At 42.4% G+C, this 116,958-nt stretch overlaps 2 protein-coding genes across 2 annotated transcripts; both read left to right on the top strand.

Annotated features, from left to right (window-relative positions):
- The first annotated feature begins 386 nt into the window (after positions 1-386).
- kcng4a (potassium voltage-gated channel, subfamily G, member 4a) lies at positions 387-76,137 on the top strand. Its single transcript, XM_014124264.2, is given in 4 exon segments — positions 387-983; positions 4,893-5,797; positions 74,262-74,465; positions 74,467-76,137. Coding segments are annotated over 3 exon segments (1,629 nt in total). The 5' UTR covers positions 387-983; positions 4,893-5,047; the 3' UTR covers positions 75,142-76,137.
- A 21,332-nt stretch (positions 76,138-97,469) lies between these two features.
- On the top strand, positions 97,470-116,471 carry si:dkey-246g23.4 (monocarboxylate transporter 2). The gene is made up of 6 exons (XM_014124266.2): positions 97,470-97,641; positions 99,660-99,745; positions 100,090-100,279; positions 106,008-106,151; positions 107,104-107,973; positions 115,077-116,471. Exons 2-6 carry the CDS (start codon positions 99,695-99,697, stop codon positions 115,217-115,219), a joined length of 1,398 nt encoding a protein of 465 aa, XP_013979741.1. The 5' UTR covers positions 97,470-97,641; positions 99,660-99,694; the 3' UTR covers positions 115,220-116,471.
- The last annotated feature ends 487 nt before the right edge of the window (positions 116,472-116,958 follow it).

Raw genomic sequence — 116,958 nt, 5'->3', positions numbered from 1 at the left:
CATGTTCTTTCTGTTCTGTTAGGGAGCAGTGCTGATGTTGATACACTGACAGGTGACTAAACTAACTGTATAACCCATGTTGACTGTAATAAAGACAAGTCCTAAAACATAGGTGGTAAGACATGATGAAACCCTTTACCAGAATTCACCACATTGACCATTCCTTTAGATTGATTTGATGATCATAGGCTACCTCATACTCCTGCTAAATATGTTATATTTTATATGAGTTTACCTATATCTATAGGTCTATATCAGATTAATGCCTAGTATTATCAGACTAAGGACCTTATTTCCCACTGCGACCATAATCCACCGCTGCATAAAAACATTATTGGGATCGAAATGATCCGCGCTCCCCAGTGGGAGGTTTGAAGAGTATCAAAGCAGCAGAACCGCTTGCTGGCTACGGGATGGAAAAGGTTAGCTTGGCGCCGGAGTTTGTCAGTCGATTTAACCCTTTTGCCCGTAGAACAAGACTAGCATAGGCAGTGCTGCACTGAAAACCAAACACTACATCAGGATAGCCTACATTTGTTTTTTTGCTGGGGCTGTATGATACGAGAGGGTCCATCGAATCTATCGCATGGTATTATCGTAGCAATTAGCAGTAAAGGGAAAGGCAAAATGTGGTACTCAAAGTTAGGCTTTGTGAGGTGACTTAACTGGTAAGGGAAAGGCACTTAGTCTACTCACGACACTGACCTACTCTTCGCAAACTTGGGGTAAGCTATACCCTACCCGTGCTCATCTGTGGAGCGCGCGCATCGCAACGCCTCTGCAGTACGGATCTTGTAACGGGACACTCCGCTTGTCTCATTTTCTCTCTTCGTATTTTGAAGACTTTTTATCGCGTTTACAGGTTGGGACACTGTGGATCCCGTGGATACAACATGTAGCATCTGGTATTTTTCGGTGAGAGTGACTGATGTTGAATGATCAAACGGACTGAGAACTAGAGAGCTGTTCTCTTCACTAATATGGTACGTGACAAGTTTATTTAGTCTTCATTCTTATTATTCAACGTTCACTGTCAAATAATGTAGGCCTATTTGTCATAGTCATTGCGCTTATTGGAGTGTAATGTCAACTACAAATCTGATCATATCTTGGAAATAATAAAATGATTGTGATAGAATAGCAAGTAGCTTAGATGTTATATAAAGTACAATCACCTTTACACTCCTCGTTTGATAAATTGGAATAACCAAAACAGCTGTTTGATCTGTTTAAAAATAATTACCCAATAGTCTATATGATATATAGTGAGAGCAGCCTCCGCTGTTTAAAATGATGTAGCCTACAGTATTGTACAGTGACAGCCAATGCTTTAGTGGGACGTTCAAGACAAGACAAGGCTTTCAACACATACCGATAAGCTTTATAATAAAACATTAAAATACGATTAGGCTATGGGTTCCATTACATAGGCTACTTGTTATAATAGTCTGTAATAGCCTTTTATTGTCGCCATGTAGCTTTGTAACTTGACGTAGAAATTCCTTTACTTTTTAAAGAAGAATTCTATGCAGAATCACCCGTGTGTGTGTGTGTGTGTGTGTGTGTGTGTGTGTGTGTGTGTGTGTGTGTGTGTGTGTGTGTGTGTGTGTGTGTGTGTGTGTGTGTGTGTCACTGGTGTATCGGACACCTCCGCAGCCCGGAGTTCTGGGGGCCCATGCGCCTGTCATCGTTGTACCTTTTTTTTTACATAGGCTATATATAAATCATTTTCATAATAACCCTCCAAAAACGAATTCATAAACCTTTTTATTTTCCATATGTAGGCTACTAGGAAAATAAGTGTTTGTTTCTTGGGCTTCAGGAATGTGACTGAAAAGGTGCCTTAGGCCTTTAAAAATAAACAATTCAACAGTTTGAAAGAATAAGGGGATATCGGTGAATAAATGCCGTGGTCAAGGCTATGACGGCGCCAAGTGCAATGAGCGGAGTTTACTCAAGTGGTCAAAGCACATATCAGACTGATAGCCTAATCCTTTTTTAGGTAGGCCTAGTTCTTCATGAGTTTTAGTTTATAAAACGATCAGTTCGCAGAAGCGACAGTTACAGGGATGTAAAAACAGCTTGATTGCCATAGCAACATCAGGTAAACTGGGTTGTGCTTCAAATACAGCGTCTCCTTCTCCTTAATTGCCGGCCTCAACACGTTACAGAAAGAGATTAAATGTATAGGAAGCTCTGGGGACAGGTCGTCTGGATTCTGGACAGCCATTAACTTGGCAGATGCAAACAGATTATATTTAGCGGACAATAGTTCTTGAGGGCTTGAACAAAAAAAGCGGTTTGTGATTTCGTGCAGAGGCTACTGGTGAATCGGCGTTTGAGTTGTGTGGTTGCAGTATCAACAGTCTATGCTATATCTTAGGATGCATCATGCAAGACTACCTTTACATTGTGCGCAGCGCAATGGACACATCATGCACAATGTCTCAGGAAAGACTGTCTGGGTCGACAACACTCATTTTAGAAAACAGTCAGGCCCCTACAGGCCATGGTGAAAACATTTGCACACAAACAAGGAGGACTTCAGAAGACCAGGTAGAGTATCTCAAGTTGGATTTAATTTGATTTAATTTACCTTGAATATTGCAGGCCATTTGCTATTAGCCACACAAAACAATAGTTCAACAGTAGTGGCTGAATTTATCTTCAAGCGACTACTTTTTTCCTAATTTTTGGGTTATTTGATATTTACAAATTTACATATCAAATTAGCATGCAGTTGCATCGAATATTTATTTTACAATCTGCAATGTTTGAATTTCCAACTTTAATTAGCCTACTGAACAAGTAATTACATTGTTGCCACCAGCCCACAGTCTAAAAATTGCAGCATTGCGAGACAGTTTCGTGAAATGTTAGCTTAACATTAGAAAATGTTGACCAAATAGGCCTACCAATAAACATGTATCCATTAGCTAAAGCAAGTCTACACGTGCACTGGCAACACAGAAAGCCTATCATCCATTCAACTTCAGCACCATGGACAGCGATTGGTGGTCTATACGGGGCCTAACTTCGACCTTGCAGGAGTCCAGAGAAACTGCGTTATGCCAGTGGTGTGTGTGTGTGTGTGTGTGTCTCAGGCTACATGGTTCTTAGGCTATTTCATGAAATGGCACGCAATGGGTTTGTAATGGACCTATAGCAGATGGAAACTTCATTGCGCTGATCTCCTGTGTCTTGTCACTAGTGAGCGCAGCGGAGGGAATGTTCCTGATAATGCCACTGCGCCACTAAAACACTTATTTCAATTAACTTTCCACTCGGCAAAGCAACCAACCATCAGACGGGAATACTGTATTACCAGTTATTCTATTAATAAATAGTGTATAATTCTCTCCCACCCCGATGGAAATGAAACACCTTGACAGGAGTGATTTATTGAATCCCCTATGCAGAACTAGAGGAGTTACATTATGTAGCCCACCGCTGATTTAAACTGTAATTATCCAACAACTATTATCCACCTCCCTAATGTTCTCCAAGGTATATGCTAATAGCCATACCCCACATGCTAAATTGATGGTGACATTTTATATCACAATTAAAATGTGCAGTAGTAGAGGTGTGGAAAGCACTCCACTGTGCAACACATCTAAGTAGTAGTCAGATCAGTTGTAGTCAGTCATAAACATCTTGAGAAAAGAGTAGCCCTGTTAGATATGTCACTATACCATATGGCATAAACATGACCACAGTGAGCCACACATTTCAAGCTTAATCCTCAGCTTTACTCATCCTCACAGGTAGAGATTCACACCCATTCATTATGACAGATGATGTGTCTGGGCTAGTTTGTCTGGGAAGAGTGGAGGTGTACTCTGAAGGGTGATGTCTGATGAGGATAGTCAGTGACTCTACTGACCATACTGCTGTACTGTACTACAGGAAACGGAGGGCAGAGCACACCGCCATCCACATCGTCAGTGCTATAGTGGAGCGCGTCAATAGCTTCAAGTTCCTCGATGTCCACATCACTAAGGAATGGTCCACACACCAACATCGTAGTGAAGAAGGCACAACAACGCCTCTTCACCCTCAGGAGGCTGAAAAGATTTATCATGGGCCCTCAGATCCTCAAACAGTTCTACAGCTGCACCATTGAGAGCATCTTGACTGGCTGCATCATCTTGACATCCTACCGCAAGGCGCTACAGAGGGTAGTGGGGATGGCCCAATAAATCCCGGGTGCCAAGCTCCCTGCCATCCAGGACTTATATACCAGGCGGTGTCAGGGGAAGGCCCTAAAAATTGTCACCCAAATCACAGACTGTTCTTTCTGCTCCCGCATGGCAAGTGGTACTGATGTACCAAGTCTAGAACCAACAGGACCCTGAGCTTCTACCCCCAAGACTACTAAATAGCTAACCGGACCAGCTGCATTGACCCTCTTTGCACTAACTCTTTTGACTCATCACATACGCTGCTGCAACGCTGCTGCAACTGTTTATTATTTATCATTATCTAGCATAGTCACTTTACCCCTACCTATATGAACATATCTACCTCAATTACCTTGTACCCCTGCACCTCGACTCGGTTCTGGTACCCCGTGTATATACAGCCAAGTTATCATTACTCATTGTGTATTTATTCCTTGTGTTATTCTTTAAAAAAATATTTTCTGCATTGTGTTGGGAAGGGCCGTAAGTAAGCATTTCACTGTTAGTCTACACCTATTGTTTACGAAGCATGTGACAAATACAATTGTATTTTATTTGACAGTGTAGTACAGAGCTCTGATCCATTACGGAGTCACTGATGTGTCTGTCAGTCTCTGGTCTAGGGGTGTACTGTAGACGAGGAGGAGCCTCTACACCACTGCAGTCTATCTGAGATTTAATGTCCTTCTTCTCTTCTCTCTCTCTCAGTGTCTGCATGACGCCACCAGCCTGGGACCCACTTGATCCTTCTGCAAAGCCTGAAGGGACTCACCTGATCCCCAGCCCCGGGATGCCCAATACCAAGACCAGCCACTGAGCCCCCAGTGTGACCAGCCCAGCCGGCCACCCACCCCGATGCCGCCATGCCTATCATCAGCAATGCAAACCACGACTTCAGCAACCTCTCGGCCAGCGATGATAGCAGCCTCGATGCCATCTTCACCCAGATCCCCGAGACGGAGACAGTCAAGGGTGTCTACTACCAGAGGGCCCAGTTCATCAGACGACCAGAGGACCTACTGTCAGTGGACCATGGTCTACTAGCGGTCATCAATGTGGGAGGCAACCGCTACACTTTTCCCTGGAGCACGCTGGAGCAGTTTCCCTTGACCCGGCTGGGACGGCTCTGTGGCCTCAGCAGCCCAGAGGAGATTGCCGGCGTTTGTGACGACTACGACGAGACACGGCGAGAGTTCTTCTTTGACCGCAGCCCCTCGGCCTTCCGCGTCATCCTCAACTTCCTGGCGGCGGGGAAGCTGCGCATGCTGAGGGAGATGTGTGTGCTATCGCTACATGATGAGCTGCTCTACTGGGGCGTAGAGATGACCTACATGGAGCGCTGCTGCAAGAGGAAGATGTACACGCGCATCGAGGAGATGAAGGAACACGAGCGGCAGGAGGAAGAACAAAGGCAGAGGCACGCCATGCTGCGCCCCCCAGTTGAGGAGACACGCTATCGCAAGTTCATGAACCAGCTGAGGGATATGGTGGAGAATCCCCAGTCTGGCCTGCCAGGAAAGATCTTTGCCTGCCTGTCGGTGGTGATGGTAGCAGTGACCGTCATCAGCCTGTGTATCAGCACCATGCCGGACCTCAGGGAGGAGGAAGACAGGGTGAGTGAGGCCAATCCCCCGCAACCCCCAAAACATTAACAATGGCCGCCATAGTGCCATTAAGGCTGTAGCTTTAGAAATATCCACCAAGGTAACTTACATTTGTCACCCTCACTGGAGTGTGTCTCGTTTATTTGTGTGTATGTGTGTGTGTGTGTGTGTGTGTGTGTGTGTGTGTGTGTGTGTGTGTGTGTGTGTGTGTGTGTGTGTGTGTGTGTGTGTGTGTGTGTGTGTTTGTGTTTGTGTTTGTTTGGGGCCTCCTCGACAGGTTAGTTTTCCTTGGACTCAGATTGATAATGACTAGTGATTAAGGACATTGCTTAAAGCCACAGTGATTCATCCTCACATCAGATTTATTCTGAAAGACAGAGAGTGTCCATAAACAACAATGATCAATATGCTGGCCATAGCACAAACAGGGCGTGAACAAGCTCCGAAATTACTTCTCACTTTATTACCCTGCACCCAATGTCAGGTGTGTGTGTGTGCGTACGTGCGCGCGTGTGTGTATGCATGCGTGTGTGTGTGTGCAGTATGTGTATAGTTTTTGTCGTGTTTGTGTGTGTTTCAACTGATTAATATTCTTCTCAGTTGGCTGCATACAGTATAATGCAACTAAATTGGTCTTTCAGTCACTGACCATCAAAAGTTGCATGCAGGACACGCTTTCCCTCACGCACACACATTGACACACACTCTCCCTCGCGCGCGCGCGCGCGCACACACACACACACACACACACACACACACACACACACACACACACACACACACACACACACACACACACACACACACACACACACACACACACACACACACACACACACAGATATGTTCTGGGTTGCCTCTGAGAATTACATTGACGTATACACTGACACGGTGACTGAGTTCATCAGGAAGTGTATAGGGGATGTTGGCAGGGAGTCCAGACAATCATGGATTACAAGTGGAAAACCAGCCACGTCGCGGACACCGACGTCTTACACCCGGAAAGGCTAAACACCTACTTCGCCTGCTATTGAGGATAACACAGTGCCAACGACGCGGGCCGCTCCCGAGGACTGTGGGCTCTTGTTCTCTGTTGCCGACTTGAGTAAGACGTTTAAGCGTGTTAACCCTTGCAAGGCTGCTGGCCCAGACAGCATCCCTAGCCGCGTCCTCAGAGCATGTGCAAACCATCTGTCTGGAGTGTTTACGGACATTATAAATCTCTCCCTATCCCAGTGTACTTGCTTCAAGATGTCCACTATTGTTCCTGTCACTAAGAAAGCGAAGGTAACTGAACTAAATGACCATCGCCTTGAGAGACTAGTTAAAGATCAAATCACCTTGTCATGACTTTACTTTCATTAATCTGATGACTGTTATTTATCGTATCAACTAACTATGTTTAATTGTTACCTGATTAAATTAATCATGTAACAATTAACTCATTAGGAATTTGGGGCACCACGAGCGGTTCTTTAAAGAGTTACCATCTCCCGAATTAAACTCTAAAGGTCTTTACCTATCACATCCATCAAACAGTCAAGGTATTAAATCATAACCTCATATCATTCTGAACAGTCGTAATCTTCTAGGATCTGCAAAATCCCCAGACTTACTCATGATTCAGTACTACACAAATTGGTTTCATTATTTATTTACTAGCTAACTAAATAATAACACAGAATAAACATACACACATAATACTTGAGAAATAGGTCCCTAATGGACTGACAACATATGGCGGCTTGTTACACAGAAAATAAAGAGGGGGGAAAGAGAGAGAAAAAAAGACACTTATCGTTGATACATTTTACAACTATTCCCACAGTAATCATATACTTTGCACACAAACCGTCGCCCGTTTTAAGTAAGAAATCATGAATGTAATTTAACGTTAAGTGTAAATGCCTTTGTTCGCCGTTTATCTCTGTCGGAACCAGCCCTCCTTGGGAAGGTTGTTGGCCTTTCAGCGGCAAGCTTCTATGGCTCCGAATGTCCGAAAGGGGTCTCCCCTTTTCTACTGTTGTTCACTCTGGAAGATAGCTAGCCAGCCGTGTCAACGGTTCCCATCGGTGATGAGCGTAGTAAGATACTGTGATTTAAGAAGACTAATACAGTAGGATGATTTGAAGAGTAGTAGGGATGGTCCAACTTAGATTCGCTTTTCTAGATATTTGACTTAGAACAGCTGATCAGCCGTACCAGTGATTGTCTGGTCTAATGTTAATCTCTGTTGGCAATCCTTTTATGCACTCTGGCCAAAGGGGACGTCTCCGTCAGTCTGACACGCTCTCTCAGTTTTTAAGGGATAGATTCTCTTATGGCTCCTAAAATCACATTCCTATCTTAACAAAAATACTTTCTACATTTTTCATATTTCATGTACAGTATTTCCTTTATAACCTTTTTAAAGACATCACAAAATAAAAACCAATATGACATTCTTTTTCTTTAGATCCCCTCTGAACATTCCACACATTCTTATGTTAGAAATATTGTTCCAGTATTCACTTTTTGAACGTGTTAGAGTTTCAGCGGGAACAGCCTGTTAACAAAGCCATTCCTTTGGATCATACTGGAGGGGAAAGAGAGGGCCTGGCTACTGTCATCCACCGCCAAGCTGATCTGACCCATCCTGATTCTCACAGGACAGTCATTACAGTCCTCCTCTGATGGGTTCAATCTTGGAAGGATTCTGCAAGTTGCAACCTACCATAAAAATGACCACAGGATGTCCTGGTTTGTGGATCATCGTAGCAGTCCCACTCTGGTGGTTTACCCTGGTAGGATTTCTGCAAGTTGCAGACCCCCACAAGAATGGCCACGGGATGTCAAGGTTGTGGATCGTTGTTCCGGACCCGTCGTCCGGTTGTCCAGGCTGGTGGATCTAGGCAGTAACTTAGACAGACGTTAATAACGCACAACATTAACATTGGGGCGGCATTGGAGATGCAGGTAGCCTAGTGGTTAGAGCATTGGGCCAGTAACCAAAAGGTTGTTAGATCGAATCCCTGAGCTGACATGGTAAAAGTCTGTCATTCTGCCCCTGAACAAGGCAGTTACCCACTGTTCCTAGGCCATCATTGTAAAAAAGAATTTGTTCTTAACTGACTTGCCTAGTTAAATAAAAGTTAACCTCTCTGGGGTATTGGGACGCTAGCCTCTCTGGGGTATGTGGGACGCTAGCACTATTTAACACCCAGTGAAATAGCAGGGCGGCAAATTCAAAACAACAAATCTCATAATCAAAATTTCTCAAACATACAACTATTATATCCCATTTTAAAGATACACTTCTCATTAATCCAACCACATTGTCCGATTTCAAAAAGGCTTTACGGCGAAAGCATAACTTTAGAATATGTTAGGACAGCGCCTAGACAAGAAAAACCACACAGCCATTTTCCAAGCAAGGAGAGGCGTCACAAAAACCAGAAATACAGCTAAAATGATTCACTAACCTTTGATGATCTTCATCAGATGGCACTCATAGGACTTCATGTTACACAATACATGTATGTTTTGCTCGATAAAGTTCATATTTATATCCAGAAACCCCATTTTACATTGGAGTGTAATGTTCAGAAATGTTTTGCCTCCCAAAACTTCCGGTGAATGAGCACATCAATTTACAGAAATACTCATCATAAACGTTGATGAAATATTAAACTGTTATTCAAAGAATTATAGATACACTTCTCCTTAATGCAACCGCTGTGTCAGATTTCAAAAAAGCTTTACGGCGAAAGCAAATTTTGCAATAATCTGAGTACAGCGCTCAGATATCAAAACAAGCCATACAGATAACCGCCATTTTGGAGTCAACAGAAATGACAGAAATGACATTATAAATATTCACTTACCTTTGATCTTCATCGGAATGCACTCCCAGGAATCCCAGTTCCAGAATAAATGTTTGTTTTGTTTGATAAAGTTCATCTTTATGTCCAAATACCTCGATTTTGTTCGCGCGTTCAGTCGAGTAATCCAAAACCACTATGCTCGCGCAGTGAGTTCAGACAAAAAGTCCAAAAAGTTATATTACAATTCGTAGAAACATGTCAAACGATGTATAGAATCAATCTTTAGGATGTTTTTAGCATAAATCTTCCATAATATTCCAACCGTACGATTCCCTTGTCTTCAGAAATGAAAAGGAACACAGCTAACTCTCATGTGAGCGCGCGAGATTGAGCTCATGTCATTTTCTCAGTCATCTGATTCCAATGGCTCTTATTCTCTCCCCATTCACAGTAGAAGCATGAAACAATGTTCTAAAGACTGTTGACATCTAGTGGAAGCCTTAGGAAGTGCAAAATGACCCCATTGACACTGTATACTGGATAGGGAATCACTTGAAAAACTACAACCTCAGATTTCCACACTTCCTGGTTGGATTTTTTCTCTGGTTTTTGCCTGCCATATGAGTTCTGTTATACTCACAGAAATCATTCAAACAGTTTTAGAAACGTCAGAGTGTTTTCTATCTAAATCTACTAATAATATGCATATCCTACCTTCTGGGCCTGCCCCTTACCCCGATGAAGTTAAATAAAGGTTAAATGAAAAATAAAAAAATACAAATTAATTTACAAAATACATCATTACATTTCTTCCCCAAATAAGTGGCGTCGTGGCACTAACTGGCGGTTGTATGGGGAACTTGTTTGTGGCTCTGTCACTTCCTAAGTAAAAACAAACTCACACCTTGATCATCTAATTGGACAATATTCTATGTACAGTACCAGTCAGAAGTTTGGACAAACCTACTCATTCAAGGGTTTTTCTTTATTTTTTACTATGTTCTTCATTGTAGAATAATATTGAAGACATCAAAACTACGAAATTACACATATGGAATCATGTAGTAACCAAAAAAAGTATATATATTTTATATTTGAGATTCTTCAAAGTAGCCACACTTTGCCTTGATGACAGCTTTGCACACTCTTGGCATTCTCTCAACCAGCTTCATGAGGAATTACAGTCTTGAAGGAGTTCCCAAATAATGCTTAGCACTTGTTGGCTGCTTTTCCATCACTTTGCAGTCCAACTCATCCCAAACCATCTCAATTAGGTTGAGGTCAGGTGATTGTGGATGCCAGGTCATCTGATGCAGCACTCCATCACTCTCCATATTGGTCAAATAGCCCTTACACAGCCTGGAGGTGTATTGGGTCATTGTCCTGTTGAAAAACAAATGATAGTCCCACTAAACGCAAACCAGATGGTATGGTGTATCGCTGCAGAATGCTGTGGTAGCCATGCTGGTTAAGTGTGACTTGAATTCTAAATAAATCACAGACAGTATCACCAGCAAAGCACCCCCCACACCATCACACCTCCTCCTCCATGCTTCACGGTGGGAACCACACATGCGGAGATCCTCTGTTCACCTACTCTGCGTCTCACAAAGACACGGCGGTTGGAACCAAAAATCGCACATTTGGACTCGTCAGACCAAAGGATAGATTTCCACCGGTCTAATGTCCATTGCTCGTGTTTCTTGGCCCAAGCAAGTCTCTTCTTCTTATTGGTGTCCTTTAGCAGTAGTTTCTTTGCAGAAATTCAGCCATGAAGTCCTGATTCATGCAGTCTACTCTGAACAGTTGATGTTGAGATGTGTCTATTACTTGAACTCTTTGAAGCATTTATTTGGGCTGCAATTTCTGAGTCTGGTAAGTCTAATAAACTTATCCTCTGCAGCAGAGGTAACTCTGGGTCCTCATGAGAGCCAGTTTCATCACAGCGCTTGATGGTTTCTGTGACTGCACTTGAAGAAACTTTCAAAGTTCTTGAAATGTTCCGTATTGACTGACCTTCATGTCTTAAAGTAATGATGGACTGTCATTTCTTTTTGCTTATTTGAGCTGTTCTTGCCATAATATGGACTTTGCCTTTTACCAAATAGGGCTATCTTCTGTATACCATCCCTACCTTGTCAAAACACAACTGATTGTCTCAAATGCATTAAGGAGTAAAGAAATCCCACAAATTAACTTTTAAAAAGGCACACCTGTTAATTGAAATGCATTCCAGGTGACTACCTCATGCAGCTGGTTGAGAGAATGCCAAGAGTGCAAAGTTGTCAAGGCAAAGGGTGCCTACTTTGAAGATTCTCATATATTTTGATTTGTTTAACACTTTTTTGGTTACTACATGAATTCATGTGTTATTTCATAGTTTATGTCTTCACTATTATTGTACAATGTAGAAAATAGCAAAAATAAAGAAAAACCCTTGAATGAGTAGGTGTGTCCAAACTTTTGACTGGATCTGTACATCCACGGTCTTGGCTGAATGACTCTATCGTGTCATTTTGTCTAATGTCATATCTAGGGTGATCCTACTTAGCAGTGTGTTGCTTAGGGCACTATCCTAAGTTGATAACTACATGATAACTCAACAGCTGTAAGGCACTATCTCCGGACAGTCTACAGGGATGACCTATGGACCTCTGGGGAGAAACTGGTGATTAATGTAGCTGTAAAGTCAAAGGGACGTCATGATAAATTCCAACTTTACCAAGGCTGTTGTTTTGCCCTCAAGTGATCCTAGTATAAATCCTCATTAAATATTGTTGTACGTGTGTGTTTATGCTTACACAAGCGCACATGCCAAGGGAAAGAAAACCAGGTATCCTGGTAGGCTGCAACCTGTAATGAACACGAGGGGAGAGAGCTGGTTTCAAGCGCAGGGCGTAGCCGGTGTTTATTGCAAAGGACCACAGGAGGAGGCAGGTAGATGGGTCCAGGGACAGGCAGAAGGTCATACACAGGGGGTCCAAAAGGGCAACAGTACAGGCAGGGAAAAGGCTAGTAACGCAGTCTGGGAGATCAGTCAATAGGTTGATAACAGAAAATCCGATAGGCTAAAGTACAGGCAGGGAATAGGCAAAAAGGCGTCATTAGTGAGGCAGGCAAAAACTATCAAACACGGGAGGAGTAACTCACGGGAAACCCAGCGCTCTGAAAGATGTGTCACAAAACAAACAATACCTCACAGTGATGGGGTGCAAAGAAGTGAACTAAATAGTGTGTGATAATGACATACAAGTGTGTGAACAGGTGATTAGAATTCAGGTGGTTGGGATCTGGAGAGTGAGCTGCGTTAGGGGATCTAGGTGTTTGAGGGTGTGAGTTGGAAGCAGATGTTACAAACCTGTTCAGAATGAGTCTGACTTCATCAGATAATTTCTGTGTCAATGACCGTGTGTCAGTAAGAATCGTTGCCGACCTCAAGCCATATACCAAGGGGACCTGTAGTGGTTTTACTACAAGTCAATGTGTCTTACACCATTGTAGTGGCGATAGGTATGAAGGAGTCTATTTCATAGTTATGTTATCCACTATGGAATTACTCTGTAAGCACTGAACCAGTCGTAGGCGGTGTGATCATGGTTCATGACTTCTAATAACTTTCCTCCTGAATGGAGGGTTCTATTTATTAGCGGCATGTGTGTTAACCTTTTCACATATGAGTTCCAAATATCTCTAATGGTCGTCCCAGCGTGAGTTATTTTATGCATGTGATGTCAGAATGCACTCACTGTTCCAAAATGTGATTATTACGCAACAGGACAGTTAACGCGCTGTCTGCTAATTATCTATAGGCTATGTTTCAACTTGTCAATTTCAAATTATTTTCTAACAAGTTGTATTTTCTAACAACAGTTTGAATTGAGGTGTGTTCTGCCTCCTCATTAATTCACATAGAAGTAGTCCATTTCAGCGTTGCGGACATTTTATGTTTGAGGCTTTACTGAGCTGGATAAACTTTTCTCTTCCAGGAGAACCCACAGCACTTCATTCATGTTTGTGCAGATCAAGTATGCATATATTTGCACAGTCTTGCAAGAATTGGAACATTTTCTTGCTGACGCTTGCTTTGCCTTCCTTGTTGTTTTTCTTACACATAATAACTTTGGACATATGTGCGTTCCTATCAAAGTAAGTTCCTTATTTTCTGTATATTGTGTTGTCATTTCTACTGTAGGCACATACAGTATGCATGTATATATGTATGTATGGAGCATAATGTATTTACAGTTTTTCACGTTTTCAATTACTGATGACAAATAATGCATTCCGATTATTGCATATATTGTAATGGACAACTATGATGTGTGTAAAATACTTTTTTGAAGGTTGTACTGATTATAATGAGCTAAGCTATTTGCCAGCTATGTGTGGTGCCATGTTTATTGACATTATACAATGCATTCTGAGTGTCACGTAATCTGTCAGACCAAAGATGTTATAATGAGGTGAAGGAATGGTTCTCTCATCTTTCGGGTAAGCTTCTGGAAGTGAATGAAGGGAAGTGGATGATTGTAGACGACACACCCCCTTCAACATGCATAGTGTTATGTCTTTGGCATCATTAAAAGTGAAGACGGTTATTTTATCAAATCAGTTTGGCGTGGACATCATCGTATTTAGTTTTGGGTAAATTGAGTTGTTCCTGTAGCATCCAATTTTGTTCCTGTAGAAGACGATTTCCCGGTTCTCTCCACCTGTCCCTTTATGTCTACCGTTACCTGCTCGTGCTTCAGCTGTGTGCTGCGGTATTGAACCTATGCCAATCTCGGATGGCAAGACATCAGGGCTAAACTGGAGAGAACCTTTACAAGGCTTGCGCCCGATGGTTGATTTCGGAGAGCTTTGTTAGTAATTTCTGCTGTTTTTCCACTAATGGCATAATTAGGGTTGGTATCGCTGCTGAGGTCAGAGATCAATCCATTTATGGGTGGAGGTTCACTAATTAGTGGGCAATTGGGGACTACCCCCCTTGAACATTATTAGAACATTTGAAAGGAAAAAGGTTTTTCCTCATTTTCAAAAGTTTGGTTTTGGAATATGTTGGAAGCTGCAAAGACGATTTTTATCTATTTACAGACATTAATGAACCATCAGTACTGTACCAGTAATGTGGGAGTTGGATGTAAATGAATTTGCAAAAGCAAATTGAATTCATTAATCAATGATAATGATCAATCACACCTGGATAGGCTATCTGGGAATTAAACTTTACTTAACCTGGGAAGTTGGTTAATATTGCAAAGTTTAAAATGTCTAATTTAATTGGAAGAAACTAGAAAGGTATGTTCGACAATTCAATTTATTAAATTGAATGAGAAGATGATATCCAATCAATTGGGATTGTCTAGATTATCATAAACGTAACCAGTAGTTTAAATGTTAGGGTACATTCACCACTAAGTTCACTTCTCCCTAAGGCCAAAGCCATATGGGATTCCCGCTGGAGGCGGGACTTCTATCAGTACTGGGGTTACTGAATGTGCTATGCAAAAGCAAATTTGACTGATAAATCAAATTTTAATGATAAATCAAACCTGTATAGCCATTTGGGACTTAAACTTTAAATTAATCTGAGAGCGTTGCTTCATCTAAGTTAATGTGAAAAGTTTAAATTGTCACATTGTAGAAAACCAATCAATTTGGATATTATTTAAAACATCCACCAGAAAGGTAAATCTGGCAATTTCACTTCTTAGTTAAATTAAATGAGACATCGATATCCAATCAATTGATTGCCTGGATATCCTAAGTACCCACTTGTTGAACGTGATCCACGTTTGGGTGTCACCTAATTATTTTTTCAAGAAATGTACTGGCGATTCTTCACCACCAGGGGGTCCCTGATCGAAGAAAGCTGAAATCAAACCGAAGTACAAAGGGTGGGACTTATGTCGCGCAAGGCGGAGGAATTTCAACGTGACACAGGAAAATGAAAATGCTGTTTCCCTTTGTTAGCTTAGCATCTCGTGCAAGCTAATCCTACTTTGTACAGAAATCTCACGTCCAAGCACAAAATAGGGTCCCCTTCACCATGTAAAGGGGGTTTACTAGTGACGTCTCACATTAACCCATTCGGCATACTTTGCTAGCATTATGTTGACTGGAGCGACACGGTACAGAAATACAGATACGTCTGTGGCCTACCCACACTGGCTTAGCGCGGTAGGCGGACAGATAATGATTCCCTCTAATTTATAACCTTACTAGAGCCCTTGCTCTAGTAATTAATATTGACCGACAGAAATCGTACCGTTTGGCCTAATGGACTAAATCTGGAATTTACAACTCAATGCTCTGACGCTATCGACACACGACATACACCGAATTGGTGTATGGATGATTTACTATAAATCATCCATACACCAATTGGCTTAATAATTTATTTACTAAGTAACTAAATAATCACAAAAATGCATAAACAAACAGACAGCAGATATGGTTACAAGGAAATGATAGGGGGGTTTCCTAGTGGGCTAAGCCGATATGACGGCTTGGTGGACAAAGGGAAGTGGGTGTGGACTTGAGAACATGTGGGAAAGACAAAAGGAATCACTACACAGTTGATAATTATATTAATTTAAATGCTAATCCTCTGCACATGAGTGCCCAGTCATTCGGGAATTATTGCAATCAATATATATTTACGCCCAGTGTGTTGTCATGATTTCTGTTGGAATCCAGTCCATCTGCAGAGAGTCAGTTCATCAGTGTCTCTCTTTCTGCTTCTGCAAAGTCTTTCGTGGTTAGAATGGATACTTCAGAGTACCATTCAGAAATGATCTCATAGAATAGAGGTTTCGGCGGATGTCCGTATTCGCAAACCCAGGTTTACATAATTTCTAGCTGCAAACTAGTAATTAGTATCTAAGATTTGCTCCTTTTCTGTCGGGATCGATAGTCTCAGATTTGAACCATTTCCACCCGTGCAGCCAATGCTCCACGTGGTATGGTTTGGAATTCAACAACCATTACAACCTTAGCTGACACTGAGGTTTTTGTGGTCTGAAGAGGATTTCCTCAGGAGGGTGTTTTATTAGATGGCATCATGAGGGAGGAAAATGATGTGGATATATTGAAGCAACATCTCAAGACATCAGTCAGGAAGTTAAAGCTTGGTCGCAAATGGGTCTTCCAAATGGACAGTGACCCCAAGCATACTTCCAAAGTTGTGGCAAAATGGCTTAAGGACAACAAAGTCAAGGTATTGGAGTGGCCATCACAAAGCCCTGACCTCAAACCTATAGAACATTTGTGGGCAGAACTGAAAGTGTGTGCGAGCAAGGAGGCCTCTACAAACCTGACTTAGTTACACCAGCTCTGTCAGGAGGAATGGGCCAAAATTCACCCAACTTATTGTGGAAAGCTTGTGGAAGGCTACCCAAAACGTTTGACCCAAGTTCAACAATTTAAGGGCAATGCTACCAAATACTAATTGAGTGTATGTAAACTTCTGACCCACTGGGAATGTGATTAAAGAAATAAAAGCTGAAATAAATCATTCTCTCTACTATTATTCTGACATTTCACCTCTCTGGGATCGTTCGGGACGTGAGCATCCCACCTCACCAACAGCCAGTGAAATTGCAGGGCACCAAATTCAAACAGAAATCTCATAATTTTAATTCCTCAAACATACAAGTATTAAACACCATTTTAAAGATAAACTTCTTGTTAATCCAGCCACAGTGTCCGATTTCAAAAAGGCTTTACGGCGAATGCACACCATGCGATTATGTTAGGTCAGCGCCTAGCCATAGAAAACCATACAGCCATTTTCCAAAGAAGGAAAGGTGTCACAAAAGTCAGAAATAGCGTTAAAATTAATCACTAACCTTTGATGATCTTCCCCGGATGGCACTCCCAGGACTCCATGTTAGACAATAAATGTGTGTTTTGTTCGATAAAGTTCATCTTTATGTCCAAAAACCTCATTTGAAATTGGTGCGTTATGTTCAGAAATGCATTGTCTCAAACAAACATCCGGTGAAATTGCAGAGAGCCACATCAAATTACAGAAATACTCATCATAAACATTGATGAAAGATACAAGTGTTATACATAGGATTAAAGATAAACTTCTTGTTAATCCAGCCGCTGTGTCCGATTTCAAAAAGGATTTACGGCGAAAGTACACCATGCGATTATGTTAGGTCAGTGCCTAGCCACAGAAAACCATAAAGCCATTTTCCAACCAAGGAGAGGTGTCACAAAAGTCAGAAATAGCGATAAAATGAATCACTTACTTTTGATGATCTTCATCTGATGGCACTCCCAGGTCTTCATGTTAGACAATACATGTTCGTTCTGTTCGATAAAGTTCATCTTTATGTCCAAATACCTCCTTTTTGTTTGCGCGTTTAGTCCAGTAATCCAAATGCACAAAGCGCGGGCACAAAGTCCAGACGAAAAGTCAAAAAAGTTCAATTAAAGTTAGTAGAAACATGTCAAACCATGTATATAATCAGTCTTTAGGATGTTTTTATCATAAATCTTCAATAATATTCCAACTGGACAATTCCGTTGTCCTTAGAAAGGAAAGAGAACGAGCGTCGCGCTCATGCGCGAGACTAAACTAATGTTTTTCACCTTGACCACTTGTTGAAACAGCTCTTATTCGATCCCCTTTCACAATACAAGCCTGAAACAACTTCTAAAGACTGTTGACATCTACTGGAAGCCTTAGGAAGTGCAATCTGACCCCACAGACACAGGATTTTGGATAGGCAATCACTTAAAAAAACTACCAACCTCAGATTTCCCACTTCCGGGTTGGATTTGTCTCAGGTTTTTGCCTGCCAAATGAGTTCTGTTATACTCACATACATTATATTAGCAGTTTTGGAAACTTTAGAGTGTTTTATATTCAAATCTACCAATTATATGCATATCCTAGCTTCTGGGCCTGAGTAGCAGGCAGTTTAGTTTGGGCACGCTTTTCATCCAAAATTCCAAATACTGCCCCCTATCCTAGTGAAGTTAAAATAAAGTGGTGATCCTAACTGACCTAAGACAGGGAATTTTTACTAGGATTAAATGTCAGAAATTGTGAAACTGAGTTTAAATGTATTTGGCTAAGGTGTATGTAAACATCCGACTTCAACTGTATATACACACAGTACATTCAGAAAGTATTCAGACCCCTTCCCCTTTTCCACATTTTGATAAGCAACAGCCTTATCCTAAAATGGATTTAATTAAAAAAATAATAATAATCATCAATCTACACACAATACCTCATAATGACAAAGCAAAAACTGGTTTTTAGATTTTTTTTGCAACAGTATAAAACAAAAAAAACTGAAATATCACATTTACATGAGTAATCAGACACTTTACTCAGTACTTTGATGAAGCACTTTTGGCAGCGATCTTCTTGGGTACAAGCTTAGCACACCTGTGTTTGGGGAGATTCTCCCATTCTTCTCTGCAGATCCTCTCAAACTCTGTCAGGTTGGATGGGGAGCATCGCTGTACAGCTATTTTCAGGTCTCTCCAGAGATGTTAGATTGGCTTCAAGTCCAGGCTCTGGCTTGTCCCAAAGCCACTCCTGCCTTGTCTTGGCTTTGTGCTTGTCCTGTTGGAAGGTGAACCTTCGCCCCAGTCTGAGGTCCTGAGCACTCTGGAGCAGGTTTTCATCAAGGATGTCTCTGAACTTTGCTCTGTTCACTTTTCCCTCAATCCTGACTAGTCTCGCAGTCCCTGCCGCTGAAAAACATCCCCACAGCATGATTCTGCCACCACCATGTTTCGCTGTAGGGATGGATGGTGTCAGGTTTCCTCCAGACGTGACGCTTTGCATTCAGGCCAAAGAGTTCAATCTTGGTTTAATCAGACCAGAGAATCTTCTTTCTCATGGTCTGAGAGTCCTTTAGGTGCCTTTTGACAAACTCCAAGCGGTCTGTCATGTGCCTTTTACTGAGGAATGGCTTCCATCTGGCCACTCTACCATTAAGGCCTGATTAGTGGAGTGCTGCAGAGATGGTTGTCCTTGTGGAAGGTTCTCCCATCTTCACAGAGGAACTCTGAAGCGCTGTCAGAGTGACCATTGGGTTCTTGGTCACATCCCTGACCAAGACCCTTCCCCTGATTGATCAGTTTGGCCGGGCGGCCAGCTCTAGAAAGAGTCTTGGTGGTTCCAAACTTCTTACATTTAAGAATGATGGAGGCCACTGTGTTCTTAGGGACCTTTAATGCTGCAGAATTCTTTTGGTACCCTTCCCGGATTTGTGCCTCGACACAATTCCTTTGACCTCATGGCTTGTTTTTTGCCTTTCCAAATCATGCTCAATCAATTGAATTTACCACAAGTGGACTCCAATCAAGTTGTGGAAACATCTCAAGGATGATCAATTGAAACAGAATGCACCTGAGCTTATTTTCAAGTCTCATAGCAAATGATCTGAATAAGGTATTTCTGTTTCTTTATAACATCATGGGGTATTGTGTGCAGATTGCTGAGGAAATTGTTTTATTTAATCCATTTCAGAATCAGGCTGTAACGTAACAAAATGTGGAAAAAGTCAAGGAGTCTGAATACTTTCCGAAGGCACTGTCTATACTCCGGACTCCGACACGGCTCGTGCTAATATTTATATATTTCGTAATACCTTTCTTTTACTTTTAGATTTGTGTGTATTGTTGTGAATTGTTAGATATTACTCCACTGTTGGAGCTAGGAACACAAGCATTTCGCTACACTTGCAATAACATCTGCTAAATATGTGTATGCGACCAATAAAATGGGATTTCATTTTGACACGCCACTCTAATGCCCCAGGAAGATTGCCTGTGGAGGTCTGTTCCCTAGCTTAGCGTGTGCTCCCATCTGTGTCTGCTCATAGCAGCAGGGAATAATAAAGTCAGCCCAGCGAGGCCTCCCCAATGTCAGTCAACAGTGGGAGGTAATGAACTGGGCCCAGCCAGACCTTCCAATGTCAGCTAACACACACACTGCTAATAATGAACTCGCTGCATCGTAACCACAGTGTGTCAGCGGGTGCTGACACACTGTGGTTTCCTCAGACACTGGAGCTCTATGGGCAAAACTATCACATCATCACGGCAGAAGTCACATTCACAATCATATCATAGTATTCTCTGGCAGTGTCCCCAGTATTGGACAGAGAGCGAGAGAGAGAGAAAGAGAGAATGCTCAAGGTGTGTGTGCTTGTGTGCCAGCGGGTGTGACGTACTGTACATGTGAGTGAAGTTGTTTGTTTGTCTATCTTTATGGAAAAAATCTGCAGTCTCATTTACATTTCCAATTGAGGGAAGCTAGAGAAGGTCCAGCAAGATTGGTCTTGCAGGAGCTGCAGGCATGTAATATTTAATTCACACAGTAGGGCTGTTAGTCACTGTCTCTGGCTGGCGTGGTGGCATGGGCCAAACTACCCTATTCACTCAGGCATCTCTACTCTGTGTGTATATGTGTGAGTGTGCTATTGAGGGTTGTGTGTGTGTGTGTGTGTGTGTGTGTGTGTGTGTGTGTGTGTGTGTGTGTGTGTGTGTGTGTGTGTGTGTGTGTGTGTGTGTGTGTATGTGTGTGTGTGTGAGAGAGAACCATACAAAAAATTATTAATCATTTGACCAAATATTTAGGAAACCACATGGAAAATGTGGTAAGCAAGTAATGTCCCAAAAAATAATTTTCACCAAGTCAAATGAATGTATTGTGTTAAGAGTTTTGATAATTCTTTCATCTAAACCAAAGTAGATACTTTAAAGTTTGTTACATCCATCATTTGGGGTCTCTATGAGCTTTAATATGAGTTCCTAAACCTAGCATGAAAGTGCATCCTTGTAGCTGTGTGGGCTAATATAGTCTAAATGTTTGCCTTGGGGTAAGTTGAGCCCAGTGGAGGCTCCTCAGAGGAAGAAGGGGAGGACCATCCACCTCAGTAAATTTCATACAAATACAAAGAGTGAAACATTTAAAAAGTTATCCTTTTTTTAGATAAAACTATACTAAATATATTCACATCACCAAATCATTGATTAAAACACACTGTTTTGCAATGAAGGTCTACAGTAGCCTCAACAGCACTCTGTGTGGCAGCACCATGGACAGCTAGCTTCTGTCCTCCTCTGGGTACATTGACTTCATTACAAAACCTAGGAGGCTCATGGTTCTCACCCCCTTCCATAGACTTACACAATAATTATGACAACGTCCGGAGGACATCCTCCAACCTATCAGGGCTCTTGCAGCATGAAATGACATGTTGTCCACCATATCAAAGAATCAGAGATTGAGTCTAGTACTGAAAACATAAGCTTCAGCTAGCTAGCACTGCAGTGCAAAAAATTTGAGTAGTGTATGTACCTAAGTGTATGTAAACTTCCGACTTTAACTGTAGCTAGCAAATGCAGCTAGCTAGTTTAGCCTACTCAAACACCCAACTCAAACAGAGGGATGCTATGTTAGCTAGCTGACTATGACTATCCCACACTGGAACTCTTCCAAGTCAAGATAAGCTTTTGGTTTATTAGTAAAACAGGGGCCTGCTAGTGTAACTGCTAAACTGCTTACTGACTGTACACTGTACCACATGATTGTAGTGGGTTTACTAATGCATTAGTTCTATTTGCTATGTTGACTATGATGTTACTTTAGCTAATATGGTGACAACGATGTAGGCTGTGTGTAGCGTTCAGCTGTTATGATATGGTTTGGCTTGGAAAGTTTTTTTCACCTTATGTTGTGCATTGAAGTCCACAAGTGAAGGGAAAAGGTGAGAGGAGAAGAGTGCGTAGATGCGAGAAGGAATACAACATAGCTGCTATGAAAGTGAACTGTGCTTACGTGTGATCCGGGGGGTATTCATTCCACCGATTCTGTTGAAAAACCTTTCTTAATTGGAAGGAAACGGAACAAAACGGGGATAGACATACCTGAATTTGGCCAATAGAAACTATCGTTTGTAACTGTTGGTCTAATGATTACACCCTAGATCAGCTAGATTCAGGCAAGAGTGTGCAAGGTGAATGTGTTACTGTCTTTCACCTCAAATTTCTCTCTCGACCTGTGTGCACCTACGTTCATAGGCTAGGTTGTAGCAACCTCATGATGGGTATAAGGACAATTTGAGTATCATGTTGCAGTCTAAAGCTTTCGATGTAACATTGAACTGGGTGAATGGAATATGAATGACAGTCCTCCAATATGCTGTAATAGAAATAAAGCCATATTCATAAAAAAATGATCGTCCTCCCTCATCTTAAAAGGCGCCGACCGCCACTGGTTGAGCCAATGGCCAAGTTGAGCAAATTGAAGTGTTTTCTTCCCAGGCGTAATGCAAGGCATTATCGCTGGGATAAGAGGTAACAACAGGGCCTGACCTATGTTAAAAGTGTTTTAAAAAACAAGTAAAAACAAATTAAAAAGTGTTAAAAGATGCTCAAAATTATTAAAAGACAAAAAAGTGATTGTGTTGAATTGTGTTTGGGAAATAAAGATAGACATGGTTTTAAAAAGGTAGTAGAAATATTTAATTCAGTACAGAAATGTGTAGGTGGCTTAACTTACCTTGTCCCGCGGCTCAACCTATACCATACCAGTGTAAACTGTGCCAAGAGCCACATTTTCTGGACAAGCTATGTTTTCAAAACTAATGTTTACATGAATTCGGATTATTTCCAGGGAAACATAACATCCTCAAATATATGCAGATATGTTTGTTAGAAAAAATACTACATTTCCCTTGAAAGAATGATGCTGAATTTAAAGAATTGCTCAATTTACCCCACTCTCCCCTACAGGAAATGGTTTGGAGGAATACACAGCAGCAGAGCTTCCTTTGAAGGTTTGATTATTGCTGTTAGTAAATCTTTACAGTTTTTCTTAGAAAGTGTCTCTACTGTATTTGTTCTGTATGTTGCAACATATCTTCATTTTGCACTGTCAGTGCCTCACCTAATGTAACCTTTATTTAACTAGGCAAGTCAGTTAAGAACAAATTCTTATTTACAATAAGGGCCTACCCCGGACAACGCTGGGCCAATTGTGCGCCACCCTATGGAACTCCCAATCACGGCCGGATGTGATACAGCCTGGAATCGAACCAGGGACTGTAGTGACACCTCTTGCACTGAGATGCAGTCTCTTATACCGCTGCGCCACTCGGGAGCCCCAAAATTCAATATAGTAAGACTTTGAGGAAAAGGCGGGCAATCCCTGATGTATTTATTAAATGCAAATGCATAGTGTATAAATTCAGGGAGAGTACATTTAGTGTGGTTGTGTAAACCCCCAGTGAGTCCGCAGCAGATAAATAAAAAGTGAAATCCCAACAACACCCACAGGGCCAGAATGCTTTACCATGCTCTGACCCCAACAATTCAAACCTTGATTGAATCCCACTTTGTCAGACAGTGTTGGAATGCTTTGGATTATAATGAAAAGCTTGTATAATTCGATCACACGGACAAAGAATTCTCAGGATGTCCAAGTGAACATTTTATTTCCTATGTCAGACAACTATTGGCCTTTTCTCAAGTTATTTATACTTTTGTGGCCCAGTGTGTGTAGAACACTAAAGTATCTCTCTGATTCATGTCTCCTAACTGCATGGCCTTGTGGCACCAGAAAAGCTCCTGAAATATGCTCCTGTATTTAATTCAGCAACTCAGACGGAGGGAATAATTGAATGGTGGTTTTATGTTCTTATTTGCAGTATATTTGAGTGGGATTATATGTGATGTTTAATAGCATCCCTCCCAGGACATTAATCAGAAGAGGCCAGTGTAAATCAGCCCTGCATCTCTCCCTCTCCGCAGAGCTGTTGAAATTTTAAAAAGACTGTCTCTATTCAGAAATAGCCTTCTATCACCTGTGCACCACAAGCTCTATGGTAGCACTCTGACCTGAGCGAGAAGCAAGCGTCGAAGCACACTTACAGTCAATGAACAAAACATAAACGCAACAATTTCAAACATTTTACTGAGTTACAGTTCATTTTAGGAAAACATTCAATTGAAATAAATGAATTAGGCCCTAATCTATGGTTTTCACATGACTGGGAATACAGATATGCATCTCTTGGTCGCAGATACCTTAGAAAAAAGGTAGGGGCTTGGATCAGAAAACCAGTCAGTACCACCATTTTCCTCATGCAGCGCGACACATCTCCTTCCCATAGAGTTGATCAGGCTGTTGATTGTGGCCTGTGGTATGTTGTCCCACACCTCTTTGCTGTGTGTAGTTGCTGGATATCGGCAGGAACTGGAACACGTCGATCCAGAGCATCCTTAACATGCTCAATGGGTGGTGACATGTCTGGTGAGTATGCAAGCCATGGAATAACTGGGACATTTTCAGCTTTCAGAAATGTTGTACAGCTCCTTATGACATGGGGCTGTGCAATATCATGCTGAAACATGAGGTGATTGAGGGGGATGAATGGCATGACAAAGGGCCTCAGGATCTCATCATGGTATCTCTGTGCATTGAAATTGCTATCGATAAAATGCAATTGTGTTCATTGTCCGTAGCTTATGCCTGCCCATACCATAACCCCACTGCCACCATGTGGCACTCTGTTCCCCACGTTGACATCAGAAAACCGCTCGCCCACACAACGCCATACACGCTGTCTGCCATCTGCCCGGTACCGGTGAAACCGGGATTCAACCGTGAAGAGCACATTTCTCCAGCGTGCCAGTGGCCATCGAAGGTGAGCATTTTCCCACGGAAGTCTGTTACGACGCCGAACTGCAGTCAGGTCAAGACCCTGGTGAGGACAACGAGCACGCAGATGAGCTTCCCTGAGACGGTTTCTGACAGTTTATGCAGAAATTCTTCGGTTGTGAAAACCAACAGGTTCATCAGCTGTCTGGGTGGCTGGTCTCAGACGATCCCGCAGGTGAAGAAGCCGGATGTGGTGGTCCCGGGCTGGCGTGGTTACACGTGGTCTGCGGTTGTGAGGCTGGTTAGATTTACTGTTATGTAGTATACTAATGAACCATTATGTAATCTTCTAAGACAATGATTAAGCTTTAACTGGCGAGAAGTGTTGAAGTACACCCCTGCTCCCGCTGCTCTGAACGAAGCACAACTAGTAGGCTATACTATTTTGCCTCTCACAAAATTTGGTGATGCAGAAACAAGAGACCACGTGTGGCTGTTTTATGAAAATCTGGTAATATATGGCCAAGGAAACATTTCTGGTTGGTCTCAGGGAATGTAAAACAGGAAGGGGTACTTTTAAAACGGGATTGAGTGAAGTAGCAGCAAATCTGTTGAACGAGCATTGAATATGGAGAGCCTCAGAAGTTTGAAGAAATTACCATAGACTATCTTTCGGTCTAATATGGCTATTTACTTACTTTTGTAGCTCTTCGTCAGAAGCACGCTTTTAGTAGTGAGTCCTAACTGTCCTCCAAGTTTAGCTGGAATTTAACCAGAAAGGATTTGAAAATATGATTGTTTGAGGATAGGCTTAAGACATTGGCCTACGATTGTCTTGTGCTGCGCAGAATATCAGATCTCTACAACGATTGGAGAAGTGTTTAACATCACCATCTTTGAAATATATTTTTATAAGCCAACATGATTGCAAGAGACAGGTTTGAATGTCTGACTGAAATACGGGACAAATCAACCTTTTCTTCTAAGTTAGTGGTGTTTGAATTTGTTGATAAAATTCTGGACATGATCGTTTGGTTGTAGGACAAAGGGACACATTTCGGGACTGTCCCCACACAATCCGGGACATGTGCTCACCCTAGCTACAGAGTGCATCTCCGAATGTCGTAACACATTATTCAAACAGGTCTGGACAGGGTTGTTCTTTATGCATGGATGTTTACATACTGTTGTCTTTATATTATTGTAATATTGTATTCAGTGGCAATTTTAGCATGTAAATCTTGTTGGGCCAAAAAAAATCTAAATGCGGGATGCATGCCAGCAAAGCCACTACACAACACAACACTAAACAATACATGAATTGCACTATACCACTGCTACACCTGGCTATCGGCGGAGCCTTGTCTGGCTGCGAAACAGTTCATTCAGCCTCATTTTCTGCCTTTTAAAAAAACATAACTGATATGGCTGACTTGCTTAAACAAATGTGGTATCTACTGACATGTGTGGCTCAGTTGGTAGAGCATGGTGTTTGCAACGCCGGGGTTGTGGGTTTGATTCCCACGGGGGACCAGTACGGAAACAATGTATGAAATGTATGCATTCACTACTGTAAGTCGCTCTGGATGAGAGCGTCTGCTAAATGACTAAAATGTAAATGTAATTGAGATCCACAAACTATGGCATAAGGGGACGACAAGCGGATAAGAGGCAATCCGCAATTTTGATTAAGACATTAATGAGCGTGCTAGGACGGACGTAGTCAAAATACAGTTGAAGTCGGAAGTTTACATCCACCTAAGCCAAGTAAATTTAAACTCAGTTTTTCACAATTCCTGACATTTAATCCTAGTAAAAATGCCCTGTCTAAGGTCAGTTAAGATAACCACTTCATTTTAAGAATGTGACATGTCAGAATAATAGCAGAGAGAATGATTTATTTCAGCCTTTACTTCTTTCATCACATTCCCAGTGGGTCAGAAGTTTACATACAATCAATTAGTATTTGGTAGCATTGCCTTTAAATTGTTTAACTTGGGTCAAAAGCCTTCAACACGCTTCCCACAATAAGTTAGGTGAATTTTGGCCCATTCCTCCTGACAGAGCTGGTGTAACTGCTTCAGGTTTGCTCGCACACACTTTTTCAGTTCTGCCCACACATTTTCTATAGGATTGAGGTAAGGGCTTTGGGATGGCCACTCCAATACCTTGACTTTGTTGTCCTTAACCCATTTTGCCACATCTTTGGAAGTATGCTTGGGGTCATTGTCTATTTGGAAGACCCATTTGCAACCAAGCTTTAACTTCCTGACTGATGCCTTGAGATGTTGCTTCAATATATCCACATAATTTCCCTCCCTCATGATGCCATCTATTTTGTGAAGTGCACCAGTCCCTCCTGCAGCAAAGCACCTCCACAACATGATGCTGGCACCCCCGTGCTTCACGGTTGGGATGTTGTTCTTCGGCTTGCAAGCCTCCCCCTTTTTCCTCCAAACATAACAATGGTCATTATGGCCAAACAGTTATATTTTTGTTTCATCAGACCAGAGGACATTTCTCCAAAAAGTACGATCTTTGTCCCCATGTGCAGTTGCAAACCGTAGTCTGGCTTTTTAATGGTGGTTTTGGAGCCGTGGCTTCTTCCTTGCTGAGCGGCCTTTCAGGTTATGTCGAAAAAGGACTAGTTTTTACTGTGGATATAGATACTTTTGTACCTGTTTTCTCCAGCATCTTCACAAGGTCCTTTGCTGTTGCTCTGGGATTGATTTGCACTTTTTGCACCAAAGTACATTCATCTCTAGGAGACAGAACGCTTCTCCTTCCTGACCGGTATGACGGCTGCGTGGTCCCATGGTGTTTATACTTGCGTACTATTGTTTGTACAGATGAACGTGGTACCTTCAGGCGTTCCACAAATTGCTCCCAAGGATGAACCAGACTTGTGGAGGTCTACAATTGTTTTTCTGAGGTCTTGGCGGATTTCTTTTGATTTTCACATGATGTCAAGCAAAGAGGCACTGAGTTTGAAGGTAGGCCTTGAAATACATCCACAGGTACACCTCCAATTGACTCAAATGATGTCAATTAGCCTATCAGAAGCTTCTAAAGCCATGACATCATTTTCTGGAATTTTCCAAGCTGTTTAAAGGCACAGTCAACTTAGTGTATGTAAACTTCTGACCCACTGAAATTGTGATACAGTGAAATAATCTGTCTGTAAACAATTGTTGGAAAAATGACTTGTGTCATTGTTACGGCTCTCGTTGGTGGTAGGAAGAGTAGACCAAAGCGCAGTGTGGTAAGTGTTCATAATTTATTATATATAATGAAACACTTAAACAAAGAAACAAAACGAAAGCCAACAGTTCTGTCAGGTCACTGATAACAAAACAGAAAACAACTACCCACAAACACAGGTGGGAAAAGGCTGCATATGTATGATTCCCAATCAGAGACAACAATAGACAGCTGCCTCTGATTAGGAACCATACTCGGCCAAAACAAAGAAATACAATACATAGAATGCCCACCCCATATCATACCCTGACCTAACTAAACAGAGAAAAAACTGATCTCTCAGGTCAGGGCGTGACAGTACACCCCCCAAAGGTGCGGACTCCCGGCCGCAAACCTGAACCTATAGGGGAGGGTCCGGGTGGGCATCTACCCTTTGTGGCGGCTCCGGTTCGGGGCGTAGCCCCCACTTCGCCCGCTGATCCCTCCGCTTTTGTATTGCCGGACCGTGGATCGTCGTCGGAGGAACCGGACTGGGGACCGTCGCTGGAGGCTCCGGACTGGGGGACGTCGCTGGAGGCTCCGGACAGGGGGATGTCGCTGGAGGTTCCGCGCCATGGATCGTCGCAGCAGGCTCCGCGCCATGGAGCTTCACTGGAGGCTTCGTGCCATGGATCATCACTGGAGGCTTCGGACCATGGATCATCACTGGACGCTTCTTACATGGAGCCGGAACAGGTCTCACCGGACTGGGGAGATGCACTGGAGGCCGGGTGCGCAGAGCAGGCACGGGATATACTGGGCCATGGAGGCGCACTGGAAGTCTGGAGCTTAGGGCTGGCACAACCTGTCCTGGCTGGATGCTTACTTTAGTCCGGCAAGGGCGGGGCGCTGGCACAGGACGAACTGGGCTGTGCAGACGCACTGACGACACAGTATGTAGAACTGGCGCAGGATATACTGGGCTGTGGAGGCGCACTGGAGGTCTGGAGCATATGGCTGGCACAACCCGTCCTGGCTGGATCCCCCACCGTAGCCTGGCAAGCGCGGGGCGTTGGAACAGGCCGCACTGGTTTGTGCTGGCGAACTGGGGGTACCATGCTTAGAGCTGGCACAGGATAACCTGGGCCGAAGAGACGCACCGGAGACCAGGAACGCTGAGCCGGCACAATCCTTCCTGGCTGAATGCCAACTCTAGCACGGCCACTGCGGGGAACTTGCACAGAGCGCACCGGGCTGTGGCTGCGCACTGGAGACACCGTGCGCATTACCGCATACCCCGGTGCCTGATCAGTCCTACTCTCCCCACGGTAAGCACGGGGAGTTGGCTGAGGTCTCCACCTTGACTCTGCCAATCTCCCCGTGTGCCCCCCGTGCATCTCGTGCTTCCATCGTTGGGCTAGCTCCTCCTAATGTCGCCGTTCCACTTGCGCCGTCTCCACCTGCTTCCATGGGAGGGTCTTGTCCCCTGCCATTACCTCCTCCCAGGTCCAGGACGTCCTCCATTCTCTCTTCTCCCGAGCCCAGGATCCCTGCTCCTCCTGGGCACGCTGCTTGGTCCGTTTTTGGTGGGTAGTTCTGTTACGGCTCTCGTTGGTGGTAGGAAGAGTAGACCAAAGCGCAGCGTAGTAAGTGTTCATAATTTATTATATATAACGAAACACTTAAACAAAGAAACAAAACGAAAGCCAACAGTTCTGTCAGGTCACTGATAACAAAACAGAAAACAACTACCCACAAACACAGGTGGGAAAAGGCTGCCTAAGTATGATTCACAATCAGAAACAACGATAGACAGCTGCCTCTGATTAGGAACCATACTCGGCCAAAACAAAGAAACACAATACATAGAATGCCCACCCCATATCACACCCTGACCTAACTAAACAGAGAAAAACGTCTCTCTCAGGTCAGGGCGTGACAGTCATGCACAAAGTAGATGTCCTAACCGACTTTCCAAAACTATAGTTCCTTAACAAGAAATTTGTGGAGTGATTGAAAAACTAGTTTCAATGACTCCAACCTAAGTATATGTAAACTTCCGACTTCAACTGTAACTATTTGTTCAGAACTTTTGAAATGTAGAGCGACAGAATTCAGAAAATGGGCCATCTTAGTGTTCTCCCTGTACACCAAGTCAGAACCGTAGGATATATAAAGGGGGCATATAAGCAGACAATGAAAGCTCTTACAATATTCGATGACATTTCTCAAAAACAGGTTAAATGCTATATGTGCACCAGCAAGTCAGAACAACAGGTGAAATTAAGTGGTGAAAATAGACAAAATTATAAGGGTGAGGCACATGGGCTACTAACAGCTTTCTACACAACATACACTTAGTATTACTTTCTTAGCTACAGTATACATATTTCCCTGGCATATTACATAATTTATGCAGCATCATACAAGACATTTTTGCACTCACCTTGTGTTGTGCTCAGGAAGGTGGCGCGGTGGTCCTTTGTGGGCAAATGTTGTCATCAAAGTCTGTCATTCTCTGGATTTATGGTGCTTTCAAGACAACTGAACATAAAAAAATAAAAAAATTGAATCATGATGATGTCAGTGATCTTCAGGTCGTAGCTCTAGAAAGAGGCCTAGAGGCTACAATTCTGAGTTGGATGAAAGGTCAAAACATATTTTCCCAGTAGTAGCTCGTTTTGCCCGAGTTCCCAGTTGTCTTGAACTCATTAAAGTCAGATTTTGCAGTTCCGAGTTAAGTTGTTTTGAGCGCGGCACAAATCATGCTTCATTGACAGCATGGCCAATGTTGAATGTTTATCATTTTAAAACTAGGAAAAGAGACCCTTAATCCCAGACTTTGGACCACACAGCCACTCCACTGAATAGTAGGCTAATGATTGCTTGCAGTTAGCCACTGATTCCTTCCAAACCACTCATTGTTGAATTTGCAATTTCCAACATGTTGTGTAATGTTTATGTCAAATGGCCGATGAGCACCGATACGCTTTATCTATAATGATGATGTTGGCATGATCAGTCCAATCAAAGCTATTGTAGATATGTGATTTGACGTCATTTTATCTATGGCCAATGACCTTGAGCCTTCTTGGATGGCCACTTCTAATGTAACTCTATGGCAGCACCCAACGGGTAAGAATTTGAGGTCTACCCTTAGACTTGGTGATGTAGTGTCCCCATGAGTGACAGAACACTGCACAAATCACGGCGCAACCCTTCGTATTTTCTGCTGGCTTGCCCCACCACCACAAAACACTGAGCTAGGCTGAAACACCTGCATTTTGGAGCTGCCTTACTCAAGAAAACAAAAAGAGACCATGTTTGTATGCGGCTTTAACTCAATGATATATTGAATGATGGGTCGCCACTGAATGTATTGTAAATAACCTTTAGTATCCAGTTTAATAAAATAAATAAAAATAGTATAGGCCTCTTTGGTTTTATAAGTGGGGGACACATAACCAGTCGAGGGGATCCAGGTGTCCTCCCACAGATTTCTTTGGGGCATCTAAAGCTAATTTCCTGCATTTGTACACAATCCAATATGCCGTCTCTAGAACAAAAAGTAGGCAAAAATGCCCACAGTCATCAAGCTAGAGAGATCACTATTAAATATGTTTAATTGATTAATAAGACTGAACTAGATCAAAGGTAGTTCATAATTGTGTTTCACCTTGAACCAATAGCCTAACAAATGAACAACTCTTTTGATTGTCTTTATTATGACATCCTCTACATCAAAATTCAGCTACACCAAACAGCCAGCCTAAGCCGGCCTGCACGCTCGACCCCAACCAGTCTAGTCAATAACTCAACTCTCTTCCAACACAATTTCCTTCCTAGTTCGCACCTTTTTTTTATTTTTTATTAACAAGGGAAAGGTTTGGAAAAAAAACAAAAACACATACACCTCAAATATACACAAATATACATTAGCAAAGTTCTGTCATACTTTCCAGGTCTATGCCCAAACAGTGTGAGCTTCTAATTTTAAAAATGAATCTCTCCAGAAATAAGTCTCTCACTGTTGCCGCCTGTTATAGACCCCCCTAAGCTCCCAGCTGTGCCCTGGACACCATATGTGAATTGATTGCCCCCCATCTATCTTCAGAGTTTGTGCTGTTAGGTGACCTAAACTGGGATATGCTTAACACCCCGGCAGTCCTACAATCTAAGCTAGATGCACTCAATCGCACACAAATTATCAAGGAACCCACCAGGTACAACCCTAAATCCGTAAACATGGGCAGCCTCATAGATATTATCCTAACCAACCTGCCCTCTAAATACACCTCTGCTGTTTTCAATCAGGATCTCAGCGATCACTGCCTTATTGCCTGCATCTGCTATGGGTCCGCAGGCAAACGCTCCCTAAAATACTTCTGTGAGAAGGCCTTTCTAATCGACCTGGCCCGGGTATCCTGGAAGGATTTTGACCTCATCCCATCAGTCGAGGATGCCTGGTCGTTCTTTAAAAGTAATTTCCTCACCATCTTAAATAAGCATGCCCCTATCAAAAAATGTAGAACTAAGAACAGATACAGCCCTTGGTTCACTCCAGACCTGACTGCCCTTGACCAGCACAAAAACATCCGGCGGACTGACGGACTGCACTAGCATCGAATAGTCCCCGCGATATGCAACTTTTCAGGGAAGTCAGGAACCAATACACGCAGTCGGTCAGGAAAGCAAAGGAAAGCTTTTTCAAACAGAAATTTGCATCCTGTAGCTCTAACTCCAAACAGTTTGGGGACACTGTAAAGCCCATGGAGAATAAGAGCACCTCCTCCCAGCTGCCCACTGCTCTGAGGCTAGGAAACATTGTCATCACCGATAAATCCACGATAATCGAGAATTTCAATAAGCATTTCTCTACGGCTGGCCATGCTTTCCTCCTGGCTACCCCAAACCCGGCCAACAGCTCCACACCCCGCGCAGCTACTCGCCCAAGCCTCCCCAGCTTTTCCTTCACCCAAATCCAGATAGCAGATGTTCTGAAAGAGCTGCAAAACCTGGACCCGTACAAATCAGCTGGGCTAGACAATCTGGACCCTCTCTTTGTAAAATTATCTGCATCCATTGTTGCAACCCCTATTACCAGTTGGTTCAACATCTCTTTCATATCGTCCGAGATCCCTAAAGATTGGAAAGCTGCCGCAGTCATCCCCCTCTTCAAAGGGGGTGACACTCTAGACCCAAACTGTTATAGACCTATATCCATCCTGCCCTGCCTTTCTAAAGTCTTCGAAAGCCAAGTTAATTAACAGATCACTGATCATTTCGAATTCCATCGTACCTTCTCCGCTGTGCAATCCAGTTTCCGAGCTGGTCACGGTTGCACCTCAGCCACGCTCAAGGTACTAAACGATATCATAACCGCCAACGATAAAAGACAATACTGTGCAGCTGTCTTCATCGACCTGGCCAAGGCTTTCGACTCTGTCAATCACCGTATTCTTATCGGCAGACTCAACTGCCTTGGTTTCTCAAATGACTGCCTCGCCTGGTTCACCAACTACTTCTCAGATAGAGTTCAGTGTGTCAAATCGGAGGGCCTGTTGTCTGGACCTCTGGCAGTCTCTATGGGGGTACCACAGGGTTCAATTCTGTATACATCTGGCCCTTCTTTGGACACTGTGTTAACTAACCTCCAAACGAGCTTCAATGCCATACAACACTCCTTCCGTGGCCTCCAACTGCTCTTAAACACTAGTAAAACCAAATGCATGCTTTTCAACTGTTCACTGCCCGCACCTGCCCGCCCGACTAGCATCACTACTCTGGATGGTTCTGACTTAGAATATGTGGACAACTACAAATACCTAGGTGTCTGGCTAGACTGTTAAACTCTCCTTCCAGACTCATATTAAACATCTCCAATCCAAAATGAAATCTAGAATTGGCTTCCTATTTCACAACAAAGCCTCCTTCACTCATGCCGCCAAACATACCCTCATAAAACTGACTATCCTACCGATACTCGACTTCGGCGATGTCATTTACAAAATAGCTTCCAATACTCTACTCAGCAAACTGGATGCAGCCTATCACAGTGCCATCCACACTTTTTGCCAGTCCTGTCTGGTCCAGCGATGGTGGGTTTGTGCCCATAGGCGACGTTGTTGCCGGTGATGTCTGGTGAGGACCTGCCTTACAACATGCCTACAAGCCCTCAATCCAGCCTCTCTCAGCCTATTGCGGACAGTCTGAGCACTGATGGAGGGATTGTGCGTTCCTGGTGTAACTCGGGCAGTTATTGTTGCCATCCTGTGCCTCTCCCGTAGGTGTGATGTTCGGATGTTCGGATCCTGAGCAGGTGTTGTTACACGTGCTCTGCCACTGCGAGGACGATCAGCTGTCCCTCCTGTCTACCTGTAGCACTGTCTTAGGCATCTCACAGTATGGACATTGCAATTTATTGCCCTGGCCACATCTGCAGTCCTCATGCCTCCTTGCAACATGCCTAAGGCACATTCACGCAGATGAGCAGGGACCCTGCACATCTTTCTTTTGGTGTTTTTCAGAGTTAGTAGAAAGGCCTCTTTAGTGTGCTAAGTTTTCATAACTGTGACCTTAATTGCCTAGTGTCTGTAAGCTCTTAGTGTCTTAATGACTGTTCCACAGGCGCATGTTCATTAATTGTTTATGGTTCATTGAACAAGCATGGGAAACAGTGTTTAAACCCTTTACAATGAAGATCTGTGAAGTTATTTGGATTTTTACGAATTATCTTTGAAAGACAGGGTCCTGAAAAAGGGACATTTATTTTTTTCTGAGTTTAGATGGGTCGCCCCGTCCTGTCCCTCGGGGTCCACCACCCTGCAGCGCCCCAACCCAACACACCCCACTCAGCTTTAGGATCTTAGTGAAACATTCATTATTGGTTCGGGTGTGTTAGGCCAAGGCCAGAGTGACAACACACAGGACGGCAGAACCCCAGGGCCAGGACCGAGCAGCCCAGCAGCTAGGTATTTCCCCTGACATGGACATGTTTTCAATACAGACTTCTTTAGTCGTACTGTATTCCATATAAGGTATCCAGACCTTATGAAACTTGCCCAGTATACCTTTAATCTTGTAATAAAGAAAATCTAGTCATACATAACTTGACATTGTGGGAGGATAACCATACTTCCATTTAACCTCTTAATGGCAATATCTGGTAATTTAACCTATTTCTTAAGTTATTTCTGCGCATTTGATATTGCCTATAGGGTGCAACATTTCTGGGACCATGGCTACGTCACATACACCTAAAAAAGAACGTTGCAGGACTGCGGTCTGGTTTGGGACCAGTTCTTGCGGTAGCAGGTGGGAGTGGGACAGAAAGCCAGAAGGTGGGGGCAGAGCGGGATGAAGAAATCGTTCCAGCTTAGACCTCTACTGTGCACCATGACAGTGAAGCCTGTAAAGTTAGAGCTGTTTATTACTGTGTCAGTGTGAAAAGTAGGGAATTAGCTTGGGAAACTGCAAGATCAACAATGTTACATTGCCATACTGACTCATAAAACTCACATTGCACTGAAAAAATGTCATAATATGTATTTTCAATCGTTTGGCCGATGGTTTCATCGTTTGATTCAGGTCTAGTGTGATTGAGGCAAAAAGAATAGCTAACGTTAGCCAACTTTTGGCCAGATCTCTCTCTAACGGTACCTCAACTGGCGCAAGCTAGCCTAGTTCATTTACCTATGAAATGGGACAAAACATTTCCATACAAACAACAGCTGTCAGATAGTAATAATAGCCACCTCATATTGCTATCTGACAGATAACTAGAGGTTAGAGCTGACCTGGATGAGGTAGCTACTAGCTAGTGTAGCTTATTCATTCACCTCAGTCGAGAGGAGATGAAACATTAGCTAACGTTACATGTCAGTTACAATACTAGCTCAGCACTGCGAATAAACAGTTGTTTATTTCTGTTATGTTAAACAGCAGTTACTTTGCCAGCTACATCAGTCAACTAAATAGTAGCCTGTTTTTGCTCTGCTTTCTTTTACAACTCGGTGAAAGAGCGCAACACATACACACTGAATTATTGTCAACTCTCCCATTCTGGTCCAGCCAGCCTTCCAGAAGCTTTGCCTTCACACAGCCTGTCATCCTGCTCTGTGTTGTCCGTGGTCCTAAATCCAGCTGACTGAACACTCCAAACAGCCTACCTGTCCGCTCGGAGGTGTCCGCATGGTCCTAAAGCACACGGTTGCTCCTTTTTTATCACATTGCAATGATAAAACTGTGGGGGGGAAAAAATTGCAACTTCAGAATGTGTGAAGTTCAGAAGTTGCGCCCCTGCTAAACAATGCCAAAGTGGAAAAAGCGACATGCTGGGAGCTCGACTGTGGTTTAATTCCCTCCAACTCAATGATCAGTGATGATTCGCTAACTGAACATCAATGTGCATGCAATATGATAACATACTGTATAGCAAGACGCGTGGTCAAATTTAAAAAATGCATGGATAAAAGCGACAATCGATAAAAAGCACAAAGGAGAAGGCATGTTAGCAAATGGCTTTATAAATTAATAAAGTGTCAATCTACTGTAAATGTAGCCTAAAGAGTGCTTTGTATTGAAGCCTACATTATATTGGGCATTGGCTATTGGCTTCGCTCATGCTTACAGAAAGCTATGTGCCTTTATTTACAGTTTGGACATCTTCTGCACTTTATTGATAGCTCTGAAAATGCTAAAATATTCACAGAATATAATGGAATAAAATAAAATCGAAAAGGATTGCATTATGTATTATTTTAATATCTGATATAGCAACTGAAAGACTATTCACCAGCCGCCCACTGTTCATTCTGGCTAGATCTAATGGTAGGCTACAGGTGAAAATTAGGCCTATGCATTATACCTTGCCATACACTTGGCATGCACTGCGCTCTATCATAGTCTGTCCCATGCATCCACAATACATTTGTAGTTCAGTTTAAATGTTGCTATTAGTCCTTGGCCTTTCTTTACAATATTTTCAAATATTTGATTTTGCGCAGGCATTGGAGGAGGGAACTGGAGAACCCTTTTTCTATCATTTGGGACAATATCTCTTCACAGATATCTTTATTTCTAAGTATGCCCATTTTATTCTGAGTTGGACGTGGTATTGCAGTGTGGCATTCAATCACAGTGCCAGTAGGCACTTGGTTTCTAATGAAGAACTATGATCTTAACTCAACTTGCAAATCTGATTGTTTTGAGAGGGCAGGCCAACTGTGACTTTGGCCAAATATGCAGTTGAGTTAGAAGTTCTCATACACTTAGGTTGGAGCCATTAAAACTAGTTTTTCAACCACTCCACAAATTTCTTGTTAACAAACTATAGTTTTGGCAAGTCGGTTAGGACATCTACTTTGTGCACGACATAAGTCATTTTTCCAACAATTGTTTACAGACAGATTATTTCACTTATAATTCACTGTATCACAATTCCAGTGGGTCAGAAGTTTACATACACTAAGTTGACTGTGCCTTTAAACAGCTTGGGAAATTCCAGAAAATGATGTCATGGCTTTAGAAGCTTCTGAAAGGCTAATTGACATCATTTGAGTCAATTGGAGGAGTACCTGTGGATGTATTTCAAGGCCTACCTTCAAACTCAGTGCCTCTTTGCTTGACATCATAGGAAAATCCAAATAAGTCAGCTATGACCTCAGAAAAACAATTGTAGACCTCCACAAGTCTGGTTCATCCTTGGGAGCAATATCCAAACGCCTGAAGGTACCACGTCCATCTGTACAAACAATAGTACGCAAGTATAAACACCATGGGACCATGCAGCCGTCATACCGCTCAGGAAGGAGAAGCGTTCTGTCTCCTAGAGATGAATGTACTTTGGTGCAAAAAGTGCAAACCAATCCCAGAACAACAGCAAAGGACCTTGTGAAGATGCTGGAGGAAACAGGTACAAAAGTATCTATATCCACAGTAAAACGAGTCCAATATCGACATAACCTGAAAGGCCGCTCAGCATGGAAGAAGCCACTTCTCCAAAACCGCCATAAAAAAGCCAGACTACGGTTTGCAACTGCACATGGGGACAAAGATCGTACTTTTTGGAGAAATGTCCTCTGGTCTGATGAAACAAAAATAGAACTGTTTGACCATAATGACCATCATTATGTTTGGAGGTAAAAGGGGGACGCTTGCAAGCTGAAGAACACCATCCCAACCGTGAAGCACGGGGGTGGCAGCATCATGTTGTGGGGGTCCTTTGCTGCAGAAGGGACTGGTGCACTTCACCAAATAGATGGCATCATGAGGGAGGAAAATGATGTGGATATATTGAAGCAACATCTCAAGACATCAGTCAGGAAGTTAAAGCTTGGTCGCAAATGGGTCTTCCAAATGGACAATGACCCCAAGCATACTTCCAAAGTTGTGGCAAAATGGCTTAAGGACAACAAATTCAAGGTATTGGAGAGGCCATCACAAAGCCCTGACCTCAATCCTATAGAACATTTGTGGGCAGATCTGAAAAAGTGTTTGCGAGCAAGGAGGCCTACAAACCTGACTCAGTTACACCAGCTCTGTCAGGAGAAATGGGCCAAAATTCACCCAATTTATTGTGGGAAGCTTGTGGAAGGCTACCTGAAACGTTTGACCCAAGTTAAACAATTTAAAGGCAATGCTACAATATACTAATTGAGTGTATGTAAACTTCTGACCCACTGGGAAAGTGATGAAAGAAATAAAAGCTGAAATAAATCACTCTCTACTATTATTCTGACATTTCACATTCTTAAAATAAAGTGGTGATCCTAACTGACCTAAGACAGGGAATTCTTACTAGGATTAAATGTCAGGAATTGTGAAAAACTGAGTTTAAATGTATTTGGCTAAGGTGTATGTAAACTTCCGACTTCAACTGTATATGCTTTCATTGTCCAGATTTGTTTACACTTCAAGGATATCCGTGCAAGATGTCTCATCGACTACCTCCGGAAGATCTCATTACAATCAGATCACAATGCATCTTTTGATTGTCTACACCTGTCAACAAATGTGGGCACAATCAGAATGTAGACGAGATTAGGACAACAGACATGTTAGAACCAGGTATAAACTGGGCTTAAAAGTAAGACCCTGGTTAAGGCCCTGTCCACCTCCCACACTATCATTTTCCATTCTCCAAATGTAGAAATACTCACTGAAGCAAACAGTATCATCAATCAACAGCCTCATTTTACATGTAAAAACAGCACCGAATTAAAGATGCATTTACATGAAATTGGGTATAAACAAGTCTCCCTCTTAACTTTCTGTGCCGTGCTGGGATGTAGGAGTCAAGCAGACTAAACTGGTGGATGGGACGGCTGAGATAGGATAGAGTAAACACACACTGGGCTGACCTTTTCTACCTCTCCTCCACAGAGGTGTTTATGAGTCATTCTCTTATGAGTCACACACACATGCACACACGCACACCTACAGAGGCACTCAGGCCTGCTCGGTGTCTGCATGTCTGGGCTTAAGAGCTGAGATGGAGCTGGAACAGTGGATTTAACCCTCTATAGAGCCGTGGAGAGCCACAGAGGAGTAGAGGAATGAGGTGCCTTAGAGAGAGGCAGAGCTGTATGGAATGACTATTATGGATATTACAGCCTATCTGGTCATACATTCAGTATGTAAATGTGTTTTATGGTTGTCAAGTTGTGTTTAGATAAAGCATAGCAGCACATGATGTGTCTATTCACAAACAGTAGAGGCACTGCACATATTTCTGCAGACAAGCAGTCATACACAGACAGACACTATAGAAGTAATAGTGGATGTACTGTGGTTTGAAGGTGACCCTGGTCATGGAGGCCCGGGCTCAGGCAGGTGTATTACCCTTGTATTCAGGGAGACAGATAGGGTAAACAATTTGAGAGTTGTTCCCCATGTCTCCTTCTCTCCCTCGGGCCATACTCAACAGCAGGCAGCCCCCCTGCAGTGCTGCTGTCCCCAGCTAACCAGAGCAGCACATCAGAATCCCATTCCGCCAGGAGCTAGACCGAACTAGACCGCAACCAAGCGCCTCCTCATTCTGCCAGCAGGGCGCCCTAATGCCCCTGTGGTGACGGAGTGTATGTGTGCGATTGCTTAAGGGTGTGTGTGTGTGTGTGTGTGCGTATGTGCACTTGTGTAAGTGTGCGCATGTGTGTGATTGTGTTGAAAAAAAATCCACGTGCCTGATGAGTGTTTCATTAAAAAAAAGAAAAGATGACTTCCAGAAGTGTGCTTCTATTTGAGGAGATTGTACATAAAAGAGAACAGAAGTTTCAGGTAAGGCACCTGCTACTGCTGTTGCTACTGCTTTCACCGCTGCTGCTGTGTGACTGAGTGTCATAACAGAAATAGAGACTTATGATGTGTGAAGGGGACCACATGCTTTCCATGTCACCTCATCTTTATCCATTCCCTCATCCCACTTCTCACCCTGAGCGAGCCATTTTTCTCCATTAAGACACAAAAGGCTGTTGTTATGGGGAATGCTCTTCTCTCCTGTGGGAGCCAGGATGCTCTCCAGCCTCCCAAACAAGGGAGATTGAGATGAATGCCTATGAGGCTGGGCTACTATACGCTATGCTTCAGGTTAACATAAAGTCTACACTACACTGACAGACAGGAAAGTATAGACGCGTACCCATTTGGCATCTGGCTGTAGTATTTCCTGTGTGTGATGCTAACCCAGGAAGTGAACAGACGAGTGGGGACATGAGACATTAGGGCACTCAAACGCCCTCCTCTTTGTGTTTGAGATTGAAAAGAGAGCACAAGGTCACAGTGAAATACAGTGAAGTCCATAGTTGACACCCTTGATAAAAACGAGCAAAAACAGAGCTATATTGTATGCTATACTAATACAGTTGCTCAGAGAAAGAGATTTTGTTTAATAATGAATTAAAATGATTGGAACCCCTGTTTTCAATACTCTAGCACCTTCCCTTGCGAGGATAAGAACACTAAGGTTTTTTCTGAAATGTTTTATGAGAATGGAGAATACATTGGTAGGGAACTTAGACCATTCCTCTATACAGAATCTTTCCAGAATCTTGATATTCTTCGTCTGCACTTATGGACTTCAATTCAAACCACAGGTTTTTATGGAGTTCAACTCCGGAGACTGAGATGGCCATTGCAAAATGTTGATTTTGTGGTCAATTAACCATTTCTTAAATGTGGATTTTGATTAGTGATTGAGGTTATTGTCTTGCTGGAAGATCATCTTGCGGCCAAGTGTCAGCCTCCTGGTAGAAGCAACCAGGATCTTTGCTAAAATGTCCTGATACTAGGTAAAGTTAATGATGATGCTGACCTTAACAAGGACCCCAGGACCAGTTGAATCATAACATCAAAGATCCACCACCAGATTTTCCCTAGTAAAAAAATCCTATATAAAATCCTATCAGATTTTGGAATCTATCCTATAGGACTGGTTCCAAAATCTGATAGGATTATTCTAAATAGGTATCTACCAGAAATCATGAAAACGGGGTTGATTTACCTATAATAACAAACAAGAAAAAACATTTAGCATCTGCTATAACCATACAGTGACTCAAAAATGACATATAAAGCTAGCTAGCTAGTCAGCTGACAGGCAAAATGTGGCTAACAGACAAGTACTTGAAACAATAGAACACTATGAAAAATCCAGGAAACCAGGTCTGTTAGACTTTTGATAAAGTATGAATAGAAGGTATATATAAATGCCTGGACTATTTTAATTTTGGAGAATCTCTTATACAATTGGTTAAAGTTATGTATAGTAACCCCAGGTGTAAAATAGTAAATAATGGCTACTGCTCAGAATGTATTAAATTCAAGAAGAGTAAAACAAGGTTGTCTACTTTCAGCATATCAATTTAAAGCAATTGAAATGTTAGCTATTAAAACCAGATCCAACAATATAGAGGGGTTAGAAATCCAAGGCTTAAAAACAAAAGTTGTCTGTACGCTGACGACTCAAATTCCCTCTTAAATCTGGATCCTTGCACACCCTAATAGAGGATCTAGATCATTTCTCTAACCTCTCTGGATTACAACCAAACTATGATAAGTACCATATTACGTATTGGATCGCAAAAATACTTAACTTATACATTACCATGCAGTTTACCAATAAAATGTATTAATGGTCTGAAAATGAAGTGGACATACTCAGTATTCATACCCCTTAAGAAATACAGGAACTTAATATAACACATTTTTACAGAAAGTTAACAAAAATATATATATTTCTGCCATGTATATATAAATACCCATCTACTTGTGAAAAATATATATATGATAATCACCCTGATATATACACACACACAGTACCAGTCAAAAGAGGAACATCATGGACAATCTTGTGTCTGACCTCATGATTAAGTTTTTTTTCTCTCTATGCTCATTGTGGTACACAGTGACACAAAACAGGAGAATGAGTCCTTTTCTCTATTCAAACCAGTTGAATTAATGATTTTTATATTGCAGGCGCCTGCAACACAATTCCAAAGTTAAATTCCAAAGTAAAGGAGAATCACCTGCTTGAAAACTTCCTTTCCTGTGGAGGTCCTCATGAGAGCTTGTTTCATCATAGCGCTTGATGGTTTTTGGACTGCACTTGAAGAAACTTTCAAAGTTCTTGAAATTTTCCGCATTGACTAAACTTCATGTTTTCAAGTAATGGACTGTCCTTTCTCTTTGCTTATTTTAACTGTTCTTGCCATAATATGGACTTGTTCTTTTCCCAAATAGGGATAACTTCTGTATACCACTCCATACTTTGTCACAACACAACTGAATGGCCCAAACACATTAAGGAAAGAAATTACACAAATTAACTTAAGGCACACCTTTTAATTGAAACACATTCCAGGTGACTACTTCATGAAGCTGGTTAAGAGAATGCCAAGAGTGTGCAAAGCTGTCAAGGCAAAGGGTGGCTACTTTGAAGAATCTCAAATATAAAATATATTTTGATTTGTTTAACACTTTTTTGGTTACTACATGATTCCATGTGGTGCTGAAACTTGAAGCAGCAGCACAATCAATCAGAAATGGACAGCTCATTTCAACCATCTTCAATTTAATTAGACTTTACTAACAAGAGGGCTGTGTTTTGGAGCCTTTTTCTTCCTATTTAAGAAATAAGAGGTAAGCCTACCTGTTCGGCACGAAAGTAGGCTATAGTCTGCTATAGCCATAGATTTGTCGGTCAATTCCTCTACCCACCATGGACTCATTAAATAACAGCCCTTCACTGACAGAGGTAGGCCAAGTTAAAACCAAGACTCGAATTGAGGGTGTATGAGAGGGTATGTCATAGGCCTACCTTTTATTAAAGAAAATGTCTAAAAGCACAGGCCTACCCCTTGTTAGCTTAAGATTGAAGAAAATAAAACAGATCCGATTATAAACTCAGCAAAAAGATGAAACGTCCCTTTTCCAGGACCCTGTCTTTCAAAGACAATTTGTAAAAATCCAAATAACTTGACAGATCTTCATTGTAAAGGGTTTAAACACCGTTTCCCATGCTTGTTCAATGAACCATAAACAATTCATGAGCATGCACCTGTGGAACAGTCGTTAAGACACTAACAGCTTACAGACGGTAGGCAAATAAGGTCAGTTATGAAAGACTAAAGGCCTTTCTACTGACTCTGAAAAACACCAAAAGAAAGATGCCCAGGGTCCCTGCTCATCTGCGTGAACGTGCCTTAGGCATGCTGCAAGGAGGCAGGACTGCAGATGTGGCCAGGGAAATAAATTACAATGTCCGAACTGTGAGACGCATAAGACAGGGAGACAGGATGGACAGCTGATCGTCCTCGCAGTGGCAGACCACGTGTAACAACACCTGCACAGGATCCGTACATCCGAACATCACACCTGCGGGACAGGTACAGGATGGCAACAACTACCCGAGTTACACCAGGAACGCACAATCCCTCCATCAGTGCTCAGACTGTCCGCAATAGGCTGAGAGAGGCTGGATTAAGGGCTTGTAGGCCTGTTGTAAGGCAGGTCCTCACCAGACATCACCGGCAACATCGCCTATGGGCACAAACCCACTGTCACTGGACCAGACAGGACTGGCAAAAAGTGCTCTTCACTGACAAGTCGTGGTTTTATCTCACCAGGGGTGATGGTCAGATTTGCGTTTATCGTCGAAGGAATGAGCGTTACACCGAAGCCTGTACTCTGGAGCGGGATCGATTTGGAGATGGAGGGTCCGTCATGGTCTGGAGCGGTGTCACACAGCATCATCGGACTGAGCTTGTCATTGCAGGCAATCAGCGCTGTGCGTTACAGGGAAGACATCCTCCATGCCGTACCCTTCCTGTAGGCTCATCCTGACATGACCCTCCAGCTTGACAATGCCACCAGCCATAATGCTCGTTCTGTGCGTGATTTCCTGCAAGACAGGAATGTCAGCGTTCTGCCATGGCCAGCGAAGAGCCCGAATCTCAATCCTATTGAGCACGTCTGGGACCTGTTGGATCGGCGGGTGAGGGCTAGGGCCATTCCCCACAGAAATGTCCGGGAACTTGCAAGTGCCTCGGTGAAAGAGTGGGGTAACATCTCACAGCAAGAACTGGCAAATCTGGTGCAGTCCATGAGGAGGAGATGCACTGCAGTACTTAATGCAGCTGGTGGCCACACCAGATACTGACTTACTTTTGATTTTGACCCCCTTCCTTTATTCACGGACACATTCCATTTCTGTGGAACTTGTTCAGTTTATATCTTAGTTGTTGAATCTTATGTTCATACAAATATTTACACATGTTAAGTTTGCTGAAAATAAAACGCAGTTGACAGTGAGAGGACATTACTTTATAAACTCAGCAAAAAAAGTTATCTACAACAGCAATTTGGTCAGCAGTGCTTTATGCTAGAAACAAGTAGGAAAATATTGGGGAAATTGCTTACTCCAATGTATATGGGGATATTATGGTTTCGTTTCTTTGACATTCAGAGCTTGATTTTGCTTGGGAAGTCATTTCATTCGGTCACTATCAATTGAAAAAGCTATTCGCTTTCTGTACAATACACACAAAAAAGTTTCAACTTATTAGTTCCAGTGATCTAGTTGCGTGGCCTTTTTCAAGCTCAGAGTACTTCACATTATCCTAGCTTTAATACATTTATTTTGACTAACAAGAGATGGTTAATTTGACGTTTGTTAATTTAACATTATTTGAAGCAACTTAAACCTTTATGTTAACAATAAATGTGGAGTTCTAATAACTAAAGCTACATTATTGTTGACAAAAGACAGTTAAGTCCACTGCTTCATTTCAGTATAACTTACTATTGTCATTTGAATCAACTTAAACATTTATTACGTCAACAATAAATGTTGAGTTGCCATAACTAAAGCGACATTTATGTTGACAAATAAAAAATGTAAGTCCACATCATCATGTCATTATAACCGACCATTTTTAGTTGAATTAATTTCACATTTTGTTAAAACCTGTTGGGGCTAGGGGGCAGTATTTTCACGGCCGGATAAAAAACATACCCGATTTAAACTGGTTACTGCTCTTGCCCAGAAATGAGAATATGCATATTATTATTACAATCTAAAGTTTCTAAAACTGTTTGAATCGTGTCTGTGAGTATAACAGAACTCATATGGCACCTAAAACCCTGAGACAAATCCTAACAGGAAGTGGAAATCTGATGTGTGGAATCACTTTCAAGCATTTGCCTATGAAACACACAGTGAGTTAGGATTCATTTAGCACTTCCTAAGGCTTCCACTAGATGTCAACAGTCTTTACAAAGTGGTTTGAGTCTTCTCCTGTAAAAACTGACCGAACGAGAGGCCTGGAAAGTTTGTCATAGGGGGAGGGCCATTACTACTATGATGCGCGTGCATGTGGGTACTCTTTCGTTCCGAAACGTTTTGTAAGACAATGTAATCGTCCGCCTTGAATATTATTGAAGTTCTGATTGAAAAAGGCCCTAAAGATTTATGCTATACAACGTTTGACATGTTTGAACGAACGTAAATAAAAAAAAAATTGTACTTTCGTGGCGACATGTTCCGCGCTTCGTACATTTTGAGTAGCCTTCGGAACGTGCTAACAAGAAGGAGCTATTTGGACATAAATTATGAACTTCTTCGAACAAAACAACATTTGTTGTGGACCTGGAATTCCTGGAAGTGCCTTCTGATGAAGATAATCAAAGGTAAGGGAATGTTTACAATAGTATATTTGATTTTAGATTACTCCAAGATGGCGCTAGTCTGTATCGCCTAGCCTATTTTTCTGAACATAGTACCTTGTTTATTGCAAAGTGTGATTTCCCAGTAAAGTTATTTTGAAATCTGGCAATGAGGTTGCATTTACGAGATGTTAATCTATAATTCTTTGAATGACAATATTATATTTTACCAATGTTTTCGAATAGTAATTTTGTAAATTGTAGTGCTGATTCACCGGCAGTTTTGGAGGCTAAATATTTTCTGAACATCACCGCCATTGTAAAATGCTGTTTTTGGATATAAATATGAACTTGATAGAACAAAAAATGCATGTATTGTCTAACATAATGTCCTAGGAGTGTCATCTGATGAAGATTGTCAAAGGTTAGTGCATAATTTTAGCTGTTTTTTTGCTTTTGGTGACGCCTGTCTTTGCATTGAAAATAGCTGTGTGTAATGTTTTGTCGATGTACTGTCCTAACATAATCTAACTTTATGCTTTCGCCGTAAAGCCTTTTTGAAATCGGACAACGTGGTTAGATTAAGGAGATGTTTATCTTTCAAAGGGTGTAAAATAGTTGATTGTTTGAGAAATTTAAATTATTCGATTTTTGCTGTTTTGAATTTCGCGCCATGTATCTTGTCAAGCAATCCCGTTACCGGGATCCGAACGGGAAGGGGTGGCCCCAACAGGTTAGTCAACTTTCAATTAAGTTATTGTAACTAGTAACACAGTTATCATAACTACATTTCAAGTTTACATAACAAAATGGTCTAAGCAAGGATAACATGACATGTTAAGTGCTCTATGCTTGAAAAAGGCCACTCAACTGGATGACTGGAAATAACAAGTTGAAACAACCTTAAAGGTTGAGTTCTGAACTAAAGCCACTTACTTCAATTTATAAGAGTTAACCATTTGCCATAACTTAATATTCCGAGTTGAATGTTTTTCAATTTTATGTCAACTTTTAATAAAGTTAACAAATGTAGTTATCATAACTGTTACTAGTTAAAGTTAACATAACAAAATTGTCTAAGCTAGGATAACGTGACACGTTAAGTCCTCTGAGCTTGAAAAGGCCACGCAACTAGAAATAACAAGTTGAAACAACATTAAAGTGTGAGTTATCTGATCTAAAGACACATTTAAAAGAGTTACCCATTTACAACCCTTGTTCAATCAACATGCACTTCAGTAAAGCCTACTTCATATTGAGTTATTGTAACAGAGTTCTCAACCTGTTTGGCTGGTGGTGCTACACTGTGGCTACGAGCATGTCAAGCAGGCCACACATAAATAACTATACTAATAATGACAACAGACAAGCTTGCCACAGGCTGCAAGTTGAGAACCAAAATTGCTTTAATAAAAAAATGTCAACTTAATATAACCCAGTATGTACAGTTGAACAGATTTAGTAAAGTTCAGATTTAGTAAAGCTTACCTCCATTTTAAAATGGCTTAATCATTTACAATGATTGATTTACTATCAAGAGTACATTGATCGATTCAACAACTTACATTGAAATCAATTAATTCCATCTAGCTTGTAATGACAAAATAGTCCTATCGTGTATTTCATAACATTTATTACACTATGTATTAACAAACAAATACATTTACAACAATGTATTGTTCCCTTGAATGCATTTTGATTGTCATGAGAAAAAAACATAATGAATATTTTTAGATTCATGTCTTTGGTTGCATTTAAATAGTCAGCCAAATTCTGCTGTCACTAATTGGTCTTTTAACCAATATCAGCTAAGACATTTTTTTTCTAAAGATAAATGTTTTGTCAAACATTTTTTGGTTTCACTGTCCAATAAACCCATACACATTTGTAAATGGCACCATTGAAACGGTTTTATGGCACGGTAAATAAAAATTCAAAGACAACCTTCAGAATGGTTTCTATAGACAAGTTGGTGTTGAGTGTGAAATTCTAACATGCTATAAACATTTTCAGAATGCACTGTAGTTAATGGGAAGAGATGATAGCAAATCAATGGTCTCTAACAAAAGACGGTTGTAGTTTGTAGACTGAAGGCCACACGTAAAAATAGGTCAACTTAAGTCTACCAAAAACTGAGATCTGTAAGATTTAGGCAAATAACAGCATCATTGTCCGAGGAATTAACTCAACTACTGCGAGTAAAACAAAAACACACCAATTAGATGTCTTAACGAAGAAGACGGTTCTTCAGCCCATGTACATTTGCTGTACAGTTTTTCTGCACCACTCTTCAAGAATATTTTCTGAACTACCTCAAAAGTGTACCTCAAACATTTTGGGTAATCCAGGTTCAGACAATAAAGAAGTCCAATCAAAGTGGCAAAGGCATTTGGGACATTGTGAAGCTCATGTATGATCACCTGCTCTTCTATCACAAGGGCAACATCCACATTGTCAGCTGGCATTGGGTCATCTGCTGCAGCTCCATCCACAATGACAAGTATACCGATTTTCACTCCGCGAGTGACTTCCTCAGAATCAGTTGTCTTCTGAAAAACAGAACAAAAATAGGCAAAGATTAGAGCCATTGTCCTACAAAACATCCTCCAATAATTTTTTGTACTGTTGCATATTGATGCAGGCAAGTGGGGTGGCAGGTAGACTAGTGGTCAAGAGCGTTGCACCAATAAACAAGCATGGTCCTTAAGCATGTCAGTCAACCATGATTGCGCCCAAGTCTAGATAGAATGCATTCTCAGTTGAGGTATAACATGGTCTGTTCTTTTCCTATTTGCAAAAAACAATTGATTGTCCGCTATAGTGCCGCAAAGGCCCATGGTCAGCCAACACTGAAAATGAGGGGGAAAACAATGTAAAGCCTCATCTATCATTCAGTGCTGTTTTGGCAATCAGCTCTTTCTACAACATTCATTATATTAATATTTAGAGTGAATTATTATATTTAGAGTGAAGTACATCGGAAAAAAGCAAAAGAAAACTGCAAGACTGAATAGGAGAAAAAACAAGCAACAAACAAAGAAGATAGGCTTTTGAAAAATAACTATTTTTCATAAAATTGTAGTTATCTTAGCTAGCTGAATTGTTTACCAGTTGCTAAGCAGTTGCTAGGGACTCTTTTGGAAGAAGCTAGCTAGCTAACGAAGAACAACAAAGAATATCTAGTTAACAGAAGAAAAGAAAGAGAAAATCAGGACAGAAGAAAAAGGATATCAAAGTGAAACAGTTCTCTAAAGACACAGGAGACAATAATACAAGAAACAACACTTCTGTAGCTTGTCAACTATGTGTCTGTCTATCCCTGTTCTCTCCCCTCTGCACAGGCCACACAAACGCTTCACACCGCGTGGCCGCTGCCACTCTAACCTGGTGGTCCCAGCGCGCACGACCCACGTGGAGTTACAGGTCTCCGGCAGCCTCTGGAACTGCCGGTCTGCAGCCAACAAGGCTGAGTTCATCTCAGCCTATGCTACCCTCCAGTCCCTAGACTTCCTGGCGCTGACGGAAACATGGATTACCACAGATAACACTGCTACTCCTACTGCTCTCTCTTCGTCTGCCCGCGTGTTCTCGCATACCCCTAGAGCATCGAGCCAGCGGGGTGGCACTGGAATCCTCATCTCTCCCAAGTGGACATTCTCTCTTTCTCCCCTGACCCATCTGTCTATCTCCTCATTTGAATTCCATGCTGTCACAGTTACCAGCCCTTTCAAGCTTAACATCCTTATCATTTATCGCCCTCCAGGTTCCCTTGGAGAGTTCATCAATGAGCTTGACGCCTTGATAAGTTCCTTTCCTGAAGATGGCTCACCTCTCACAGTTCTGGGTGACTTTAACCTCCCCACGTCTACCTTTGACTCATTCCTCTCTGCCTCCTTCTTTCCACTCCTCTTTTGACCTCACCCTCTCACCTTCCCCCCCTACTCACAAGGCAGGCAATACGCTTGACCTCATCTTTACTAGATGCTGTTCTTCCACTAATCTCATTGCAACTCCCCTCCAAATCTCCGACCACTACCTTGTATCCTTTTCCCTCTTGCTCTCATCCAACACTTCTCACTCTGCCCCTACTCGGATGGTATTGCGCCGTCCCAACCTTCGCTCTCTCTCTCCCGCTACTCTCTCCTCTTCCATCCTATCATCTCTTCCCTCTGCTCAAACCTTCTCCAACCTATCTCCTGATTCTGCCTCCTCAACCCTCCTCTCCTCCCTTTCTGCATCCTTTGATTTTCTCTGTCCCCTATCCTCCAGGCCGGCTCGGTCCTCCCTTCCTGCTCCGTGGCTCGACGACTCACTACGAGCTCACAGAACAGGGCTCCGGGCAGCCGAGCGGAAATGGAGGAAAACTCGCCTCCCCTGCGGACCTGGCATCCTTTCACTCCCTCCTCTCTACATTCTCCTCTTCTGTCTCTGCTGCTAAAGCCACTTTCTACCACTCTAAATTCCAAGCATCTGCCTCTAACCCTAGGAAGCTCTTTGCTACCTTCTCCTCCCTCTTGAATCCTCCTCCCCCCCCTCCTCCCTCTCTGCGGATGACTTCGTCAACCATTTTGAAAAGAAGGTTGACGATATCCGATCCTCGTTTGCTAAGTCAAACGACACCGCTGGTCCTGCTCACACTGCCCTACCCTGTGCTTTGACCTCTTTCTCCCCTCTCTCTCCAGATGAAATCTCGCGTCTTGTGACGGCCGGCCGCCCAACAACCTCCCCACTTGACCCTATCCCCTCCTCTCTTCTCCAGACCATTTCCGGAGACCTTCTCCCCTTCCTCACCTCGCTCATCAACTCATCCTTGACCGCTGGCTACGTCCCTTCCGTCTTCAAGAGAGCGAGAGTTGCACCCCTTCTGAAAAAACCTACACTCGATCCCTCCGATGTCAACAACTACAGACCAGTATCCCTTCTTTCTTTTCTCTCCAAAACTCTTGAACGTGCCGTCCTTGGCCAGCTCTCCTGCTATCTCTCTCAGAATGACCTTCTTGATCCTAATCAGTCAGGTTTCAAGACTGGGCATTCAACTGAGACTGCTCTTCTCTGTGTCACGGAGGCTCTCCGCACTGCTAAAGCTAACTCTCTCTCCTCTGCTCTCATCCTTCTAGACCTATCTGCTGCCTTTGATACTGTGAACCATCAGATCCTCCTCTCCACCCTCTCCGAGTTGGGCATCTCCGGCGCGGCCCACGCTTGGATTGCGTCCTACCTGACAGGTCGCTCCTACCAGGTGGCGTGGCGAGAATCTGTCTCCGCACCATGCGCTCTCACCACTGGTGTCCCCCAGGGCTCTGTTCTAGGCCCTCTCCTATTCTCGCTATACACCAAGTCACTTGGCTCTGTCATATCCTCACATGGTCTCTCCTATCATTGCTATGCAGACGACACACAATTAATCTTCTCCTTTCCCCCTTCTGATAACCAGGCGGCGAATCGCATCTCTGCATGTCTGTCAGACATATCAGTGTGGATGACGGATCACCAGCTCAAGCTGAACCTCGGCAAGACGGAGCTGCTCTTCCTCCCGGGGAAGGACTGCCCGTTCCATGATCTCGCCATCACGGTTGACAACTCCCTTGTGTCCTCCTCCCAGAGTGCTAAGAACCTTGGCGTGATCCTGGACAACACCCTGTCGTTCTCCACTAACATCAAGGCGGTGACCCGATCCTGTAGGTTCATGCTCTACAACATTCGCAGAGTACGACCCTGCCTCACACAGGAAGCGGCGCAGGTCCTAATCCAGGCACTTGTCATCTCCCGTCTGGATTACTGCAACTCGCTGTTGGCTGGGCTCCCTGCCTGTGCCATTAAACCCCTACAACTCATCCAGAACGCCGCAGCCCGTCTGGTGTTCAACCTTCCCAAGTTCTCTCACGTCACCCCGCTCCTCCGCTCTCTCCACTGGCTTCCAGTTGAAGCTCGCATCCGCTACAAGACCATGGTGATTGCCTACGGAGCTGTGAAGGGAACGGCACCTCCATACCTTCAGGCTCTGATCAGGCCCTACACCCAAACAAGGGCACTGCGTTCATCCACCTCTGGCCTGCTGGCCCCCCTACCTCTGAGGAAGCACAGTTCCCGCTCAGCCCAGTCAAAACTGTTCGCTGCTCAGGCACCCCAATGGTGGAACAAGCTCCCTCACGACGCCAGGACAGCGGAGTCAATCACCACCTTCCGGAGACACCTGAAACCCCACCTCTTTAAGGAATACCTAGGATAGGATAAAGTAATCCTTCTAACCCCCCCCCCTAAAAGATTTAGATGCACTATTGTAAAGTGGTTGTCCCACTGGATATCATAAGGTGAATGCACCAATTTGTAAGTCGCTCTGGATAAGAGCGTCTGCTAAATGACTTAAATGTAAATGTAAATGTAATTAAAAAGGTGCACTGTGTAGAATTCCACCTCTACTACTTACAGCTTACAAAAGCTGTAAAAACAATATTTCTAGATATTTAAAAAATATAAAAAGTTATTTAGATAGGACAATGATTCTCTACAATAAGCAATTCATTTGTTACACAAAAGCAGCCTACGATGCAAAGTTTATATTGAAGACGGACCGGCGCGAGCCCACTGACGAACAATGTTGAAGCAAAACTGATTACAATTCCTGTTCAAATGGCAAAATCAGCACTGCATGGTGTAGGGATTAATTGTCCTATCAAAATCGCTTTTTATATTTTAATAAGAAAAATCGTTTTTAAACTTTTGTATAGAATTTGGAATTTCTCAGTGTCACTTTAATTCTGTTAATTGTCTAACAATAGGGAATTTGACATATCACTAAGGGCACTGCAGTATTGTGTGCTGCCATAGACCAGGGATGTGTGATTCGTTCAAAATATGCTAAAACTTGAGCATACTTACATTTCCCAACCGTCGACAACAGCTATCAATAGTAGGTTAGGTATTATCGCCCCAAACCTAGTATTGTGTTTAATGTATGATCCTGATTTTTGCTTTGCAGTCCAAGATAAAGATTTAGTTTCTTCTGGACAAAAAAACATGCTAAATCACTATTCTCAATGGAATGTCTAGCAAGGGAGAAAGGTTTAGTAAAAGTAAAACAAATAAAACATTGCTAAAAGAGATGTCCTTATATACTGTAGTTGGTTCACATTTGATTTGGCCTGTGTGTTATAATCACTTCAGATGGCGACAGACATTCAACTTGACTCCATTGAACGTTACAGTGCATCATGATTCATAGGAAATTTCACTCCTGGGACAAAGCATAAGGTTATGTTGTAGGGTTGTATACCTCACGTCTTCAAAACATTGGCAGGGTCTTCTCGCAGGAAGTCTGGCAAGTCTTGGAGCAAAGCCTCTTCCTTTGATTGGAACTCTAACAACAAAAGCACAATTGACTCTTTTACAACATTGTTAATGTGGTTGTCAATGATAAGGTCTCATCCCCAATATTGATGTGTATCTAAAAAAGTAGCAATTATCAATACGTAGGTAATAACTGTACAGAAGACTTTAATGTCAACATAATGGAACCTACGTCTTTGTCAAGACTGTCCATAAGGTGTTTTAGCTCCATCCCTCCACCACTCTTGGCCCGGGAGAATTCAAGGAGCCTGGCCTTCATAAAATGTCTTCTTGAGGTCCACAGACACCAGTCTCGTGAACTCCAGAGCAACCTGTTTGAAGAGCATAACATACCAGGGAAGGAATTGTAGGGATAAGGCCACTATGATTTAAGGGGGTGCCTAATCTGCCAGTGCACCAAAACAATCAGCCAGGGACTTAAGGCCATCAATCAAAATAGCCAATTACATTGCTACAAAAATAAAAATAAACACTTGTTAAAAAACCCTATAAGCATTTAAAATAGGAAAGTGATTAAAATGATCCGCTGCCACTTTCAACCCAAAGGGTTACCATGGTAATGGAGCTACAGTACTTATACTGATTTGGGGGAAATATATCTTGATTATATACATCGCTAGGAAACATGAAAACTAGCTAAGTCTCAGTTGGGATATTTCAAATGTATCTATGACAGCCTGTGACTGCCACTGCGCTCATTGTTAAATATAGTTAAGGGATTCAGAGAGTCAAGCCATGAAACTAAATGACAGAAATACTTTGAAAACAACACTGATTTATATCCATAATTGACTTCAGAAAAGGTGAGTGAAACACTTACACTGTATAGAGCCCTGCATTTGTGTGACCTATAAACAGTCTGAGTTAGGATTTTTACAACCAGCCTAAGAGCACTACAGATAAAAGGAATACATTTTTGGAAAGCGTATTACATTAACTTATGTAGTTCCTTGTGTCCTCTAATCACCTTCATCTCAAAATGCAAAGGTCTGAAGGGAGACAAGCTCTTGAGGTATGAGAAACTGTGTATATTATTAATTTAAAACAATCACAGAAAATCATATCGGACCTTTTGCAGATCTCCTTTCTTCTTAATGAGAAAATAGTCATCATTGCTGCATCAACAGTTACCCAGTCAGGACCGATTTTCTGAATCTCTTCTTGCATATAATACTTATGTTGAAATGTCTTCTCAAATGAGAAAAGTACTGCTTAACATTACAGGGCTCAGAAGAATTACAGAGGTCACATTTCATACAAGCAGTAACTGTTTCATAAACATTTCTTTGGTGTTGAGTCAAATGCTTCTTGAGTGCTATTTCTGTTTTAAAGGTGCACAGACAGTCTTGATGGATACATGGTAATAGCCAGGTTCTTGCATAATGTCCATGCTTCAATTTGTAAAGTCTAATAAGGATGCGTGGATTTGAGGTGTCAAATATGCAGTACTTAAAGTTCCACTTTATCCATTGAAGGAATAATGCTTTTGGATTTCCAAGAATCTAAAAAAAGAATGTTTACATAAACATTTTTTATTGACTTTAGTTGATATGTTAATTATTAACAAATTATTCTGAAATCGATTAAAAATTCAATATATAAGTGCTGTCTAGGTAAACCTAACTAACTGCAAAATGCATTTTTATAACATGGTTTGTTCAACATCTCATTACACCCAAACTAACAATTGTAAAATAACAAAATATGCTAACATTGCTACTTGCAAAATTAGGCTAATTAATCATTAGAATATTCTTAGCTAGGTTTATAAATCATATATTTTGAAAAAAAAAGAATGGTTTAAAACCCAATACTAATTAGAAGCATGGCTAGCAAACATCTTCCCTTTGTACTAGTATGCAGGTTATCAAACTATTTCAAAGCCAGCCAACAAGCTGCTTTTATCAGCACGTGCAATTCCGACCACTGCTATCTAGCCCAATGCTGACTAAACACACTTGAACTAACACGGGCAAATTCGTCCACGTGTCCTAACGGTCCTAACACTATGCTAGCTAACACCATGCTAGATAGCTAGTATGCTGTTAACTAGCATCGCGCTAAATGCCACAACATACCCTGAATAATTCACTTAGCTACACATGCCTATATCTGATGTTTGGCTAGCAAGTCACTGAATACAACCACACTAGTAAAATAAACGGATAACACCCCAGAATATAATAGTAATTATAACTACAAGCATATCTACAGTCGGTTTTTGTAGCTAGCTACAAGATGAGGTTATCAAAGAAGTTAGTCAGTCGTATGTCTGCAATTTGGTGCCATGTGTGCTGCTGGCTAGAGTGGTACTATTTAACAGCAAGCTTAGCTACAATTATACTACAGTACACATTGGAGGTTGACCGATTAATTGGAATGGCCGATTAATTAGGGCCGATTTCATAACAATCGGTAATCGGTATTTTTGGCCACCGATTTTCTTTTTTTAATATAAATATTTTTTAACCAGGCAAGTCAGTTAAGAACACATTCTTATTTTCAATGACAGCCTAGGAACGGTGGGTTAACTGCCTTGTTCAGGGGCGGAACGACAGATTTTTACCTTGTCAGCTTGGGGATTCAATCTTGCAACCTTACGGTTAACTAGTCCAACGCTCTAACCACCTGCTTTACATTGCACTCCACGAGGAGCCTGCCTGTTACGCGAATGCAGTAAGAAGCCAAGGTAAGTTGCTAGCTAGCATTAAACTTATCTTATAAAAAACAATCAATCATAATCACTAGTTAACGACACATGGTTGATGATATTACTAGTTTATCTAGCCTGTCCTGCGTTGCATATAATCAATGCGGTGCGCATTCGCGAAAAAGGACTCTCGTTGCTCCAACTTGTACGTAACCATAAACATCAATGTCTTTCTTAAAATCAATACACAAGTATATATTTTTAAACCTGCATATTTAGTTAATATTGCCTGCTAACATGAATTTCTTTTAACGAGGGAAAATGTGTCACCTCTGCAACAGAGTCAGGCTATATGCAGCAGTTTGGGCCGCCAGGCTCGTTGCGAACTGTGAATACTATTTCTTCCTAACAAAGACAGCCAACTTCGCCAAACGGGGGATGATTTAACAAAAGCGCATTTGTGAAAAAAGCACAATCGTTGCACAACTGTACCTAACCATAAACATCAATGCCTTTCTTAAAATCAATACACAGAAGTATATATTTTTAAACCTTCATATTTAGCTAAAAGAAATCCAGGTTAGCAGGCAATATTAACCAGGTGAAATTGTGTCACTTCTCTTCCGTTCATTGCACGCAGAATCAGGGTATATGCAACAGTTTGGGCCGCCTGGCTCGTTGCGAACTAATTTGCCAGAATTTTACATAATTATGACATAACATTGAAGGTTGTGCAATGTAACAGGAATATTTAGATTTAGGGATGCCACCCGTTAGATAAAATACGGAACGGTTCCGTATTTCACTGAAAGAATAAACGTGATAGTTTCTGGATTCGACCATATTAATGACCTAAGGCTCGTATTTCTGTGTGTTATTATGTTATAATCAAGTCTATGATTTGATAGAGCAGTCTGACTGAGCAGTGGTAGGCACCAGCAGGCTCGTAAGCATTCATTCAAAACAGCACTTCCATTTTGCCAGCAGCTATTCGCTGTGCTTCAAGCATTGCGCTGTTTATGACTTCAAGCCTATCAACTTCCAAGATGAGGCTGGTGTAACCGATGTGAAATGGCTAGCTAGTTAGCGGGTGCGCGCTAATAGCGTTTCAAACGTCACTCGCTCTGAGACTTGTTGTTGTTCCCCTTGCTCTGCATGGTTAACGCTGCTTCGAGGGTGGCTGTTGTCGATGTGTTCCTGGTTTGATCCCAGGTAGGAGCGAGGAGAGGGACGGAAGCTATACTGTTACACTGGCAATACTAAAGTGCCTATAAGAACATCCAATAGTCAAAGGTATATGAAATACAAATCGTATAGAGAGAAATAGTCCTATAATTCCTATAATAACTACAACCTAAAACTTCTTACCTGGGAATATTGAAGACTCATGTTAAAAGAAACCACCAGCTTTCATATGTTCTCATGTTCTGAGCAAGGAACTTAAACGTTAGCTTTCTTACATGGCACATAATGCACTTTTACTTTCTTCTCCAACACTTTGTTTTTGCATTATTTAAACCAAATTGATAATGTTTCATAATTTTTTTGGCTAAATTGATTTTATTGATGTATTATATTAAGTTAAAATAAGTGTTAATTCAGTATTGTTGTAATTGTCATTATTACAAATAAATGCAAAAAAATAAAATCGGCCGATTAATCGGCATCGGCTTTTTTGGCCCCCCAATAAATCGGTATCGGTATCGGCGTTGAAAAATCATAATCGGTCGAGCTCTAGTACACGTAGCAGAATTTCACAAGTAATCCGATTTGAACTGATATAGTAAAAGACTATTTGCCAAACGTAGCCAAAAACTGTTTTTCTTTCTTAATTTAACCAAATTACCATTGTAACATGGAGTGTGTGGTGCTGACCAACTAACGTTAGCTAGCATGTAACATAGTGGCTAATGTCTTTGCTATTCTTCTGCTGAAAAGTTATCATTATTTTTTATAAAAGGCACTTGTTAACTTACCCAATACATATTTATACCGAGTAGGTTACCAAGTAGGTAAATAACATGCTAGTGGTTGTATTGTTTAAAGGAGATACTCATCTTTTGCTAAGATACTCACTCCAGTTTGGAAAGCTGTTGAATGCAGTAGATGAGTTGCCGAAGCACGGTCTTGATCAAGCCAATTCCTGAAATGACGCTGCCGCCTATAAATTAACACCGAGTTCTAAAATAAATTGTGCTAGTACGACAAGGCTTAAGTAAATAAAAATATTTTGATTCTAAACATTATAAACTTTTGTTTAAGAATTAATTGATTACTAGAATTACAAGGAGCAAGTGCTAAACCAAATGAAGTTTGATCTATCCCCTATCAATGCGCAAACAAGAAGAAAACTCTACACCAATGGTCGCAAACCGGTCGATCGCGATCATGGCAGCAGAGCTTCCATGACCCTGGCCACAGCCAAGTTCAATAGACTACAAGCCTATGTAAGATTTAATAACTTTTAAAAACATTACCACAGAGACTGTCAACGAATACAGCAAAGAGCTGCTGTTTTTATGAGTGAGTTCATGTTTAAGTTTATATTCAGCACTATCACTGTTTTTATTCAACACTATTACAAACACGCTTCTCCGTACTTCCGCTCGGGCTGCAGCTACAATGAATGAGTAGCCAAGTATCGATAGCCCTGCGTTTTATTATTATTAATAGCTCGTCGTGTCGATTTTAATATTAAAGAATATTTATCTTTCTCTGGTCATAGGAACATGAATTTGTGCATGAGGCAGATGCGGTGCGACTCAAGTTTCGCCATCAGGTGGAAGACTAGTCCCCTCTCTCTGGTCAGTCTCACTGGAGGAAAGGAAGGAGGGAGCGAGAAGCGGTTGGGAAAAATCTTTTGAACGGTCATCCAACTCGCAATTCGGAAACTCGGGCATCTTTCTAGAGCTCCGACTTTTCGACCTGAAGAGCACTGACATGGTGATTTGACCTCGTTGACCATCAGATGCAGGTACCATCAGTCCAGTAAAATAAAAAAGCGAATTATTTCAATTAATGCTCCACAGTGCCTCAAGTGCTAAACCAACTGATCTATTTTGTTATCAAAGCTCGACTTTTGAAGTAGAATATGGTCTGATTAACAATATTGTCAAGCCAATCATATAGCCAGTATGCTGTGATAATGTATTAGGCTTACTGCCCAAACCTCATTCCTACAAAACTGTTAGTTTGAGGTTCATGTAAAAAAAAAATCTGAGCAGTAGATCTCAGCTTGCTTTTTGACTGCGAAAGTGATCTTGGCTCAGAAAAGGTTGTTGACTACTGCTCTACACAAACATCACACAATGGGATAGGGGATCTGATGCATTCCGAGTGTTTTTTTAGTTAATCTCTTTTATAACCAATTGTAACATTACACATACTATTTTCGCTACATTGGCCTCACCAAACACAAATTGTTAGATGGCTAGCCATGAAAGCTTAGGCCCAATATTAGGATCACTAATACATGTGCATGCACAGAGAAATAGTATATGTAAATCATTCTCCTACAGTTTACTCAGTTAGCAGACACTCTTATCCAGAGCAATTTACAGTTAGTCTTACAGGAAAAAGCAATAGGCCTACTTGCTAAGCAAGCAGCTTGGCCTTAGTTACATATGTGTAGACCTTCTTGCAGTAGCCCATAGCCCATACAATTGACACAGTTCATGCTATGTGGCTCCATATTCTTTAACATTTGCTGCATTGGTGTCAGAAATGACAAAATTAGATATTGCATGTGACCTTTGCCCTCACAGACAAAACATGCATTTATTGGCTGCAAGGAATATGGGGAAAGTGTCACGCTCTGACCTAGGAGAGCTGTGTTTTCTCTGTTTAGTTAGGTCAGGGTGTGATAGGTGGGTGGGCATTCTATGTTTTGTTTTTCTATGTTTTGGCCGGGTATGGTTTCCAATCAGAGGCAGCTGTCTATCGTTGTCTCTGATTGGAAGCCATACTTAGGAAGCCTGTTTTTCCCTTTGTTTTCGTGGGTAGTTGTTTTCTGTTTAGTTTAAGTACCTGACAGAACTGTCGGCTGTCATTTTGTTTATTTTGTAAAGTGTTCGGTTTTTCATTAAACTTCAAGATGAGCACTCAACATGCTGCGCCTTGGTCCCCTTTATATGACATCCGTTACAGAACTACCCACCAAGATTGGACCAAGCAGTGTGGATCAGAGGACTGGGCCTGGGAAGAGATCCTGGATGGGGCAGGACCTTGGACAAGGCCGGGGAAGTATCGTCGCCCGCAGGAGGAGTTAGAGGCAGTGAGGGCGGAACGGCGATACTAGGAGGAATGGGCAAGAAAGCAACAGGAGCCCGAGAGGCAGCGCCCAAACATTTTTTTGGGGGGGCACACGGGTAGATTGGCTAAGGCGGGTTTAAGACCTGAGCCAACTCCCCGTGCTTACCGTGGGGAGCGAGTGACTGAACAAGCACTGTGTTATGCGGTGATGCGCACTGTGTCGCCCATGCGCACTCACAGCCCGGTGCGCTCGGTGCAAGCTCCTCACCGTTGTCGTGCTAAGGTTGGCACTCAGCCAGCAAGGAGTATGCCTGCTCAGCATTCCTACCCTCCAGTGCGCCTCCATAGCCCAGTACGTCCTTTGCCTGCTCCTCACACTCTCCCTCCAGTGCGCCTCCATAGCCGAGTACGTCCTGTGCCTGCTCCTCGCACTCTCCCTCCAGTGCGCCTCCATAGCCCAGTACGGCTGGTGCCTGCTCTGAGCACCCAGTCCTCAGTGCGTCTCTCCAGTCCGGTGAGACCTGTTCCAGCTCCACGAGTAAAGCCTCCAGTGATAATCTATGGTCCGAAGTCTGTAGAGATGATCCATGGCCCGGAGCCTGTAGGGATGTTCCATGGCACGAAGCCTCCAGAGGTAATCCATGGCCCGGAGCCTGTAGGGATAATCCATGGCAAGAAGCCTGTAGGGATTATCCATGGTCCGGAGCCTGTAGGGATAATCCATGGCACGAAGCCTCCGGCGATGATCCACGGTCTGGTTCCTCCGGACACACAGAAGCGGGAGGGATCAGCGGGCAGTTAGGGTGCTACGCCCTGAACCAGAGCCGCCGCCAATTATAGATACCCACCCGGACCCTCCTCTATAGGTTCAGGTTTGCGGCCGGGAGTCCGCACCTTTGGGGGGGGTACTGTCACGCTCTGACCTAGGAGAGCTGTGTTTTCTCTGTTTAGTTAGGTCAGGGTGTGATATGGGGTGGGCATTCTATGTATTGTATTTCTTTGTTTTGGCCGGGTATGGTTTCCAATCAGAGGCAGCTGTCTATCGTTGTCTCTGATTGGAAGCCATACTTAGGCAGCCTGTTTTTCGCTTTGTTTTCGTGGGTAGTTGTTTTCTGTTTCGTTTAAGTACCTGACAGAACTGTCGGCTGTCATTTTGTTTATTTTGTAAAGTGTTCGATTTTTCATTAAACTTCAAGATGAGCACTCAACATGCTGCGCCTTGGTCCCCTTTATATGATGTCCGTTACAGGAAGTCACTCCAGCAAAGTTGCACCAATCAAATTCCATTTAAATTGTGACAATTGTTGGCACCTCATAGGGATTCTTACTTATGAAAAAAAGGAGCTGTATTGTGGCCTTCCATGTCTCCCTTTAACTGGGGTATAAAAATAAGGTAACACACATTGAATATGCATTTTTCATCAATCACAATGTGGAAAGGCAAAAACACTCTCAAATAAAAAAATGGTTGCCACTATTAAACAATAGGTACACTATTAGGGCAATAATTAAGAAGTTCAAACTCAGACAACAGTACATGTGCACCGGAGGCAGTTGCACAGATCACTGATTTGACTTCTTGGTTCTGACTTGCTATGCAACGGCGTGAGAAAACAGTGTTTTGATGGCCTCTATTAAAAAGAGGAGGATCCCATAAGCTTTGTATAGGCTAGGCCTACTATAGCCTATTTATTTATCAACTTTCCTAATATTAGGCACATTGCTTCACTTTACAATCAAAGTAGCCTACCTGGCTGGCATGAAAATGAACAGCATGAAAAACATCCTACATTCCTCTATTCAAATGCATACAGATGACATCTTTTTTCCCCCTGTTCCAACAGGTGCATTATATTATTTAGTAGGCTATATGTAAAGAAAATATTAAATTGAGAATAGTCTGATAGGTGAGAATATCATCACTTGTGAATGATGCCCAATGTGTGCAGTCTAACGCAAGAAACAGTGAATGCATTTTTTTGCCACTTTTTCAAATCATAGTCACATGCATCATGTAGCCTAGCCCATAGGCCTATATGTTTTGATAAGGTTAGTATCACAGCTAAAGTTGCCAAATAACTCCAAGCATATAGGCCAAGGACCCTTGGAACAGGGTTGGAGAGCCCATAGCCTATAGAAACATGTTTTGACTGGCCACTATTTAAATTATGATCCCAGCACATTAGTCTGCTTTAAAACTTGTGTAGCCTACCTGGCATATTAAAAACGCAACCTCCATTCGCTATTGGAGTGCAGGCAACAGATGACATGTTTTTTTGTGGCCCATTCCAAATAAAAAATGATTCCTCACATGTATTTGTAGGCTATATCTAAAAACCAGATTAAATTCAGAATAATCTGATGGGTTAGAATGTTATTAAGTGCTTGTCAAATTGTGAAGAGACTGATTAGGTATGTGTAGCCTGCTCAAGAAACAGAGCCAAGCATATGCCTTTCATGCAACATCATTAGTTGCATCATGCAGCCTTAGAATGTATTAGAAATCAAAACATATAGTTTAAGGTTTGTATCACAACTAAAGTTCCATAAATATTTCTAAATTAAGCATATGAGAGGACCTGTTTCAAATGATCACTTTAACTGCTCAACACAGAATAGCGACATGCGCACTCCCTCGGAAATCGTTTGGGGAAAAATATCCTTTATTTTTTTTATTCAGCTATGTTCAATTGTATTCTTGTTACTATAAAATAATTCCATGGGAATTATGAGAAAATCTGGTCTGCTAAATTAACTAATGTAGTCCACTACCATATGGCATAGCCAGAACAGGGCCTAACATAAGGAAGAATTCCAAAGGTCTGCATCAGTGACTTGTAGGCTATGCACTAGCCCGGAGATGCTAAACGTGTTTATGTTAATTAACGGTCAATTACCGTGAGACCAGCAGTTATACATGACAGTTACCAGCTGACAAAAAGAGTAGAGGCAGAAGCCAAAGTATAGACATTCTTATAAGACCTTCTTCTAAGATAAAGCAGCAGCCCCTGGTTTGTGATCTATCCACTGTGCTGCCGGCCCTGTCTGTCTTCACTTATTTATACTGCAGTCTTACTTCAATAAGAGGAGCTTGCTCTTGTTACTCAGGGTGTCTCTGCACAGAAACACGCACGCACGCATGCATGCACATACACAGCTCTTTGACAATCTGCCCACATACAGTACTGTATTCACATACTGTATGTACACAGCCATAGACACAGACAGTTATAATAGCAGACAAAACATAATTTCACTGCAAATGATGGTAATGGAGTAAATCTGGATCAATTTCCTTGTTAGGGCCAGAGAACCTCTGAAGACAAATGACAGAGAGAGATAAAGATTAACTGAATCATACAGTAAATCTACATGGGCAATCAAAATCAATACCACAAAATATTTTTTTTTCTCTTACACTACTTAAGCTTCTATTTCAATGGGTAATTACTTTGTGGAAGTCTTGACTGTGACAATGAAACTTAAATGTTTTTATAGGTGTTTTGTAATAGCCTCTTGTGTTAGGTGAACAGAGAAATTAGGCTAGTTTTACCCAATGATTTAAACAATCGTCTTTACACCCAGAACTGAATCAGCAAAGGCTGTCACGAGACTATACAGTTGAAGTCGGAAGTTCACATACACCTTAGCCAAATACATTTAAACTCAGTTTCACAATTCCTGACATTTAATCTGAGTAAAAATTCCCTGTTTTAGGTCAGTTAGGATCACCACTATTTTAAGAATGTGAAATGTCAGAATAATAGTAGAGAGAAGGGTTTCTTTCAGATTTTATTTCTTTCATCACATTCCCAGTGGGTCAGAGGTTTACATTCACTCAATTAGTATTTGGTAGCATTGCCTTTAAATTGTTTACCCTGGGACAAACCAGTTTCCTCCACCATCTTCACAAGGTCCTTTGCTGTTGTTCTGGGATTGATTTGCACTTTTCGCACCGAAGTACATTCATCTCTAAGAGACAGAATGCGTCTCCTTCCTGAGCAGTATGACGGTTGCGTGGTCCCATGGTGTTTATACTTGCGTACTATTGTTTGTACAGATGAACGTGGTACCTTCAGGCGTTTATAAATTGCTCCCAAGGATGAACCAGACTTGTGGAGGTCTACAATTTTTTTTCTGAGGTCTTGGCTGATTTCTTCTGATTTTCCCATGATGTCAAGTAGAGACACAACGTTTGAAGGTCGGCCTTGAAATACATCCACAGGTACACCTCCAATTGACTCAAATGATGTCAATTAGCCGATCAGAAGCTTCTAAAGCCATGACATCATTTTCTGGAATTTTCCAAGCTGTTTAAAGGCACAGTCAACTTAGTGTATGTAAACTTCTGACCCACTGGAATTGTGATACAGTGAATTATAAGTGAAATAATCTGTCTGTAAACAATTGTTGGAAAAATTACTTGTGTCATGCACAAAGTAGATGTCCTAACCGACTTGCCAAAACTATAGTTTGTTAACAAGAAATTTGTGGAGTGGTTGAAAAACGAGTTTTAATGACTCCAACCTAAGTGTATGTAAACTTTCGACAGATTTGTTTAAGACTAACAAGAAACTCTCTGTGTAATCCTGATTTAGCCCACTGCAGTAAAAGGTTTTAAGGAAGAGTTCACCAAGCAGAATACTTTTTTTTTCTTCTCTTTTTTATTTTTTAAAACATTTTAATAATTAACTAATGGAGCCTTTATCCTGACTGACGTACAATTAGGTCTTACAATCTCAGTAGCTAATCCTATTTATTCTCCTCACTCGCTATACTATAGATTCTATAGCCATGTGGATGAAGATTGAATTCATCATCTCTCCATTGCTTAATAAATACATTGAACATGATCAGAATTGTCTCACTGTCTCTTAACATCAGATGTTAAAAAACAGGTTTTCCTAAACAGCAGCTCATCTTGAATTATACAACGTGACAGCAATCCATGCTTTGTTTTAGTTTCCCTGGCAGTGTTTCCACATGCAAACATTTTAGCATTTGTGGCACAAATCCCGTTCAAGTCATGGGACTGATATTAGAATTTTTCGCGCATCATGTTCAAATAATTTATAAGTGATTTTGTTGTGCTTCACAATCAATTTGAAATACTTTTTGATGATTTGAACATGATGCACGAAACATGCTAATATCGGTCCCCATGACTTGAATGGGATTTGCGGCACAAATGCTAAAATGTTAGCATGTGGATACAGTGCCAGGGAAACTAAACCAAAGCATGAATTGCTGTCGTATGTTGTCCATAGACTGCTTACAAGGTAAGGAAACCAATGTGTCATTTTGTAATTTGGGTGAACGATCCCTTTAATGTATAATTTCTTTAGGTTTTGAACCAAAGCCTTGCAAATGAGTAGACAAATTTCACACTAGAAATTGTGGTGCCATTGAGTGATACTCCACTGATATTCTGTTAGAAGCATCTCTGAGAACGTTGCTAAACCTTTCTGACTGTAGCCAAGTAAGCTGTCATACATGTCAGGCAATAGTATCCAGTTGCAGCTGTTGGTTGTTCACTATGTTACTCAATCAAATTCAAATTTATTTTTATATAGCCCTTCGTACATCAGCTGATATTCTCAAAGTGCTGTACAGAAACCCAGCCTAAAACCCCAAACAGCAAGCAAAGCATGTGAAAGAAGCACGGTGGCTAGGAAAAACTCCCTAGGAAAAACTCCCTAGAAAGGCCAAAAACCTAGGAAGAAACCTAGAGAGGAACCAGGCTATGAGGGGTGGCCAGTCCTCTTCTGGCTGTGCAGGGTGGATATTAAAACAGAACATGGTCAAAATGTTAAAATGTTAAAATGTTCATAAATGACCAGCATGGTCAAATAATAATAATCATAGTAGTTGTCGAGGGTGCAACAAGCACGTCCGGTGAACAGGTCAGGGTTCCATAGCCGCAGGCAGAACAGTTGAAACTGGAGCAGCAGCACGGCCAGGTGGACTGGGGACAGCAAGGAGTCATCATACCAGGTAGTCCTGAGGCATGGTCCTAGGGCTCAGGTCCTCCGAGAGAAAGACAGAAAGAGAGAAAGAGAGAATTAGAGAGAGCATATTTAAATACACACAGGACACCGGATAAGACAAGAGAAATACTCCAGATGTAACAGACTGACCCTAGCCCCCGACACATAAACTACTGCAGCATAAATACTGGAGGCTGAGACAGGAGGGATCAGAAGACACTGTGGCCCCATCCGATGATACCCCGGACAGGGCCAAACAGGCAGGATATAACCCCACCCACTTTGCCAAAGCACAGCCCCCACACCACTAGAGGGATGTCTCCAACCACCAACTTACCGTCCTAAGACAAGGCCGAGTATAGCCCACAACGATCTCCGCCATGGCACAACCCAAGGGGGGGCGCCAACCCAGACAGGAAGACCACGTCAGTGACTCAACCCACTCAAGTGACGCACCCCTCCCATGGACGGCATGGAAGAACACCAGTAGGCCAGTGACTCAGCCTCTGTAAAAGGGTTAGAGGCAGAGAATCCCAGTGGAAAGAGGGGAACCGGCAAGGCAGAGACAGCAAGGGCGGTTCGTTGCTCCAGCCTTTCCGTTCACCTTCACACTCCTGGGCCAGACTATACTTAATCATAGGACCTACTGAAGAGATAAGTCTTCAGTAAAGACTTAAAGGTTGAGACTGAGTCTGCGTCTCTCACATTGGTAGGCAGACCATTCCATAAAAATGGAGCTCTATAGGAGAAAGCCCTACCTCCAGCCGTTTGCTTAGAAATTCTAGGGACAATTAGGAGGCCTGCGTCTTGTGACCGTAGCGTACGTGTAGGTATGTACGGCAGGACCAAATCGGAAAGATAGGTAGGAGCAAGCCCATGTAATGCTTTGTAGGTTAGCAGTAAAACCTTGAAATCAGCCCTTGCCTTAACAGGAAGCCAGTGTAGGGAGGCTAACACTGGAGTAATATGATCAAATTTTTTGGTTCTAGTCAGGATTCTAGCAGCCGTATTTAGCACTAACTGAAGTTTATTTAGTGCTTTATCCGGGTAGCCGGAAAGTAGAGCATTGCAGTAGTCCAGCCTAGAAGTAACAAAAGCATGGATTAATTTTTCTGCGTCATTTTTGGACAGAAAATTTCTGATTTTTGCAATGTTACGTAGATGGAAAAAAGCTGTCCTTGAAACAGTCTTGATATGTTCTTCAAAAGAGAGATCAGGGTCCAGAGTAACGCCGAGGTCCTTCACAGTTTTATTTGAGACGACTGTACAACCATCCAGATTAATTGTCAGATTCAACAGAAGATCTCTTTGTTTCTTGGGACCTAGAACAAGCATCTCTGTTTTGTCCGAGTTTAAAAGTAGAAAGTTTGCAGCCATCCACTTCTTTATGTCTGAAACACAGGCTTCTAGCGAGGGCAATTTTGGGGCTTCACCATGTTTCATTGAAATGTACAGCTGTGTGTCGTCTGCATAGCAGTGAAATTTAACATTATGTTTTCGAATGACATCCCCAAGAGGTAAAATATATAGTGAAAACAATAGTGGTCCTAAAACGGAACCTTGAGGAACACCGAAATTTACAATTGATTTGTCAGAGGACAAACCATTCACAGAGACAAACTGATATCTTTCCGACAGATAAGATCTAAACCAGGCCAGAACTTGTCCATGTAGACCAATTTGGGTTTCCAATCTCTCCAAAAGAATGTGGTGATCGATGGTATCAAAAGCGGCACTAAGATCTAGGAGCACGAGGACAGATGCAGAGCCTCGGTCTGACGTCATTAAAAGGTCATTTACCACCTTCACAAGTGCAGTCTCAGTGCTATGATGGGGTCTAAAACCAGACTGAAGCGTTTCGTATACATTGTTTGTCTTCAGGAAGGCAGTCAGTTGCTGTGCAACAGCTTTTTCTAAAATTTTGGAGAGGAATGGAAGATTCGATATAGGCCGATAGTTTTTTATAATTTCTGGATCAAGATTCGGCTTTTTCAAGAGAGGCTTTATTACTGCCACTTTTAGTGAGCTTGGTACACATCCGGTGGATAGAGAGCCGTTTATTATGTTCAACATAGGAGGGCCAAGCACAGGAAGCAGCTCTTTCAGTAGTTTAGTTGGAATAGGGTCCAGTATGCAGCTTGAGGGTTTGGAGGCCATGATTATTTTCATCATTGCGTCAAGAGATATAGTACTAAAACACTTTAGTATCTCCCTTGATCCTAGGTCCTGGCAGAGTTGTGCAGACTCAGGACAATGGAGCTTTGGAGGAATACCCAGATTTAAAGAGGAGTCTGTAATTTGCTTTCTAATGATCATGATCTTTTCCTCAAAGAAGTTCATAAATGTATTACTGCTGAAGTGAAAGCCATCCTCCATTTGCGAAGGCTGCTTTTTAGTTAGCTTTGCGACAGTATCAAAAAGAAATTTCGGATTGTTCTTATTTTCCTCAATTAAGTTGGAAAAATAGGATGATCGAGCAGCAGTAAGGGCTCTTCGATACTGCACGGTACTGTCTTTCCAAGCTAGTCGGAAGACTTCCAGTTTGGTGTGGCGCCATTTCCGTTCCAATTTTCTGGAAGCTTGCTTCAGAGCTCGTGTATTTTCTGTATACCAGGGAGCTAGTTTCTTATGACAGATGTTTTTAGTTTTTAGGGGTGCAACTGCATCTAGGGTATTGCGCAAGGTTAAATTGAGTTCCTCGGTTAGGTGGTTAACTGATTTTTGTCCTCTGACGTCCTTGGGTAGGCAGAGGCAGTCTGGAAGGGCATCAAGGAATCTTTGGGTTGTCTGAGAATTTATAGCACGACTTTTAATGCTCCTTGGTTGGGGTCTGAGCAGATTATTTGTTGCAATTGCAAACGTAATAAAATGGTGGTCCGATAGTCCAGGATTATGAGGAAAAACATTTAGATCCACAACATTTATTCCATGGGACAAAACTAGGTCCAGAGTATGACTGTGGCAGTGAGTAGGTCCAGAGACATGTTGGACAAAACCCACTGAGTCGATGATGGCTCCGAAAGCCTTTTGGAGTGGGTCTGTGGACTTTTCCATGTGAATGTTAAAGTCACCAAAAATTAGAATATTATCTGCTATGACTACAAGATCCGATAGGAATTCAGGGAACTCCCATTGGCTCCCATTGGCCCTTTTTAATTATTCAATTCCGTCACTACATATCACATTCTGACTTTGGAATTTGTCAATACTGATCTTGATGATTTGTTTTCCAGTCAGAGGCAAGTTGGCAGTAGCCGCATTGAATTGACTGCTGCTGTTAAAATGAGACATCATTGACATTTGTTACAGAACAAGTCAGTGAGATACGATTAGAGGGAATGCCTTAGCTCTGAGAAATCAAGCATCATGCAGATGAGTGGGAGGGCATCACTCTGCCTTAATGTGCTCAAAATCCCAGAGCACAAGGAAGGAATATTTATTTACCTCTTAGCCCAGGTCAGCCCTCTGGAAAGAGAGGAGGGGGGAGAATGAGTGAGGGATGAATAGATAGGATAGAAGTAGAAGTTGAGAAGTCCCAAGAGATGGACTGAATGTGAGTGAGAGAAAGGAGGAGTAGAGATTGAAGATCCATTAGTGGGGAAAGATTCACAGATCCCTCTAGCGTAGGAAAGGTAAAAGTCCTACTGAGAGAAGTACAAATCTCCCCTCCAGTGGCCAGGTGCATGATCGCCTGTAGGAGCTGGAGGGACAGTGAGTAACCTCTCTACTTTGAGGCTAATAACCCTACAGCAAGCCTCGGGTTAAAGCCGCTCTAACTCTACCACCACTGTACTGACTGAAGAAGGCACGAAGTACACACAGAAAGATAACAATGACTCCCGCTCTGAGAGAGCGAGAGAGAGAGAAAGAGATTAGGGGGAGGGATGTGTGAGAAGGAGAGAAAGTAGGGGAGGGAGGTGAAAAATGAGGGTGAGAAAACAAGTGTTTGTGTGAGGAATAAAACAGGGAAAGTGTGTATGTGAGAGGGATGGTGGGAGAGAGATGGGTAGGAAGAGAGGAAGAGGGATAGAAGCCAGCCAGGGAGGGAGAGAGGGATGAGAGGGCTGATGGGAGAGGCAGGGACAGGTGAGAGTGAGGAATGAGGCGTGGATATAGCTGGGGGCAGTTTTTTTTCCGTTCCTGGCCTATGAGTGTTTAATTACCTGCCCCTCTTAAGGTGGTTAGAGGGGATTCTGGCTTTTTTGTCTTTTGGGGTCATGCCCAGTGTGTCGAATTAGTCTTTGATCCTGCGTAATGAATTGATTGTGTCCCACATAGCTATCAGTGTAGCATGCAGAGTAGGTGTTAGCTGAGGATTTATTAATTACTAGGGGCCCGGTTCAGACTTCTATGACTTTTTTTTACCATTCTTCAACCCATGGTTATGATGAACTGTACACTGAATTAGAATAGGGAGCATAGTGTACAATAGTATAAATACAGTGCATTTGGAAAGTATTCAGACCCCTTCCCTTTTACCACATTTTGTTATGGTACAGACTAAAATTGATTAAATTACTTGTTTTCCTCATCAATTTACACTGAAATCCCCATAATAAAAAGCGAAAACAGTAAAAAAAAAAAAATGTAAATACCTTATTTACATACGGTGACCCGATCCTGTAGGTTCATGCTCTACAACATTCGCAGAGTACGACCCTGCCTCACACAGGAAGTGGCGCAGGTCCTAATCCAGGCACTTGTCATCTACCGTCTGGATTACTGCAACTCGCTGTTGGCTGGGCTCCCTGCCTGTGCCATTAAACCCCTACAACTCATCCAGAACGCCGCAGCCCGTCTGGTGTTCAACCTTCCCAAGTTCTCTCACGTCACCCCGCTCCTCCGCTCTCTCCACTGGCTTCCAGTTGAAGCTCGCATCCGCTACAAGACCATGGTGATTGCCTACGGAGCTGTGAAGGGAACGGCACCTCCATACCTTCAGGCTCTGATCAGGCCCTACACCCAAACAAGGGCACTGCGTTCATCCACCTCTGGCCTGCTGGCCCCCCTACCTCTGAGGAAGCACAGTTCCCGCTCAGCCCAGTCAAAACTGTTCGCTGCTCTGGCACCCCAATGGTGGAACAAGCTCCCTCACGACGCCAGGACAGCGGAGTCAATCACCACCTTCCGGAGACACCTGAAACCCCACCTCTTTAAGGAATACCTAGGATAGGATAAAGTAATCCTTCTAACCCCCCCCCTTAAAAGATTTTGATGCACTATTGTAAAGTGGTTGTTCCACTGGATATCATAAGGTGAATGCACCAATTTGTAAGTCGCTCTGGATAAGAGCGTCTGCTAAATGACTTAAATGTAAATGTAAATAAGTATTCAGAACCTTTGCTATGAGACTCAAAATTGAACTCAGGTGCATCCTGTTTCCATGACCCTAAGCACAGGGCCAACGAAATGCAGGAGTGGCTTCGGGACAAGTCTCTGAATGTCCTTGAGTGGCCCAGCCAGAGCCTGGACTTGAACCCGATCAAACATCTCCGTAGAGACCTGAAAATAGATGTGCAGCGACGCTCCCCCTCCAACCTGACAGAGCTTGAGAGGATCTGCAGAAAAGAATGTCAAAACCTCCCAAAATACAGGTGTGCCAAGCTTGTAGCATCATACCCAAGAAGACTCGAGGCTGTAATCGCTGCCAAAGCTGCTTCAACAAAGTACTGAGTAAAGGATCAGAATACCTATGTAAATTAAATTTCAACATTTTCTAAAAACCTGTTTTTGCTTTGTCATTATGGGGTATTGTGTGTAGATTGATGAGGGATTTTTTTTCTTCATTTTAGAATAAGGCTGTAACGTGGAAAGGGCTGTGGAAAAGGTCAAGGGGTCTGAATACTTTCTGAATGCACTGCATATACCCTATTGCCCGCACTGATCATGGAATTGTGTAATGACAACCACCAAGTATTGCGCCATGCGTCAGGTTCAAACTGTAATAACAGTTTGGTTTGGGCTCCATAATGATTTAATATAGCGACTTACAGTGCACTCACCTTAAGCTAGCTAGGTGGGACAACCACATATCACAGTCATAGTAAGTCAATTTTTTGTCAAAGTAGCAATCAGCAAGGTCAGAGCTAGTAAAGGGGAAAAAAGTGAAGTTCGAGTGTTAGTTCACGAAAGGCTTAATTTTTTGGAGGTGGGGGCGGGTAGCTCTTCAAAGAGTTAGGGTTTCAGATGTTTTGGGAAGATGGCCAGGGACTCTGCTGTCCAAGCTTCAGGGGCATGCTGGTTCCACCATTGGGGTGCCAGAACAGACAAGAGCTTGGACTGGGCTGATCAGGAACTGCCCTACCGTAGGGGTGGGAGGGCCAAGAGACCAGATGTGTACTTAGTACTCGGGTTAGGGTGTAGGGTTTGAGCATAGCCTGAAGGGAGGGAGGGGCAGTTCTTGTTTCTGCTTCGTAGATCTTCATGTACAATTTTTATTGCATTAAAATATTATTCACTATTACTAGTGATCCTCAGCAACAACCACATGGCTGTGACAGAATTTACAGGGAAGCAAATTAAGTTAAACGAAACATTGAATGGAATGATACTAAATGTAGGCTACCAACTGAATGGGAACTAACACTAAATTGGCAGTTAAATGTGTATTTATTACTTACAGTTGCTACTGATAGAGGCTAATAATATTTAGCATGATACAAATAGTAGGAAACAAAGTCGGGGTATATAATTAAAACCTTCAAGAGTGCACAAAGGTTACATTTGGCACAACATTGCCCACATTAAAACCACATTTTGTACTTCACTGTGGGAAAGGGGCAGAAATACCTGTCACATTGATACAGTATGCTTTTCAGTTTTCTGCCATATTACTGGTTTCACAATAGTCTCCAGCGATCATAAGGAAAAATCATCTAAAACAACTGCTATTGTATTTGCAATCCTTCTTCAAGCGGATTACTCATTTAACTAGGGCTTATCAATAGCTCTTATCAATTTATACATTACAGTGAATGGAGAATGCTGTTATTTCTCTCTGGAAAAGAAAGCAGATGTTTTTCCACTTGGAACCGACAGGGTTTGCTCGACCTTATTCAGGGTTTCCTTGCACGTAAAGGTGGTGGAATTATTAGGGAATCAAGTCAAGATCAGAATATGCTTATCTGTAGACACACCTCTGCCACACCTCCATTTCTGTGATCTTCACCCCAAATGAATAGCTGGCTGGCACATGCGTTTCCCCATACTAAAGTTCAAGGTCAGAATGCGCGCAGAGAGGAAAGTGCATGAAAAAGGAATGAAGTTCCATTTAGGCACATGTAATTCCTCCCTAGATGATTATCTAACCTGCTGATTTCTGTCCCTCCTCTTGTGTGTGCCTTTCTCTCCCTCTTCAACACTCTCTACCTACTCCTCTCTCTGTTTGTCCAAATCTCCCCCCCCCCTCTCTCCCCAATCTCTTAATCTCTCCCTCTGTCTATCTGTGCCACAGGGTGAGTGTTCTCAGAAGTGTCGCCATATGTTCATCGTGGAGACGGTGTGCGTGGCCTGGTTCTCCCTGGAGTGGATCCTGCGCTTCATTCAGGCTCGCAGCAAGCTGGAGTTCATCCGCGGGCCCCTCAACGTCATCGACGCCATGGCCATCCTGCCCTACTATGTGTCCCTGGTGGTGGATGAGGATGATCCGGCCCTGGACCATGAGAAGGCCGGGGGGGACCAGCTACCTGGACAAGCTGGGCCTGGTGCTTCGGATCCTGAGGGCCCTGAGGATCCTGTATGTGATGAGGTTGGCCCGTCACTCTCTGGGCCTGCAGACCCTGGGCCTGACGGTGAGGAAGAGCACCAGAGAGTTTGGCCTTCTGCTGCTCTTCCTGTGTGTGGCCGTCACCCTCTTCTCCCCGCTGGTTCACCTGGCCGAGAGCGAGCTGACCGGAGCCCAGGACTTCAGCAGCATACCCGCCTCTTATTGGTGGGCCATCATCTCCATGACGACAGTGGGCTACGGCGACATGGTGCCACGCAGCATCCCGGGCCAGGTGGTGGCACTGAGCAGCATTCTTAGTGGCATCCTCATCATGGCCTTCCCTGCCACCTCCATCTTCCACATGTTCTCTAAGAGCTACCAGGAGCTCAAGCAGGAGCACAACCGTCTGTTCAAAGAGGAGTGTGCGGCTGCAGCGGCCCTGGTGGCAACCAGCAGGGAAGGTCAGGAGGGGAGCGAGGACTTCCCTCCCCCAGGGCTGCGCCACATGTGCCCAGACACAGAGAGCACTCGCTCTCTGGAGTCCCTGTCCTTTCTTGAGAACGGTGGCGTGGTCTCAGGGAATAACCAGCATAGTCACAGCCCCAGGCTGCCAGCTGGAGCCTTCTAGACAGACAGACAGGCCTCACCTGCCCCGGCCCACAGACCTCACAGCACACTAGGAACAGGGAGGCCTCAGCAGGCTTACTAATCACAGACTTAATAGAAGATGCAGTAAAAGATCCAATCCAAAGTAATTCTTTTCCATGGCTGTCTTTATCTCTGAAAATATTGCGTAGCTCACCCACAACATAATTGTTTTAATTTTAGTCTCAATCTCTATCTGAGATCAGAATGTGCAGACCTGGGCCAATGGAAGCCATAGCCATCTGTCTACCCTAGACCATCTGTACTGAGCTCAACTCCGCTAATTTTATTTCTGAGAGGCTTTGAAAGCTGTACTTAAAAAATATCTCAGATGGATGGTTCCAACTCTCCCATGCTGAATAAACCCTCTCTCTTTCTACCTTTGCAACAAATGCAGACACACACAGACTAACACTGGATTTGGCTGCTTGAGTGTCTGGAGTCATGGACATGGAGTTATTTGCCACTCTACCACATCTTCCGTCGCAACCGGCAGGAAGAGGATATTGGACGAGCAGTGATCATAGTCCTTTTATAATCTACAGGAGACAGAGAGCCATCTGCATAGAATTAACTTTGCAAGGCTCCAAATAAAATGACTAGTAATCTCAACTACGCAGTTGTCGTAGTTTTTTGTCTTTCTGGGAAGATATATCCTATCTTATTCCCTGAAAAGATCAATCAGAGAGGGTATGTGCCAGGTTGAAACATTATTCTGTGTAAGTGAGATAAAGCTGCTAAGACGCAGCATCATATGATGCAAAATGCATCAATACCAGCTGTATTTCTGTGTTTTGAAAGTTCTATATCTTGAAAACTTGATTGCTGACATGCAAAACCTTTTGGGACTATATCAACAATGGACTAATGAAATAAATACCAAAAGATAGTTGTTGTTTCTTTCTTTAAGGGCCCTACACACCCTACATAAACAGCCTACATACTAACAACATACAGTTGAAGTCGGAAGTTTACATACACCTTAGCCAAATACATTTAAACTCAGTTTTTCACAATTCCTGACATTTAATCCTAGTAAAGATTCCCTGTTTTAGGTCAGTTAGGATCACCACTTTATTTTAAGAATGTGAAATGTCAGAATAATAGCAGAGATAATTATTTTATTTCAACTTTTATTTATTTCATCACATTCCCAGTGGGTCAGAGGTTTACATACACTCAATTAGTATTTGGTAGCATTGCCTTTAAATTGTTTAACTTGGGTGAAACTTTTTGGGTAGCCTTCCACAAGCTTCCCACAATAAGTTGGGTAAATTCTGGCCCATTCCTCCTGACAGAGCTGGTGTAACTGAGTCAGGTTTGTAGGCCTCCTTGCTCGCACATGCTTTTTCAGTTCTGCCCACACATTTTCAATAGAATTGAGGTCAGGGCTTTGTGATCCACTCCAATACCTTAACTTTGTTGTCCTTAAGTCATTTTGCCAGAACTTTGGAAGTATGCTTGGGGTCATTGTCCATTTGGAAGGCCCATTTTTCGACCAAGCTTTAACTTCCTGACTGATGTCTTGAGATGTTGCTTCAATATATCCACATAATTTTCCTCCCTCATGATGTCATCTATTTTGTTAAGTGCACCAGTCCCTCCTGCAGCAAAGCACCCCCACAACATGATGCTGCCACCCCCGTGCTTCATGGTTGGGATGGTGTTCTTCGGCTTGCAAGCCTCCCCCTTTTTCCTCCAAACATTACGATGGTCATTATGGCCAAACAGTTCTATTTTTGTTACATCAGACCAGAGGACGTTTCTCCAAAAAGTATGATCTTTGTCCCCATGTGCAGTTGCAAACCGTAGTCTGGCTTTTTAATGGCGGTTTTGGAGCAGTGGCTTCTTCCTTGCTTAGCGGCCTTTCAGGTTATGTCGATATAGGACTCGTTTTTACTGTGGATATAGATACTTTGGTACCCGTTTTCTCCAGCATCTTCACAAGGTCCTTTGCTGTTTTTCTCGGATTGATATACACTTTTCGCACCAAAGTACGTTCATCTCTAGGAGACAGAACGCGTCTCCTTCCTGAGTGGTATGACGGCTGCGTGGTCCCATGGTGTTTATACTTGCATTCTATTGTTTGTACATACAGTGCCTTGCGAAAGTATTCGGCCCCCTTGAACTTTTCGACCTTTTGCCACATTTCAGGCTTCAAACATAAAGATATAAAACTGTAATTTTTTGTGAAGAATCAACAACAAGTGGGACACAATCATGAAGTGGAACGAAATTTATTGGATATTTCAAACTTTTTTAACAAATAAAAAACGGAAAAATTGGGCGTGCAAAATTATTCAGCCCCTTTACTTTCAGTGCAGCAAACTCTCTCCAGAAGTTCAGTGAGGATCTCTGAATGATCCAATGTTGACCTAAATGACTAATGATGATAAATAGAATCCACCTGTGTGTAATCAAGTCTCCGTATAAATGCACCTGCTCTGTGATAGTCTCAGAGGTCCGTTTAAAGCGCAGAGAGCATCATGAAGAACAAGGAACACACCAGGCAGGTCCGAGATACTGTTGTGGAGAACTTTAAAGCCGGATTTGGATACAAAAAGATTTCCCAAGCTTTAAACATCCCAAGGAGCACTGTGCAAGCGATAATATTGAAATGGAAGGAGTATCAGACCACTGTAAATCTACGAAGACCCGGCCGTCCCTCTAAACTTTCAGCTCATACAAGGAGAAGACTGATCAGAGATGCAGCCAAGAGGCCCATGATCACTCTGGATGAACTGCAGAGATCTACAGCTGAGGTGGGAGACTCTGTCCATAGGACAACAATCAGTCGTATACTGCACAAATCTGGCCTTTATGGAAGAGTGGCAAGAAGAAAGCCATTTCTTAAAGATATCCATAAAAAGTGTCGTTTAAAGTTTGCCACTAGCCACCTGGGAGACACACCAAACATGTGGAAGAAGGTGCTCTGGTCAGATGAAACCAAAATCAAACTTTTTGGCAACAATGCAAAACGTTATGTTTGGCGTAAAAGCAACACAGCTCATCACCCTGAACACCCTATCCCCACTGTCAAACATGGTGGTGGCAGCATCATGGTTTGGGCCTGCTTTTCTTCAGCAGGGGCAGGGAAGATGGTTAAAATTGATGGGAAGATGGATGGAGCCAAATACAGGACCATTCTGGAAGAAAACCTGATGGAGTCTGCAAAAGACCTGAGACTGGGACGGAGATTTGTCTTCCAACAAGACAATGATCCAAAGCATAAAGCAAAATCTACAATGGAATGGTTCACAAATAAACATATCCAGGTGTTAGAATGGCCAAGTCAAAGTCCAGACCTGAATCCAATCGAGAATCTGTGGAAAGAACTGAAAACTGCTGTTCACAAACGCTCTCCATCCAACCTCACTGAGCTCGAGCTGTTTTGCAAGGAGGAATGGGCAAAAATTTCAGTCTCTCGATGTGCAAAACTGATAGAGACATACCCCAAGCGACTTACAGCTGTAATCGCAGCAAAAGGTGGCACTACAAAGTATTAACTTAAGGGGGCTGAATAATTTTGCACAGCCAATTTTTCAGTTTTTTATTTGTTAAAAAAGTTTGAAATATCCAATAAATTTCGTTCCACTTCATAATTGTGTCCCACTTGTTGTTGATTCTTCACAAAAAAATTACAGTTTTATATCTTTATGTTTGAAGCCTGAAATGTGGCAAAAGGTCGAAAAGTTCAAGGGGGCCAAATACTTTCGCAAGGCACTGTATGAACGTGGTACCTTCAGGCATTTGGAAATTGCTCCCAAGGATGAACCAGACTTGTGGAGGTCCACAATTTTTTTCTGAGGTCTTGGCTGATTTCTTTAGATTTTCCCATGATGTCAATCAAAGAGGCACTGAGTTTGAAGGTAGGCCTTGAAATACATCCACAGGTACACCTCCAATTGACTAAAATGATGTGAATTAGCCGATCAGAAGCTTCTAAAGCCATGACATCATTTTCTGGAATTTTCCAAGCTGTTTAAAGGCACAGTCAACTTAGTGTATGTAAACTTCTGACCCACTGGAATTGTTATACACTGAATTGTAAGTGAAATAATCTTTCTGTAAACAATTGTTGGAAAAATTACTTGTGTCATGCACAAAGTAGATGTCCTAACCGACTTGCCAAAACTATAGTTTGTTATCAAGAAATTTGTGGAGTGGTTGAAAAATGAGTTTTAACGACTCCAACCTAAGTGTATGTAAACTTCCGACTTCAACTGTAGACAACGATGCTCCTTCGCTGTGTTTGCTTCGTTTCCAAAAGGTGTGTAGGGGCCTTTACCTATACAAATCATTAATGTAGCATTACTCTGTAGGCAGACATCCTCTGTGGCTTTTCTTAATACCTGTCTTTACATACATTATAAAGATCACATCCTCCAAGCCCTAGGTCATCTAGCATGAATGAAGCAGCATGGCCATAGCTTTGTTTTGACCTCGCTACCACTCTTTAACCTGATCTCTTTGTGGCATAACCTACCTCCTCACAGTATGTCTAGGTTAGGTGACCCTCTTCTCCAAGAACTGAGTCCATGGGTTAGAGGGCCACCAAATCTCCTTAAACCCTGGCGGAGAGCAGAGGGCAGGAGTCAGCTAGGGCCAACTAGACAGCTGTGGCTGTAATCTAGATGATACAGGGGATTAACAGGCAGATCAAAAGGACAGGTACTTAGTTACAGTACACTACTGAAATGCACCCTCTGTTGTTTTGAATTGTTTTAGGATCCAATCCACTTCAATCACACAGGACTCTTGTAATCATAGAATTCCTTGTATATGGTCTATCATTTAGAATGATGTAAGACATTTTATAATGTAACATACTTGCATAGTTGGCATATTATCCTAAATTTGAGTAATGTCATACTGTAATCATAATGGTTCACTTGGGCTTATTAGATGTATTTTAACTGTACTGGTGGATGGATGCCTCTGCATGCACAAAACCTAGCTCTAAAGATTATTTCAGTAGTATATCTCATGAGGTATTGCTCTATAAGGCTATTGACGTAGCACTTCTTCAGATTATTTGGTCTATCAAACGTAATAATTTACGTCCAAAGCCCCAGTCATTTAGCATATTGTCCCTCTCTACTCCAGACTTGGAACCATTTGATTATGTCAGCCTCCATTCTACCTATCTCTTAAAAGGTAATTTTAGTTGGGAAATTAAAGTTGAATGGAGAGGAGAACCCACTAATAGAGGTATGACGTTGGATTTTAAATGTGTTAGTGAAAAGTCAAGCTACTTCGGTATTGATCGATGCATGTAGTTCTGTTTCTTTTAATGACACTTCATTAAGTTGAGTTGTGCCGTCTCATAAGGTGGCTGGCATTGATCCAAACTATACTGTATATAACACCAGATTTATTCGAAAATCAGACTAGGGCATATTCCTAGTTAAATTGCATTCAAAACATTAGGAGAAAACTGATTTCTGCAATCCCCAGTGACATAACATTCTACGGAGTGGGAGGAGGTCAACCAAATTCCAAGCTCTTTCAACATCTACTGTACAGTAGAATAAATGCAATACTTGTTAATGCAATACTTGTACCTCAAATGTAATTGTAATTGTGAGCAGCAGCTTGTATGTATGATGACACAATAGGAAAGCCAAGAAGCTGACACAATGTCTATGTTTTATACTTTATACTTAATCTTACAGTAGAGGAGGATGAACTGAGTGAGTGATATACACTGAGCGTACAAAACAAGAACACCTTCCTAATATTGAGTTGCACTTTTTGCCCCTCAGGACAGCCTCAATTCGTCGGGGCATGGACTCTACAAGGTGTCAAAAGCTTTCCACAGGGATGCTGGCCCAATTGTGACTCTAATGCTTCCCACAGTGTCAAGTTGGCTGGATGTCCTTTGGGTGGTGGACCGTTCTTGATACACATGGGACACTGTTGAGCGTGAAAAACCGAGCAGCGTTGCAGTTCTTGACACACACCGGTGCGCCTGGCACTTACTACCATACCCCGTTCAAAGACACTTAAATCTTTCGTCTTGCCCATTTACCCTCTGAATGGCACACATAACACAATCCATGTCTCAATAGTCTAAATTCTTTAACCTGTCTCCTCCCCTTCATCTACACAGTTTTAACTGGATTTAACGAGTAACATCTATAAGGGATCATACTTTTCACCTGGATTCACCTGGTCAGTCTATGTCATGTAAAGAGCAGGTGTTCTTAACGTTTTGTATACTCAGTGTGTAAGTGCCAAGTGACTTGTCCACATGCCATGTCACGTTTAGACCAGCTGGGGGTGTTATCATGAAGAGAATTTGCCAATGGACTTCTGGTTACTGACAGAAGTAATGAAATGCACCAAAATCAACCAGTAGAAAGCTATTGGAGATATTAGTGGCTCATGCAATAAACAAAAACTGTATTTAGACTGTAGTTATTATTTTGATTTAGGTCAACTTAATAACTCTACTCAATGGGACTATTTAAAAATGTAGGCTGAGATTTAAATGTAACCCTAACCCTAGCTTCATATCTCATCCTGGTTCCACTCTAACCCTAGTCTCAACCCTAATTCTAATCCTAAACCTAACCCTAGCTTCATGCCCACACCCCAGCTGAACCCTAACCACTAACCCTAGCCTGTAACAATGAGTAAATGCAATACTTGTACCTAAACTGTAATTGAAATCTAATTTAAATGTAATTGAGTGCACTATAATGAGAGCAGCTTGTTATGATGTGTCCTTATGCTAGACTGAGAGGCCTGTACAAGGGATGGGAGGATCCTTGCAAGATCCTGGGCGTGATTACATTTCCCAAAGACAGAGGCAAATAGACAGACAGAGAGACAGGTAATTTATTGCAGTTTATTTCACTTTTGTATATTATCTACTTCACTTGCTTTGGCAATGTTAACGTATGTTTCCCATGCCAATAAAGCCCCTTGAATTGAATTGAATTGAATTGAATTGACAGGCAATTTTCAGACGTGTGAAACCTCAGCCAGGAAGAGAGATTGGAGACATGAGCAGGTTGTAAAGAGAGATTACAGATTTACGTGAACAATGTCATTGCAAAAGACAGGTAATTCTTTTTAACTCAGAACCCCTAGGTGAGACTTATCAATCAATACTATGTCATTAACTCCTTTGATTGGATATAGGACAGTTCAAACAAGGATATATAGTCAGACACTGCAATGCAATCCCAGGTAGCACATAACGTTCTGAGAACCATATGTTTTCTAGAACTTGGTGAGAGTGGGGTTGTCCTATGGTTATTTTGCATACAACCTTCCCAAAACTTTCTGGGAATGGTGCAAGATAGTTGATTGACTTTGGAGCATTCTCAGCACATTTATGGAACTTCACAAAAAAAAGTTACTTTCTTGGTACAGTGTATTTCATTACTTTAACAGAAAGTTCAAATATGGTTACGTTTAATTTCAATTTTGGTAATGTTCTAGGGATGTTCTCCAACTGGTTTGACATTGGGAATGTTATCAAATAGTTCTGACAATCGTCTTCTGTTTTAATTTCAGGACTTCAGCATAACCTTTTCTACAGGTTTCATCATGGTTCTATTTCAAGTCATGTCTCAAATTGATCAGAGAACTTTAAGAAAACTTTCCATAAAATCCACAAAAAAACTCTATCCTCTATCTTGTTTAGTGTGTTCAGGTGTGTTGGCCCGAGCCCATTAATTGGCCACACCTGATCTTAATGAGTGCTTGTTTCCTTTGAAATGGGGTCATTTTGAATAGACAAAAATGAGCAGCTTTGTATAAATAAAAAAACAACATGGAATGCTAGCTCCATCCTGATGGCGCAGTGGACTAATTCCATGGATAGAGAACAGATCATAGGTTTGAATCTCACTGACGCTGTGCCACAATAAATAGCACGTTTGCATGATTAACGCCTAAGAAAATTAATTTCCATGTGTCCTATCTGTGCTTGGAGTTCAAAATAGTTAACCCAAACTAAGCTAGCAGTTTAATTAAAATACTTATTGAAACATGTTCTCAGAAGGTTATTTAATTTCCTTCAAATAACCTTTAATTTTCCTTTTCAGAACGTTAATAAGACCTTCAAGGAACCATAGTAAAATGTTCTCAGAACCTCCCTGCAACCTAAAAATGAACATTTCCAAAAGAGGCAAAATCTTCCATTTCTTTCTCAGAACGTAAAAAAAAAAAATGTTTTACTGCTCAATAAACGTATGACTTCGTTCCCAGAACCAATGGGAAACCAAAAACGTACATTCCCAGAACTTCCAAGGAACCAAATGTGCTAGCTGGGATCTTTAGTATACTGTGTAAGGTTAGAGGTGGTTGTTTTAGTGTCAACATACAATTGCATAAGATTCAAGTGTTTCCACGGCTATAAGTGGGGACGCCGATATGTTGAGTAAGAACTAATCTCATTAGCCACAGGTCAGGAAACTAAGAAGTAACCTTCTGTCAGAGTATGTATCCCAGTTGGTCTGACTGAGGCAAGCCTCTCCACCACGAAGACGGACTCTGACATGTTTCTCAACATGCACAACCTGGTCAACATGTTGATAGACCCAACCACCTAAGCGTAAATACAACACTGGGCAGATGGGAAGGATCAGACCATTTCTAAAGGACACCAACTCTTAATAATATATATATATATATATATATATATATATATATATATATATATATGCCATTTAGCAGATGCTTTTATTCCTAGCGACTTAGTATACATTTTATGTACGGTTGGTCCCGGGAATCACACCCATTATTGCTATAGCTTCTCCGTCAACCTGCCCAGGGTGATTTTGTAGGCCTAAAGGACGTCTATCTTGGTGTGTATGCCTTAATCACACAGGTATTACGCCGACTGACCCTCCAAGTGCCTCTCTGTTCAGCACCAGCGTTATCTCTTACAGCAGCTGGATAACTGTAGTGAATGACAGAAGACTGGACCACATTGTGTTTTACCACCAGACTTTTGTTTGCTGAAATGGGGTTTCAAAAAACCCTAAAACCTTTGAAAATGTGTTTATGATCAAAAACATTCACATGTACTGTATGTTCATGTATTAAATTCCCTTACTCTAGAACTGTTAATGAAACAGCATGAGACCAGCTAGCTATAGAACTCAACCTTTGGACCTGTGCTCTTTTGAAGGTCACCTATTTTTCTCTCCTGTTCTTTCACGCAACTATCTGTCTGTTTTCTCTCCTAATTTCCATTATCATCCACCTGTTCTGTCCTCTGAGAGATATTATCTCACAGTGTTTACTCTTGCCTGTTTGCCTATGTTGAAAGAATCAAATGAAAATGGCAAGGAATCTTGGTGAATCTGTCTATTGGGATTGTGGCTCATTACAGGGATTCATAACTTTGTACATAAAACTATACAACCACAGTTTGAACTGCAACACAATTACAGGAGTAGAGAGATGAATATCAAACAGTTGATTGAACATTTTCTCTACCTTCAGAGATAAAGGTGAAGGAGAGAGAGCGAGAGAGGAAGGAAGAGATACGGAAATAGAGCGAGGGAGAGAGGTGCAGTAAGAAGAGAGAAAAACTGGGCCCAATTGCGTCTTAATCAGCTGAAAATTGGTTGAGACGGAGTATTTTCCCCTAATGGGGATCTAATTTCCCATGATGGAAATGCAGAGAAACCCTATCAGCTTACATTAGACTCTCACAGTGTGCACGCACACACGCACACACACAAAGCATTGGGGTGAGAAGAGCCACTATGAATTGTCAACAATGTCCCGGTTGAGTGCAAGTACCCTATGGCAGTCCAGTAAGACCCACTCAGACAGTGTGGTCCAGGAGTGGGATGGATACAGAATGACAATCAATGTAAAGCATCAGGGAGGCCTGTCCCTTTTCTGATATGTTATGAAAATAATCAGAATAACCCATGGCTGACTTTGTCATGAATAATATATACAGAAAAAACACAGCGCCACCCAGTAAGGGAGAAGGGAGAGTAGAGTACTATACAATGCATTCGGAAAGTATTCAGACGCCTTGACTTGTTCCACATTTTGTTATGTTAAATCCTTATTCTAAAATCGATTAAATAAATGTTTTGGCTCATCAATCTACACACAATACCACATAAGAATCTTTGCAAAAGTATTAATCATAAAAAACAGAAATACCATATTTACACAAGTATTCAGACCCTTTGCTATGGAACTCGAAATTGAGCTCAGGTGCATCCTGTTTCCATTGATCATGCTTCAGATGTTCCTACAACTTAATTGGAGTCCACCTGTGGTAAATTCAATTGATAAGACATGATTTGGAAAGACACACACCTATCAATATAAGATCCCACAGGTGACAGAGCATGTTGGAGCAAAAACCAAGCCATGAGGTTGAAGGAATTATCCGTAGAGCTCCGAGACAGGATCGGATCTGGGGAAGGGTAACAAAAAAATGTTTTCTGAAGGTCCCCATGAACACAGTGGCCTCCATCATTCTGAAATGGAAGAAGTTTGGAACCAACAAGACTCTTCCTAGAGCGGGCCGCCCGCCCGCCCTTACCGAGCTATCGGGGGGGAAGGGCCTTGGTCAGGGAGGTGACCAAGAACCCAATGGTCACTCTGACAGAGCTCTAGAGCTCCTCTGTGGAGATGGGAGAACCTTCCAGAAGGACAACAATCTCTGCAGCACTCCACCAATCAAACCTTTATGGTAGAGTGGCCAGATGGAAGCCACTCCTCAGTAAAAGGCACATGACAGCCCGCTTGGAGTCTGCCAAAAGCCACCTAAAGGACTCTCAGACCAAGAGAAACAAGATTCTCTGGTCTGATGAAACCAAGATTGAACTCTTTGGCCTGACTGCCAAGCCTCACATCTGGAGGAAACCCGGCACCAACCCAACGGTGAAGCATGGTGGTGGCAGCATTATGCTGTGGGGATGTTTTTCAGCGGCAGGGACTGGGAGACTGGTCAGGATTGAGGGGAAGATGAACGGAGAAAAGTACAGAGAGATCCTTGATGAAAACCTGCTCCAGAGCACTCAGGACCTCAGACTGGGGCAAAGGTTCACCTTCCAACAAGTTAATGACCCTAAGCACACAGCCAAGACAGCGCAGGAGTGGCTTTGGGATGTCTCTGAATGTCCTTGAGTGGCCCAGCCAGAGCCCGGACTTGAAACCCATCAAACATCTCTGGAGAGATCTGAAAAAAGCTGTTGAGCGACGCTCCCCATCCAACCTGACAGAGCTTGAGAGGATCTGCAGAGAAGAATGGGGGAAACTCCCCAAATACAGGTGTGCCAAGCTTGTAGTGTAATTCTCAAGAAGACTGTAATCGCTGCCAAAGGTGCTTCAACAAAGTACTAAGGGTCTGAATACTTATGGAGATGTGATATTTCTGTTTTTTTCTTTTTAATAAATGTGCAAGCATTTCTAAAAGCCTATTTTGCTTTGTCATTATGGCGTATTGTGTAGATTGATGAGGGGGGAAAAACTATTGAATACATTTTAGAATAAGGCTGTAACAAAATGTGGAAAAAGTCAAGGGGTCTGAATACTTTCCGAATGCACTGTACAACGAACATTTAACATTATAACATTTGGCAGTGTTTTATGAAATACATTCTCTAAAAATGTGAACCACCTCAGGGCATAGTGGGATGGAAATGATACTCTGGAATATTACCTCCATTTGTCAACTAGATTTACATTAGATCCAATTTCCATCAATAAGATGAAATTGAATTGAGGTTCCGTTTGAATGGACATAATGATTCATATTTGCTGCTCTCATAACACTGGAATGGCTTGTCTATAGTAAAAAGCAAGTAGTGGAAAAGATGCCTTTTGGGTGGTCAGAAAAGGTCAGACAAACTCATTTTTAATCAAAACGAACGTTTCAGTTGGTGTGTTACCTTCCTACATGGCTGGTTATGTCTTCAAAATGCCATATGCACAATTGAAATGTAAAAGTAATTTCCTATTGAGCCGACATAGGGTAACGTGAGCTTACTAGCCCACTGGGTTAACAATTCTCACAGAAACCACTTTATGTCACTAATTTTTTTTCAACACTTTCCCTGTCTGCCACTGCTCTTGCTCAGCTAAAAATGTAATCTGTCTCATCTAAAAAAAAAAAAATTCACTCCACTAAATGATTCTGAGGTAAGTTGAACTGATATTTCCTAACTTAGAAAAGTTACTTACATGTATATATACAGTACCAGTCAAAAGTTCGTACACACTTACTCATTCAAGGGTTTTTCTTTATTTGTACTATTTTCTACATTGTAGAATAATAGTGAAGACATCAAAACTATGAACTAACACATATAGAATCATGTAGTAACCAAAAAGTGTTAAACAAATCAAAATATATTTTTGATTTTAGATTCTTCAAAGTATCCACCTTTTGCATTGATGACAGCTTTGCACACTCTTGGAATTCTCTCACCAAGCTTCACCTGGAATGCTTTTCCACCGGTCTTGAAGGAGTTCCCACATATGCTGAGCACTTGTTGGTTGCTTTTCCTTCACTCTGCAGTCCAACTCATCCCAAACCATCTCAATTGGGTTAAGCTCAGGTGATTGTGGAGGCCGGGTCATCTGATGCAGCACTCCATCACTCTCCTTTTTGGTCAAATAGCCCTTACACAGCCTGGAGAGGTGTGTTGGGTCATTGTCATGTGGAGAAAAAAAATGATAGTCCCACTAAGCGCAAATCAGATGGGATAGCGTATCACTGCAGAATGCTGTGGTAGCCATGCTGGTTAAGTGTGCCTTGAATTCTAAATAAATCACGGACAGTGTCACCAGCATGAATTCCAGGTGACTACCTCATGAAGCTGGTTAAGAGAATGCCAAGAGTGTGCAAAACTGTCATCAAGGCAAAGGGTGGCTACTTTGAAGAATCTCAAATATACAGTGGGGGGAAAAAGTATTTGATCCCCTGCTGATTTTGTACGTTCGCCCACTGATAAAGAAAGAATCAGTCTATAATTTTAATGGTAGGTTAATTTGAACAGTGAGAGACAGAATAACAACAAAAATATCCAGAAAAACGCATGTCAAAAGTGTTATAAATTGATTTGCATAGAATAAACATAAAAACAAGAAAAACACGACAGCCAAACAGTACTGTCAGGTACATGAAACACTGAACAGAAAATAACCACCCACTAACACAATGAGGAAAAAAAACCTACTTAAATATAGTCTCTAATCAGAGGCAACGAGATACAGCTGCCTCCAATTAGAGACCAAACCCAAACACTTCCAACCTAGACATAGACAACCTAGAATAAACATAGAAATAGACTAACATAGAACATAACCCAAAAAACCCAAAACACAGAAAACAAACACCCCCTGCCACGCCCTGACCAAACTACAATAACAAATAACCCCTTTTACTGGTCAGGACGTGACACAGTGTCTGGTGGAAAGCAGACTGAACCAGGTTTCCCTCTAGGATTTTGCCTGTGCTTAGCTCCATTCCGTTTATTTTTTATCCTGAAAAACTCACAAGTCCTTAACGATTACAAGCATACCCATAACATGATGCAGCCACCACTATGCTTGAACATTTGCAAAGTGGTACATGGCAATGTGTTGTATTGGACTTTCCCCAAACCTAACCATTTGTATTCAGGACAAAAAGTGAATTGCTTTGCCACATTATTTTCTGTATTACTTTAGTGCCTTGTTGCAAACAGGATACATTAAACTCTGTAACAGTTTTAAAGTCACCATTGGCCTCATGGTCAAATCCTTGAGTGGTTTCCTTCCTCTTTGACAACTGAGTTTGGAAGGACACCTGTATCTTTGTAATGACATCCAAAGTGTAATTAATAATATTCAATGACTGGTTTTTCTCATCTACCAATATGTGCCCTTCGTTGTGAGGCAATGGAAAACCTCCCTGGTCCTTGTGGTTGAATCATTGTTTGAATTGCACTGCTCGACTGAGGGACCTTACAGATAATTGTATGTGTTGGTTACATAGATGAGGTAGTCATAAAATAAATTATGTTAAACATTATTATTGCACACAGAGTGAGTCCATACAATTTATTATGTGACTTGTTAAGCACAATTTTACTCCTTAACCTATATAGGCTTGCCATAACAAAGGGGTTGAATACCTATTGACTCAAGATATTTCAGCTATTTATTTCTTATTAATTTGTATTAAAAAAAAAACATAATTCCACTTTGCCATGATGGGGTATTGTGTAGGCCAGTGACAAAAGATCTACATTTAATCAATTTTCAATTCAGGTTGTAACTCAGCAAAATGTGGAAAAAGCATAACTTAGCTTTTTTTTGTGTCAGCAATTAGACATTTTGCATAAGGGGGGCTAGTTGACCCGAACTACCCTATGCAGCGTTTACCGTGAATGCAGTCTTTGCGAATACGTCAACATTGCCTTTAAATTTCAATCGTGCAATAGCACTGAACTTCCTCAATACGGATAGAATCAAGCCCTAAGGAGTGACATGGCTCATCCAAAGCCCAGTCAACAGTGAGTTATAATCATTATGCACAAGGAAGTTGTTAGTTTAGAAAACCTATTTTGTACCTACCTTGCTATGGTCCCAGAAGCCACAACCACAACTCCTGGATGAATTTGGTGGTTATGGACAGTGCCGGGATTAAATTCATAGCTCCGAAAATTAGGTTTACACTTTAAGTTCCCTATTTAGGGGACTTTAAACTGTTCTGGACCGGTTCTGACCAACCTTTTTGTGTAGGCCAGATTTTTATCCATTCACCAGTAGATCCAATTTAATGTGTGGTTGAAAAAAAGGTAATTTTCTATTTAGCCGACATATGCAGTGTTTACTGTGAATATGCTCTCCGCAATCGCAGAAACATTGCCTTTAAAATGTGCATCGTTGACAAAGCGTGATCGGTTTGAATCCCAGCCTTATAATGAACTCAGAGCAGAGATCCCCACAGGGACTTTACCCTACCTGAGCCACCCTCATTAGGCTCCTTCCCAACACCTCTGCTGTTAACCTGTAAACACTCTTCTACCATCAGGACAGCAACGGTGAGCATCTATAGGTAAGACTCATTGTCCTAAACATTTACACAGTGTCAATTTGACTCTAATCTAGTCCCAAATTCCTTACCATGAGATTTCAAATCTAGATTTTCTGGCTGAAAATTAATGTTTTGTTTCTTGGTTAGATGATAACTAAATAACCATGTACGTTTCCCCAAAGTTGACACAGTTTGTATTTGAATGTGCATGAATGTTATCTCAACTGATGGAAGTGAATTGTGACTACCTACCCTGATGCTCTTAGACGTGTTTAAATGGAAATCCTGCAACAGATTCAAGAAATGGCAACTGTCTCCATGGTCACCAAGAGCTGAGCACCTGCAACAGACACACGCACACAACCCATCAAAATCCCCTGTGTGCCCGCTGTATCTGTGAGCCAATGAGAGAGTGCTAATTAACTTTAGGTGGGGGTGAAAAGATCATCATAGAATCTTACAGCGATGCATAGTTTAGCCTAAAATCTCAGACTTCGTTGACACACCATGGCTTTGTGTTATGTAAGGACAGATGTAATCTTCAAAACTAAAATAGACAACACAGTAGGGGGGAAGCAAGACAATTGTCCAGTGTCTGTGTGCTCGCCCAACAAAGAAGGGAGATCCACATTTAGACTCCTCATCAACAGCAGCTGGATAACCTTTTCTTTTTTGTCAAAGGCACATCATCAATTCTTTGAAAATTAAATGTTTCCATATTTCTTATGAGATGAATAGTAGTCACTTAGTTTCCTCTTATTTTTCAGAGTATAAACGCATGGACAATGGATCTGATATACATATACAGTGCATTGGGAAAGTATTCACACCCCTTGATTTTCTCCACAGTTTGTTACGTTACAGCCTTATTCTAAAATTGATTAAATAAATGTTTTTCCTCATCAATCTACACACAATACCCATAATGACAAAGTGAAAACAGGTTCTTAGACATTTTAGAAAATGTATAAAAAAAAAACATACATTTACACACAGTTGAAGTCAGAAGTGTACATACACTTAGGTTGGAGCCATTAAAACTCGTTTTTCAACCACTCCACCAATTTCTTGTTAACAAACTATAGTTTTGGCAAGTCGGTTAGGACATCTACTTTGTGCATGACACAAGTCATTTTTCCAACAATTGTTTACAGACAGATTAATTCACTTATAATTCACTGTATCACAATTCCAGTGGGTCAGAAGTTTACATACACTAAGTTGACTGTGCCTTTAAACAGCTTGGAAAATTCCAGAAAATGATGTAATGGCTTTAGAATGCTGCTGATAGGCTAATTGACATCATCTGAGTTAATTTATTTTAATTTTTCTATATATATATATTTTTTTCACCTTTATTTAACCAGGTAGGCAAGTTGAGAACAAGTTCTCATTTACAATTGCGACCTGGCCAAGATATAGCAAAGCAGTTCGACACATACAACAACACAGACTTACACATAGAGTAAAACAAACATACAGTCAATAATACAGTAGAAAAATAAGTCTATATACAATGTGAACAAATGAGGTGAGATAAGGGAGGTAAAGGCAAAAAAGGCCATGGTGGCAAAGTAAATACAATATAGCAAGTAAAACACTGGAATGGTAGATTTGTAGTGGAAGAAAGTGCAAAGTAGAAATAGAAATAATGGGAATAATGGTGTGCAAAGGAACACAATAAATAAATAAATAAATAAATACAGTAGGCGAAGAGGTAGTTGTTTGGGCTAAATTATAGATGGGCTATGTACAGGTGCAGTGATCTGTAAGCTGCTCTGACAGCTGGTGCTTAAAACTAGTGAGGGAGATAAGTGTTTCCAGTTTCAGAGATTTTTGTAGTTCGTTCCAGTCATTGGCAGCGGAGAACTGGAAGGAGAGATGGCCAAAGGAGGAATTGGCTTTGGGGTTGACCAGGGAGATATACATACTGGAGCGCGTGCTACAGGTGGGTGCTGCTATGGTGACCAGTGAGCGGAGATAAGGGGGGACTTTACCCAGCAGGGTCTTGTAGATGACCTGGAGCCAGTGGGTTTGGCGACGATTATGAAGCGAGGGCCAGCCAACGAGAGCATACAGGTCGCAGTGGTGGGTAGTATATGGGGCTTTGGTGACAAAACGGATGGCACTGTGATAGACTGCATCCAGTTTATTGAGTAGGGTATTGGAGGCTATTTTGTAAATGACATCGCCAAAGTCGAGGATCGGTAGGATGGTCAGTTTTACGAGGGTATGTTTGGCAGCATGAGTGAAGGATGCTTTGTTGCGAAATAGGAAGCCAATTCTAGATTTAACTTTGGATTGGAGATGTTTGATGTGAGTCTGGAAGGAGAGTTTACAGTCTAACCAGACACCTAGGTATTTATAGTTGTCCACATATTCTAAGTCAGAACCGTCCAGAGTAGTGATGCTGGACGGGCGGGCAGGTGCAGGTAGCGATCGGATGAAGAGCATGCATTTAGTTTTACTTGTATTTAAGAGCAGTTGGAGGCCACGGAAGGAGAGTTGTATGGCATTGAAGCTCGTCTGGAGGGTTATTAACACAGTGTCCAAAGAAGGGCCAGAAGTATACAGAATGGTGTAATCTGCGTAGAGGTGGATCAGAGACTCACCAGCAGCAAGAGCGACATCATTGATGTATACAATTGTACCTGTGGATGTATTTCAAGGCCGACCTTCAAACTCTGTGTCTCTGCTTGACATCATGGGAAAATCTAAAGAAATCAGCCAAGACCTCAGAAAAAAAATTGTAGACCTCCACAAGTTTGGTTCGTCCTTGGGAGCAATTTCCAAATGCCTGAAGGTACCACGTTCATCTGTACAAACAATAGTACGCAAGTATAAACACCATGGGACCACGCAACCGTCACACCGCTCAGGAAGGAGACGCATTCTGTCTCTTAGAGATGAATGTACTTTGGTGCGAAAAGTGCATATCAATCCCAGAACAACAGCAAAGGACCTTGTGAAGATGCTGGAGGAAACAGGTTTGACCCAGGGAAAACAATTTAAAGGCAATGCTACCAAATACTAATTGAGTGTATGTAAACTTCTGACCCACTGGGAATGTGATGAAAGAAATAAAAGCTGAAATAAATCATTCTCTCTACTATTATTCTGATATTTCACATTCTTAAAATAAAGTGGTGATCCTAACTGACCTAGGACAGGGAATTTTTACTCAGATTAAATGTCAGGAATTGTGAAAAACTGAGTTTAAATGTATTTGGCTAAGGTGTATGTAAACTTCCGACTTCAACTGTAAGTATTCAGACCCTTTGCTTTGAGACTTGAAATTAAGCTCAGGTGCATCCTGTTTCCATTGATCATCCTTGAGATGTTTGTACAACTTCATTGGAGTCCACCTGTGGTAAATTCAATTGATTGGACATGATTTGGAAGGCCTTTCTATATAAGGTCCCACAGTTGACAGTGTATGGCAAAGAAAAAACAAAACCATGAGGGCGAAGGAATTGTCTGTAGAGCTCAGAGAGACAGGATTGTGTCAAGGCACAGATCTGGGGAAGGGTACCAAAACATTTCTGCACCATTGAAGGTCCCCAGAACACAGTGGCCTCCATCATTCTTATATGAAAGAAGTTTGGAACCACCAAGACTCTTCCTAGAGCTGCCACCCAGCCAAACTGAACAATCAGGGGAGAAGGGCCTTGGTCAGGGAGGTGACCAAGAACCCAATGGTCACTCTGACAGAGCTCTAGAGTTCCTCTGTGGAGATGGGAGAACCTTCCAGAAGGACAACCATCTCTGCAGTACTCCACCAATCAGGCCTTTATGGTAGAGTGGCCAGACGGAAGCCACTCCTCAGTAAAAGGCACATGACAGCCCGCTTGGAGTTTGCCAAAAGGCACCTAAAGGAGTCAGACCATGAGAAACAAGTGTATCTGGTCTGATGAAACCAAGATTGAACTTTGTCCTGAATGCATCTAACAGGTCTGAAGATTTTCCGAATGCACTGTATATTTGTCTTTCTATAATCTTGCATTGTAAAACATTGTCTGTTAGAGTATTACCAGTCCAACAGCATCTGTCTGGTCTAGCATGATAATAGGGAAAGCTCTTAGATCAGGTACGGAGGAACATTACATGACCCTGACCGGTTATCCAAGTTTGGCTGTACTTCTGGTTTTCCTACACAGCATCTAATAGTAGAACCACCTCTATAAACCGGGAGAAACCTGTGCTTTTTGGTATAATGCCACAGGAGTTGAAGGGCTGCCAGACGAGAATGCCCCAGAATATCCAGCTCATTCTCATCCGGAGCGGATAAAAGAGGTTATTCCAGGACAGACAGAGGCATTAGTTTTACCATTTCACTTTACAATAGTTACAGGTCATGGTTGTGACGCGTGGCTGCTCTCCCTGTCCACCCCTCCCCTCGGAGGGCACGTTCAAAGTTTTGCCATGGATTAATGGTTAACCGCGTCAAAGGTCAAATCCATTTCCAGAGCCTCAATCCAAGTCTTCCCTGAAGATGCCTGAGTCAGCAGTATTTCTGACAGGGCTGTGGCTGGCGCTGTCAGGAGCCCCAAGCGCTGCAAGTCTTCTCTTCGCTGGCTGGGTGGAATAATTCACACTCTGCTAGAAAACAAATCTGATCTGTGAACATACTATGGGTTAGACGAAGCAGAGCAGAAATATCTGGCTGCTCTGTGTGCTCTGGTTATTAAACAGGCATCAGCATGCCGTGGGACCTTCCTGATTGATCAAGGCATTGACTTAGACATTTTGGGGGAGGAAGTGAAAGAGGTGGGGCTCAGATGGATGGGCAGATCAGACTGTAAGCACAAGAACACAGTCATCACAAACACATTGACTGCCCACTGTAACTGATGGGGTGGGAAGAAACACCCTGCTGTCCAAATCTGTATGATCCAATAATGAAGGGTAATTATCAGATGCGATTTTTCAATTACACATTTAGCCTGATTTTCCAATGTAAACACTGGACTGAATCCAATTTGAGAGCTAATCAAGGATTGTGAATTGTGGAATAACTCGTGAGTCATTAACACCTCATTGTTCTGTTATCGTGACCTTCTTTTATTAGCCCATGTTCAAGGTTTCCTCGTTGATTGGCTGGAGGTTGGACATTAATGGAGGTTGGACAGCTATTACAATGAGCCTGTCCTCCTATAGCTCCTCCCACCAGCCTCCTCTGTTCTACATGGAACAAAAGAGTTGTACCCAAAACTAAAAAGGCTTCTTTAAAGGGTTCTCCTATGTGGAGAGCTGAAGAAGTCTTTTAGGTACTAGATAGCTCCTTTTTTTCTAAGAGTGTAGAAATGAATGTGTAGATTCATGATTGAATAGGGCTCTTAGTGAGTAGAGCTGACTAAGCAAACCCAAACAGATATGTAGGAATAATGTAATAACATACATGTTGGCACTGCTGTTTCAACGACAAAGTTCTTAGAAGACTGCTGATATTATCCTAAACAAAAACAACATATGACCAAGTGTGATCTTGCTGTACCACTCAGTGCTATAACATGCATTACATTTGATCCCATGAGAACAGGACACCAGCAACATCTGGATACAGAAAACAACCATCAGTTCACAATAATGAACACTGTATGGGAATGAGACAGAACTATCCAGCAGCACACATACAGACAACCAGACACCACCACAGGTCCTGTAGTACAGTATATTGCCTCTCCTCCTCCATATTCACCAGGAGGTCCTGGGTTTCACCAACATGGATCCATTATTCAGTGGTCGTCCTGCATATGACCACTATCAATCTACTGTATTATTCAGCAGATGTGTCCCCACCATATACGTATAATTCAATAATGTCTCACCACCATCAACCTTTTAGCATACTGACCAGCAGTTGAGATGTATTATTTACTGGCCCATCACCATGACAAAACAAGCTTTTCTGCGAAAGCTATTACTATGAGGCCACACAGACTTTCACTTACGAGAAATCCTGTGTAATATTCTGTAATATGTGAAGATATGTTGCCATAATACAGGCAGGGAGATCTGTTCCTTTCTAAATGACCTGGGGATGTAGCAGATGTATTTCTTTTTTCATTCTAAGCTTTAAACCCCGAACAGAGGAGATTCCAGAATGACTTTGACAAGAATTTAGAGGAGACTATCGAAATCCGTCATAGCGAATTATAACACTGCATAAAATATGTTGTTACCAGAATCCCTTGGAGTGAGAAATGATGCTATTTTACCACTAGTCTGGCTCAATAGGTTAAGTAAAAGATGTGAGCCAGTGGAACATAGCAAAGTTCGACACAAACAAAGTATTCAGCAAAAGCTTCATAAATCAATACTGAAAATACTAGCTTTCTCATCCAAGTCAAAGCTGGATGTTTTCTTGGGGCCAGATTGTGCCTTCCTTCCTTCCCACCACACCACGTCACAGTCCCCCTCTGAGGTACAGGTAAACAGCTAGGGTCTAATCTGTGATTAAATATAGCTGGTCTCACAACTGTACAGTCAGTGCTACCAGTAACTCAGTCTCTATTTCTCATTTAGCTTACAGAACACCATATTATCAGAGGAGAGAGGACCTCTTTCCCTCTGGCGCAAACAGGATAACAGAGTAAAAAAATCTGAAGGCACAGACTTATGCATGCGAGTGTCCTTACACATAGATATGCTAGTAATGGGTTGAATATGTCTGGCCTGGTTATGAGAGTCCTCTTCTTTGGCTGAGTTACATGAGGTTACAGTTACCGTGCGTAGGGACATGACCAGTGCTTGTGAAAGAGGCCCTGGTTTTGTAATCATCAACCTGTGATACAACACCTTTGGAATCAATGGGTTGAATAACAGAGTAGTAGGCAAAAGTTATGAAAACACAGGAAAACACTGTACCCATAAAAATACAACAAAATGACTGAACAGGAATGCAAAACGAGACCAATCAACGTCCTTGAGACAGTATACTGACATATTGCATTGCACTTTGGTACTGTGGCAGTCCACATGTGGCCTAGCTAGCAACCATGAATCTGTGATCATAACATGTATCTCTGCCAAGTTTGTATGAACCTGAGGATGACAATATCATTTGCCCATACTGATATATATGTACATAATGACCAGCATTGGACTCATTTTTACTGGCTTTATGCAGCAGAGTGAGAGGCTGGTTAAAAAGTAATGGTCACACTGGCCTTATAAACCCCTTATTCCTTTTATAATGCCCCTACTTTATATGAAGTCCTCTGCAGGTGATCTTTGCATGCTCAACTATGTTCATTAACTATATTAGTCCAACTCCTTGTAGAGTGAGGTATTGTAACACCCCCCTCACCCTCTCTGCCCCATCTTTAACCTTTGTATCCTGGCGGAGAGTTAATGTGGTGTCTGTGCTGGTGTGTGGTGTCTGTGCTGGTGAGTGTCAGTGTGATCTTTCTACCTACAGATCGGGACTGACTGAGCCAACCACTCATCAGACCACTATGACAGGTAAACCATCCATACAGTAGCTCTCATACTGTACCTCTGGTAATGGCAGGTCAGTGACTTTTTCAGAGGGTGTATGTTATCTCATAACTCCTGTTGCAACAATTAAAAGTTAAAATTGCAATGTAATATTTCAGCAATTTAAAGTTCTGGCAATATCTCTGGAGTTCAGCGAAGCTGGCACCTATTTCAGATGGCAATAATAATGCTCTGTTGAAGGCTGCACTTCACACATCTGTTGTACTCTGGTGTAGATTACTTAAAGGTCGTGAACAGTGAAACCATGATGTGATGTATGACAGGACTGGATGTTGCAATTTCAATTTGTTTGAGTTCTTTGTGTAGCAGCAAATTTGCTTGAGGCAATCTTACTGCAGCATCGAGCACACATTGCTCGACATAGGCAATTCAAAGAACTGTCAGTAAAAGTTGAGCTCCCCTCCCATTCAGACTATTAGCTCCCCTCCCACTCTTTTCAGACTTCCTGATAGATTGACATGAGAGAAAAAGTACATAAAAATATTATGGGTGATGTTTTGGTCACTCAAAGGCTGTTTTACGTGGGAATCAGCATGACTGTGAGGGAGCTTTATCTCTATCTCTTTTATCTATATACATCAATGATGACGCTCTTGCTGCGGGTGATTCTCTGATCCACCTCTACGCAGACGATACCATTCTGTATACTTCTGGCCCTTCTTTGGATATTGTGTTAACAAACCTCCAAACGAGATTCAATGCCATACAACACTCCTTCCGTGGCCTCCAACTGCTCTTAAATGCAAGTAAAACGAAATGCATGCTCTTTCATCGATTGCTGCCCACACCCGCCCGCCCGACTAGCCCTCCCGACTAGCATCACTACTCTGGACGGTTCTGACTTAGAATATGTGGACAACTACAAATACCTAGGTGTCTGGTTACACTGTAAACTCTCCTTCCAGACTCACATTAAGCATCTCCAATCCAAAATTAAATCTAGAATCGGCTTCCTATTTTGCAACAAAGCCTCCTTCACTCATGCTGCCAAACATACCCTCGTAAAACTGACTAGCCTTCCCTGTAGCTCAGTTGGTAGAGCATGGTGTTTGCAACGCAAGGGTTGTGGGTTCGATTCCCACGGGGGGCCAGCACAGAAAAAAAAGTATGGTATGTATGAAATTGTATGAAATGTATGCATTCGCTACTGTAAGTCGCTCTGGATAAGAGCGTCTGCTAAAATGTAAAAATGTCAAATGTATCCTACCGATCCTTGACTTCGGCAATGTCATTTACAAATTAGCCTGAAACACTCTACTCAGTAAATTGGATGTAGTCTAGCACAGTACCATCTGTTTTGTCACCAAAGCCCCATATACTACCCACCACTGCGACCTGTATGCTCTCGTTGGCTGGCCCTCACTTCATATTCATTGCCAAACCCACTGGCTCCAGGTCATCTATAAGTCTTTGCTAGGTAAAGCCCCACCTTATCTCAGCTCACTGGTCACCATAGCAGCACCCACCCGTAGCACACGCTCCAGAAGGTATATTTCACTGGTCATCCCCAAAGCCAACTCCCCCTTTGGCCGCCTTTCCTTCCAGTTCTCTGCTGCCAATGACTGGAACGAATTGCAAAAATCACTGAAGTTGGAGACTTATATCTTATTTGCCATTATGGTCTACCATAATCATTATGGTCTACCATACCATAATTATATCTTATTTGCCATTATGGCCTTACCTCCCTAATCTTACTACATTTGCACACACTGTATATAGACTTTTCTATTGTGTTTTTGACTCGACTTTTGTTTATCCCATTTGTAACTCTGTGTTGTTTGTGTCGCACTGCTTTGCTTTATGGCCAGGTCGCAGTTGTAAATGAGAACTTGTTCTCAACTGGCCAACTGGGTTAAAAAAAGGTGAAATCCAAAAAACAATTTAAAAAAAATGGAGTCACAACAACACCTGTTTAAACAGGATGGACAGATATAAGAACAAATTGATATTATCTTATCTATTACTGTATCTTACCATAGATGCTTGAGAAGAGCCTGTCAGCCTAAGGTTGGAGATGGACTCCCCAGTGAAGAGTGGGACTGTGCGGGAGCGACAACAGCTTACGGTGGGCCCCCCTGTCATGACTTCCGCCGAAGTTGGTGCCTCTCCTGGTTCGGGCGGCGTTCGGCGGTCGACGTCACCGGCTTTCTAGCCTCCACCGATCTACATTTCTTTTTCCATTTGTTTTGTCTGTATTGTACACACCTGGTTCCCATTTCGTTTGAATTATTTCCCTATTTAACCCTCTGGAGCCATCATGGTTTTGTGCGTGTTTATTGTTGTCAGTTGTCTCGTTTATGTGATTCTGGATTTTCGTTCTCCTTGTTGGAGGATTATTTTTGAGTAAAGTTACTATTATTACTCATCTCTGTGTCCTGCGCCTGACTCTGCCTTACCCACATCACCTAGACTCTGACACCCCCTGATGGAGGCTACGGATGGTTCATCCTGCTGGCCTGCTTCCTGGTGTTTGGGCTGACCTTTGGAGTGATCAAGGCCTTCGGAGTGTTCTACATGGAGATCCACAGCTACTTTGAGGCCACAGCAACAGGAACCTCCTGGATTACATCCATCGCTGTGGCAACCATACACTGTGGAGGTGAGAACCTTGTTCGAAGGCAATTAAAACATGATTTGTCCTTGAATTGTCCTTGACTTGTCCAATGAAATCGGACTGTCTTTAAAGTGAAATCTGAGTAAGTTAAACTAGTATTATTCAAGGCAAACGTGGATCAAAATAAAGGCTCCAACTCTTCTGGACATTTCTTTAACTATTTCTACTATACTCATTTCTACTACATGTTTATGTCAGTTTGTTTATGATATCATAGCCGCCATCGATAAAAGACAGTACTGTACAGCCGTCTTCATCGACCTGGCCAAGGCTTTCGACTCTGTCAATCATCGTATTCTTATCGGCAGACTCAAAAGCCTTGGTTTCTCTAATGACTGCCTCACTTGGTTCACTAACTACTTCTCAGATAGAGTTCAGTGTGTCAAATCGGAGGGCCTGTTGTCCGGACCTCTGGCAATCTCTATGGGGGTGCCACAGGGTTAAATTCTCGGGCCGACTCTTTTCTCTGTATATATGGTTGTCGCTCTTGCTGCGGGTGATTCTCTGATCCACCTCTACGCAGACGACACCATTCTCTATACATCTGGCTCTTCTTTGGACACTGTGTTAACAAACCTCCAAACGAACTTCAATGCCATACAACACTCCTTCCGTGGCCTCCAACTGCTCTTAAATGCAAGTAAAACGAAATGCATGCTCTTCAACCGATCGCTGCCCGCACCCACCCGCCTGACTAGCATCACTACTCTGGACGATTTCTGACTTAGAATATGTGTACAACTATAAATACCTAGGTGTCTGGCTAGACTGTAAACTCTCCTTCCAGACTTACATTAAGCATCTCCAATCCAAACATAACCTTGTAAAACTGACTATCCTACCGATCCTTGACTTCGGCGATGTCATTTACAAAATAGCCTCCAACACTCTACTCAGCAAATTGGATGCAGTCTATCACAGTACCATCCGTTTTGTCACCAAAGCCCCATATACTACCCACCACTGCAACCTGTATGCTCTTGTTGGCTGGTCCTTGCTACATATTTGTTGCCAAACCCACTGGCTCCAGGTCATCTATAAGTCTTTGCTAGGTAAAGCTCCGCCTTATCTCAGCTCACTGGTCACCATAGCAACACCCACCCGTAGCACTCGCTCCAACAAGTATATTTCACTGGTCATTCCCAAAGCCAACACCTACTTTGGCCGCCTTTCCTTGCAGTTCTCTGCTGCCAATGACTGGAACGAATTGCAAAAATCACTGAAGTTGGAGACTTATATCTCCCTCACTAACTTTAAGCGTCAGCTGTCAGAGCAGCTTACTGATCGCTGCAGTTGTACACAGCCCATCTGTAAATATGTTTGTTTTACTCCATGTGTAACTCTGTGTTGTTGTATGTGTCGAACTGCTTTGCTTTATCTTGGCCAGGTCGCAATTGTAAATGAGAACTTGTTCTCAACTTGCCTACCTGGTTAAATAAAGGTTAAAAAAAAAAAACTATCCATGACAGTCTTCTGAGATATTAACCACCAGGTGTCAGTATAGGGTTTTAAGCAGCTGACAGCTTTAGCCAGGGTGATGTAGGGACACCTACAGTACCAGTCAAAAGTTTGGACACACCTACTCATTCAAGGGTTTTTCTTTATTTTTACTGTTTTCTACATTGTATAATAATAGTGTAGACATCACAACTTTGAAATAACACGTATGGAATCGTGTAGTAACCAAAGAAGTGTTAAACAAATCAAAATATATTTGAGATTCTCCAAATAGCCACCCATTGCCTTGATGACAGCTTCGCATACTCTTGGCATTCTCTCAATCAGCTTCACCTGGAATGTTTTTCCAACAGTCTTGAAGGAGTTCCCACATATGCTGAGCACTTGTTGGCTGCTTTTCCTTCAGTCTGCGGTCCGACTCATCCCAAACCGTCTCAATTTGGTTGAGTTCGGGGGATTGTGGAGGCCAGGTCATCTGATGCAGCACTCCATCACTCTCCTTTTTGGTTAAAAAGCCCAATGTAGAAAATAGTAAAAATACAGAAAAACCCTTGAATGAGTAGGTGTTCTAAAACTTTTGATCGGTAGTATATATATAACTAGGAATAAAGTGACAGATAATTAACAGTACTAGCAGCGTATATAACGAGTCAAAGTTATTGCAAAAAGCGTCAATGCAGATAGTCAGGGTAGCTATTTGATTAACTATTTAATTAACTATTTAGCAGTCTTATGCATGTTCAGGGTCCTGTTTGATTCCAGACTTGGTGTATTGGTACAGTTTGCCAAGCAGTAACAGAGAGAACAGTCTATGACTTGGGTGGCTGGAGTCGTTGACAATTTTTAGGGACTTCCTCTGACACTGCATGGTATAAAAGTCCTGAATGGAAGGGAGCTTGGACCCCGTGATGTACTGGGCCATCCGCATTACCCTCTATAGCGCCTTGCGGTAGGATACCAAGCCGTTGCCATACCATGTGGTGATGCAGCCAGTAAAGATGCTCTCAATGGTGCAGCTGTAGAACCTTTCGAGGATCTGAGGGCCCATGCCAAATCTTTTCTGCATCCTGAGGGGGGAGAGGCGTTGTCGTGCCCTCTTCACAACTGTGTTGGTGTGTTTGGACCACGATAGATCCTTAGTGATGTGGACACCAAGGAACTTGAAGCTCTCAACCCGCTCCATTGCAGCTCTGTCGATGTGAATGGAGGCATGCTCAACCCTCCGTTTCCTGTGTCCACAATCAACTCCTTTGTCTTGCTGACATTGAGGGAGAGGTTGTTGTCCTGGCACCACACTGCCAAGTTTCTGACCTCCTCCCTATAGGCTGTCTCATCGTCGTCAGTGATCAGGCCTACCACCATTGTGTCGTCGGGTAAACTTAATGATGGTGTTGGAGTCGTGCTTGGCCACACAGTTGTGGGGTAACAGGGAGTACAGGAGGGGATTAAGAATGCACCCTTAACTTCTTGGTGACAGGGCAGTATTCAGAAATTCAGATGAATCCGTGCACAAATTAAACTGCCTGCTTCTCGGGCCCAGAAGGTCAGATATGCATATTATTAGTAGATTTGGATAGAAAACTGTTTGAATGATGTCTGAGTATAACAGAACTCATATGGCAGGCAAAAACCTGAGAAAAAATCCAACCAGGAAGTGACTTGTAGTTTTTCTATCTAATCCCTATTCAAACTACAGTGTCTGTGGGGTCATTTTGCACTTCCTAAGGCTTCCATTGGCTGTCAACAGCCTTTAGAAACTTGTTTCATGCGTCTACTGTTACTGGGCAGAGAATAGGAGCTCAATCAGTGGACTGCCTGGGAGCAGTGAGTTGTTTACTGCGTGGGCACGCTTGGCGCGCCACTCCTTCTTTTTCCTCTGTAATGAATACGCTATTGTCCGGTTGGAATATTATCGAAGTTTTATGTTAAAAAGACCCTAAGGATTGATTGTAAACATCATTTGACATGTTTCTATGAGCGGTAATGGAACTATTTGACTTTTCATCTCTGGTTTTGCAGTCTCGCGTTATGCCTTTGGATTAGTGATCTGAACGCGCGAACAAAACGGAGGTATTTGGAAATAAATATGGAGTTTTTCGAACAAAAATAACATTTCTTGTGGGAGTCCTGGAAGTGCATTCCGACGAAGATCAGCAAAGGTAAGGGAAGATTTATAATACTAATTCTTTGTTTAGTTGACTCCAGAACTCGGGGGGTAACTGTATAGCTTGCTTTGATGCCTGAGCTCTGTACTCAGAATATTGAAAAATGTGCTTTCGCCGTAAAATGATCTTAAAATCTGACACAGCGGTTGCATTAAGGAGTAGTATATCTATAATTCTTTCAATAACTGTTGGAAATTTTATCAACGTTTATGATGAGTATTTTTGTAAATTGATGTGCTCATTCACCAGGGGTTTTGGTGGGAATACATTTTCTGAACATCACGTGCCAATGTAAAATGGGGTTTATGGATATAAATATGAACTTTATCGAACAAAACATACATGTATTTTGTAACATTGAGTCCTGGGAGTGTCATCTGATGAAGATCATCAAAAGTTGGTGATACATTTTAGCTGTATTTCTGGTTTTTGTGACGCCTCTCCTTGCTTGGAAAATGGCTGTGTGGTTTTTCTTGTCTCGGCACTGTCATAACATAATCGAATGTTATGCTTTCGCTGTAAAGCCTTTTTGAAATCGGACACTGTGGTTAGATTAAGGAGAATCTTATCTTTAAAATGGTGTATAATACTTGTATGCTTGAGAAATTTGAATTATGAGATTTTTGTTGTTTTGAATTTGCCGCCCTGCTATTTCACTGGCTGTTGATAGTGTGTACCGCGGGTGGGACGCTAGCGTCCCAGATGTCCCAGAGAGGTTATGAGGCCCCCATATTGCGGGTCAGCGTGGCAGATATGTTGTTGCCTACCCTCACCACCTGGTGTTGTCCTGTCAGGAAGTCCAGGATCCAGTTGCAGAGGGAGGTGTTCAGTCCCAGGGTCCTTAGCTTAGTAATGAGCTTGGAAGGCACTATGGAATGCTGAGCTGGATAAGGACATCTTCAACAGACCCAACAATCTGTGTTAGTTAAACTAGTTAGTTTTCAAATAGAGTACTAAATGGTTTGTTCTTTATTAACGTTACATTGAAATGCCGGCATGATGCTCTGACTAAGCCATGATCAGATAGTGGACATGGGCATATCGATGCATTATGAATATCTGAGAATGCAGTGTTGGAAGATAGAATGTAATCTATTCTGGAGTAGGATTTATGTCTAGCAGAGTAAAAACAAAATTGTCTAGACATAGTCCTATGTCAGTGAGATTAAAATCCCTGACCAGGTTTCTAAATGCCACCGACACGGGTGTGAAAGCCATTTGAGATTGGTGGCCAAAGTTAATAAAATGGCATTCATATGATCAGAGAAAAATCTGTAATATCTGCCACCAACATGGTTAGATCAAAAAAAAAGTAGGCTCATACTGGGTTGGAGCATGTACTGATATGAAAGCCATTTTCCTATCTGAGATTGCAGTTTTGTTATATGATATCCTACCGTCAGCGCTACCATATTTTCCCAGAACAGTCCATGTTAAACTACGTCTCATGACAACAAGGGAGCCACGAGTTTTGGGATCTACAGAGGATGACACTGCAACATAATGCCTGTTTGCAAATCTTTGGGCATCAGATTATTTTAGGTGGGACTCTTGAATAAATATAACATAAATGTTATGTCTACAAAAGTATCTAAGCAGGCCGCTCGTTTATTTTGGCCATTCATCCCATTAACATTCCATCTTGCTAGCTGTAGTGTTAAGTGATATATTAAAAAGTAATCTTGTGCATGAAATTTGAAGAAAAAGTAAAAATAAATCGCCTAGTCGCCAGACCCCCACCCTAGAAGCACAATTATGTTTTGCTGAAGCTCACCACTCTCATTTCTGACCAGAGCTTTTGGAGTGTGTAATTGATGCCACCTCAGTCAAAGAGTAAAAACCACAAGAAAACAAATCTATAAGAGAAAAAGAGTGTACATGAAGAGCACTAAGATGTGTTGATGAGAAACAGATAAATTAATCAAACTAGTTGCAATCAGATGAGAGTTCAGATTAACAGGATTACAATAGAATATGGAAATGTAATCAGCACTGTAAACTTCACATCAGTTTAGAACTCTTGGCTGCATTTGTCTTTCACAAAGTTTTGATGCTTAGTCTGACTGGTTCTCCTGTGTTTCCCTGTTTAGCCCCCATGGCGTCTGCTCTGAGTGCTCGCTACAGCCACCGGGCCGTGGTGATGATAGGGGGTCTGCTGAGCTGTGTGGGGATGGTGGCTGGGGCTTACGCCCAGAACCTGGTTCAACTTTACATCACTGTTGGGCTCCTAACCGGTAAGTGGTCTGACAGTATAGATACAAACACACATAGATCAGGTATGCAAATTAGTTAGGACCCAAAAAGTGATTAAAAAAATGGCACTTTTTAAAAGTTTTTTGTTGTTGTTGTGAATAACAAGTAGATAATACGCATTTAATTCATCTCAATACTCCTTACTTTCTAAACCACAATAGATAGAGAAAATAGTGTCCTAGGGCAGGGGGAGTTGGGCTTTTTCATCTGCGCTTAAGGTTTGTCATGACATGTAATGTTAATCTCAGTCTCCCCAAACAGGAATACATAGAGCATGATAATTAACATTATTTACATTTATTTTGCCAATTTCCATTTTCTCGGATTCGTTATTCCAGGTTTGGGATTTTTCCCTATTTTCTTCTGTTTTTCACTCTCAAAAACATACTTTTTTTAAATAGAAAAACAACCATATTTGATATTATAAGTCAACAAGAATGCTTAAACTAAATCACTTTTGAGGTCTGGGGAGGGTGTAGTTGACCTTTAATTCAACTGTGCACCAGCTAGAGACCATTGAGTTTGGCTAGCGCTAGATGTCTGTAGCGGTTCTTGTAGCGGTGTTTCATGTGATGGGAAGAGTTTGCAAAACAAATGCCCACCCGATGATACAAATCATCATGATGTCATTCTGCCAGGTAGGCCTAGTCACCATTTCATTGAGAAGGTTTTATGGGAAAGCCTTTTTAGAAATGACTGTTTAGGCATGCTAACTGGCTACACAACATCACACAGGCGCATTGAAACAGACGTTACTTCTTCAGAAAGTTGAAGGACATACGAATCATTGATGCATTCTGTTCATGATTTATGAGAACTGACTGCAATTTAACTATGTTTCTAATAAGTTCAACCCCCCAATCCCAATCTTTCCTTAAATTAATTATTTCTCCAGTCCCACATACAGTGCTGTGGTCTTTACTTGCCCTGTAGGTTTTGGTTATGCCCTGACCTGGACCCCCACAGTGACCATGGTGGGCTGGTATTTTGAGAAGAGGAGGCCCATGGCCAACGCCTTGGCCAGCGCTGGAGAGTGCATCATCACCTTCCTGTTTACTCCCCTGTTCCAGCTGCTGGTGGACCACTACTCCTGGAGGGGGGCCATGCTAGTGCTGGGGGGCCTGCAGCTCAACCTGTGTGTTTGTGGGATGTTACTGCGCCCCCTGAACACCCCCACTAAGCTGCCTCCCAAGGAGGTCAGAGAGGAGGAAGGAGACTTGCCGTTGGATGCCTTATCCCAGACTAAATCCAGCTCTGAGGGGACAGTGGAGGGGACAGGTAAGGCCCAAGCCCAGAAGGCCAGAAAGGCTGAGCTATGGAGCAAAGTCCAGCGCTACGTGGACTACACACTCATCACCAACCCCCGCTTCATGGTCTACTCCATGTTCGGAGTGTTTGCTGCTTTGGGCTTTTTTGCCCCGGCCCTCTTCCTTGTGCCCTATGCCCGGAGCCAGGGAGTAGAGGAGTACCAGGCAACTGCCCTCATGTCCATCTCAGCAGTTCTGGACCTGACGGGCCGGGTGTTCTTCGGCTGGGTGGCCAACCTGCGTCTAGTGGAGATGGTGCAGCAGCTGACTGCCACTGTGATCTTGCTGGGTATAGTCCTGCTGCTGTGTCCCCTCGCCTCCTCCTTCCTTGAGCTGGCTGCCTTCAGTTCAGCCTATGGCCTGGTGTACGGGGCCACCGTCTCCATCCACATCACCGTGCTGGCTGAGGTGGTAGGCGTGCAGCGGCTGGGGAGTGCCCTCGGCTTCTTCATGCTCATCCGCAGCAGCGGTGGCCTCCTGGGGCCGCCCATCGCAGGTGAGCTCATCTGTCATTAGCTCAAGGGTATTCTCTATGACCTTGTCTCTGCAATTCCAAAAGTCATTTGCTTATAGAAAATGTAACCTTGAGTTATGAACCGTGTGATTATTGTAACCATGTTCTGGTTTTAATTGAACATCACTTCATGTAGCTAACCATTAAGGGATTTGAGCTCTTCCTTCGAATGGTCATCCTCCAGTAGATGATGGTTTTTACTAACATTCATATACAGAGATCCTATATTCAGAGACTGTGCACAAATATATATCATTGTGCTTTACAGTTAATTTCACGGGCTATTGACCCCATAATAAATGTATTTCTCTGGGATGGGTTTCCTCTCCATTGACTTCCTCTTCTAACACACACACTCCGCTCCAGCTCTTTGTCTGAATGTTAAATAATGTTTCACAGACCATGATTCTTCAAAGACCTTGTGAACAACTGCACTCACAACATTGGGTAAAAATATAAATAGCAAAGGTACTCTTAAATGTTAACTCTGTTGGCTCACAGTCCAAAAACACACAATACAACATAGTGGAAGAATACTAACAGTATAATAGACGTGCCCCACTGCCTTCAGAAAAGCTCTGATAACCATAGCATTTGGAGTTGATTACTGAGGTGGTAATATTTTGCCCCTCTGGTCTAAACAATAGCAGTAAATATAGGCTGCCAAATCAGGGCTTGGCTTAGCACCACACAGCTCGGGGCATGCCAGAAAGTGTTTTGTCTCAGAGCACCTTCAACACTACATCAAGTGGAAAAACCTCTTATGTCAAACTCTGGCCCCGTCACCCAAGAAAAAACATGACTTTAATTGTGGCTATAGCTATTCCAGGAGACAATTAACTGAGTTTATAATTTTCCTGTCAGTAATAGAGAAGAGACGTGAGTTGTTGAAGTTGGAGAGGCTGGATTTCAGGAGGAAGGAATGTAGTTCTCACTGTATCATAACGATCCGTGTAATTGCTTTGTAAATTAATGTAGGCCTGATCCAGTTTGTAAGAGGGAACCATATTGTTTCTCGGCCAGAGTTGAGTTCCACCCAGTTGCCGCTGGTCCTTTCTCTCTTTCTCCATTACTCCTTCCTCTGATTAAACACTACTGCTGAGAGAGAGAGAGAGAGAGAGAGAGAGGGAGGGGGAGAGGGGCTTAGCAGAGAGACTACAGCCCAGGGATCATTATCAACACAATGAAAGCTCTTTGGATTAGCATGATATCAAAATATCAGATCACCAAATTCTGTTTCAAGTTCATTTACAAGGCTATTTTAAGATACAGAAAATTTAGCTAAATCAAAGTTTTATGTTGATTATCCCTTCCCTTATGTTCTGGGGAAATTTGACCCGGAAAAGAGTTTGAAATCACTAAAATACTATTTTAAGCAATTTTTCCACCAATTCAAATTTTATTTGTCACATACACATGGTTAGCAGATGTTAATGCGAGTGTAGCGAAATGCTTGTGCTTCTAGTTCCGACCATGCAGTAATATCTAACAAGTAATCTAACAATTTCACAACTACCTTATACACACAAGTGTAAAGGAATGAATAAGAATATGTACATACAGATATATGAATGAGCGATGGCCGAACAGCATAGGCAAGATGCAGTAGATGGTATAGAGTACAGTATATACATATGATATGAGTAATATAGGGTATGTAAACATTATATAAAGTGGCATTGTTTAAAGTGGCTAGTGATACATTTATTACATCAATTTTTCATTAATAAAGAGGCTAGAGATGAGTCAGTATGTTGGCAGCAGCCACTCAAAGTTAGTGAGGGCTGTTTAACAGTCTGATGGCCTTGAGACAGAAGCTGTTTTTCAGTCTCTCGGTCCTCGCTTTGATGCACCTGTACTGACATCACCTTCTGGATGATAGTAGGGTGAACAGGCAGTGGCTCAGGTGGTTGTCCTTGATGATCTTTTTGGCCTTCCTGTGACATCGGGTGGTGTATGTGTGCTGGAGGGCAGGTAGTTTGCCCCCGGTGATGCGTTGTGCAGACCTCACTACCCTCTGGAGAGCCTTACGGTTGTGGGCGGAGCAGTTGCCGTACCAGGCGGTGATACAGCTCGACAGGGTGCTCTCGATTGTGCATCTGTAAAAGTTTCTGAGTGTTTTTGGTGACAAGCCGAATTTCTTCAGCCTCCTGAGGTTGAAGAGGCGCTGTTGCGCCTTCTTCACCACGCTGTCTGTGTGGGTAGATCATTTCAGTTTGTCTGTGATGTGTACACCGAGGAACTTAAAAATGTCCAACTTCTCCACTACTGTCCCGTCGATGTGGATAGGGGGCTGCTACCTCTGCTGTTTCCTGAAGTCCACGATCATCTCCTTTGTTTTGTTGACATTGAGTGTGAGATTATTTTCCTGACACCACACTCCGAGGGCCCTCATCTCCTCCCTGTAGGCCGTCTCGTCGTTGCTGGTAACCAAGCCTACCACTGTAGTGTCGTCTGCAAACTTGATGATTGAGTTGGAGGTGTGCATGGCCACGCAGTCATTGGTGAACAGGGAGTACAGGAGAGGGCTGAGAACGCACCCTTGTGGGGCAACAGTGTTGAGGATCAGCGGGGTGGAGATGTTGTTTCCTACCCTCACCACCTGGGGGCGAGGGTAGGAAGTCCAGGAGGTCCAGGACCCAGTTTCACAGGGTAGGGTCGAGACCCCGGGTCTCAAGCTTAATGACGAGTTTGGAGGTTACTATGGTGTTAAATGCTGAGCTGTAGTCGATGAACAGCGTTCTTACATAGGTATTCCTCTTGTCCAGATGGGTTAGGGTAGTGTGCAGCGTGATTGCGATTGCGTCGTCTGTGGACCTATTGGGGCGGTAAGCAAATTGGAGTGGGTCTAGGGTGTCAGGTAGGGTGGAGGTGATATGGTCCTTGACTAATCTCTCAAAGCACTTCATGATGATGGAAGTGAGTGCTACGGGGCGATAGCCATTTAGCTCAGTTACCTTTGCTTTCTTAGGGACAGGAGCAATGGTGGCCCTCTTGAAGCATGTAGGAACTGCAGACTGGGATAAGGATTGATTGAATATGTCCGTGAACACACCAGCCAGCTGGTCTGCGCATGCTCTGAGGATGCGGCTGGGGGTGCCGTCTGGGCCGGCAGCCTTGCGAGGGTTAACTTTTAAATGCGTTTAAATGTTTTACTCACGTTAGCTGCAGTGAAGAAGAGCCCGCAGGTTTTGGTAGCGGGCCGTGTCAGTGGCACTGTATTGTCCTCAAAGTGAACAAAGAAGTTGTTTAGTTTGTCTGGGAGCAAGACATTGTGGTCCGCGATGGGGCTAGTTTTCCTTTTGTAGTCCGTGGTTGACTGTAGACCCTGCCACATGCCTCTTGTGTCTGAGCCGTTGAATTGCGACTCTACTTTGTCTCTATACTGACGCTTAGCTTGTTTGATTGCCTTGCGGAGGGAATAGCTACACTGTTTGTATTCGGGCATGTTTCCGGTCACATTGCCCTGATTAAAAGCAGTGGTTTGCGCTTTCAGTTTTGCGCGAATGCTGCCATCAATAAACGGTTTCTGGTTGGGGAAGGTTTTATTGCTAATAAACTTGCTCACCGAATCAGCGTATTCATCAATGTTATTGTCCGATGCTATGCGGAACATATCCCAGTCCACGTGATCGAAGCAATCTTGAAGCGTGGAATCCGATTGGTTGGACCAGCATTGAACAGACCTGAGCACGGGTGCTGCCATCAATCCACGGTTTCTGGTTGGGGAAGGTTTTATTGCTAATAAACTTGCTCACCGAATCAGCGTATTCATCAATGTTATTGTCCGATGCTATGCGGAACATATCCCAGTCCACGTGATCGAAGCAATCTTGAAGCGTGGAATCTGATTGGTTGGACCAGCGTTGAACAGACCTGAGCACGGGTGCTGCCATCAATCCACGGTTTCTGGTTGGGGAAGGTTTTATTGCTAATAAACTTGCTCACCGAATCAGCGTATTCATCAATGTTATTGTCCGATGCTATGCGGAACATATCCCAGTCCACGTGATCGAAGCAATCTTGAAGCGTGGAATCCGATTGGTTGGACCAGTGTTGAACAGACCTGAGCACGGGTGCTTCCTGTTTTAGTTTCTGTCTTTAGGCTGGGAGCAACAAAATGGAGTCATGGTCAGATTTTCCGAAAGGAGGGCGGGGAAGGGCTTTGTATGCGTCGCGGAAGTTAGAATAACAATGATCCGGGGTTTTGCTAAAATTTAGGGAGATTTGTTTTCAGATTAGCCTTGTTAAAATCCCCAGCTACAATATGGGGATAGGATATGTGGTTTCCAGTTTACATAGAGTCAATTGAAGTTCTTTCAGGGCCGTCTATGTGTCTGCTTGGGGGGTATATACACGACTGTGATTATGATCGGAGAGAATTCTCTTGGTAGATAATGCGGTCGGCATTTGATTGTAAGGAATTCTAGGTCAGGTGAACAAAAGGACTTGAGTTCCTGAATGTTGTTATGATCACACCACGTCTCGTTAATCATAAGGCATACACCCCCACCCTTCTTCTTACCAGAGAGATGTTTGTTTCTGTCGGCGCGATGCGTGAAGAAACCAGGTGGCTGTACCGACTCTGATGACGTATCCCGAGTGAGCCATGTTTCCGTGAAACAAAGAACGTTACAATCTCTTATGTCTCTCTGGAAGGCAACCCTTGCTCAGATTTCATCTACCTTGTTGTCAAGAGACTGCACATTGGCGAGTAGTATGCTTGGGAGCGGTGCGCGATGTGCCCATCTACAGAGCCTGACCAGAAGGCCGCTGCGTCTGCCCCTTCTGCGGCGCTGTTGTTTTGTGTCGCCGGCTGGGATCCGATCCATTGTCCTGGGTGGTGGACCAAACAGAGGATCCGCTTCGGGAAAGTCGTATTCCTGGTTATAATGTTGGTGAGTTGACGTTGCTCTTATATCCAATAGTTCCTCCCGACTGTTTATAATAAAACTTAAGATTTCCTGGGGTAACAATGTAAGAAATAACACATATAAAAAAAACAAAATACTGCATAGTTTCCTAGGAACGCGAAGCGAGGCGGTCATCTCTGTCGGCGCCGGAAGTAGCGACCCTTCTAAACTCAGCAAAAAAAGAAACGTCCTCTCACTGTCAACTGCGTTTATTTTCAGCAAACTTAACATGTGTAAATATTTGTATGAACATAACAAGATTCAACAACTGAGACATAAACTGAACAAGTTCCACAGACATGTGACTAACAGAAATGGAATAATGTGTCCCTGAACAAAGGGGGGAGGTCCTAGCCCTCACCCTCCGATCCAACGGGTCCCAGACGTGCTCAATGGGATTGCGATCCAGGCTCTTTGCTGGCCATGGCAGAACACTGACATTCCCGTCTTGCAGGAAATCACGCACAGAACGAGCAGTATGGCTGGTGGCATTGTCATGTCAGGATGAGCCTGAAACCCCACATCTTTAAGGAATACGTGGGATAGGATAAAGTAATCCTTTATCCTATCCCAGGTATTCCTTAAAGAGGTGGGGTTTCAGGTGTCTCTGGAAGGTGGTGATTGACTCCGCTGTCCTGGCGTCGTGAGGGAGCTTGTTCCACCATTGGGGTGCCAGAGCAGCGAACAGTTTTGACTGGGCTGAACGGGAACTGTGCTTCCGCAGAGGTAGGGAGGCGAGCAAGCCAGAGGTGGATGAACGCAGTGCCCTTCTTTGGGTGTAGGGACTGATCGGAGCCTGAAGGTACGGAGGTGCCGTTCCCTTCACAGCTCCGTAGGCAAGCACCATGGTCTTGTAGCAGATGCGAGCTTCAACTGGTAGCCAGTGGAGTGTGCGGAGGAGCGGGGTGATGTGAGAGAACTTGGGAAGGTTGAACACCAGACGTTTTATTGCTGAGTTTACTTTCCTAAGTATGTATCTCAAGCTTGTAAAACACGTTATATATATATATATATAATAATGTGTGTATATTTCCCTATGATGCTCAGATGTTGAGCAACACAGATCTGAATTTGACCCACAATTTCACCTTGGTCTATATAACATTTGAGCAGTGTGTCCTAGAAACACGCTGCTTACTGAACAGGAATGTTGCAACCATTGTCACGACTTCCACCGACGGTGGCTTCTCTCCCTGTTCGGGCGGCGCTCGGCGGTCGTTGTCGCCGGTCTACTAGCTGCCACCGATCCTTTTTCCTTTTCGTTTGGTTTTGTCTGTCTTGTGTGTCACCTGTGTCTAGTTTAGGTCAGTAGTGGGGTATTTATTCTCGCCCTACCTGTTTGTTGTTGTGCGGGATTGTTTGTTATCTGTCATTGGTTTGGGTTGCATTTATATTTGTTCGGTTAAGACTTATGTATTTTTCTGGACTGTGTTCCAGGGCATTTCGTTGGGCTACTGTTGGTCCTGTTCCCATTCTATGGTTGGACTCGTGAATAAACGCCTTATCTATATTTTTACTCTCCTGCGCCTGACTTCACACCCACCTCTCCTAGGGAGCTGTTGACAACCATGCTGATCACATAGATATACGTTTGATTTCCCTATGATGCTCAGAAGCTGAGCAACACTGATCTGAATCCAATTTTAAGTCAATTTGACCTTGACCTTTGTGCTAGAGACTAACGGTCTTATGTACAGTAAAGATCTATCCATGATGATCATAAGGATATAAGTATGTTTCCCTGTGATATTCAAAGGGATAGTGATCTGATGTTTGTCAAGAAATAATTTGAATAATTTATGACTTTGGTACAGTAATCAAACATTTAGCAAAAAGAATTGAACAGCTGGTCTATCAACTCAGGGAAAAAGGACATTCTCAGCTACCGGAAAATACATTTTAGGAGGTTAAAATCATACATTTTATGAGCTTGATTACTTACTGTACGGGTCAAATTGACCCGGAACATGAACGGTGTAGGCCGAATCGAACATAAAGGAAGAGTTAAAAGCAAGATATGGGTTGGCCTGTGGTGTTCTTAAACAGCTTAGTGTGTGGCAATAGCAGCAATCCTTAGTGAGGGGAACAAATTCCTTATATCCCATAATTATGGAAGATGACTATACATGCATGGACATGGTAATAATTGTGTCCCATCTTTTATTCACCCAGGATTCCTTATAGACAAAATGAGTGACTATGGGACAGGCTTCCTCATGGCAGGCGTGGCCCTCATCGTCTCTGCCCTCTTCCTGCTCCTGCTGCACCAGATGAACCGCAGGGCTCAGGGGTCAGCCAGGAAGGGACATGTATGATTCGCCTATGGACAGCCAGAAGGGGGAGGAGCTGTGGAAGTGGACAGTAGACAGCAAAAAGGACTGTACAGACTGGCAGTACGAGGATGGAGATTGTCTTTGTAACTGTAGGTGAGAGAATGAGGTGAAGAGGAGAGAAGACAGGGGGGCTAGGTCAAAGGGAGCTTCCTGAGTCCAACAATGCTGAACAGACAAGGACCTCAACAGAATAGTGACAATCACATTCCTTCTTCTAAAGATTTATCATCTAAACTGTTTCTGCAGAAACTAGTGCCTTATTCACTCTCACAGCACTGGCAGACGCCTCTTTTCTTCACAGAGTTTAAATGAGCTAATAAGGAAAACTCTACCAGATGGCCTCAAGTATCACAACAACTATGCAGTGATTCACTTTTGACTCACTATAAAACATAAAATGTGATAATGACCAAAAAGGTGCAATCCTCCACAACAATGCTTTGTAGGACATGTGTAGTGCATCTGATACGACTCATTCAAATAGCGGGGACAAGTTTGATAACACTTACTCCCTCTAGTGGAGCTTAGAGGTATTTTAAAGTAGAGTCTATGGCTAAACTCAGTTGGGGATCATGTCTGAATATATTTATTGCTGGAGCTGGCACTGACTCAAATTAGTTAGATAATGAGTTTAGCAGTTGTAAATAGTTTAGTGGATCAGTAGTAATAGGGGGAATAACCTTTGCAGTAGTAAATTGTAAAAGCTACAGCTGAACAAATATGTACATACACATTAACTCATTGTCATCCTCCCAACATGGGACATTTAAGGGGAAATTAGATTGTGTACTGTGAAACATTGCTCACAAAGGCAACAAATTAAGTGCTTTCCATTTTCTCTGCTCTACAATGTTTTTTGCAAAATATACATAAGATAAGTAAACTCCACAAAACTGCAATAACACAGGCACTCTGATAAAAAATCTTACCCCTGGAATAACACAAGTAAGCCTAAATAAACTAGTCACCTTCCATAAATCTGGAATAATAAACTAGAAACTGAGGTTTAGCTAAAGTCAGCTGTTCCATAAACACTTGCTTGGGAATCTCCCACCACATGCAAACAAACACACACATGCACGCACGTACAAAGGCATACCGTCACGTACACATGCATGTACGCACACACACCAGGACCCTTTGAGTGCGTAAAATGGCCGACTGCCAAGTGATAAAGCCCACCTATCATCTTTTACAGAAGACTACCAGATCAAATAAACAAATTACCACAGCATTTCCGTCCCATGGAACTACAACTCCTATTCTCTGTTTTAAGTGTCCGTTTCATCTTTTGATCACTTTCCAGTCTAAACTATCTAAACACACATCTCCCTTTCTTGTTTGAGCATATTGTATGCATTGTAAAAATACATGTTGATACTGTATCAGGCAAACATTCTTCAAGGTCCGACATGTGAAAACGTTTCTGAGCATCATATTTCCTCATTCAACTACACAAGCCCTCAGTGCTGTTCTGGAACAAATGGTACAGTAGACTTCTACGGCAAATTAAGATAACTGTGGGAATCCGCTTGAATGCATACAGCCGCTGAAAGATATAGCGTGACACATATGCTTAAGTTATTATGAAGGGATGGAAAAAGTAGGAAAAATAAAGTTCTCACCTACAGGCCTCCTGCCTTGTCATTACAGGGAGAGAGGAGAGAATGATACCTTGGGAATGTGGGACATGGGACCTCAGGTGACCTCAGACTTCAACT

The sequence above is a fragment of the Salmo salar genome, chromosome ssa10 (genome assembly GCF_905237065.1).
Source record: "Salmo salar chromosome ssa10, Ssal_v3.1, whole genome shotgun sequence".
Taxonomy (NCBI): domain Eukaryota; kingdom Metazoa; phylum Chordata; class Actinopteri; order Salmoniformes; family Salmonidae; genus Salmo; species Salmo salar.
This window is presented reverse-complemented; position numbering and strand designations above follow the sequence as displayed.

What these genes read in the sequence shown, in the direction of transcription:
- si:dkey-246g23.4 (XM_014124266.2), top strand. Translation starts at nt 99,695, where the DNA reads ATGGACTCCCCAGTGAAGAGTGGGACTGTGCGGGAGCGACAACAGCTT. An exon ending in GGCAACCATACACTGTGGAG is followed by an intron (nt 100,280 to 106,007) that starts GTGAGAACCTTG and finishes TTCCCTGTTTAG; the next exon opens with CCCCCATGGCGTCTGCTCTG. An exon ending in CACTGTTGGGCTCCTAACCG is followed by an intron (nt 106,152 to 107,103) that starts GTAAGTGGTCTG and finishes CTTGCCCTGTAG; the next exon opens with GTTTTGGTTATGCCCTGACC.